The sequence below is a fragment of the Armigeres subalbatus genome, chromosome 1, assembly GCF_024139115.2.
Source record: "Armigeres subalbatus isolate Guangzhou_Male chromosome 1, GZ_Asu_2, whole genome shotgun sequence".
Classification (NCBI taxonomy): Eukaryota; Metazoa; Arthropoda; class Insecta; order Diptera; family Culicidae; genus Armigeres; species Armigeres subalbatus.
Window position 1 is genome coordinate 63,573,911 of NC_085139.1, and position 113,436 is coordinate 63,687,346.

The window sequence follows — 113,436 nt, forward strand, 5'->3', positions numbered from 1 at the left end:
GATTACTTATAGGAGTGATGGTTGGAAGCCAAGGTAAGTCGTCTATACCTAAATAATTACCGCTGAACTCGAATGATTTAAGCATAGTCGTTTCGGATTTCTAAGGAGGAGAAGGTGTTTTTATGTATTCAATAGAACAAATAAAACAATGGCAAAACATACTTTTGCATATAAACAAACGATTCATAAAGAACATCTGATTGTTCCTTAAAACGCTATCATAAATCCATAAAATAGTTCAGGAGATTCCATAAGAAATAAATTTACGATCCATAACTAAGCTAAAATTTAGCAATTAATAGGGAAATATGTTCCATTAATGTGGTCATGAAAAACAATACAATTCTTGCTATTTTCCCATGAACATATGACAAATGATCCATAAATCTATGGAAATGATCCATAAAAAACTATATTTTGATCCATAAAACTTCAATTTGCGCATTTTTTATCGTGATGATGATCTTGATCCTTGATCCACTTGATTCATAGTTTTGGTGATATGATCCATAAATTTTGATAAATGATCCATAGATTTTATAAAATGTGTGGATCATTTAATATAGTTTCATTGGCCTTCTTTCCAAGCATTATGGATCACATTATCAAAATTATGTATCATATGACCAAAATTATGGATCATATTACTGACATTATGGATCATCATCAGGATAAATATTGCGCAAAGTTGAAATTTCATGGATCATTTTTCAATTTTTATTGATTGACCTATGGATCATAAAATTATTCTTTATGTAATCTCCCGAACTATTTTATGGATTTATGGTAGCGTCTTATGGAACATATGGATGTTATTAACGGATCGTTTTTGCACATTGAACGGTGCAAAGTAAGGGCTGCCTAAAACAATCTTATGCAGTAGACTGGCGGTGTAAAGAGGGCATTGCTGGTAAAGTTTTTATGCAGAGGCTTGCCAGCAATGTTTCGTTTCGGTGTACTAAACAATATATTAACGCTGAGTTATTGATTAATTTGCGTGATGAGCCAACGTTACATCCTAGGCTAACATTACCTCCCGTGGCCCTATATCGAATTAGTTGTATCTTTAATACTGCTATATTATTTGCTACTATATAGAATAGAAGCACATGATATTGCAGTATAATTCTGCATAGGGTAAAAGACCCAATAGTGGAGGAACTAAGCATGTTCCACTACTATTTGTTGGTTCACACCAAGCCTATACTTCATTTCACTTACCTCAAGGGTGCACATGGAAGATTATTAATTATATTTAATGCGAAAGGGGTTCAGATTGCAGTAGCATCCATCATTGTTACCTAAAATGGTACCTCCAATTATTGGTGCAGTGTTCCAATAGTTGCGGTATTTTTTAATTCGTGTTCCTATAGTTGCGAATCCCATTGTTTACATATGGGACTCGCAACTATAGGAACACTACCGCAACTATTGGTGCAAAGCAGAGAAAAGGAAAAGGTATTTCAGTGATACTTTACCAATTTTGATGCAATTCTCAACCTGTTTTCCTGTATTTCGTGTAATGACAGGTCAACAAATTGATAGACTATATGGGTTGCTGCGTTTAATACGTAGATTGTGTAAAAACAACACTACCGCAACTATAGGAGCACCCACGACTATCGGAACTTTTACCCTATTTGTTTGCTTAATAGTCAGTTTGTGAACTCAACAACATGATTTGATGTAATGTACTTTTATTTGCGTTATCTCATCATCAAAACTAAACTACGCTAGTACTATTTTAGTTTTTTTCAATAGGCTATATTACATCCGGCAAGCTTAAAACTCTTCGATCATCAGAACACTATGCGCAAATTATTCGTTTCGTAATCTATTGAATAAAACTCATTTGCTAATTGTTGAAGAAATTTGCATTTATTCATCCTAAATCGTACGAAACACTACAATTACTGCATCCGTATGACATTCACTTAGTACTAGTATTTCTTGCATCACGCAAGTTGAAGAACTAAAGAATAAATTAAACAATTCACTTGAGCTACAGTTTCTTCCTCGTTGCCTAATACTAGCAAGTCCCTTCTCTCCTGAGTCAAAGGAACACTACCCGCTAGTTACACAAGAGAAATCCATCATCGATCAAAGCAAGTAAATAACATTGACCCAGTATACTTAATAAACTCCAGCAGTCAGAGAAACCGCGCCTGGCCGTTTCCTATCGATCCCCTAAGCAATTAGAGATCCACGATCTCCTCACTAATCCTTTTTGTTGCTAACCGTCGCGTCCCTCCGGTCGTCTTCGGCCATATCGTGATCGTCCCAGCCCCACACGACATTCTCCTGTTCGTGATCCAGACTGTTGACGTAGTCAACCATTTTCTCCCGCAGGTGCTCCTCGCTGTAGGCATGTGATCCATCGCCCGTCCTCAGCACCCGTTTCTTGATCATGTCATCCGACACCGATTTCAGGTCGTATGCCCAGCCGATCTTGGCGAAGAAATCGATCACCGCCGTCGTAAAATTGGTGCTGTACTTGCCCAACTCCGAAGTCTTGTAATCCCAGGGGAACACGTGATGGTAGTTGTGCCAGCCCTCGCCAACCGCTGCGATCGCTACGAAGGTGCTGTTGGTTGGGGAAATTTTCCTAGCGAAATAGAAGATGAGAATGAATAAATAAGTTATTCTTAATTTAGTATATTGAAAAGTTAAAAACTGCAACTACACAGTACCGTAGTTAATATAAACTCATTTTTGTCAAAATAATTGCATTTTCAGGTAGAAATAAAATACTGACCTGTCGTAGGGTTTTGTTCCCCAGATATGGGCTGCACTGTTCACCAGCCAGGTTCCATTTAGCGATAGGACGTAGCGGAAGATAGCCACAATGTACCAAGAGTTTGAAAATGTTTCATCCAAGAAGTGATACGACAGATAAGTTGGAATTACGAAGCAAAATAGTGGCATCAGCACGGCGTAATATCTGTAAGAAAAGTAATAATGGAAAAGTTGAACTAAAAGTTTCTCACGATTATACTATGTATGATCATTTACTTGAAACATTTAAATTTTTGTGGATTCAGTCTGTCGATTTACGTAAGTCTCTAAAAATATATTTCTGTATTGTCGATTTAACCCAGAAAACTGCATCCAACCAACGGCTGTTAGAAATTCTAACAATTCTGTATAAGAACCTACCAAAACCTGTATAAAAACTGGGCATATGCGAAATTGTTAGATTCTTTTATACAAAAAAATATATGCTTACAAACAAATATTGTAATTTTTTTTGTTAAATATCTAAGCTGTGCATATGCACAGAACGTGTTTCAAAATGAGCAAATTGATATAAGATTTGCGAAAAATAATTCACGTGTCTCGGAGGGACTCGAACTCTCAACCTCCTTCTTTCTAGATAGGCGTGATAACCCATACACAACAATACCACTTAAAGGTCACGTTTGCGGAAAAGCCTTTTTATCTAGAACATTACCCTCTATGTCCCCAACAACGAACTGTGCGGATTTGTATAGGGTAACGGTACCAATATTGGAGGTATTAGTAGTAAATATTTTTTAAAAATTGATAATTATTGGAAACTAGCAGACCCGACGAACTTTGTTTCGCCGAAAATTGATTTGTTCTCTGCTTAGATCTCGGGTAAAGAAATCGGTGTTTCATTTGTATGGGAGCCCCCTTTCCAAAGCGGGGAGGAGTCTCGAACCATCTTAAGAACCTTCCCCGGCTAAACAAAACTTTTCATACAAATTTTTACGCTGATCGGTTCAGTAGTTTCCGAGTCTATAAGGTTCAGACAGGCAGAAATTCATTTTTATGTATATACAGGGGTTAGGCAAAATGATTGAGATAGGCAAAATTTGGCCCAAATTCAAATCCTTATAACTTTTTGAAAAATTGATGAAATTGGACAAAACCGGAAGCATTCGACGGCAAATTTAGTCAAGATTTAGGAACATGTGCGGTCACGAATACTGGCCACCGGACACCGGAGATGTTCCGGATTTTCGGAGGCCATGTCAAAAACACATTTTTTCTGCCGCTCGTATTTTTGTGTGGTTTGAAGTTACATCGATAAACAATATTTTCCTAGAAACTAGATCTTATTGAAAATCGAATGCGGGCTGTTGCGCTAAGATCCGTTGAAAAATATGCGAGATATGGCCATTTCAGTGAACCTGGTTCCGGATACTATGGTCAATTATGTATATCCTTCCAATCACGTATATATTATCCGGTACCATATCAATATTGGTATCAAACTTCAAGATTTTTCATGGAGATGCTTCAGGAAGCATATGCAGGACGATCAGTTGCCCTGACCACTCTGTAGTAGGTTCCATGTGCCCCGGAGGAAGTGGCCAATTTGAAAAACGTTCAGAACCCTATCAATATGGGTATCAAACTTCAAGATTTTTCTTGGAGATGCTTCAGGAAGCATATTCAGGGCGATCAGTTGCCCTGACCACTCTGTGGTAGGTTCCAGGTGCCCCGGGGGAAGTGGCCAATTTGAAAAACGTTCAGAACCCTATCAATATGGGTATCAAACTTCAAGATTTTTCATGGAGATGCTTCAGGAAGCATATTCAGGACGATCAGCTGCCCTGACCACTCTGTAGTAGGTTCCAGGTGCCCCGGGGGAAGTGGTCAATTTGAAAAACGTTCCGAACCCTATCAATATGGGTATCAAACTTCAAGATTTTTCATGGAGATGCTTTAGGAAGCATATTCAGGATGGTCAGTTGCTCTGACCACTCTGTAGTAGGTTCAATGTGCCCCGGGGGAAGTGGCCAATTTGAAAAACGTTCAGCACCCTATCAATATGGGTAACAAACTTCAAGATTTTTCATGGAGATGCTTCAGGAAGCATATTCAGGACGATCAATTGCCCTGACCACTCTGTGGTAGGTTCCAGGTGCCCCGGGGAATTTGCCAATTTGAAAAACGTTCAGAACCCTATCAATATGGTTATCAAACTTCAAGATTTTTCATGGAGATGCTTCAGCAAGCATATTCAGGACGATCAATTGCCCTGACCACTCTGTGGTAGGTTCCAGGTGCCCCGGGGAATTTGCCAATTTGAAAAACGTTCAGAACCCTATCAATATGGGTAAAAAACTTCAAGATTTTTCATGGAGATGCTTCAGGAAGTATATTCATGATGATCAATTGCCCTGACCACTCTGTGGTAGGTTCCAGGTGCCCCGGGGAATTTGCCAATTTGAAAAACGTTCAGAACCCTATCAATATGGTTATCAAACTTCAAGATTTTTCATGAAGATGCTTTAGGAAGCATATTCAGGATGATCAGTTGCTCTGACCACTCTGTAGTAGGTTCAAGGTGCCCCGGGGGAAGTGGCCAATTTGAAAAACTTTCAGAACCCTATCAATAGGGGTATCGAACTTCAAGATTTTTCAGAAGATGCTTATTGAAGCATATTCAGGATGGTCAGTTGCTCTAACCACTCTGTAGTATGTTCAAGATGCCCCGGGGGAAATGGCCAATTTGAAAAAACGTTCAGAACCCTATCAATATGGGTATCAAACCTCAAGATTTTTGGAGGTGCTACTTTAAATGCATTTTAGAACCGGCAGCTGTCATGACCACTCTGTAGTAGGTTCCAGGTGTCCTGGGGAAGTGGCCAATTTGCGAAATGTTCGAAACCATATCAAAATGAGCATCAAAGTTCAAGGTTTTTCATGGAGATGCTTCAGGAAGCATATTCAGGACGATCAGTTGCCCTGACCACTCTGTAGTAGCTTCCAGGTGCCCCGGGGGAAGTAGCCAATTTGAAAAACGTTCAGAACCATATCAATATGGGTATCAAACCTCAAGATTTTTCGAGGTGATACTTTTAAATGCATTTTAGAACCAGCAGCTGTCATGACCACTCTGTAGTAGATTCCAGGTGTCCTGGGGAAGTGGCCAATTTGCAAAATGTTCGAAACCATATCAAAATGAGCATCAAAGTTCAAGGTTTTTCATGGAGATGCTTTTGGACTCTCCTCCAAAACGCTCATTAGACTGGTCTACCTCTATGGCCACGAAAGTTGGATGTTGCTGGCGAAGGACCAACGCGCCCTTGGAGTTTCCGAATGGAAGGTGTTGCGGACTATTTATGGTGGGGTGCAGATGGAAGCCAATGGAGGTGGTGGTGGAGGTCAATGAACCACGAGTTGTAACTGTTAGGAGAACTACCCACACGGTACAATTTTGGCGGTTACGATGGGCCGGGCAAGAAGCCAGAATGTCAGACGATAACCCGATTGAGATGATGCTTCGATAATAATCCGACCGGTACAAGAAGAAGAGGCGTACAGCGGTCACGGTGAATCGACCAAGTGGAACGCGACCTGCGGATCTTTCGCAAAAATGAAAAACAGACGTCATATTCAGGATTTGTCATCATATCAACAAATACCTTGTCTTCCAAAATAATTTAATAATCGGCAGGCTTCACTTTGCCCTTAAGTGCCATAATAGGACCATGGCCATGTCAAGATATAGCACCCCACACAATTGCTAAGTCATGCTTGCGACCTGCTGCCATTGATGGCAGGCCATCTTACACTTGGTCGATCCACCGTGACCGCATCGCGCCTCTTCTTCTTGTACCGGTCGGATCATTATCGAGCACCATCTCAATCGGGTTGTCGTCTGACATTCTGGCTACATGCCCGGCCCACCGTAACCACCAAAATTGTACCATGTGGTAGTTCTCCTAACAGTTACAACTCGTGGTTTATTGGCCTCCACCACCACCTCCATTGGCTTCCATCTGCACCCCACCATAAATAGTCCGCAACACCTTCCATTCTGAAACTCCAAGGGCGCGTTGGTCTTTCGCCAGCAACATCCAACTTTCGTGGCCATAGAGGTAGACCAGTCTAATGAGCGTTTTGGAGGAGAGTCCAAAAGCATCTCCATGAAAAACCTTGAACTTTGATGCTCATTTTGATATGGTTTCGAACATTTTGCAAATTGGCCACTTCCCCAGGACACCTGGAATCTACTACAGAGTGGTCATGACAGCTGCTGGTTGCAGGACCGGATTTAGACGGAAGGGGGCCCCGGGGCCGCGGATTTAGACGGAAGGGGGCCCCGGGGCCGACAGCTTGTGGGGGCCCCAAAATGTACAAAAAAGGTTGGTTTTGGTACACAATATTTGTGGGGGCCCGGGGCCACGGCCCCCCCGGCCCCCCGCTTAATCCGGCCCTGGCTGGTTGATCCTTCGCCAGCAACATCCAACTTTCGTGGCCATAGAGGCCGACCAGTCTAATGAGCGTTTTGTAGATGGTCAACTTCGTGCGGCGGCGAACTCTATTCGACAGGAGAGTCCAAAAGCATCTCCATGAAAAACCTTGAACTTTGATAATGAGTATTGAGTATTTGATATGGTTTCGAACATTTTGCAAACTGGCCACTTCCCCAAGACACCTGGAACCTACTACAGAGTGGTCAGGGCAACTGATCGTCCTGAATATGCTTCCTGAAGCATCTCCATGAAAAATCTTGATGTTTGATACCCATATTGATAGGGTTCTGAACGTTTTTCAAATTGGCCACTTCCCCCGGGGCACCTGGAACCTACTACAGAGTGGTCAGGGCAGCTGATCGTCCTGAATATGCTTCCTGAAGCATCTCCATGAAAAATCTTGAAGTTTGATACCCATATTAATAAGATTCTGAACGTTTTTCAAATTGGCCACTTTCCCCCGGGGAAGCTACCACAGAGTGGTCAGAGCAACTGATCATCCTGAATATGCTTCCTGAAGCATCTTCATGAAAAATCTTGAAGTTTGATACCCATATTGATAGGGTGCTGAACGTTTTTCAAATTGGCCACTTCCCCCGGGGCACCTGGAACCTACCACAGAGTGGTCAGGGCAACTGATCGTCCTGCATATGCTTCCTGAAGCATCTCCATGAAAAATCTTGAAGTTTGATACCAATATTGATATGGTACCGGATAATATATACGTGATTGGAAGGATATACATAATTGACCATAGTATCCGGAACCAGGTTCACTGAAATGGCCATATCTCGGATATTTTTCAACGAATCTTAGCGCTACAGCCCGCATTCGATTTTCAATAAGATCTAGTTTCTAGGAAAATATTGTTTATCGATGTAACTTCAAACCACACAAAAATACGAGCTGCAGAAAAAATGTGTTTTTGACATGGCCTCCGAAAATCCGGAACATCTCCGGTGTCCGGTGGCCAGTATTCGTGACCGCACATGTTCCTAAATCTTGACTAAATTTGCCGTCGAATGCTTCCGGTTTTGTCCAATTTCATCAATTTTTCAAAAAGTTATAAGGATTTGAATTTGGGCCAAATTTTGCCTATCTCAATCATTTTGCCTAACCCCTGTAGATTGACTGCTTTAATATCTTAGCCAATCAATAAACTCATAAGTTTGCTTACAAAAATGAGATTGATTTCATCTGACATCAACAACTACAAAATATACTACTAATGGGTACACTGTTCCTTTACTGCCGCTACGCATATCAGTCCCATTTCGGTTTTCGTCCCTTTTGAGTTAACACCGTGTATAGCATTTAATTTCATCATACTTCCACATAACATGATAAAAAATGAGACTTTGTTCTGGAGAAATGTGAAAAAATACCAAACCAACCTTGTCCAATATTGAATGTACCCGCATACCAGTCCCATTATAAATTTACATAAGTGGATTGCTCAAAGTTCAATTATTTTTCCATTGATTTGAATCGTTTTGCATTAACTCATTGAATGAGGAATGACTCTGCAAAATTTTAACCAGATCGCGGAATGTTTAATTATATTAGTTTTTTTTAAAGTTTTGCATGGAAAATGCGTTTTAAGACTTCATCGGCTATTATCTCAGTATGTGAAAACCAATATGGGACTGATATGAAAGTACCGGCGGTAAAAACTAATTTTGGTTCCCATAGTGGTGCTATCCATTAATTTCTTATGAGACTCGCCACTATTGGTACAGTTGCACCACAATAGGTACAAGAGAGTCAATTTTATTAAACAAAATCATTGTTTTCAATAGTTTTTCAAGCAAAATCTTAGGATAAGTTGCATTTAATAGGATATTTAAAGCACGACGCATCAGCTGGAAATCATCGTAAAGTGTATAATTGTGACAAATCTCATTAAAACCCCACTATCTCCACTAAGGGTACGGATACCTTAGAGTGTGAATCAATCACAAAGCCAAAGACTCGCTTGGCTAAAACTTTTGATGAGTGAGACTGTGGAATTTATAACTGTAAAGGTTCTCCCAAACACACGCGACGCGACAGTCGCGACGTGATTCTATCGCTTGGCGACAGCGATTCTGTCGCCCTTGGTATGGAAGCGTAAATAGATCATTGCCTGCAGCGACCCAACGATAGAATCACGGCGACTAGTTGTCGCCGTCGCGGCGATGCAATCGCTTATCGTAATCGTAACGGTGTAAATTCGGCCATATCGCCAGGCTCGGTACAACACTGCAGCTGACAATATGGCTTCCCTGACCCCGAATCCCAAGATGTCAGGCGACTCGTCCCGAGGGAATGAATGACCTGATTATTAGCAATGTCATTAACGGAGCCTGTGGAGTTTCCAGTGAGGTCTGCTTCGGTGGCAAGCGGGTGGCAGTGTGGGGTACTTACGCACCTCCAAGTGGTGCACATGTGGTACAAGCGTAATACCCCCACAGAATGAGGGACCGAATGTATGGGTGAGCACACAAGTAACCACGGGGTGACCACCACACTGATTGAGGACTATCTGGACTACGAACAACCAACAGGGGGGTATCTCCTGCACGGTACCCATAGAGTCTCCCTGTTGGGTATCAAAAACCGGGAGGTGAGTGTTAGGCACGAGTGACGTGCCGGATGTACCACGCCCTAAACGATGCACATGAGGTGCACAAAGTGGAAACAAATGGAAGATGGGGGTATTACAACCCGATAAAGAATGCATAACAAAATTATAACAAGAGGAGTTATTTATTTCAGAAAAATATTGAAACAAAATGTGTTATAAATTTTGCTGGTTAGTTGTTAAAATAACAAAAATTATATCAAAAATGCTTCTAGCCGTAACATAATTAAAACAGAGGTTGATAGCTTCATATCAACATTATAACAAACGTTGATATGATTTTACTGTACAAAAATCTACTTTTAAGGTAAATGCCTACATCACGGATAGAAATCTGGTACACTATCACGCCGGATTTCCATCCATAATGTAGGCAATTAACTTTGTTCCAGCTATGTATTAATATCGAGCGGGTTCAAGTTATATTGAAGGTGATTACCTCCGATTTTTTTTCCAATGTCCACAAGAAATGTTATGTAATTTTGATATTAAATAGAACTAGCCGAAGACACATTTTTATCGAATTATCTAATTATAACACACGTTGTTTTAAATAACAGCAATTGATAGAATTGAGTTATAATTTTGTTATGCATTCCTGATCGGGTAGTTATCCCCTAAAGTATTGCTTAATTGCTTAATAACTGGAGAAAAAGGAGTTAGTTTTAGTGGGTTGGGGGTGGTGATCCCACCCCCACACTACCTGGGTATGCCTCCCCAGGTATCTGGATGCAAATTTCCGTTACCCCCGTTAAAAAAACGCCTGTGTTCGAAATATGAATTATGCTCAGGATTTGAGTCAAATAGGTACTTCGGTTTTATCCTACTTATCAGTCCACTCAAAGTGTGAAGGAGTAGATGTGCGGGTAGATACTTTTTTATATCAACAGATCGAAATCCCTGAGCTCCTTAGCCGGCTACAAAGCAAGACCATGCTGAGGGTGGCTGGGCTCGATTCCCGGTGCCGGTTTTCGGATTGGAAATTGTCAAGACTTCCATGGGCATAAAGATATTTACTTACTTATGGATCCTGTACACCTCCGGTGGTGCAAAGGGCCGACTTAAAAGATCTCCATCCTGAGCGTTGCCCGGCTATCGCTTTAACCTGTTGCCAGGTTAGATTTCGGTCGACTTCTTTTATTTCTTTATTGAGGCTTCGCCGCCATGAGCCTCTGGGTCTGCCTCTGCTGCGATGTCCCGCTGGGTTCCAGTCTAATGCTTGTTTACAGATTTCTTTTCCGCCCCTACGTAGAGTGTGGCCGACCCAGCCCCACTTCCGATCCCGAATTTCTGTTGCTATCGGCCTCTGGTGACAACGACGATGGAGCTCGTTGTTTGAGATCCAGTTGTGAGGCCACCAGGCCCGAATTATATACCGCAGGCATCTATTAATGAACACCTACAGCCGTTGAGTGTTCTCCACTGATACACACCATGTTTCGCTAGCGTATAACAGCACATATTTCACGTTAGAGTTGAAAATTCGTATTTTGGTGCGTTCACTTATCTGCCTGTTTTCCAGATATTTCTTAAACTCGCAAAGGCAGCCCTTGCTTTCTTTATCCGTGCGCCTATGTCGATCTTGGTACCGCCGTCTGACGCCATTTGGCTACCAAGATATTGGAAGCTTTCAACATTCTCCACTGGTTGCCCGGCTACTGTGAAACTGGAAGGAGTCACCGTGTTTACATCCAACGATTTGGTTTTGTTGACGTTGATGACTAAACCTGCCGAAGAGGAGCGCTCGGCAAGGTCGTTGAGCCTACCCTTTTTGGGCACCTTCACTAAGATACCTTGCATCCAGTCGACCGGGAAAGTTGCGGTGTCCCAGATATTACGAAATAAACGATGCAGTAGTTGAGCGGATGTCATGGGGTCAGCTTTGAGCATCTCGGCTGATATGCGGTCGACCCCTGGGGCTTTATTCGATTTCATGCTTTGGATGGCTGTTTGAATCTCTAGCAGTGATGGAGCTTCGATATTGACGCGTGTTATACGTCGGATCCTAGGCAGATCATGCCGAAGTGGTGATGACCTGGCTGACACTTGAAAAAGTTGTTCGAAGTGTTCGAACCAGCGTTTCAGCTGGTCAGTTGGGTCGGTCAATAACTGATCATTCGCGTCTTTCACAGGCATCGTTGCATTCATCTTCGCCCCGCTTAAGCGTCGTGAGATATCGTAGAGGAGGCAAATGTCCCCGGTTACGGCGGCTCTCTCTCCTTTGTCGGCCAGAGAGTCTGCCCACGCTCGCTTGTCCCGTCGACATGAGCGTTTTACTTCCTTCTCAAGAGCCGAGTATCGTTGACGGGCTAAGACTTTGGCTCTTCTGGTTTTTGATCGCTCTATCGCGGCTTTGGCTTCTCTTCGCTCCTCTATCTTTCTCCAGGTCTCATCGGTGATCCATTGTTTTCTCTAGGTTCGTAGTTCGCCCAGATTGTTCTCGCTGGTGGTGATGAAGGCATTCTTGATGGCGGTCCATTGGTCTTCCACGCTGCCACCTTCCGGAATATCTGCAGCACGCGTCTCCAGTTCTTCAACGAAGGACCGTTTCACCGTGGCATCTTCCAGTCGGCGTGTGTTGAATCGTCGTCCAATTTTTTCCTCCTGCCGACGAATCCGCGCAATGCACAGGCGTATTTCGCCGATGAGGAGGTGATGATCAGACGCGATATCGACACTACGTTTATTCCGTACATCAAGAAGGCTCCGTTTCCATTTTCGGCTGATGCAGATGTGGTCGATTTGATTTTCTGTAAAGCCGTCACGGGAGACCCACGTGACCTTGTGAACCGGTCGATGAGGGAAGAGCGATCCCCCGATCACCATGTCGTTATTACCACAAAATTCTGCGAACAGCTCTCCGTTTTCGCTCATTTCTCCGAGACCATGGCGTCCCATAATGCGCTCATGGTTCGAGTTGTCGGATCAGATCTTCGCATTGAAGTCGCCCAAACAGATCTTGATATCACCCTTCGGAATTCTATCTACGACGGCATTGAGTTGACTGTAGAAGTTCTCTTTGTCTTGCAGATCGGCAGCATCGGTTGGCGCATAACATTGGATTATAGTAAGGTTTCGGACCCGTGTTCTAAATCTGGTAACGATTATCCTTTCACTTATAGGTTCCTACTTCATAAGCGCAGAGTGTGCCTGAGCGCGTAGTAGGAAGCTAACTCCGCGATGCCGGGGAGCGTGTTCACCTCGTAAACCAGAGTATAGCAGAACTTGTCCCGACAGCGTTCTGTGTTCTCCAAAATTTGGCCAACGGACTTCACTCAGTCCCAGGATCTCAAGCTTCATGCGGCGTGCTTCATTGGCAAGTTGTGCCAATTTACCCTGCTGGGCTAGGGTTAAAACGTTCCATGTTCCTATTCGTGTTCGTTGTTTCACGCTAAGAGTCGTCGCCGTAAAATCAATCCGTATCCTTTCATTATCGGATTCTCGAACAAATTGAACCTCACGATATCCGAATGCAAAAATGGTAACCTGGCTTAGAAACCTCACTGTTAATAACTGTGAAAGTGCTGAATGAACCGGAAGTGCTGAAATCCGGTCCAACCACCTAAGGCATTTGCGGATCAACCACTCATCCATATTCTCTTTTCTTAAGCACGTGCTTTCTGTTGTAGCCCACAGTATCGAAGTGTGTTTGTTTACCTGCCGATGATTGCTTCAACGACTCAAATTGATAGCGTATGGCTATTGCGTCTAAGTGTAGTAGCGCACGGCTTTGTCCCGCCCACTCAAACGGCAATTCGTGATGAATCGCCGTCAGGTAGGGCAATGAATATTTTTGCATATTTCATAAAGATTCTAATGCAATATTTCTCCAGGAATTGCGACGGACATATTCCAAGTATTCGGATAAAAAATCTTTATTGATTCCGACGGGAATGTTTCAGGGATTCCGAGGGGATTCTCCAGATATTTCAACAGGAATCCTCCAAGCATACCGAAGATTCTGAAAGCAATCCACCAGGGACTCCAACAGGAAATATTCCAGGGATTTCAACGAGAATATTCCAGCGATTCCGACGGGAATGTTCCAGAGATTCCAATGGAAATCTTCTAGATATCTTTTATTCGAACGGAAATGTTTCAGGGATTCGGACAGGAATGTTCCAGAGAATCCGACGGAAATATTTCAGGGATTCCAATGAGAATCTTCTAGAGATTCCGAATGGAATCCTCCAGGAATTTCAAAGGGAATATTCCCGGGAATTCCGACGGGAATATTCCAGAGACTCCGTCAGAAATTTTCCAGCAATTCCAACGTGAATGTTCCAAGGATTTCGTAGGCAATGTTTCAGGGATGTAGAAGCAAATCGTCACAGGATTCCAAAGCAATCTGTCGAGGGATGCCGAAGCAAAATGTCGAGGGACTTCGGATTAATCTTCCAGGGATTCCGTTGTTGAAGCTGTTGGGAGCCGTCGAAGAAAACAAATTACAACCGCGAAATTCGATAAACTATAAGTAAACGTTTATTTGAAAGACGATCACAAAATTACATGGCGGTAGTTGATTACTTAATAATAATAAAAAAAACAAAAGATCTATGTCGTTAGTGTGACTTTCGAAACGTCATCAATCACTGCGGAAGGGCAAACACTGCTCACATCAACACTCCTCCTCAGTGTGCGCCCACTACTAATTAGCTAATTATGAACTATTTACAACATCAAACAAAATAAAGACCATTCTTTCGAACACACTTCAAAATCATTGAGCCATTCTTCATAATCTGAGCCTCTCTGGAATCGAAGCACACCTTGAATCCGAGTTCAACAATCCGCGGAACTGATATGAAATTTCCAGCCAGTCCAGGAACATAGAACACATCATTCACTGTAATAGCAACACTTCCAACCATCAGTTTTCCTGTGCTTTTGCTTTTGCCCTCATTTTTCGTCCGTCCGCCAAGTAAATCGTTTCGTTGCAGCTGACTAAATCCTCTAACAGCCCTGCATTTCCAGTGAGGTGACTCATGCAGCCCGAATCCAAACACCAACTGTTTTTCCGCATCACTACCGTACTTTCAGCAACGTCATCTCCTCCTGACACAAAAAAACAAACTCCTCCTCCGCCGCTTGTCGCTTGTATTTTTGACATTCTTGCACTTTGCTTCGATGATGCACCTTCATCTTCATCAGATTGCTCTCTCGTATCCAGTTTCGGACAATCACGCCAAAAATGACCCTCTCGTTTACAGCAATAACATGTACGCTTCTTACGAATAACGGACCGTGTCGAAACAGCCATTGCCTTTCCCATTTCAACATCCTCATGATCACATCGTCGCTTCCACTCATCCAACAGTTTCCCTTAACGTATTCCAGTTTTATTTCTTCTTCCGGACGGGTCTCCAATGCAGTAATTAACGAATCATAACTCCGTGGCAAACTTGACAACAGTATAGCGATTATCCAGTGCTCTTTGAGATCCTCACCCATAGCAATTAATCGATGCACAAGTTCGGACACATTCACTAAGTGCTCTGCCATACTTCCTCCCTCCTCCAACTGCAGCGAGAATAGCTTACGCATTATGTGAATCTTGTTCGTCAGCGAGTCCCTTTCGTGATAGCTTTTCAAAGCATCCCACATATCCTTTGCCGTACGGGCCGTCATAACATGACACAGCTGATCGTTACCTAATGCTAGTCCAATAGTCGCTCGAGCTGCTCCGTCCGTTTTATTCCAATCCGCGGAGGGTTCTTCAGGCTTTGCTTGAGTAACCACATCATACAGTTGTTCCTTGAGCAAAAGCAACTCCATCCTAAACTTCCAACTAGGCCAGTTGAAGTTGTTCAGACGATCAATCACTGCTTTCGACTCCGCCATTTCAAAACACAAAATCGCTTTTTCTTCAGACCACTTCAAAACATAAGCGATTATTCAATCAATTCTCCACTTCTTTTCCGATCCGTAATCAATTTTCTTCTTTAATCACCGCGCGCCTGGCCCATAACCTGTTGGGAGCCGTCGAAGAAAACAAATTACAACCGCGAAATTCGATAAACTATAAGTAAACGTTTATTTGAATTTCGCGGTTGTAATTTGTTTTCTTCGACGGCTCCCAACATTACATGGCGGTAGTTGATTACTTAATAATAATAAAAAAAACAAAAGATCTATGTCGTTAGTGTGACTTTCGAAACGTCATCAATCACTGCGGAAGGGCAAACACTGCTCACATCAACAGAAGCAAATCGTCGAAGGATTTTGAAGCGATTCATCGAGGGATTCCGGAGTAAATCGTCGAGGGATTCCGAACTAAATCTTCGAGGAATTCCAAAGCAAACCATCGATGTATTCTGAAGCAAATTGTCGAATGATTCCGTAAAGAATCCTCCAGGGATTCCAACGGGAATCCTACAGGGATGTTGAAACAAATCATCGAAGGATTTCGAAGCAATCCGAATTCCAATCGTCGAGGAATTTCGAAGCAAATCACTGAGGATTTCCAAGACAGAACGTCGAGAGAATCCGAATTAAATATTCAAGGGATTCCGAAGCAAATCGTCGAAGTGTTCTGAAAGAAATCGCCAAGGAATCCAGAAGCAAATCTTCCGGAGCAAATCAAAATCCTCCATGGATTATGAAGGGTATCCCCCACAGATTCCCATGGGTATCCTTCAATGATACCGAAAGGAATCCAGTGTGAATTCATGTGGATTCCATTTGAAATTCTTCGATGTTTCTGAAAGAAATTCTTCAGAAACTTCAATGAGAATTCTTTTCAGATTCGGATGAGAATTCCTCTCGGATTCTGATGAGAATCCTTTTCGAACGCTGATGGGAATTGTGGAGATTATCATGCTGCTAGGTAAGCGGAGGTCTGCTGATAAACTGTCACTCCAGTCCGTGATGATTGACCAAATATCTTTGACTGCTTGCGAGGTACCACGATTGCTTTGATTGGTATTTTGGTGGCTTTCCGTTGTTGTTCATATCAAGCTTATTTTGATGCTTTCAAATCTATTATATATTGCCTTTTCATAATTAATATCAAGTCCAATTTCACTGCCACACAGGAATCTATCTCAGAAATCAGAAACAAGCTAATTTGTCTTCCACTCATCTCATTATGATAGGCTGAATATGGGAGACAATTCTTCTACTTCAAACTTTTTCAGTAATTCATTATGCTATATGTTGAAAATTGATATCACTGCTAACTACCCTAGCAGCACAATCCACACTGATTTGGTTGCAGCAACTCAAATGTGACCAAATTCGGTTGCATATGGGTCACTAAAACTTTTGTGCAACATGTGTGCTGCTCGGGTAACTATTCAAATCCTAAAGGCTAATTATTTTTCTAGAACCCCCTCTTCATTTACGCCAAAGGTTTTATCAACTCGAACCCGAATTTGTCCGACGTTGACAAAATTTCGTTCTAGGTAAGCTCGCTAACAAAAGAACCAAACGTATTGCGGCATTGGCGTAACTAACGAAAAATTCTAGGAGGGGCAAATTTTTGACATAGGATTACGTCCTTTGCGAAGATAGGGAGGTAATTCTACATATTCAAATTTGATACCTTCACGAAAAGTACCGATTTTTGAGATTTTGGTATCAATCTATCGACGAGCTCTTTAAAAGCGGGCTTGGTAGTCATATGGCTACTGCTTCTGCCTCATACGCAGGAGGTCGTGGGTTCAATCCCAGGTCCGTTCCATTCTCCTACCTTGTATCTTTCTCTATATTTCTCATGTTCTAGCAATCGCTAGAACTGGAAATGGACTTCCATAGTGTTTTCATCTCAATTCCTATACCTTCAACTTGAATATTCTAACAGTAATCTGCTAGAATTGGAAATGAACTTTAAAGCGCGTTTCCAAACATCCAATTAGAAATTCCATCAGTTGCTTTCTCCTATCTATCACATTGGCAGCTCGTTAACCAAGACGGACCTCTGCCTCTCGAACCTAACCCAAAAATTCCAACACATTCCGCATGAACTCGTGGCAAGTGCAGAGGTATATTCGGCTTGCAGTGGGCGAGTGATTGCATCATCATCTTCCCCCTTCCCTACATTGACTTGCATTCTGACGTGGCAGGCGCCTAGCAAATGAGATCACCAGTACTCGTACATTGAAGATGTGTGCTAGTCCCAAGCAAACATCTGTTGGTTCCCTGTGCAAGAACAGCTGATCCTGGTCATAATGGAGTAGCAACTACGAGCAGTCAATCAAGCTCAAACTCAAGCTCAAGCTCAATCGATCGACGAACTCTTTAAGATTTTCCCCAACTATTAAAAACTATGGGTTAGAATGCGCTGACCGTCGCCGAAAATTGCAGTACTCAAGAGAAATATCCACGCAATGCTCGGACTATCGTTTCGCTTCTAGCAGTGATTAGAAAGCGCTTTGTGAAAAAAAAATCTTTTCTGCTGAACTTTTATTCTTAGCGTCTTAGCGGAAAATCATCGAGCGGCCATCGGACAGCAGCAGCAGTGAATTTTTAACGCAAGGTTCGGATTAACGTTTGATTGCTGTGAGTGATTCGAAAGAATCACAAACGCTCGTCGGAGAGCAACGCTGCAGAAACGTTGGCGTCAGTGGCAGTCAAGATATTTTCTTTCAAAATTCAGATTATATGTCTGTTGTAATTGGAAAGGAAAATTATTGAAAACAAATCGGTTTTTCTCAGATACACTAGAGGAGGTAGAGCCGAGACAAACATACTTCAAAGTGCAAATCATAATCACTTGGCGACGCTGCAGAAGTTTTTTCTCCATGGCACAATAGGACAGCCCCATATAAAGGTATGGCCAAAACTACCAAAAGGCCAATTTTCGATTTGGGCTAGTAAAATGTGATGAATACACAGTTTATAACCTATATTTCTATAATCAGAACGGTTTTTATTTTTAAGATTTTTCAGGGTGGGGTGGGGGTTGTTCAAACTAGCCCCTCCTAGAAATGATATTTTTACGTTTTTTGGGAAAACGGACAGCTTTGCCATGTTTTCGTCTCAAAAGTAACATATTTATATATCGTTACAAAGCTCTTAAACAGATCTATGCAATAGGCTTGATATTGTAATAATAGCTCCGTCCAGAAATTAGTTTTTAGTAGTTTTGTAAAAGCATATTTTACGCAATATTTAACGAACAAAACAGTTTGGTACCCCGCAATACCCCGCAGTAAAACATCATGCACTACACTATTGAACTCTTAAGCTTTGAGGACCATGAATAAAATTCTGCCCAAATTCACAATTTTGTAAGATACATGAATTTTAAAAATTGCCCATTTTTGCCTTTCTCGTGTACTAAGTATACGTAGAAGCTATATGATCGCTCTAAAAACATTAAAAAAATCTAAACACTCATAGTGTTGTATACCGATCGACTCAATTCGAAGAATTGAGGTGATGTCTGTGTGTACGTGTGTGTGAATGTCTGTAAGTATGTGAGCAAAAAGGGTCTTAATTTTTGTTTAAACACTTACTCTAAACCAATTTACTCGCAACAAGTTTCATTCATCAGAGAACGTTGTTCCATTGTTCCCTATCAAAAATGGGCTGGATTGGACTATGGGCTCAAAAGTTATGGCCAAAATACATTTTCTTATAATGAACAAGAAAGACAACATTACTGCTAGGGGGATTAATCAGGTGTTTTGGTAAACTTCTTATTTTTCAATTTTAATCTGAGTTACTCAATAATGCCACTTTAATTGAATTTGGTGACGAACACAATTTACATAACATTTTAAGGGGGAGGGTTATGCCTTAACGTTGCGCATATTTCAAGAAAAAATCATCTATCATATAAAAAGCGTTACGCAGTGAGAAGGGAAGTTGTTCAAAATTTACAATTTTGACATTACTACATTATAGGAGCGAATTATAGATTTAACCATAACGTGTCATAACGTGTTGGATGAGTAGTGTGTTGAATAACTCCTTGGCACAATACCTTTTTATAATTATGAAAGAAATCTTAATGATCAAATAAATGAAATTCCATTTCGTTGATGTCACAATATGACGCTAATTGAATCTGTTCTACCCTCCTTTGTTGGTTTAATAAGTTCTACTCAGTTAATTTTCAACACCAGAAGCTGATAGTGCTTTTTTGGTCATGTTAGGAAATCTGTGATGCGTCTATTTGTCTGTGACACGAATATACAGTTTACATGACCATTAGTATTTTATCCAGCATCAAACAGGCTTATTGCAAGCCAAAAAGTGACCAAATTCCGTTGGTTTTGTAGAATATGACAAAAATTGATACTATGCCGAAAATTGGCCCCATACCCCATTGAAGGCTCAGAAAAATATTTTTATTTTCTATCTATGTTTTTATGATGAATACCACTGTTTATTGCAGGATTCATAATTTTGGCCAAAAATACTTCCTTTTTTCCTATTGTGCATGGATGGCAAATCATCTGACGTTGATGTCAGAGTAGACAAAAGAAATTTTCTTTCAAAATCCTGATTTTGCCTGTGATTGGAAAGGCGGATTGTCGGTTCGTCTCATTTCACAGGAGGTCGAATTTTCTGTCTTCAGATTCCAGAAAAACTTTATGCGATTAGAAAGACATATGAGCTTAGTAAGACGCCTGTGGAGTTTAGCCATCCGAAAGAATTCCAATTTCTTTCTCATGTAAATTTTTGTTACCTCTTCTTGAAAACTCAAGATTTTGCCTTTCTGGAATCTCTTAATTGATTTTCTGGAAATAGCAGAAAATCCCCCAAATTACCAATCAAAGCTACAGAAAGAAATGCTTTCAAAATATCTGGATCGAGACAGACATATGGTAGGGAGAATGACGGCTTTGGCAGCCTTTATTCTATTTTTGCCAGGGGGGGTTTCTACAACTAATTAGGCTCAAATTTGGCCTAAACATTCTTGGCATATCAAAGAATGTTGTTGCCAATTTTCATAAAATTTGGGCGACAAAAACCCCCCTGACAATAATAGAACAAAACCTGCCAAAGCGGTCATTTCCCCTACGTAGTATTTGGCTCTCACTTTTCCGGAAGGATTCTTTTGACAATTCTTTCAGAAAGGCCATACATCTTTGAGAACTACGAACACGCTAGGTTTAATTAAATATACTCGCAAAAATCTGTAAAAACTTCAAAATATTTAAAGATTAAATACTTGCTGAGAAAACTAATTTTAAATTTAGATTTTTTTGAAATAATCCGATAAGCTAAGCATCTTGTGTTCCTTAAACAATTAAATTTTGTCCAACATTTTATGCCTTGTCAATATTAAGACCATACAGATAGTTCAGTAAGCCACTAGAACTTTCTTTATCCAATCAAAATTCTAGAAATTGTGTTTGTTTTCTTAGTCTGTTGCTTCTATTATTTATTCAATCAGCATTGCATCAGCATGGATCCACTGTTCCTACTCCGATTTCCTAAAGTAATGATATCTGGCGCTGGAGAATCAAGGGAGCGTATTATTTTTCTTGTTTAACATTCCTATCGTAAGATATAACAATTGTTCGAAGTTCGAAAATTTGTTAAAATAGATTCAATGTTTTGTAGAGAAAGATGTGATTGAAGAGAACTCTTCCTGGCTGTTACGTCTTATTATGATCAGAGAGCTAGATAAGTACAATATTTATGCAAAGTGACAAAAATTCTAGGGAGGGGGGGCTAATTTAGTTCTAGGTGGGGCTATAGCCCCCCCTAGCACCCCTGTAGTTACGCCAATGTATTGCGGATGGAAAAAAAATAACTGCTGCAAATTACTCGGTTTCCTGAGATCTACTCCAAAAACGAGTTGACAATGAAAGGCTTGTATGTAGTCATAACATAGTCAACCAATGGGAGAAGCACCATAAAGTCAACTGATGTTCCGGAATACAAAGATCTATTTCAGTTTCTGGGAAGCCATGCTATGGTCGCACCGTGGAAGTCTCGTACTCCAATGACTCAATCTCCATCGAGGAGTACATACGCACCTCCAATGACGTCTTTGTCGCTGGAGACGTAGAAAAACCTTGCCCATGCAAGTTCATACGAAAAATCCGATCATCTCTTTAAAATCACCGTTTTCGGCATTAACCCGCTTAGTAGCGCTTCTACGGAGATTTGTTCATAATAGCAAGCTTGTCAATCGGCAGTATCGAACATCCATGGACGACAATTACTGGAAGCAGCGGATTATATCGTCCGTATAGCACAAGCCGTATTGTTCCAAGAAGATCTCCGGCGGCGTATAAGTCAAGCGCAATTCGAAGCTGAAAAATCTCTGTCCAATGGAATGCACCCGAGAATGCACCCGTTTCCGAAGACCGCTAGAATCCTATTATAGGCTAAAACGTCATATCGTTGTGGTATCTCCTAATGTTGCGGTAGTGTTAAAATAGTCCATTCTGGATATACCAGCATTAAAAACAATTGTGAATACGCCTCAACTCATCGAATTAACGACTAGAACAGCTTTTGTTTGACAAAATTCCGTTCAAAATTATGAAAAATCAACATTTTTCATTAAAAATTTTAATCCTTTGAGCCTATTATTGCGGTAGTGCTAAAGCCCTATTGTTGTGGTATCGATTTCCATAAGAATTGCATGCAATACCGCAACAATAGGACTGACCTTGAAAAAATGTCTCAACGATAGGCAACTGCGTCCTATTATTGCGGTAGTTTGTTTTTATTGTGATAAAAACAAAACAATACCTATAAGTTTAGCACAATTGACGTAATATTCACGAAACTATAGCTAACGAGCAACCCATTCGACTACTGCAATGTGGAAAAAGATCAACAGGTAATTTTTAAAGATTTTTGAAATCAATTTTGTTTTGACACGGTACTTAACCCCTCCATAATAGGTTTTACCACTTGCTAACCGAGCTCATTATGACATCCTGCCATCAAAGGTTGTTACATGCTCCACAGCTGCTGATAACGAGTGTGCGTGAGAAGTTCTGGCCTCTACGAGTACGCAACTTGGCGCAGAAAGTTGTACACAGCTGTCCTAAATGCTTCCGCCGCCAGCCTACGGTGTCAGATCAAATCATAGAAGATCTACCGGTCAAGCGCGTGACTCCGTCCTTCCCATTCCTAAACACCGGATTCAGCTAATCTACTAAAAAGTTTATTCTATGACTCTTAACATCCTAGTATTAATGACAAAGTGGTAGATAATATAGTCTGTAGAAGCTATTCACGACTAGTGCTTTAATTATATGGAGTATTGATGCATTCAGACCACATTTCTATGAAAAAGTCTGAAAAATCACAAATCTCGTTTGATGAACCTCTAAATCTCCATGCATTTGGCTGAAAATGCTGAAAATTGCTCAGGAGACTCCATTTAAGATACTCATTAAAATAGAGGGGTGGCACTTTGAATCTGAATCTGGTGCATAGGTCTAATCACCACGTACTATGGCGAATGCCTATAAGAAGAAGAATAAAGTCGGATTTTGTTAATTTTTAATTTTAGCAAAAACTCATTTCTTAAATATGAAGCTTGGCGCTGCAACATGTATGAACGGTGCACTCTTACACACTTTCAAAAGCTTTAGCAAACAGATGATGATAAAGTTTTCACGATCACCATTAATTGTTTCAGTATTATTTCTGGTTATGAAAATCTGCTCATAAAGTGTAGCAAGTATTGTGCGTAACAAAAGCGGGCTAAAACGTGACAAAATAGGGAAAGGGTACAATCGAGGACAGACAAAATCAGGACGTGATAAAACTGACTCATTACTCCATCCTGTCAATATTCCATCCAGAATGTTGCAACGTCACAACAATAAAGTAGCTAAGATGTATTCTGCAGTTTTTTTTATGATTCACACAAAAAATCCGGTAAATACACTCAGCAAGCACTATAATTGTGGAAAAACAAACCATTAAACGTTGTGAATTCGCACCATTGCAAAAAATGTCGCACTGGCGAGACAGTGCATGTGACGCATGAACATGCGAGTCGCGGAAGATTTGACATCAACTAAGCTAATAAAGCTAATTTAGTCGCAGGTCTCAAGTGATTACGAATGTTATCTCAACACTTCCTGCAACATTTGAAACCCCGACAACGATGCATGCATAAATGCATACTCACTTCTTCTGGAACATCACGATCGCATCCGTCTCCAGGTCGGCCATGTCCACCGTTTTGCCTTTCTCCCTCACGTCCGGGTGCTTCTTCATCATCAGCCAGCCGATGTGCGAGAAGAAAAACCCACGCTTGGCGTTGTGCGGGTCGGCATCGGTGTCGGTAAATTTGTGATGCACCCGGTGGTCCCGCACCCACTCGTAGATACTGTTCTGGAAGGCTAGCGTCTGCGAAATCATCAATATCAGCCGGAGGGGCCACTTGGCTTTGTACGAACGATGCGACCATAGGCGATGGGCACCGGCCGTGATACCAAAGGCGCCGAACATGCCCAGAATGAATGCTGTAAAATAAGAAAAAAGAGAAATTGGAATATTGGATTTTTTCAATATTCATTTAGCTAAAAACAACCACTTCTTCATATTCTAGAGATTTTGTTTTAATTACATTACAGATAAAGAAATATATAATTATTTTGAAGCCTTTTAGTGGAATGCACATATAGACGAATTAGTAGGTATACCATCTAATCCATCTCTTCCATCACCAAGGGATTTTGACAATTATGAATTACCAGAAATGCGTTACAGTCTATCAGCGAAAATCATCTGTTGATGTTTTGATCAAATTTTCACACCACATTTCTCCTTCTTCTGTGTATTTCTTTTTATGTTCCTAAGGGTCTGTCTCAATTGGATAATTAAACTCTAATTAAACTTAAAAGTGACAGTTCAATAATTATCGAATAACCCTGCTGGATGAGCAGGATTACTTTTGACAGATATCGAATCATTCTCGATCAATGTCTTTATTGGAATTGCTGGGTAGCACGCAGCCATTCTTATGGCCGGGTGATTTTAAAATTTTTGAACTGTCAGTTTTAAGTAAGATTAAATTTAATTCGGGAAATGAGACAGAGCCTAAGTAACAATTAACAAAATCCCATTGATTTGTATAATTATAATTCCCTTATTTATAGTTACATTGCTCTTTATGTGAAATTTGAGTTTAATATATCTTCAATCTGTTTACATAAACGTGCGGAAATTTTTGATTGGAAAATTAATTGAACAAAATAGAGAGCACTCCAAAGAACTTCTCTCATTGTTAATCTGAACTATTTACGAAATCAGGCGACATTTGTTTCCCATCCACTACTTCTTCAGAAGAATAAAAAGTACCTCATCTGCGAAATGACTTAGTGATTAAAGTTATAGCGAAGTTTTATGTATCGCGATAACCATTAACCGCTGTTCCACTCGGACGTACTTCACCTAATGACCCACGGACATTTTTGTTTACTTAACCTTGTGATTAACACATTACAGTTTCTTGCTCTAATTGTGACTTCCATTTGAAGCTTTTTTTCGCTTCGCACTTAGGTCAAGTTCAATGTTTTACCTACAGAAAACATGATGCATCAAGCAACTAATGGTTTGTCGCATTATTTATTCATAAGGCAATGCGCCATCCAGCATAACAATTAGGCGCAGCTACTGACTTTGCTCACGTTTTCCTCCTCAGTTGGCAACAAGTGTTTCGCGATTCCGATCATCGAATGTGAGCGCGATTCAATGCGTCCTGCTATCAGCGGCAGTGACGTCAGTGAATGCGCCAACTGAAAAAGAAATGACCCGGGCAACCCGCCCCGTCTGGAATACCGATTGGGGAACATATGGTCCCCAAAATAAAATCGACGATAGATTTCACCGGTATGATCCATTCAAATCGGACGAAATTAAGCCATTTCTATTCCGCACACCACACCGTGGGTTATGGGTGCTTCGCTGCTCGGCCGATCGGCATCCCCCGGGTTTTAAACCTAGGGGAAGGGAATGGAAAATGCAGTATCACGTGAAGACGTGCAGGGTGGGGAAAATTTAAGAAATCGATCCACCTTTGATCCCATCTTTTGGAAACTTATTATTATTGAACTAGCAAGAAGTAAAATAATCCGAAAAACAAAATAGTGAGTGTTTCTCTCAGAACTAATTTATCATTCCAACAGGACGAGTATCCTGAGAACCGTAGAAAATTTTGAAGTAATCCACAATAGAATTACTGAAGGAATATGCTAGGGAAGGTATTCCCAAAGCAATTCCGTAAAGAATCTCTGAAAGAGCTCCAGGACGAATTCTCGAAACAATTCTTCAGAAGCTCCCTGAAGGAATCCTTTAAGTAAAACTTCAAATATGTCCAGAAATTCCTAGAGGAACCCAGATAAAATTTTAGGTGGAATCCCGATGAAATTTCTAGAGCGATAAAAATTTTCACAGGAACGATTTTTTGAAGTAAAACCCATAAAAAACTCATGGTGGAGTCCACGAAAATCTGAATTACACAGGATTTTGTTTTTACATGATTTTTTTTCGCTCGTATTTTTGATCGTGTGACTTCAGTTTGCCACCAAACTCTTCGCAACATGTTTCAAAGAATCCAGAATAAGTCAAAGAAAAATCACATGATTATTAATATACGTTTAACATTTAGGATGAGCGGAAAATTGAGAAAATGTAAATCGTGTAAAAACAGAATCCAGTGTACCTGAAAGAGTACTCATAGCAATATTAATAAAGATATTCCTTGATAAATCCCTCACGTAATCCTCAAACACGTAAAAAAATAACCTTATATGTTATGGCAAAAAACCATTCGAAAATACTTATACTCTTCATTATGCCACCTAATGAATGATCCCATATCAAAATGCTAATAACATTCATAACACGCTATGTTTAAAGGCAACTATTATGCAAAGTGAATGCACCTCGGATGTTAAGCCGTTAGATCATAGTTTTTGACCTCTAGTTTAAGGATCTGAGTTGATTAAAATATTTCATCGGTGAAATTTTGACTTTTTTACTTTTTATAGTAATATTTTTAACCTAAAAACCTTTTCTGATTTTTTTAAATTTTTTGAAACAAATTATATAAAATCCAACCACTTTTTTTTCCTGATGCTTTAGGAAACATTTTCATATAAAAACATTTTTCATATGATGAAAATACTAGAAGTTATATTAAAATTACTGCCAGCCTCAAATGTTCTTACGGTTTATTATGAATAGATCTGGAGCCTTCCTTAGCCGTGCGGTACGATGCACTCCTACACTGCAAGGCCATGCTAAAAGTGGCAGGGTTCGATTCCCGGTCTTGTCTAGGAAATATTCTCGCCTTCTCTGGGCATAAAGTATCATCGTAGCCTCATGATATACGAATGCGGAAATGGTAACTTGTACTAGATACCTCCCAGTTAATAACTATTGAAGTACTAAATGAACACTAAGCTCCGAGGCGGCATATGTCAGAGTGGTTGATGTAATGCCAATAAGAAGAAGTATTATTAAATTTAAGAACATAATATCACTCTTTAACATTTAAAATCAACAAACAAATAAAACTACGAACTAGTTCAAAGTAGTATTTATGTTCTGTGTTTCAAACTTGATTGAACCTCAATCTACGTCTGCATTATGTGACCACTGTTATATGCTACCGCCGTGGATAACAGTTTACTTGCATACTGTTCGTGGTTATCTGCATTTTGTAGTTTTGCTAAATAGTATAGAAATTTCTGTGGATGGCTTCCGTAGTTTGCTCCGTATACTTTGTAAGGCCTCCCTTCCCTGTAATTCGCTCAATTCAAGAACATGGAATTTCAAAATAAGAAATTTTTCGATGATTGGTAGCCCGGCTGCTGTTGATCTGTCACAAAAAGCTCGTATGGCGTCCGAATAGAAGTCCAACAATGTTACACTAAAACAGCAATCAACTACTTGTGGTAGACTCACTATAGTGAGTCAGCTGGCCCCCCATAACACACATACCTTATAAATTTTGGGCCGAAAATTTTGGTAGAGCAATCCCACCAGCAAATTTAGCGCTGGAGGAGGGGTTTTGTCTAAAATTATGTCATAGTTTCCTCCTTCCAGAAGATGATTATGAACACAATTGAAATATAATCGAGCTTCTTCCTTGACCTGTCCAGCGTTAAATTCTGTTTCTATGGTAACAAGTGGTGCAGGGTTGCTGTTTTTTTTTTCAATAGACTCGTGTGAGTTATGCAGTTACAAAAGAATTTGCTATCGAAAAATGAAAGATATGTTCGGTGTCAACAGTATTTTTAGTATAACTTCTGCTACTTTCATCATATGAAAATTATTTTTATATGAAAATTTTCCTTGAAGCGTAAGGAAAACAATGTGGTACCTGTATTTTATATAACTTGCTTCAAAAAATTTCAAAAAATCAGAATAGATTTTTAGGTTAAAAATATCCTCTTAAATGGTAAAAAAGTCAAATTTTCACCGATGGAATATTTCAATCGACACAGATCCTTAAACTAGAGGTCAAAAACTATGACCTAACGGCTTAACATCCGAGGTGCATTCACTTAGCATAATAGTTGCCTTTAAACATAGCGTGATAAGTTAATGAAAAGTATAAGTTTCCGAATGTATGTGACTAATGCGATGTATAAGTTTTTTCTCATACATGTCATTAAGCGCCTGCTTTGGCAAAAAAGTATTAGAAATATTAATAATAAACAACATTAAATTTTTTTACGTGAAGGATTCCTGCACAAAATCCCAAAAAAATCCTGGAAGATGCCTTGAAACAAGAATCGTCGTAGTAGGGGAGACCGGTGATTTGCTTTCGGAATGTCTGTACTCATTCTGGTTAGACTTTTCGAAAAACAGTTTTCACTGTCATAAATATACAAATCTGAGGGAACATTTGGGCCCAATTTTCATCAATGAAAACAATAGAGCTAATAAACTATAGATGACTATTGTCGCTGCGGTTCCCTTTGTTATCGTCCCCAAACATGTTGGGTACCTATCTGTCAAAACGTACTGACATTTAGTGCCCTATCCTTGCCAGCAAAAGATGTTTCTCCAGTGACTACAGCGACAATCTTTCTCTATAGCTTATTACCTCTATTATGAAAACAAATTGAGGAAAAAGTTATAAAGAAACAGAAGCGGTGGAAAACTTCGACCAACCAACCCCAGCAGTGTTGTTCTGAATCATTATCAGACGATGATGATTTCAATTTTCATGTGAAAACTTTTTACGTGAAAACAGTAGGCGAGTTGTCGCCGGCGACAACTTCTCAAACATGAATCTTTACTAATATCAGTTAGTTGTCAACAGTCCCGTTATATCTTCTATTTGGCGTTATGGGTTCATGGTAGTAAAGAAAAAGAGTTAAAAATGTAACGGTAAATGCTTCAAATCAAGGTACGATTTCCAAACGATTCTTAATCGCTGGCGATTTTTTATCACTTGATTAAAAGAAAGATCGCGGGCGAGTTTGATCATCCTTGATTTTTTGAAAATTTGATTTTTCCCATTCCTGAACCCCAGGGCTTCGGTAGGTTGACCGAGATTGTTAAAATAAGTGAAATGAATCAATGAAAAATGTTTATAAGTAGGAAAGGGTAGTGTTTATAATTTACTCTTTTTTTACATTTTAGTAAACTTTCGCGACTATTTTTTCTCCGTCAGAGTATACTTACGTTTGCTATCCATTTCTCGAGCATTTTCTTCAATAGTGCTCTTATTGGCAGAAGTTTGTGTCGATTGGTATTTACTAAGTTTTCAACTCGGCCAAACATTCCACACAAAATTTGATCAATCTACCCCGCTGAATGTTTTCGAGAACAATCACAATTTACAAACACAAAAGGGAAGTTACCCTTGTTACATTTATACCACTTTGTAGGATTTTACTACTCTTTCCTACGTACCACATTTTTGGAAATCAGATCATTTTTGATGTGCTACTGCTCTCATCTTGAAATCCAAAAGGAAACGGTTTTTTTGGACGACCAAAAATTTACTTAATTTAAGAGTTAATTTAAATTTAATATCTCGTCGGGTTCGCTTTATCTCAAACAAAAAAGATGGAGAAGGCATCGTCAACGATACGAGATCATCCAGTGGCGAGATAATACCGATAGCGTTTATAAGTTTTGTCGATATCTATTCATCATGAAATCTTTGAACAACTGTGAGCAAATCAACTCAGAAAGACCATCTACATTTAACATGCAAAATGGTCAAGAGACATAAAATTGTACTAATCAAGCTCTTGAGTACATATTTCTTTTAGCGATGTAGGTTTTCTTTTATCCTGCGCTTGATAGGGAAGTGCTATAATCAGTATAATGAAAATATTAATTTCCTCATACTAATTTACAAGCAAACATGAAATGGCTTGTGCTAAATCAGTTTTTAACCAAATCAGCTCAAATTTTGTGTTGTGGAGCAAAACCAATTTTTTAATCAACGTACTGTATACATACATATCGTAATGTATGGGACTTTCGTCGATTGTTATCGGCGAGTAAAGACAGCACATTGATTTGCCAGACTGTCCGGACGTTCCGATCAATTCACTGGCCTTCGAACATCTTCCACGGCCGAAGGCCAGTAAAACGACAGAAACGTCCGGACAGTCTGGCAAATTAATGTGATGCCTTTACTCGCCGAGAAACAATCGATGAAAATCCCACACAGAAATTCGCGGCGATCGATTCATTGTAAACACATCTACGATATGTGATATGGAGGAGATGTCAACTGCATCCGAAGGACGCGGAAAGGCTTGAAGCGGGATGCTGCTCAGAAAAGTTCTGAGTACAAAAAGTTGACGGAGGAGGTCCTGGGTAATAGGGTTCAAGTAAGAGCCTTATGCCCAGTTTCGAACATCCAGTGCAGGGGCCTGGATGAAGCAACCGAGGCCAGAGCCCTGGTCGACGCACTGAGAGATCAGTGCAATGTCGAGATCCAGGAATCTGCGGTTCGGTTACGCAAAAGCTACGCGGAAATGTAGGTTGCCAGGCTAAAAAGGTAATGGATAGGGCTAAACTAAAAGTGGGTTGGTCGGTATGTCCGCTAAGTATAAGCCAACCGCTTCAGACCTGCTTCAGGTGTCTTGGCAACGGTCATAAGTCATAAGTCCTATGACTGTAAAGGACCTGATCGCAGGTGTGGGGCTGAAGGCCGCCAAGCTCGCACCTGTCAGGCTGCACCAAGGTGTCTGATCTGTCCTCCGGGTACATACAACAAACACCTTACCTGTGTCCAGGCCTGTCCGGCCTCTAGAAGGATCCAGACACGCAGGTAACACAGCTAAACCTGAACCACTGCAAGGCGGCTCAACTGCTGCTACAACAGTCGGTTACCCAGTGTAAAGCTGATGTAGCCTTGCTGTCCGATCCATACCGCATCTCTGCTGGAAACGGCAGTTGAATTGCGGATAAGTCTCAGTTGGTGGCCATCTGGACTTGCGGGCGATACCCCATCCAGGAAATATTATCATCACCTCATGATGAGGGTTTCGTCATAGCAAAGGTAAACGGTGTTTACTTTTGTAGCTGCTACTGTCCTCCCAGGTGGAGTATAGTGCAGTTTACTAGGATAGGCGACTTCAATGCGTGGGCAGTGGACTGGGGATCCCGGTCCACAAACGCTAGAAGCAAGGATGTTATCGATCATTTAGTAATTCGCGTTCGATCATTTAGTAGTTTGTCAATAACTTATTCCAAAAGCTGAATTTCGAAATGTGTTGTATGGTGGACTTCTAGTGCGAAGGTTTTACTACCATCTGCCTAATGGTTCGTTATTTGAATACCACTAGTAACGGAGTTATAGCTAAAGTTTCAGTAACTTAGACTAAATGATTACAAAATTACAATCATTTAGTTCAAGCTACTGCAACTAGCGCTATAACTCCGTTATTAGTTGAATTCTAGCAACAAACCATTAGGCAGAGTTGTAGAAAAACCTTTGCACTAGAAGTCCACCATACAACACATTTCGAAATTCAGCTTTTGGAATGAGTTATTAGCAAACTACTAAATGATCGAACGCGAATTACTAAATGATCGATAACATCCTTGGCTAGAAGTCATACCCTGCTAGAGTCGCTAGCGTTATTGAACGTAGTCCTGCTGAATGAAGGCGAAGTGCCAACGTTCAGGGGACCGAGCGGTGATTCATGCATCGATGTGACCTTCTGCAGCGCGGGATGCACGGTGGAGCTAGAATCGGAGGTTCATAAGGGGCATACCTCCAGCGATCATCAGGAAATTCGTTTTATGATCCGGTATACCCCCGTCGCAACCACAAGGCGGATCGGCAAGACCGATCTAGGATAGCGCATCTCCCAGTTCAACCCTGAACTCTTGGAGGAATCACTACGATGGGAGAGGCGAACAACGGGAATAAGTGGCGATGAGTTAGTCGATGTACTAACTCGTGCATGCGATGTGACGATGCCTAGGAGGACCAAACTGACACAATTGCAGACCTTTGTAGAACTTGTTTTCGAGCAAAGAGAAGGCTGCGACGTGCCAGAACAGACGCTGAAAAGGTCGAGAGACGCCGGGTGTTCCAGACAGCGAGCAGAGCTCTGAATTACGAGATCAAATGTAGTAAGAGAGCCTGCTTTGAGTGGCTGTGCAGGATGGCAAACGACAATCCATGGGGAGATGCATATAGGATGGTGATGGCCAGGACTAACAGCACGCCACCTGAGAAATCTCCGGAGATGTTGGCCAAAATAGTCGAAGGGTTGTTTCTGAGGCATGAATCATCTCACCGCTACCCCGTACGAGTCAGTCGACGTGATACCGCTAGTGACTAACGAAGAGCTTATCGTAGCTGCAAGGAAACTTATGCTCAATAAGGCACCAGACACGGATAATATTCCAAACCTGGTCCTTAGACACGCTATTCTTACTGATCCAGATATGTTCAGGAGCTGCCTCCAGAGATGCATGGACGAAGAAAACTTCCCATATCGATGGAAACGGCAGAAATTGGTGCTATTGCCGAAGCCCGGCAAACAGCCGGGGACCCTTAGGCATACAGACCAATTTGCCAACTCGACACAGCTGGAAAGCTGCTAGAGAGGGTAATCCTGAATAGATTGTCGCCTTATACAGAGTGTGCTGGTTGCTTTTCCAGCCACCGGTATGGTTTCCGTAAGGGCCGTTCTACCATCGAAGCAATTCGATCGGTAACGGATACGGCCAAGATAACGAGAGTTTTGAGGAATGGCTCAACTCGAGGCGGTTGTCCCTTGCACATCACAAGACGGAAGTCGTGGTGGTGCATAACCGCTATGGGTTGCAGCAAGCGAGGATAAGAGTAGGGACCTGCACAGTTAACTCCGTGAGGTCTCTTAAGCAGATCAGTGCTGCATAGTCAAGTGCGTAGGTTGATAGCGGGTGTAGCATTGTCTATCATCCGCTATGGCGTACCGGCATGGGCCGTAGCACTAAAGGCCGAGTACAATGTAAAGAAACTGATCAGAGTACACCGGCTGATGTGCCTATGTATCATATGAGGTGGTGTGCGTTATAGCTGGGATGATGCCGATAGACATACTCCTAGAGGAAGATGTAGAGTGCTACAACGAAAGGGACTCGGTGCAAGTGCGACGTGTCAAGAGAGCAGCCTCGCTGCTCAAATGGCAAGGAGCTTAGGACACCGCAGTCAAAGGTCGTTGGACCCACAGACTGACTCCGGATGTGTCCAACTGGGTCGATAGAAAACATGGTCAGGACAGAAAACATTGTCAACTTCCACCTAACACAGGTGTTGTCTGTACATGGTTCCTTTAAAAAATTCCTACACAGGTTTTGGCTTCGCAGTTTCTGCGGAGTGTCCTGAATGTGTAGGTGAGGTAGAGTCGGCAGAGCATGTGATGTTTGCATGCCCGCGATTCGAGGTAGGACGCAATGCCATGCTGCTTGTTAGTGGTATGGATAAAACCCTCGACAACCTCGTCGAGAGGATGTGCCGGGAGGAAGTTATATGGAATGCGGTGAACACAGCATCTCAACAGATTATGTCGAAACTGCAGCGATGGTGGCGTCTTGAACAAAACCAACGAGTGCAGTAAGGGCACCTGTGATGCAGTGAACACTTTGCTCACCCCGACAACCAATATGTCGCGGGTGGGCTGCGGGGACCTCCGTATGTAGATATAGAGGTCATTGCGGTTCATGCGCGGTGGTTGTTGTCGGGGTGCTCGTCTCCAACGTGAGATTATGATACGAACCGCCAGGTTACTATCATAGCTTGCGATCGACGGGTGGTGAGGTTACCACCCTTGAAGTCGATGTTGTGTGTATTAACGTCAAGTGCGTTAGCATAAGAGTGAGCGTTATCATTATTCTCTACTTCTGGCAACCAAAAGTGCCAATGTGAACTTTAAGCAACTTCAAGTTCTGAGGATGTTCCAAAGGTACTACAGCAACTACAAAGTAGAATAAAGGCTTCCTAGAAACTTCCTAGTTTTAAGAACTTCGAACATAAAAGTTCCAAACAAGTTCACTGCGAACCTTTTAAGCGACTATGTTTCCAAAAGTTCAACTAAAATTCTCATGCAAAACTTAATAAGAAAAATTGTTTATACATAGTCATTTCATCAAAGTTTATTCAAAAGTCTAGGCTAAAATTGATTTTACACATTAAAAAAACATTGTTGAAAAGTTCTCAGGAAAGCCATCTTCTCGAAATCAAATCAATCTAGAGTGCCACGTTGCAATCAAGCAAACAATTGACAGTTATATGAAAAAAAAAACACACGAGCGAGATCGGGCCGGTTCGCCTAGTAATAAATAAAAATAGACTTTGACAATTCCCCTTCCAAAACTCAGAAAAAAATATAATTTTAACCACCCGGAAAATAATTTTCCACAAGTTCTTTTAGAAGCTGCTTAGAAGGCTCTATAACTTCGTGAAGGAACTTTCAGGTTCGTTTAACGACTAAAAATTTAGGCTGCTAAGAATGCTATATAGCCACTTCAGTCAAGCTGATTAAAAGAAAAACGTACTTTTAAAGGAACTTTTGGTTACTTGGGACAGTAGATGCATAAGTATTGGAATGCTAATGTCGCTCCAGTTCGCGTGACAAACATCTAGGTCACTTTGATTTGGCAGCCAAAGTACCGGTACTACAAGCGTCAAACCAATGTTGGTAATGAAACAAAACATCCACTACAACATTATGCATAACAAACCGACAAGTTAGGCTTGTGGAAGCATATTTTGGCTAAATACTTTTAATGACTACAGCGCCACTAGCGTTCTAGTACTTATGCTTCTACTCTTGGGACGCGTTCTTTAAAGAAGGCATTACCTACTCTTTTCGCCTGATGTCGAGCCGACGCTACTATTTAAAAAAAGGCATTGCTCCTCCCTTTGCCTCATACCGGGCAGACGCGTTCTTTTAAAGAAGGCATTAACGTGGATCCTCGGTAATATGACCGTTTTTTATTTGAACACTTTTTAATTTAGCCCCGTTTGTTTAAACAGCGTTCAATTTGAAGAATGTTCAAACGTCATTAGGCGCACGTGGGATCGAGAAAAGAATAATGAAACATCGTGAACCGGAACGCAGAATCAAAACAAAACAGCAAAGAGAGCAGCCAGAAGCCGGTTGGTTCGATGCTCATAGAATATCCAGAAGTTCCAATTTAAAAGTGATCCCCTCTAATATGAATGAGGTGCTGGTCAAATCATCGGAGGTATCTACTCCTTTCGCCTTATACCGGTCAGATGCACTCATTCAAAGAAAGTATTGCCTTCTTTCATTGCTTTAAACCACAATCCAAAATAATTTACACCGGATGGCAGAGCATTAGCACCATATGATTAAGTAAGATGCTGGGTCATTAGGCCGAAGGCTATTAGGCCGAATGGTCATTAGGCCGAAAGAGAACTGGGGAGTGAGAATTGAGTAGTGCGAAGTGAGGAAGAAGTAGAACGAAAGAAGATAAACCCAGATTAATCCACCTACAGTGAGATTATGACCCTTCCTTAATTAAAAAGATATATTTTCAGACTCCAGTACGAGATAAAACTACTCAAACTCCCACGGCGATTGAAAGTGTAAATGACAAAAATAATTGCCTACCAAAAGGCGGATTACATGGGTTAAGTGACAACAAAACAAAGGATTCCGCACTGTACGTCAGGTTGCCTATCTATCAGGCGCTCGTCGGATTGAATAGCTATTGTAACATGTGGTAACATGGTTGGTTAGAAACTATCGTAACGCTGGCAGCATGTATATTCGTAATTTCCAGAGAACTTGATATTAATTAATCCAGAACTAACTTAATCAGTCATTGATCTGAACGAAACTCAATAGCGTTCAATAATAATATATATTTTGCCTTATGGCTGCCTAATTTTGTAAAACTAATGATGTTTAATACCTTAAAAATGAGCGAGATTTATATGGTAGTAAATTTTAGAATTTGCACACATACGCACACATACATGCATATAAGTGGTCTATTAGTATTTCAAAACATGCTCTCATTTGTTATTTAGCTTCTACTAAAGAAATTTTTGAAATCCCTTCAAATTTTTACGTTTTTGCTTTTCTGAGAAGGTTTTGTGGTACATGCGACTATCTGTTCCTCAATTAAAACCAATTGTTTCTTTGGAACAAATCCGAAAAATTATCATATTTTCATATCATATCACTTGTTGCAATTATATTTTTAATATTAAAGTGAATTTGTTTCAATTGCCATACATTTTATTTCATAATTCAAGAGGTTTATTGATAGATTAATACATAACACGCCTGCGTAACGCATGCAAAGTGAAATTATAGACACTTCCGAAGGAAGGGTTAAAAAGAAGGAAGAAGAAGAAGGAAAAAGAAAGAAGGAAAAAGAAAGAAGGAAAAAGAAAGAAGGAAAAAGAAAGAAGGAAAAAAGAAGAAGGAAAAAGGAAGAAAAAGAAGTAAAAAGGAAGATGGAAGAAGGAAGAAGAAAGAAGGAAGACGGGAGAAAGAACGAAGAAAACGGAAGAAGGAAGGGAAGAAAAAAGAAGGAAAAAATGAAGAAGGTATAAAGAAGAAGGAAGAAGGAAGAAAGAAGAAGGAAGAAGAAAGAAGGAAGACGGAAGAAGAAAAAAGGAAGAAGGAAGTAGAAGGAAGAAGACAGATAGAAGAAGGAAGATGCAAGAAGGAAAAAGGAAGAAGGAAGGAAGTAGAAGGAAGAAGACAGATAGAAGAAGGAAGAAGACAGATAGAATAAGGAAGATGCATGGAGGAAGAAGAAAGAAAGGGTAAGGTGAAGAAAGAACTTCTCATTTTTCACATTTTGTTTCTTTTTGCTAATTCGGCCTAATGGCCATTCAGCCTAATGACCATTCGGCTCAATGATCTTCGGTCAAATGGCCTTCGGGCCAATGGCCTGACACCGTCTGGCAGTGATGTTATGGACGAAAGCTATCTGTTTAAACAGTCAGATTTATTCCGGGAGTTAGAAAGTGCTCTAGCTCAATTGCAGCTCCAGTGACTCATTTCAGACTGCCTGGTTTTTCATGACCAGTCAGAGGTCACTTTTACTACAAGCCCGCCTGTTTATGCTACCATTATCAATTGGATAATGGATCCATAAAAAAAACTTCCGGACTATTCAATCCAACGCGTATTTAATTTTGAAAAGAAATCAGAATGAAAACAAATTGAAAAAATATCACCAAATTTTTAGCACCAGCAACTATCTGGAAACCGGCTTTATAACGCTGGATGAGATTCGCCTACGCGTCATTAAATCGAACACTACGATGCTATTTTATTCGATCCGTGGTGAATTAACCCTTTCTGGATTCCTCATTCGCTTCAAGCTCGAAGCCACTTCGGGATAGCGACAGCTTCCTTGACGTCCGGCTTCGGTAGTACGAATCTAAACGGTGAACACGTACACGCTGGTCCAATAGGATGCGGTGAATTTGAGAACGTCACATCACCACTATGTTGTAGTTTCTTTTTATAAATTTCACTTTTTACAAAGAAAAACTCGAAAATCATTTTAAATTTAGCCAAAAGGACACAAAACACATAAAAAGTGATGGATTATTTTTTTCAACATCCTCTCCGCTCAACAACCTACTTCGATCCTCAATGATAATTATAATTGATCTTTCACATATCAACGGCTTTTGTTGCAATTTTAAGCTTAATCGGGCATACCGAACAAATGTCCTGAACAAAAGAGTGACTGAGGTGTATTTTCCTATGCATTTTGGCTGAAACCCGCTTACAAACTTCAAATGAAATGCGCCAGCTTATGCGATTGAACTGAAATTTTCAGTGATTGATTTTATCACCCAAGGGCCCCGTAGAGTTCGACAACCTTTTGCTTCCTGGGCCAATCTACTGACCACGTGGTATATGGACATACCCATATGGTATTTTAGCTGCTACCCTATAAAAAGCGAACCATTGCATTGCATCATGATTAATGCATTAGTACGAAACTACGCTTCATCGAAAGCAAACTCTAGTATGTATACCTACCGAATATAATTTCGCGTGAGTATCAAAAGAGTAGAATTATATCTTAGGGTTTTCGGTATCCTATGAATACATTACTTGTCTAATACATTTGATATAGATAGAATGCTTTCCATCCGTTTACGTCAAACGGTTAATGTGTTTTAAATTCAAATAAGCTTTCTGAGTTTGCGTCGTTTGTGTATTTTCTTTTTTCTTTTGCATTCAACAGACAACCTGGGGGAAATGCCGTCTTCGGCAGGATTTGTACAATCCGTTCTATCATTGGCAAAGATCAAATATTTTCAAACACTTGCAACAATATACGAAGGATGTTTATGTTGATAATGAGCACAATAGGCGTAAGTTAACTTCCTGTAAAATATTAGTATAAATTGTAATATTTCCCGCTTCCCGCGCACGTGAAAAGGAGATAAATTATCCATATGTATTTATATTCAAACGAACTCGTTAGGCAGTAGCTGTAGGCTAAATCGCGTTTCAATAAATTGCTATGTGTATTCAACAATTACGTACGGTAATTGCCATGCTATCAATGCATGCTTCAACGATTTTCAAAATTACGTGTCGTTCAAATTACGATAATGTGAATTTGATAATCTTCGCATTAGTGGCAGTTTAGACAAAGTGTCGTTCTGCGACGTAAATCAATTTATCTTTCTCGAAGTTAGAATAAAAAGATCAATAAGGTACACTGGGGGAAGTGGAAAAGGAAAAATCGATAGTGCATGTTTGAATTAGTGTAAAACCAGTCTAAATGATCTAAATGCGTTCAATCAAAATGGGCTATCAAAAACAGCCAATTTTGCACCAACTGTGCGGTAATTCATACCATTTTGGTCGCTTGGAATTTATGGAAATAGATTTTAAAATCAGGAGTTGTTTTTCCACTTACCCTAGTGGGATGGGGTAAGTGGACAACCCATGTTACCTCGACCTTCAATAGTGATGAGTAGTTACATATAACTAAAATCAATACGATAATTACTCTGAGTATCTTTTGTGGAATAATTTCCTTACATTAACGGAATAGATCCGCAAGGAATTCTCGTAATAGCTAGGGGAGGGCTGATTTTGCCTTCTCGAACACTAAGTGTACGTAAAATCTATATGCTCGCCCCAAAGATGAAGTTTTTAAAAGAAAAATGGGACTTACAGGGTTATAAACTAATCAACTTAGTTTAACGAATTGAGATGATGTCTGTATGTGCGTATGTGTATGTATGTGTGTGCGCAAAGCACGTACAAAATTATCAGCTAATCTTAAGCACTTGTCCTTAACCAATTTGTTCGCAAAAAAATTGCATTCTACGGCGAAACTTGTTATGAATAAAAATTAATATGAATTTTAGAACATATTTACCTATCAATGCTATTTTTAACTTTCTTATACATTTTTTTTTTCATATGTAAAACATGTGAAAGGCATTAATACCGATAGGTGGATTAATCAGGCATTTTCTACTTTATATTAGTCCAATCACCACTGGAATCACAATGATAACAAAGAAGGTACATATTAAGATTCATAGCTATTGAAATAAACCCTGGAGGGAAGAAAAAAATTGCGTAATTAGAACATTATCCACTTTCCCCGCAGTGTTTGTTACCTGGGGTAAGTGTAAAATCTTTGAATTATTTCCTCTCTTGGTACAAACCACTACCAATTGAATGGGATTAGTTTAATTGTATTATTATGGTCACCTGTGATATCAATTCACTTGAAAAAGGGACAATTGGTGCAAATAAGAATTCATTTTATGAATGCAAAAATCAACTTTTCACGAAACCTAAAATTACTGTTCATACGTTAACCGTGTTAGTGCATGTATTATACAAATTTCAACATAGTATTAGTGTGAGCATCAAAGTATATTCTTGCATAATGTTATGATGTGGTAAAAACTGTAAAGTATGTACAATTCCAATTTTTCGAGTCGATTTTTACACTTACCCCCTTTTTCCACTTCCCCCAGTGTACCTTATCATAAGTAACAAAAATATAAGATTGTTGAAATAATATCTATCATTATTATATCCTGAATTCTGGGAAGAGAACTCAACATGCTTTTTTGGTACGTGTACTTCGAGATGATGGTCGATCCAACTAAATGCTTAACGAATTGTTGTTTAGAAATTAGATATTTTCATATTTCCTTGTATTGGACTTTTTGTTAGAATCAATGTAGGCTATAAACTTCGTGATAACAATGTTCTAGTTAATATATTGGTATTTATCAGTTATTTTGGTCATAGCTAGGTAAGTACAGTTTGCCATTACCAATTTAAGTAAAGACGTTGCCTACTAATAGGGGAAGGTGGGGAGACTTGATCACCCCCTGTTTTATCGAGAACCAAAGTAGTTTTGTTCTAGCGTATTTTTTAGTGTAGATCCTCTAGACAAATGACCTTTATGTGGTGAGTTATTTTTTAGATTCACAACCATATTTATTCTGCAGGGCGGTTTGTATGTTTTGACCTTCCTAAAGATTTTTTTTGTTGGCCACGCAAAATTTGAACAACTTTTCATAAGAATGACCAAATGCTTTCGTTTTTTCACAGCACAAAGCCATAAATATGCTTAATGATCTGTACTGATGAAAATGTCAACATTCCATCAAATTTTTAGAATATTTGGATTTGTAGTTATTACCTCAATATGGGGACACTTGATCTCCCATTAGTCACCTATACAAAAATTTGGCGAAAAAAATTTAAAAAAATCTGTTTTTAGGCTTCTAATTTTATGTAGATTTGACAGATTTGATGAAGTGTTGGCAGGAAAAATGGTTTATTGCGTAGATATCATAGAGTCTCACCAAATTTTAAAATTGCATGTGCTGTCGAATTCAATAACAAAAAATCATTCATGTATACGCACAGCAATTCGGAAATTCCGCGTATTTTGAAGGAAAAATATTTTAAAAATCTGAGGGCAACTATCTAATTTTATCAAAGCAAGTTCTTGGAGAGGGATCAATTTCCCCCGAATATGTCAAAAGTCTATTTTTGACAGCACTCCAAAAAAATCGATTGTGTATCGATAACAACAATAATTTAAGGACTGTCACACATCAGTAAAGCTAAATACTATATTTCTTAGAGAGTCTGCGTGGAAATCGCGTATGTTTATCAAATTTTGGCTGTGATACATCGGAAATCAGAAAGGGGGATCAAATATCCCCAGTCTCCCCTACAGATTAATCCAGATGCTAAGAAAGTTGCGGAGAAACTTTTAAGTTTTCAGATATGGGAAGCACAAAAAAAGTAGTTTTACCAGTCCGGAAATTATTTTGTAATTTTGGTTACTATCCCAGACAATCAACTTTTTGTGAAAATAAAAACTTATTCCATCATAAGTAGTTATCACTGGCTCAGATCAATGCTGAGCTGCATGAATGAAGGGCGGTATAAATGCACTTTTCACCTTTAGCTTTCAGCCAATACGTAACCGTGAAGAGCCATTTCTCCATCATGTACCTAATAGCTTACTGTTTAGACTTTCCATCTGCACTTGCAAAAGTTATGTCATTAGACACGGTTAAGCGCGACATGATCAATAACACGGATGCTGTCAGGGAGCATGAACCGTTTTCACTGATTTTACTGAGCACATGGACAAGTCGGACGGATTACGCCTCAATGGTGCACCGTTGCACACAAGTGGAGAGAACAATGAATGGCAGATAACCTATGGGAGGGCGCCCGAAGTGAAATCTCGCCATCATCGAGGTGGAACGTGAAGCATGTTAGCGAAGATCAATCAACCTGGTGAGATTAAGTTAGGCTTTATGACACCATAGTGAATGGGACATTGTGCGGTTCGTAATTATAATCATGGCAAGGTCACTTCCGGTTAGTTTTGGACCAGCATGATTTGAAATTGAGACCGATTTAAGCAGACAAAACTTGGAAAACAGTTTTCATTAAGCTCTAAACTTAGGGTTTCATTTTTAGTTATGGTTATTGAGGCTTACAAACAAGACACCTTTCTTTCTTCTAGCAGGGAATGGAGGGAATAAAAATAACCGTTTCGCCGCAAACGTTTATTTGCATGACCAAAATAATTCGAATCAATAAATTGGCGATCCAACGCAACCGCTACAGATATGACGTTCGTAGACTTGGAATTCATCGATAAGCCACTACACTAAGCCAAAGCTCGCTGCGCTAAACTTCACGCGTGCACAGGATTCTAATGAAGTCAGTCACTGGTCATTATACTGCGGTGTATTGGGTGTCATTAAAATGGACATTTCTAGAGTGCTTTAAGAGCAGGTCGTAAAGTTTTTCATCAATATAAATTTTGTGATAAGTTAGCTGTGCTAACTGCACTTCTGACGCTGAAGTTCATCTAGAATTAATTAGATGGAATTGAATAAAAATAAGCAAAAGTAATAAAAAAATTAATAACTTAACTGTGTGCACAGTTCCCCCGAGAAACATTGCATAATGAGGAGTGAGCAACCACGAAAATTATTAGGAGTGTGGATAAAAATCAGAGTAGGTACATGATGAATGCACTGAGTCATATGATTTCTATTCAGACACTGACAGTAGTAATTCTCCTTCTCAAGCTCTGCTGGAACAACCTTTGGAAATCCATATAGTAAAAAAATAGCTACAAGAATTTGAAAATTTGCAAAATTAAAAGAAGATTGATTGCACTAAGCATTGATTTTATGCACCCAATTCACAACCCACACACTTTCGGTATGCGGTGATTACAATTAATCATGAAAGATGTGACAATCTATCAACAACTTTATCAATTGTGATTGATCCGCATTATTATCATATTCTAACAGTCTTTTGAACGCTATGGATTTTACGTGCCTAAGACAAGGGTCACATTCTCGATCCGGTTTTTTTGCTTCTGAGTTTATGACTGATTGAAAGTGGCTCCGCACCGCTGCTGCTACCCGTTGACTCTCATCCGTTAGCGCCCTATCTTTGCCGGTGCACGTGTCGCAGAAGGAACAGCCGACAACGTTTTTTTTTCTCTGATTTGCACGTCGTCGACGAGATGGCAGAATACTTTGTTCGATTTTGACCGTTTGGGTTCTTTCTAATGTTCTCCGGATTCGATCATCACCTTCACAACAAAACGAAATTTTCAGCATGTTACCAATCGCGTGATGGTCTGATGAATAATTTACGTGAATTATGTACGTTTCGTTAAATTCAAAAGAAAAAGTTCTGAATAGCATCTGAATTTGTCCAAAGCAACGTCCATTTTTTGAGTTCAGACAGCTCTTCGCCAATCATTGCATCCTAATTTTAGGCGAATATCGATTCTAGATTAATGTGACCCGCAAGCGTTCCGCAGGACGCCTATCTGGATTGCACCACTGGCTTGAAAGTGGATTCTCCAAAAAGGCATTTCGCATAGATTTTGGCCAAAAAAAATTGGAAAAATATTTATAAGGCTGTATGAATTGTAATAAATTTGTAAAACGAAGTTGAAAAATGCAGACGTCTGGTCACATTATTCTAGATGGAAAATCTAAAATGTCTAAGTGAACTTTGCCGTTAGCCAGCAAGAAAACTGATTGTTTTTCCAGCAATAGGGGAGGAGGTTCGGTTGTGGGCACCCTTTTGTGTTTGGTCCATAACTTTGGCCCTGGTTGATCTTATGTCGACATTTGCATAGCAATCGAAAGCTATTATAACCTTATTTCTAGCAAAGAAATTAATATGATTTCATCGGTTTAGAAAAAAATATTGACAATTTAGAAAATTTGACATTTTTGGACATTTTTATTTCGTGGTTCGGTTGTGGGCACCCTTGAAAACATAGCTAAAAATAAAGAAGCATGAATAAAAACCACCCAGATTTAAAGACAAGGAATACTTTATTCATTCTAAAAGCCAGGAGACGCTAAAAAAACTCAAATCAATTCACCTAGCAGTGATGATGCCTCCCTCGGTGCATTAAGGAGGATATTGAAAAAAATCACATAAGAAAGGTCTAAAATAGCACTTTAGGTAAATGGGTTTTAATTTTTCATTGATTTACGTTTTATTGGTATGCATCACAATCAAAAAAATCCTGATTAATCACCCTAGCGGCAATAGTGCCTTTCTCGTTCATTTCAAAAAATAATATTTTGGCCATAAATTTTGATCCCGTAGTCCGATCTGACCAATTCTCAATAGGAAACAATGGGAAAGCATTCCCCGTCGAATGCAACTTGTTGCAAGCAAATCGGTCAACGCTTTGTTCCAAAAAGTGTGTGTATAATGACTAGACATGCCTAAAGAACAACAATATTAAATAAACTCATTATTTCGAACAATTATGTCAAACTAATTATAAAAACTGCCTTAAAACGTTATTAAAAATAAGTTAAGGGACAAGTAAAACGATATTGAATGATTTATCAATAAAATGAGGGTGCCCATAACTGAACCAATAAAGGTGCCCACAACCGAATTTCGCAGCCTTTTTGGAACGAGAAAAAAAAATTCGCGCTAAAAATTTGATGGCAATCGACATTGGGCCTCAAAATAGATTAAATTTACTGTGTAAATACGCATTAGAACTCACTTTTTGAATTAAATCCTTTAATTTATGACACTTTGAAAAAGGCCAAAAAAAAACTTTCGTGTTGTTTTTCTTATACGAAAAATTTATTTGTTTCTAGTTCAAAGTAGAGATGCCCATCCGGTTTGATATTGAGCACAAAACTCTTATCTGTCAAAAGATACATAGGGATGCCCATAACCGAACGGTGCCCACAACCGAACCTCCTCCCCTAGTAATTGTTAGGTACAGTATCCCACCGCTTATCCGGATCTCGCTAGTCCAACGACTCGTTAGTCCGGATCGCGCTAATTCGGAATTTTCCGGATTAAAAAGTATCAACACCCATTTAAACACATTATGCTGTCAGTTTTCAAATTTGTGCTGTGATTTTGTTTTGGTTCATTTGTATGGATCTGACAGTCGGATTAACGAGAGAAACCCCGATAGTCCGGCCATACATTTGTCGGATCAGCGGGGGTATACTGTAGTTGTATTTATTTAAGCAGTACACGTTTAAGTATTGAATTGAGAATATTAGTATTAACATCTGAGAATCAACATGTTTTGTTCATGACGGTACTTTATGTGTCAGATGTTTATGCTTTTTATCACAGTAGCCCATTTTTTCACTTGAGAACTTGAGAACAAGCAAACTAAAACAATAAATTTGACATTCAGGTACCGACCAAACCCTTTATGCAAACTCCGGGTTGATTTGGTTGAATCGTGTTGATCACAAATGCCGTATGGGATAACAGCGCCTTTAGCGTTCTAATACATATGCTTCTTTTATGATCTAGGTATTTCCAAAGGCTCATTCAAGCAAGCAAAATTTCCTTACATGTGGAAGCAATTTGAAGCTTCACGTCAAAGTGCGTAACAAATATGGAAGATCAAGCCCATGTTGATGTCATTTACCCCGTCCTGAAGAGGGCCTTTGACGAAAATGATGACGGGATACTGTTACATAAGCTTGATTTTCGACACAACCTGTGTTTTCGGTGGAATTATACCTAACATACAGTTGATTCAAAAGTATAAGACTAAGTTACTGTTCGCGTAACTAACATGTACACGGAAGAAAAAAAGTACCCAGCGTTGAGTTTTTTTAATATACTTTTGAGTTATTTTTTCTCTTCTCTTTCATCCACTCTTTCTTCTGTTATCAAAAACAAAAGGGCGAAACAATCCAACGACGCCAGTTCAATACGGGAAGCCAATTTTGAGTTTCATTACCTGAGGTCGAAATTGAGTGAAAAAAACATCCATTTGGGTAAATAAATTTTCCGTTGGGTAGTTGGGTTGGGAAGAGGAAAGAAGAAAGAAGGAAAAAAGAAGAAGGAAGAAGGAAAAAGAAAGTAGGCAGAAGGAAAAAAGAAGAAAGAAGAAGGTGGAAGTAAGTAAGAAGAAGTAAGAAGAAAGAAAGAAAAAGAAAGAAGGACAAAAGAAGAAGAAAGAAGGAAGAAAGAAAGGAGAAAGAAGAAGGAAAAACCCAGAATAATCCACCTAGCGGTGATGGTGCTTTTCTAATTTATTATAAAACAAGAAAACACATAAGAGTAACAAGAAAAGCACATAAGAGAGGTCAAAATTGCACTTTAGGGAGATAGATTCAGCTATTTCCATCAATTCACATTTATTTGCGTTCATTTGAATGCATTGCAACAGTTTTTGAAAAAAAAATCGGTTTAAAAAAAAAAGTTCCAAGGGGGGACCCTTGAGAAAAAAATGGGGAATAAAACAATGTTTTTTAATAACTCCGGAACGCAATTGTTGTTTTGTTGCAACTGTTGCAAGCAAATCGGATAAAGCTAAGTACAAAAAAGTGTGTCTCACATTTTTTTGTACACACACACACATACATACATACATACACACATACAGACATCACCTCAATTCGTCGAGCTGAATCGATTGGTATACAACACTATGGGTCTCCGAGCCTTCTATCAAAAGTTCGGTTTTGGAATGATCCTATAGCCTTTACGTACACTTAGTATACGCGAAAGGCAAAAAGAAGAAGAAAGTAGAAAAAAGAAGGGTGGAAAAAAAAAGAAAAAGAAAGAAGGAAGAGGAAGAATGAAGAACAAAGAAAGAAGAAGAATGCAGAAAGAAGAAGGAAGATGGGAGAAGAAATAAGTAACAAAGAAGAAGGAAGAGCGAAAAAAACAAAGAAAGAAGATGAATGAAAAATATGACAAATAGAAGAAGGAAGGTGCAAGAAGGGAGAAGAAAGAAGGGGAAAGGAGAAGAAAGAACTTTTTTTGCTTCTTAACGCTGGGTGGACACCTTTACGTGGTGTGTTACGGGGTAAGATCTCCAGCTACAGGCAAATCCTGAACCAACGAATACCTTCCTCGCTATCCAACTCCGTTGTACTTATGAGGGTGTCTCTAAGTCGGTGGCCTCTCGTTTAGTAGGTACCACATCAACACTTCCTTCATCTCCCTTCACTTCCTTCATCTCCCTAGTTACGGTGAAGATGCTGCGATGGGGCAATGTCCCAGTGGGGGATGTAATGCCAATAAAAAAATGTAAAATATCGAAAGCACATAAGCAGTTATGTGGAATTTTCTGCCGCTTGTCATGTGCTGGGTCATTAGTAGGGGTGATGGAAATTCGCGGCAAAATTTTCGAAATTTCGCGGATAACCAATTCAGAAAATCTGAAAATTCGCGGCAATTTCGCGATAAATTATATTTCGGTACAAAAAATAAAAAAAGACAATATAGATTCCATATTTATTTAAATTGTTGCGTTAAATAATTTTAAATTCTTGTCATAAGACAAGTTTGTACAATCCCATTTAATTCCACCACTTAATTGTACCTTGACAGATACGTATTTTGACCTCAACAGTAAGGTCGTCTTCAGTGTCTCGTACTTGAATCGACTCGAGTCAATTACGAGACACTGAAGATGACCTTACTATTGAGGTACAAGAAGTACATTCCACTAAAAAGCTCAAAATATTTTTTTTAATTTCAAATAATTTTCCAATTATTTTTTTTGTGTGTTACTGGTCAAAAGCAGGTAAGTGTCGAGTAGTATTGCTTCATCTTATTCGACGCTTCGGCAAAGGTATCTCGTTGCCATCGCGGTAATCCCTTGTTCTTGGCTTTGTCTGAAGATACTGTTTATTGTTTTCTAATTGACATTAGCATTAAACAAATGAAATTGTAAAAATACCTGCAAGCAAATCCATGATTTTGTTGTAGGCCAAATTAATCCTCACGTGACGACTTTCAAACCAAGTCCAGACCTTAACCAGTTTAGATGCTTTGACTGATGAAACCAATCTTTTCCTATTTCTCGGTCCTGGAGCAGTGCTTGGAGCTCAGTCAAAGCATTTGTGGCAGCTGATACTTCGAGTTCATGTTCGATGAATTTTCGGTAGAAAGTCACATATTTTGCATGGTAGGTTACAGCATTTAGCCAACTATTCCATCTCGTAATGACCGGTGTAGGGGGCAACGATATACTTTCTTTATCAGCGCCGGCTAGTTCGGCTATGATCTCCTTAAATCGACTGAGGCAATAGAATGGAATAAAATTATTGACGGGAAAGGTTAATTTCGCGGTTTTTCGCGAAAATGTTTAAATTTCGCGGCTAACATCAAATTTCGCGGATTTCGCGGCTTCCGTGAAATCGCGAATTTCCACCACCCCTAGTCATTAGGTATCGTATGTTATTATAAAAATGTGCATCAAGTCTCGTACGTATGTCATTATAAAAATAATTAATTGAATATGAAATTGATTGGAATTGGATTTGAATTGGACTGGAGTTTGAACAGAATTGAATTGGATGAGAATATCATTGGAGTACCTGGAGCTCGATAAGAATTGGATTATAATGGCATTGAAATTGAATTTGAATTGGATTGGAATCAGATTGCATTTGGTGTGGATTTGGATTGGAATTGGATTGCATTTAGATTGGAATTAGAATGGAATTGGATTAGAATTAGATTTGAATTGAAACTAGATTATATTTGAGTTGAATTTTGATTGAAATTGTAAATGGATTGGAATCGGATTGTAAGTCGATAGGAATTAAATTAGAATTGGATTGCATTAGGATTAGAATTGGGTCAAAATTGCATTGCGATGAAGTTGGATTGGAATTAGTATTAAATTGGAATTTGATTGGAATTGAATTAGAATTGGATTAAAATAGTATTAGAAATCAATTGGAAGGGAACAACATTGCAGTGTGGTTGGAATTAGATTAGAACGGTATTGGAGAGCTAATACAATTGAATTGGAATCGGATTGGAATCAGTTTTGAATTGGATTGGAAATACATACATTGGAATTTGATTGAAATTGGATTGCAACTAGGACTAGGTTGGAGTTAAATTTTAATTGTGTTAGGGTCAGTGTAGAATTGTATCGGAGTTGGATTGGAATTTTGATGGAATTGGATTGCAATTAGATTAGAATCTGATTGAAATTAAATTTCAATTGGATTGGAATCGGATTGAAATTGGATTGGAATTGGATTAAAATTGGTTTGTAATTGCATTGAAATTGGATTATAATTGGATTGAAATTGATTCGGTATTGGATTATAATAAGTATAGTAATAATATTATAATTGGAATTAGATTAGAATTAGATTGGAATTTGATTGTAATTGAATTAGAATTGGATTGGAATAGTATTAGAAATCAATTGGATAGGAACAACATTGCAGTTTGGTTGGAATTGGATTAGAACGGTATTGGAGAGCTAATACAATTGTATTGGAATCGGATTGAAAGTGGATTGGAATTAGTTTTGAATTGGATTGGAAATAGATTGGAATTTGATTGAAATTGGATTGCAACTAGAACTAGGTTGGAGTTAAATTTTAATTGTGTTAGGATCAGTTAAGAATTGTATCGGAATTAGATTGGAATTTTGATGGAATTAGATTGCAATTAAATTTCAATTGGATTGGAATCGGATTGGAATCGGATTGGAATTGGATTGGAATTGGATTAGAATTGGATTGGAATTGGATTGTAATTGGATTAGAATTGGATTGAAATTGATTCGGTATTGGATTAGAATTGAATTTTAATTAGAAATTCAATTGATTGAAATTGAATTATAATTGTACTGAACTCGAATTGGTTTTTGATTGGAATTAGATTGGAATTGGTTTGGAATTGGATTGGAATTGGATTGGAATTGGATTGGAATTGAATTGGAATTGGATTGAAATTGGATTAGAATTGGATTGGAATTGCATTGTAATTGGATTAGAATTGGATTGAAATTGATTCGGTATTGGATTAGAAATGAATTTTAATTAGAAATTCAATTGATTGAAATTGAATTATAATTGTACTGAATTCGAATTGGTTTTTGATTGGAATTATATTGGAATTGGTTTGGAATTGGATTGGAATTGGATTGGAATTGGATTGGAATTGAATTGGAATTGGATTGGAATTGGATTAGAATTGGATTGGAATTGCATTGTAATTGGATTAGAATTGGATTGAAATTGATTCGGTATTGGATTAGAAATGAATTTTAATTAGGAATTCAATTGATTGAAATTGAATTATAATTGTACTGAACTCGAGTTGGTTTTTGATTAGAATTAGATTGGAATTGGATTGGAATTGGATAGGAATTAGATTGGAATTAGATTGAAATTGGATTGGAATTAGATTGACATTGGATTGGAATCAGATTGTAATTGAATTGGAATGTGATTGAGATTGAATTATAATTGGATTGGAATCAGATTTGAATTGGTTTGGAAATGGAATTCGATTGGAATTTGAATGGAATTGAATTATAATTGGATTGGAATCAGATTGGAAGTCGAATGGAACTGGATTGTAATTGGTTTGGAATTTGATTGAGATTGAATTATAATTGGATTGGAATCGGATTGGAATTTGAATGGAATTGGATTATAATTGGATTGGAATATGATTGAGAATTAATTATAATTGGATTGAAATTATATACTCTAGGAATGGATTATATACTCTAGTGTAGGAATGATAGTTTCGTCGTTTAAAAGGGGTTGCAAATATGTTGCGGAAGTTAGAAAACCTCGAAAAAGTGCAAAACTTTATCTAGATAAAAAATAATAAATTGATACCAGCATGGCACCTTTAGCACCTCAAAACCGTGTTAAGGAAAAAAAAATCCTAAAACATGAATTATATTCCATAAAACCGGTAAAACTCGACACTAGAAGAAAGTAGACAAGATAATAAACTATACGAGGCCAAAAACTTGTGAAAAGTTGAAAAAAATCGAAACATTAAAAAAACAAGTATTTTTATAATTTCTGGAACATTTTAATGACTGGAAATAGTTTAGAATTTGATTGAAATTGACATTAAAATAGGATTGGAACAGAATTTCAATTACATTAAAAATGAATTGAAAATGGATTGGGTTTCGATTGAAATTTAAATAAAAGGGATTTAATCATAAATAAAATTGGATTGTAAAGATAGAGTACCCGCTAAAGCTGCGGAAGACGACGGAGGTCCTTCGTAGCTTAGTAGGGAAAGCAACTGTATAGCTGAAGGAGGCTAAAAGTCTCCTTAATAAAGACACACAAAAAAAAACTGTCTAGCGTACTGGTTTGGTGGGATCAAACTCCACCGAAGGGGCGGTAACCAATACCTTTTCCGAACTAAGTCTATCACATGTTGTGCATATGCATAATCGAATTTAAGACATAGGATTTGAATTGGATTTTTATAGGATTTCAAATACATTGGAATTGGATTGAAAATGGATTGGGCTTCGATTGAAATTGAATTAAAAATGGGCTGGAATCTAAATGAATTTCAATGGCAAAGATAGTGGAGTTAGAATTGGATTGGAATTTGAATGAAACTGAAATGGAATTGGATTGAAATTAAATAAGATTGGATATGGTTTGGAATTGGATTGAAATTCAATTTGATGTGGATTGGAATTTTATTGGATTAAAATTGGATTTGAAATTGATTGGAATGCAATTGTAATTAAATTGATTGGAAATAGGTTTCAATTGATTAGGAATCGGATTAGAATTGAATTAATATTTGATTGGAATAGAACTGGAGTTGGATTGCAAATAAAATGGATTGGAATTGAATTGGATTTAATTGGAGTTGGGTTAGAATTGATTTAGATTTTGGACTGGAATTGTAATGGGATTGATATGTGATGTGGGATTGGATTGGAATTGAATTGGAATTTAATTGAAATGGAATTTAGTTCGGGATTGGATTGGAAATGAAATTTGAAGAGGATTGGGAATGAATTGGATTGGGATTGGATTGTATTTGAATTCAATTTGGATTAAAAGGGATTGGAACCAGGGTTGTTAACGTATTGTCAACAACACAACATTAACACAACGGAACTTGGTCGTGCGACATTTGGCTCTTCCCACTCTGAGCACAATCAAACGGTTTTGATTTAATCCGATGAACTTTTCAACTGTCCAACCGTCTGTCCAACAAATGGTACAACTTGCGAACATACGCTCAGTTTTTACTCCGACTGAATTGTTTTTCCTGAGGGCGAAGTTGACAGTGTACAGCATGTCGGATGTGTGTGAGGCCACTTAGGGTTAACGTGCCTGGAGAAAAAATCACCAATGAACATCATTGATTCTCGCACGATGGCGTCTGGTACTTTTGGCCATGGTGAGGGTCATTTCGCCGAAGGCCATTTTAGCCTAATGCCGTATGAACGAATAGTATGTAAAATGAAAAAAGAGAAGTATGATGGGAGAAGTAAGAAGTGAGAAGCGAGAAGTGGGAAGTAGGAAGTGAGAAGGTAAAGTGAGATGTTCGAAGTTAGTACTGAGAAACAAAAAGTGAGAAGTGAGTTGTGAGTGGTAAGATGTGAGTATTAAGAAGTAAGGTGTTCGAAGTGAGTAGTGAGAAGTGAGATGTTCGAAGTGAGTAGTAAAAAATGAGGAGTAGTGATAAATAAGATGTTTGATTTAAGTAGTGAGTAATAAGAAGACAGTTGTGAGAAGTGAGAAATGAAGGGAAAAAAGAAAGAAGATGGATAATGCAATCAAGAAGAAGAAAGAAGTAAAAAGGGAAAGAAATGGAGGAAAAGGGAAAGAAAGAAGAAGGTAAAGAGAAAAAGAATGAAGAAGAAACGAAGAAGGAAGGCGAAAAAAAGAAAAGGGAGAAAGGAAAAAGTTAAAAGGAAGGAGGATGAAGATATAATGAAGACGAAAGATGGAAGATACAAGAAAGAAAAAGGAAGAAGGAATAATGAAGAGAGAGAGTAAGGGGAAACGAAAACAAAAAAAGGAAATAGGCAGAAGGTAGACGAAAGATGAAAGTAAGAAAAAGAAAGAAAGAAAGAAGACGGAAGGAAGAAAGAAAAAGGAATAAGAAAGAGGGTAAATGAACGAAAGAACAAGGAAATAGAAAAAAAGACAAAAAAATAAGAATGGAGCAGGCGGAAAGGAGGAAGAAAGAAGACAGAAGTAGAAAGATCCATTGTCACTTTCGACTTCTAATTTCTTATGTGAACTGACAAGTGAGAAATATCTAATTCCTCACTTCACACTTCGCAGATCTCACCACCAGCTTCTAATTTCTCACTTTTCACTACCCGCAATCTGAGGCTTTTTTTTCAAACTATTCGGTCAAATGGCATTCAGTTTTCAGTTAAATCGTTAAATTAAGTTAAATTTTAAATATTTTTAATATTCAGAGCAATTTTACTACGAAAACGAACTTTTTAAAGAAGCGTTGGAGACCCATAGTGTTAAATAACAATTGACTCAGCTCGACGAGCTGAGCAAATGTCTGTTTGTCCGTGTGTATGTGTGTGTGTGTGCACAAAAAGCAAGAAAAACATTAGACAACTTTTCATATAGTAATCATCAACCGAATTTCTCGCAACAAGATTCACATGCAAAGCCTTGTTGATCACTACTGAATTTGATAACCACCGACCCTTGCGTTTACAAGTAATGAAGAAAATGGTACATCGAACAATATTAGCACCATAGGTTGGTGTCTTGGCTAAACGCAAGAAAGGCAGTATCACTACTCAGTGAATTAAGTTGGGTTTTATAAAAGGTTCACGAAAATCTAGCACTAAATTATTTTTTAATTTACCTTTTCCTTAGTCAGAATCTGACGCGAAAATTTAACAAAATTTAGATAAAAATCGTTAATGGCCGGAATTGACTCTCAAACATTACCAACATTTACATGCATCAACTCCAGCCACACTATCACATATCTGCGTTGTAAACCTCCATGTATGAAAAAGCCAAATATACAAAGCAGGTTTTTGCATTTCTGTACAGTCACTTTTAATAATATGCGTCAATAAATTAATTATTTGAATTAATTTTGAGCCTTAATCCCTGCTGGAAATATATGTCTCTGCCCTGTTGATTTCGTTTGAAGTGGCAATAAACACCACATAGTAAAATATCGAGACGAATCTGACTTACCTAGTACGATAGTGCTGCCCTTCGCAACGGTAAACGCCAAGTAGAGACCATACAGGAATCCTCCGTGAAGGTAAACGAAAGCGATTATGTTGCGCCACACCAAAGCGGCCTGGAAATAGGAGCTCTTGATACCGCTACTGCTGATGGATTCAGTCTTCTGGAACTCGTCGACCTTGACCAATTGAAGCACAATGAGAAATTTGGTAAAACGGAAGGATATTCATCTTCAAATAACATACCTGGGCACGTGACTTGGCTGTTGCTATCGCACTTGGCTCGACCGTTGTTCGTACATTCAAAATCGATTTGTTCGCTTTGATCTGGTTGTTATTTGGGTCTTCCGGTTCGATGCATGCCTCTGCTATCAGCAGTGTATTCCCAAGAACGTTAGGTGCCATCGCTGGCAACGGTGGAGATCAGGGATTACTGAAATGATATAATACAGAGACGGAGAAAGACACACGTGTTTAAATTATCGAATTTTTACGACACGGCTGGAATTCAGCGAGAGGTAAATACGTATACCGCAAGGGGAATTTTCAGTTGGATGGAGCCACAAGCCATGAAGCGGTTTATTGCTTTAGACGCAACCATAAACTTTAAGAATAGAATGATGTCTTTTCGTCGCTTGATGAAATATTCATGTAACACTATCCCTCGTAAATGGATCCTCCATAGTCAGTTGGAGTGAAACACCCGGTATTCGGAGTGATATTCTTGCGAAAACTTCCTGCAAAGATTTCGTTCCAGCTGTGTGGAATATCAATTTTTTACAGAAGCGTACCAATTTGCATCGGTTTTATCGCATCATAACCTACGCTGACGCTGACGTCTGTGGAAGTCTTCGCCGCATGCCGATGCCAATCATCGGCGAGTGACAGAAAACGCAAATTTTTCTCCAAAAGGGCACCCCCGTTTGTTCTCACAAGTCCAACGCACTCGGCACTGCCAGGCAAGGCCAATCGAGCCTTACATTATGGACCGATCGGAGACGGCCGCAGTACGTGAGTACAATTGATTTCTATTTGTAAACAATCAAGATCCCGAGATGGTGGAACTAACAAAGAGTTTTCCTCTCCAACTGACTGTCCATGTCCACCACACATCCTGTCAACAGAAAGATGGTGCTTTCAGATGACCAATCCAAGTAACGCATAAATTAATCTGCCAATCGATACGCCGACAGCAAGGTAAATAAATCAGCATTTCCGTGTTTGCGTATAATGCAATGCCTCCATTGATTTGGATTCCTCTGCCTGTACAGGCCATATCCTTTGAAAAATTGTAACAATTAAATAAATCGTTTTGATTTCCATTTCGTTTGTCCTCAAATTTAAAGACATATATCTTTCCTTTTCTATTTATTCACTTAGCACCTTGTAACCATTGAAATATCGAAGTTTTTTTCATCTGTTAATGTTCATCAAGCACTTATAGTTTCTTATATAAGGCCCGATTATTATTTCTACAATTTTCAAAAACCTAACAGAACATGGTCTGCGTTGTAGCCGTGCATCTTATCACTGAACTACGGAAGGCCTCTGAAACTGAAACATGCAAGTCAATAATTAACTGACCTGCATCAGAGCGTCAGGGAGCAGCAGGGACGCGGGTAAGGCCATGCGCACACAAACGATCCGATGCTGCAAAATAAGCTATTGTTTGGTTTTTGGTGAAAAGGGAAAACCGCAAACTGGTTTAACGTTTCGCGATCCTCGGTTGCGAACTCTTGCCTGGACACTTTCTCCGGTGTACCTAACCTCTGTGTGACATGTCATCGTTCGTTGCATTACTTACGACGATCATTGCGATGCATTTATTTAGGTGCAGATACCTACTGCCGACGATGGCGGGGTAAAGAAATAATGACCTGCTTTAGAGCAGGTTTACGACCGGACAAAGGTGAAGCGTTAAGTAATCGAGTTATTGGACATGTACACAGGAAGTCCACCAAAGGACTGCCGCGAAAACAGTGTGAGGAAGATTCATTATTGAGTAACACGATAATATGTATTTTAGTTTTAACCAGTGATTAAACATCACAGGCAGTTTTTATATGTTAATTACGTTTTTGATGCTTTGTTGATTGACCATTCTGAGCAAATTCAGTAAATTTTATATGTACACATTAGACTGGCCCTGCTTAGTATGGGGTAAACTGTTGTCGAATTCCACGGGGCACCCCTCAGGATGTGTCTTTCGGCGAGAAAATCAATCTCTCAAAATTTCAGCTCAGTTGCATAAGCTGGCGCAATTAATTTGAAGTTTGTATGGAGATTTCAGCCAAATTCTATAATACACCTCCGCCACTCATTCGATATGGAAATTGGTTTTGAACAATTTCATAGAACATTGTACGATAATTAAATGAACTTTGACTTACAGTCTAGTACACATACATGAAACAGTTTGTAACTCTTATGTTAGTTTCGATTTTGATTTGAAAAATGAGACTCATAAATATGAAATGCTGTTAAATTAACGCACTTAATCGGATTGCGGCTTTTCATGAAAAGCCGATGCAATGAAGAATCGTTTTAATTCACGATGACTTCGAGTTTCCGGTTTTTAAAAAAGTTAGGGAGGAAATAATTTTCGCATTTCCTCATGCACATGCACATGATCAGGAGCGATGACCTCGATAACATAAATTGGTATGAACTAGCCTTGCATAAGAGGTAACATACCAAAAAATAAAAACTTACATATATGCAGAATACTTGAGGCATAACATGCTTAGGTATTTCAATACCAAACGAATAATAATTGGTTATGTATTACACACATATTTGATTCCTAAAAATTAAACCAAAAATACGAATGGGTAATATTCCATATATTCGTAGGAACACTAATCTCAGGAAATTACTAGCATTCGTCGATTTCTTATACGAATCCGCAAATCCTCCGAGAGCTTTAATTTACACAGATTTGGCATCGTTGCCCGTATGATGATAAAGTGCTTCCCGCCTCAGACACTAGGCTGCATGTTATCGAACCGAAGCCCATCTGTTGTAGGGAAATGTAATCATGACAAAGTTTTATATCAAGTTTAAAAAGGTCATGAAGTAACCAAGGAGAATTATTGAGGTTATCACAAAAGCCATTGAGCTATTTATCGCCAGATTTTTTGTTTAATCTTAAAATAATGATCAACGTCATAGTCGTGATTAAAAAAATACTTGGAAAATTATTTAATTTCCTATTATCATGTGATTATTCAATAATTTCGAAGCGTTGATTTTATGCTTCTACAACCTCAACATTCTGCCTTACAAGCGGATAGCCATGGGTTCGATTCCCAGCCCCTCCACCAAACCACGTCAGTCGCCGGATCCGCAGCCCATACGGTGGCGTTTGGGGTACGCGCCTTACCGTCACGGCGGCCTGATGACGACTGACAACTTGTTCTTCTCGGAGGCATTCCTCCAACGTTACCCGGATTAATGGCAACCAAACAATGCAAGGATCATTGGATGCACGGCATGGACAAACGGACACAATGAGTAATGGAAATCTAAAAAAAAGATTCTGTGTGGATCCTGTACAACAGAATACCACAGTAGATCTCGGCACATTAGCGGTTAATTAACACAGAGTGCCTATCAAATAAAGGAAGGAATAAAAAAACCTCAACATTCACGATAAATTTGGTTGCGCATGTCATTCTGTTTTATGAACCATTACAAGTAAAATCAAAAGCATTACGTCATTAAACGTCATTAAAACCAACCAAAAAATGGTATGCAAAGTTAAGAAAAGGCTACAATCGTTATCAATGTCCTGGACGTTGACATATGCTGGCGAAAATTATTTATCAAAATTCAGAGTGAGTAAAAAGTATAAATATATTAATATCTGTTTCCTATTATAAGGAATTTTATTTTTATTTCTCATTTTCAGATGCTAATAATGTAATTCTATACATACTAGAAAAGGCTTAAATGAGCGTTAAAAAGGCGTAAATGAGCATCCAAAATGGTATTATAAATATCGAATACCACTTGCACTGCATTAATTAATAAACGTTTATTGTTTTTCTTCAACTAAGTTTTTCCCTAATATCATCGGAGTCAGAGTTCTAAAACGAACCTTTGAATTCTGATTTAGATTCGATTAAAGTAAAAACCAAGGGCTAAGACTTTCGGCTCCGAATCTCCAGGAAATCCAGGAGGATATCGGCCGGCTGAAGAACAACAAAACCCCTAGGGTTGACCAACTACCAGGAGAGCTGTTTAAACACGGCGGTGATGCACTGACTAGAGCCCTGCACTGGTTGATTACCAAGGTTTGGATGGGGATGGAAGGATGAGGTTCTGCCGCAAGAGTGGATGGAAGGTGTCGTGTGTCTACAAAAAGAGCGATAAGCTGGATTGCAGCAACTACCGCGCAATCACATTGCTAAACGCCGCCTACAAGGTACTCTCCCAAATTTTATGCCGTCGACTAACACCAATTGCAAGAGAGTTCGTGGGGCAGTACCAGGCAGGATTTATGGGTGAACGCTCTACCACAGACCAGGTGTTGGCCATACGTCAGGTATTGCAGAAATGCCGCGAATACAACGTGCCCACACATCATCTATTTATCAACTTCAAAGCCGCATATGATACAATCGATCGGAACCAGCTATGGCAGCTAACGCACGAAAACGGATTTCCGGATAAACTGATACGGTTGATCAAGGCGACGATGGATCGGGTGATGTGCGTAGTTCGTGTTTCAGGGGCATTCTCGAGTCTCTTCGAAACGCGCAGAGAGTTACGGCAAGGCGATGCACAGTGGTGCGTTTGGCTAAAATCGTGAACTTTTTGTTTTACCACTTTAGGGTGTTATTTTTTGGCATCGGTGTCTTCGGGAATAAATTTTAGAAAAATATGGCGCATCGAATGACGAAAAGTTGTAGTTCCATTTTTTGCCACAGGTGGCGCTGCAAAATGTAACTTCTTTAATAAACGATTTTTAAATATGGTGTCTTTGGCAAAGTTGTAGTGTAATTTATTATGAATTTTATTGCTGAAGACACCGAGTGTCCATCTATCATCGTTTTTGAAATACGGGCGTTTTTTATGGACAGACCCTAAAATAACAGTATTTAAATTACTATGTCTGAAACTTGATTATGCATATGTACAACATGTGATAGATTTAGTTCGGAAAAGGTATTGGAGGGTAACCGCCCCTTCGGTGGGGTTTGATCCCACGACCCCAGTTCGCATGACAGGTGCTTTCCCTACTAAGCTACGAAGGACCTCCGTCGTCCACCGCAGCTTAGCGGGTACTGATGAAACCAAATTCCCAGCACCAGGTACCAGCCGATCTCTCGCAATACATTTTCAGAACTAACTCTCTCAAATGTATTTTTGTACACATCATGTCAACCAAGTAGGATGAGTATTTAGTATTGTCCGGCTCCTACACACTTGCTTCATCAGCAACGGCGCTCAATGAAGTAGGGTTGTGTGAGGTTGTGCCAGTTTGGTCGTCAGATCCCAACACGACCACACAAGCGAAGAGAGATCGCCACTCGAGATCAGTACATTCAAAGTTAATTGCCTATATGCCGATATATATTTAAAGATATTTTCGAAACTAACAGTTTCAGGTCAATACAATGTTCTACAAAAATGTATATATAATCAATATAGACCACTTTCTGGAAGATACCAGGGATGTTTTTTGCAAATATGACTTGTTATCGGCGATTTAAGGTCGAAAATAGTGATATTTGAAGACTTCATATGCAACAGAGGGGCAAATTGGGGCAAGGAAATCCCCACAGGATTCTGGTCTGTAGTTTCATATGCGTATAATTATGTCTGTCTCCTAAATTTCATAAATCGACATTTTCAACTGATATTTATATAATAATTGAGATTTCACCACACTGCATACCACGCTGTTGAATGTTAATGTCAAAAGAAGTGCAGCGTGAAGCTATTTTTCTGTTCTCTTCATCCAATCATTTTACACAATGCAAATCTGACGTCATACGCTACTAGGGACGTCGTAAAATCCCGAATAATCGATTAGTAACTAATCGATTACTATTTATTCTTATTGAATCGATTCATCGCTGGGTAATAATCGATTTAAAATTTAAAATTAAATGCAATCGATTAATTTGCGACATCACTATAACGCTAAGCGAGAGAATGAATGAGTTGACACCTTAACATTATACACTTACCAATGAATCCCAAGACTTCGGGTCCGAGGAAGGCAGCCAAAGCCTATAAGGGAAGTGTTGGCTGGTCTTGATCTCGAATACATTTCCTTTGTCCACCAATTTTTGAAAGTTGCTGATGTTTGACTGTAATCGTCGTCCACCCGTCCCTTTAGCTGTCGTAATCCCTTAAGAATGTTTCCTCTTGTTGTGTACCGGTAAACCTCATTCGTATGTCTTCCTCTCGTTGCTGTCTCCCAAAAAACATTTGTCTCGTTACAAAAGTGAAACATCGCCAAGGATTTCAACTGTGTGAACATCAGCATTGTAATTAATTAGGCACCTAAATTCCCTTCCTTTCCTATTGTATAATTGTATTCCCTAACCTCGACCAAACCGCGAGTCTTTCGGTTCCCCAAAACTAACATTAGTGTATAATAATCATGAAAAACTGTATTCCGGATCCGTAACGCTTCACGGCAAATGAGCCTTCCGCTTCACGGCAAATGAGCCCGCATTCAGGCGCTATCATATATACTTCGATTAATCGATTAATCGTTGAGATAATCGTATTATTTTGAATCGATTGTTTACCAACGGGTCATCGATTCAATAATCGACAAGAATCGAGAATAATTGATAAGTTACTAATCGATTAATCGGGAATTAACGACATCTCTATTAAGTCGCAAATTAATCGATTACTTCGATTAATCGATTTATCGTTGTGATAATCGATTAGTTTTAAATCGATTACTACCCAACGATGGATCGATTCAATAATCGACAAGAATAAAGAGTAATCGATTAGTTACTAATCGATTTTTCGGGATTTTACGACATCTCTAGGAGCATATGACGTCAGATTTGCATTGTGTGAAATGATTGGATGAAGAGAACAAAAAAATAGCTTCACGCTGCACTTCTTTTGGCATTAACATTCAACAAATCTCAACAAATATCAGTTGAAAATGTCGATTTATGAAATTTAGAAATACTTGTTTGGATACACGTGGAGACAGACATAATTATATGCATATGAAACTATAGACTAGATATTTTAAATCCTGTGGGGATTTCCTTGCCCCAATTTGCCCCTCTGTTGCATATGAAGCCTTCAAATTTCACTATTTTCGACCTTAAATCGCCGATAACAAGTCATGTTTGCAAAAAACATCCCTGGTATCTTCCAGAAAGTGGTCTATATTGATTATATATACATTTTTGTAGAACATTGTATAGATCTGAAACTGTTAGTTTCGGAAATATATTTAAATACTGCTATTTTAGGGTCTGTCCATAAAAAACGCCCGTATTTCAAAAACGATGATAGATGGACACTCGGTGTCTTCAGCAATAAAATTCATAATAAATTACACTACAACTTTGCCAAAGACACCATATTTAAAAATCGTTTATTAAAGAAGTTACATTTTGCAGCGCCACCTGTGGCAAAAATTGGAACTACAACTTTTCGTCATTCGATGCGCCATATTTTTCTAAAATTTATTCCCGAAGACACCGATGCCAAAAAATAACACCCTAAAGTGGTAAAACAAAAAGTTCACGATTTTAGCCAAACGCACCACTGTGCGATGGTCTTTCGTGTCTGCTATTCAACATCGCTTTGGAGGGAGTAATACGAAGGTCAGGAATTGAAATGAGTGGTACGATTTTCACGAAGTCCGTCCAGTTATACGGTTTCGCTGACGACATTGATATCATGGCACGTAACTTTGAGAGGATGGAGGAAGCCTACATCAGACTGAAAAGCGAAGCTAAGCGGATTGGACTAGTCATCAACACGTCGAAGACGAAGTACATGATAGGAAGAGGCTCAAGAGAGGTCAATGTAAGCCACCCACCACGAGTTTCTATTGAAGGTGACGAAATCGAGGTGGTTGAAGAATTCGTGTACTTGGGCTTACTGGTGACCGCCGATAACGATACCAGCAGAGAAATTCGGAGACGCATCATGGAGGGAAATCGTACGTACTTTGGACTCGGCAAAACGCTCCGATCGAATAGATTTTGCCGCCGTACCAAACTGACTATCTACAAAACGCTTATTAGACCGGTAGTTCTCTACGGACACGAGACCTGGACGATGCTCGTGGAGGACCAACGCGCACTGGGAGTTTTCGAAAGGAAAGTGCTGCGTATCATCTATGGTGGGGTGCAGATGGCGGATGGTACGTGGAGGAGGCGAATGAACCACGAGTTGCATGAGCTGCTGGGAGAACCATCCATTGTTCACACCGCGAAAATCGGAGGACTGTGGTGAGCCGGGCACGTAGCCAGAATATCGGACAGTAATCCGGTGAAAATGGTTCTCGACAACGATCCGACGGGAACAAGAAGGCGAGGTGCACTGCGGGCAAGGTGGGTCGATCAGGTGGAGAACGATTTGTGGACCTTCTGTAAACTGCGTGGTTGGCGAAGTGCAGCCATGGACCGAGCTGAATGGAGAAGACTTTTATGTATTGCATAGGCCACTCCGGCCTTAGTCTGGTAATAAATAATCTATAACAGATTTTCATGACCAGTTTCTTATAAAACTAATAACTCCACCAAAACCTCGTCATAACATACTCTACAAGAGGTTGTCGTGTCGTGACCATCATAAGTGTAACAATAAAACTGTTTCAATATCATATTATGGGTTATATTTATTGTCATTCCATTGCCTTTGTTTTTATTTTCACTACACACTTAAAATATATTACCGAACTCGGTTGAAATTGAACCGAGTTTTTATCTGCTGAACGCTCGGTTGCCTGTTCGGTTCAACTAGAAACAACCGAGCAATCGCTTAATTTGAAATTGCTTCCAATCTGACAAACTAACCGAACTATACCAGCATTTCCCAAGCAACACCTCTTGTTTCTCATTGAGTAACAACAACTGTGGTGTGACTTACTAAAGGTCTGACTTATGCGCAACGCGTCGTATTTGGAACTCCTTTGTGACACAAAAAGCGCAAGAGGTGGAGCCTATATGCAACATCTTGCGGCTACAATGAAAATAAAAACACAAAAACCAACCGGGAATCGAACCATGGACCTTGAGATTTGCAACCTTCTACTGTAACCATCACACCAACAATTCTATTTGGAGATTCTGCTACAAGTGCACTACATAAACAACAAAGTCATTTGTAACTTCATTGTACCTTATACGGAACATGCAGGGGACTGACAAAAATAAAATACTGCTCAGCTGAGCTCAAAGTGTTTTGCAACATATCAGAAACATTGTCGTAACAGCAATGAACCGAAGTGTTATTAATTCTGCAACTTATCTGTTTTGTTTCTGATATGAAACACATCGAATTTCAGTCCACCCAAGAAGTCAGATGGGTAGAATATTGCGACGCCACTTAAACGGAAATGAAACATTGTGATTTTCGGAAACTAGGAAGTGGCTTTAATGTGACTCGATGTATTGCCAGTGTCTTCAATGCAATTTATTAGGAACAAACACCTATTCGAAAGATGTTGCGCGTGCTGCTTGGGTTATTTATTTAGGAATAACCGTACATCGCACACTGGGGATTTTCAAAAGCAAAAGGCTCGAAATTCAATTACTCCAGCTGACGCTGCAAAATTTCCAGAAAGTTTATGTTTCCTGAAGGGAAAAAGTGCGATGAATTGTTTGCGCGGGGTTTCGTGATAAGCAGACCCCTTTCAAGTGACCATTTTGCCCCAATTCCCCTGAAATCACAATATTTCTGCTTTGCCTCGAGCTGACGCTGATATTTCTTAAAAAAATATATGTTTCCTGAAGGGAAAAAGTGCGATGAATCGTTTGAGTGGGGTTTCGTGAAGAGCAGACCCCTTTCAAGTGACCATTTTGCCCCAATTCCGAGCGAATGACTGAATGGAATGAAAAAATCATACTCTCTCATGTCTTCTTCCGGGCAAATGCATTCCTTGAAAAAAAAAGAATCATATCTTCCCTTGTCATAAACCAAGAAAATATATCAATTGAAAGAAGGAATCAATGTGATTGACTTTAATTCTAGTTTAAAAAAAATCTTTAATGAAGTGTTTGAAAAAAGGGATTCTTATCTTCCTTTTCCATATCGCTTTTTTACCTTTCAGGAAATATATATTTATTGAAGGAATATCAACGTCAGCTCGAAGCATTGCAGAAATATTGCGATTCTCAAGGAAATTGTGGCAAAATGGGAACTTCAAAGTTGCCTGACCAGCAAAATGAAGAAATTTATGCTCTTCGTAAATTAGGCTGGACATCATTTCCACTCCCATCATACAAAGCACGCTGCATGCTTATTGACATACAGACTTTGAAAGAGCGGCGTGAAATAGCAATGGTTTCCTTCGTAAATGATATCTTTCCGCAACGTGTTGATTCACCTGAAATCTTATCAAAATTAAACTTTTATATTCCTTCAAGGCAACTTCGTAATCGTACCTTATTTATAACAAACTATCATCAAACAAATTATGCCAAATTTGGACCTTTGAATCGAATAATGGACATTTACAATCAACACTGCGAAGCTATCGACTTTACAATGTCTCGGCAGAATCTTAAAACATATTTTAATAGAATTCGAAATCGCCACACATAAGACAAAAGATATAACATTTTTTATCTGTACTATTTAATCTCTAGTTAATTTTTATTATAAATATATGTTAAATATTTCACAATTTATGTACATATATTAGCATTAAGAAATGAAAAATTATGTATATTTTTATGTACTAGTCTACGAAATAAATAAATAAATAAATAAATAAATAAACAAACAAATAAATAAATAAATAACTAAATAAATAAATAAATAAATAAATAAATAAATAAATAAATAAATAAATAAATAAATAAATAAATAAATACATAAATAAATAAATACATAAATAAATAAATAAATAAATAAATTAATTAACTAATTAATAATTAAATAAATAAATAAATAATCGTCAGCTCGAGTCATAGTAGAAATATTGTGATTTTAGAGGAATCGGGGCAAAATGGGCACTTTAACGAATGGGCACGAAACCCCACGCAATCGATTAATCGCACTTTTTTCCCTTCAGGAAACATGTAATTTCTGGAAATTTTGCAGCGTCAGCTGGAGTAATTGAATTCCGAGCCTTTTGCTTTTGAAAATCCCCAGTGTGCAGTCCTTTGTTACCGAATTGGATTACAATCAGTATCGATCCGGTTGCATTGATTTGAAAATGTGAAGCTCCGCCCTTTGGGCAAACCTTGCACGATGGCAAACCAGAGATTGCGATCGAATGTTGGAAACGAACAAGAAGAATGTTGTTTGAGACTTTATTTACGTGATTTTTCAATAGTAATTCAAGTTCATAACGGCGAAAATGAAGGGGAGAAGACAGTGAAAAAATGGGCGGATATTCGGGGAGCTAGTAGAGATGATGAGATTGATGGTGAATTCGAGAGTGCTGAAACAGTGGATAACGTGGAAGCCGATTGTCCGGTGAAGTCTGCGGCTGAGGACGACATCTCTAGCTTAAACCGCGGAGCATGCCAGACCAGAAGTGAATTAGATTTAGGAAAGCCAAGACACGTGGTTGCCATAATCCCAACCAATCTGCTTTGAAAGTTTTCAACTAAGCCGCACCAGAACCAGGTACCACAAGCGATAAAGAGGGGTCAGCTTGTGATCCATCAAAATACTCAGTCCAGAACCGGAGATCCCCTAAGAATCCATTAGATCCAGCTCAGGCAAACCATGACAGTCCATCGAAGTACACAGAAATAAATAATGAAAAGTAAACAGCGCGTAAAACTTGAGATGCGGAAATTTACACTATTCTACGCGGAAATGGACCTGTTCCTAACAAGTTTGCTTACAACTTGCAAGCAATATTGACGATTCACGTCAAATATTGTATACATTTAGGCTAAATCACGCGTGGAATTCAAGACAAAATTTTCAAAACGACTTATCTGCTTTTGTAAACAAAGATTCAAACGACGATTTGACGAATCTGATAGCTATCCCACGCAAACCAACATCATCAACAGGTAGCGGAAACATTCACCTACCTATTGATGGTGTTGATTTGCGTGGGAGAGCTATCAGATTCGTCAAATCGTCGTTTGAATCTTTGTTTACAAAAGCAGATAAGTCGTTTTGAAAATTTTGTCTTGAATTAAGCTAATAATGGTGTTCCATTTATGTGCATCATCTTTAGCGTAAATTTCAGTGGATTTTTCTATCTGTGTATTCTTTCAGCTGATCATTCAGGGAGTCTTCATCCGGGGACAGGGTAAAGAAATGACACCATTATTTTTCTGGAATGGGGTGTTGTGAATGGTTAGTGATGTGATGTAGAAGCGCATGATCGGGTGGTGGCCGATCAGATGAGATTGAGAAACGAAGCTACGTTTCCATCATAGGCGTGTTTCCACCATAAATCGTTCACACTCCGGATGCACTGATAATGATAATGATGCATTCTACGAGTAGCTTAAACGCGAATGTGGCGGAGAAGTTTCATATACCTCAGATTTTTCTTCACAGAAAGTTAGGAAACGTCATTAGAAATGAGGTACGGGGTGTTTCAAAATATTGTATCGGCGATTTTTTGAAAAAGTGTTCAGCTACTTGGTTCCGCAGACGACACGAGACCTGGATAATGTGACAACAATCCAACGGGTACAAGAAGGCGAGCAAGGTGGATCGATCAGGTGAAAGACTATTTGGGGATCCTCCGTAGTCTGCGTGGTTGGCGACGTGCTTAATGGAGATGATTTCTATGCACTCCAAAGGTCACTCAGGCTTTGCTTACTTATGGGTCCTGTACACCTCTAATGGTGCAAAGGGCCGACTTGAAAGATCTCCATCCTGAGTGAAGTTCAGCTATCGCTTCAACCTGTTGACAGGTTAGATTGGTCGACTTATTTTATTTCTTCAGTGGGGCTTCGTTTCCGCCCCTACGTAAGGTGTGGCCGATCCAGCCCCACTTTCGATCCAGAATTTCTGGAGCTCGTTGTTTGAGTCGTGAGGCAACCAGGCGCGAATTATGAAGCGCAGGCATCTGTTGAAAAAAACATGCAGCTGTTTAGCGTTCTCCACTGATACACACCATGTCTCGCTAGCGTAGAACAGCACTGATTTTACGTTAGAGATGAAACTTTGTATTTTGGTGCGTCAAGCATATATGTTGCTGGTAATTTGGTGCGTCAAGCATATATGTATAATAAAACTGACCAACTAGTTATGAGAATACTAGAGTCGTGTCCTTTCTTCTTACCAATTACGGCAAAGATGGGCGTAGCCTGGAATAACTAGTCATATGGAATCATGATGAACTAGAAACAACAATTATTTCTCACCTCTATAGCATGCTCTATTTATATCATACAAACTGTGTTGCATTTTAAATGTGACACATAAGGTTCTACAAATTTATTAATACATACATGATACATATACGGTCAGAGTTAAAACGTGTTTGACAATATGAACTTGAGTTCGCGTACTGCAGCACACCAGAGACTGGCATTGTAAAGCAACTAACAATTTATGCAAGCATTTGGTGGGTATGTCCCTCGTGCATCGTTCTCTACTGGCTAACCGATGAACGGATAAGGAGTCAGGAATACATAACGATCATATTGTAGAAGAACAAATGCCGGAGAGGGGGTGGAAGTTCGAAGCTCGTGCTTCAACTCTAACACCATACCCGTCCGTGCGTCGTCTGTCGCATAGGTCGGCGTCGCTGCGGGAGTCAATCAGATGTTCTGTGTTGTTAGCCTGTGCTGACTTAAGGGAACTGCTATATGCTGCCGCTGCTGCTGCTTGCCCGCCGCATTGCGAAAGCAATGTGCACTTGACATTGTAGAACTGCTTCATTCATACATTTGCATATTTCAATTTCACTTTCTACTAACGAACGGTCGGTCGAGGTGTGTAGATAAGCACTGGACCCACACCGGGTGAATGCGGTAGAACTAGAAGTCAGATGGAAGGGAAATCCGATTGAAATCGTTCGTAATATTACGTCTAACGAGGCCTAGTTATAGTTTTTTTTTCTTATTCCCCGAAGGCAGGTAATCACGAGAGGAGTTGTTCTGGGTAGGAAATCGAAGGTGACCGGTCACGTTCCGCCCACGAGGGAGTAGCGGTAGGTGCTTGTAAGCTTGTAATTGTAGTTAAATGATGATTATGAATGTTCGGTTGGGGTAAAGATCGAGCATTCGCGTGCGGCTTCGTACCGTATGGCGATGCTCAAATAAGCAGGGACAAATCGTTTGTTTGCGACTACCATTTAAGATAAGACGTTGCAGGCGATTGGTGATGGGATATGAGAATGATGCATAACAAGGCCATTATAGTCATGGAACATGGAATGGCATTATTGATAGCTTGTGTATTTAATCAGCATTCTCTATTGAAAATACTTAAATGAAAAATTGAAGTCCGATGAGCTTCTGTATTATTTTACCTGATGTTTTGAGCATTCTTACATCGACACACTATTAGTAAACTATGTTGATTCCGATGACGCGAAACATGAAAAGTGAAATTTATCAAAATATACTAATCGACAGTAGCACAACTTGCCTGAATGTCTCGTACTTGACTCGACCTTACTGTTGATGTCGAAATACGTATCTGTCAAGATACAATTAAGTGGTGGAATTCAATGGGATTGTACAAACTCGTCTTATGACAAGTGATTGTCATACTAGTTATTCAGGAAGTTGTGTGCTACTACATCGATTAGTTTTTTTTTTGATAAATTTCACTGTTCATGTTTCGCGTCATCGGAATCAACAAGTCATATTATTGCAAATCCGATCAAGATAATTTTAAAATGTTATATTTAGGTTGAAGGAGTGCGAGTTTGTTGTTTCATGAATGACCAAGGATTTATGATTCATTTATTAAGAAAAAAATATCACATTATTACAAAAGGCCCACATTTCCGTGCCTGTCGTTAGTTTTTGAAGGGTTGCAAAAAAACAGCTGTGAATAACACAGTTCTAGACCAATTATCTCGGCGAGTTCTATTCTCGATCCGGTCTAGGATGTTTTCGGGTGGGAAACATTTTCGACTCCCTGGGCATAGTGTATCCATTGTACTTAGTACATAAGATACATACTCATGCAATGGCGGGCATAGCAAAGCTTTCAATTATTAACTGAGATTCTTTTCCTCATAGATTAACAACTAATAGAATACACCCGATTCTTTTTTCACACGGGGGATGCGTTCCGTGTAAAAAAGTTTTCAGTTCAAAATTTGAAAACCCGTGTAAAAAAGTTTTATTTTTTTTTATTAGCTTTATTAAGGAGACTTGCAGCCCCAGGCTGGCTCGCCTCCGAAAAAGTTTTATGATTTTTCCACGAATCATGCAAAATGGAGCAAAACTTTTGCATGGGATTTTTTACACGGCCGTGTAAAAAAATCCATGTAAAAACAGAATCGGGTGTACTAAGTTGGACAGTAAGCCAAATTCCAGTTGGAATGTGGAGCCATTGAAGAAGAAGAAGATCAATCTCACAACATCTTGTATTCCCTTCAGATTTTTCTATATTTTCAAATGCGACTGAAAACAGGTCTATCCACAGTTTGATTCCAAAGTAATTTCAGATTTTGCTGAGTATTCTGTGCCTTCAAAAAATTGGTGAAATTTTAAATTGGGTCTAAACAGGAGGTGCGACGCCTCGATGATGATGATTTTGTCAAATAAAAATTAACATGGGGTGTTATCGGTTCAAAGATCTAAGACCACTCGGGAAGGCTTAGGGATTGGACATTTCCTAAATTAGCTCTGAAACCGAATCGTAAGAAAAGCCTTAGTAGTGCCATAAAAATTACCAATCATCATATGTGCTTTACTATTGTATATCCACAGTGGTTCAAATCTGCAGAAAATAGAGCTGCGTAGCTCTCGCTTCCAACTGTTTGGCCAAACGACATTTTCAGCCATATGACTTGTTCAGCCGAACGACATTTGCGGCCATATGACTTGTTCGGCCAAACGAAATTATCGGCCGTAGAATCCGTTCAGGCCAAATAGCCTTTTTCTGCCAAACGACATTCTTAGCCAAACGGCATTTTCGACCAAATGACCTGTTCGAGCAAACGACATTTTCTGCCATATGACTTGTTCGGCCAAACGACATTTTCACCCGTATGATTCGTTCGGCTCTATGACCTTTTCGGCAAAATGGCTTTTTCTGCCAAGCGATCTTCTTGGCCAAATAACCTGTTCAACCAAACGACATTGTCGGCCATCTAAAATGAGCGACTTTTTCAACGACCTGTTCGGCAAAACGAAATTTGCAGATCGTTTCAAAGTTCCTCCAGGAATTCCAACGAAAGTTCCTCCAGGAATTCCTTCGGAAGTTCCTCCAGAAATTCCTTCGGAAGTTCCTCCAGGAATTCCTTCGGAAGTTCCTCCAGGAATTCTTATAGAAGTTCCTCCAGGAATTCCTACGGAAGTTCCTCCAGGAATTCCTACGGAAGTTCCTCCAGGAATTCTTACGGAAGTTCCTCCAGGAATTCCTACGGAAGTTCCTCCAGGAATTCCTACGGAAGTTCCTCCAGGAATTCCTACGGAAGTTCCTCCAGGAATTCCTACGGAAGTTCCTCCAGAATTCCTACGGAAGTTCCTCCAGGAATTCCTACGGAAGTTCCTCCAGGAATTCCTACGGAAGTTCCTCCAGGAATTCCTACGGAAGTTCCTCCAGGAATTCCTACGGAAGTTCCTTCAGGAATTCCTACGGAAGTTCCTCCAGGAATTCCTACGGAAGTTCCTCCAGGAATTCCTACGGAAGTTCCTCCAGGAATTCCTACGGAAGTTCCTCCAGGAATTCCTACGGAAGTTCCTCCAGGAATTCCTACGGAAGTTCCTCCAGGAATTCCTACGGAAGTTCCTCCAGGAATTCCTACGGAAGTTCCTCCAGGAATTCCTACGGAAGTTCCTCCAGGAATTCCTACGGAAGTTCCTCCAGGAATTCCTACGGAAATTCCTCCAGGAATTCCTACGGAAGTTCCTCCAGGAATTCCTACGGAAGTTCCTCCAGGAATTCCCCCGGAAGTTCCTCCAGGAATTCCCCCGGAAGTTCCTCCAGGAATTCCCCCGGAAGTTCCTCCAGGAATTCCTACGGAACACGGATACAAATTTCATCCATTTGCTTCAAAAATATACATGTTTATTTCCAAAATTGTAACATGTTTGAATCAAACATATTTATTTTTAAAACCAAATTAAATTCCTGTTTGTTTTATACATACACTAGTGGACAGCCTCTCGCTCGCTCTTGCAAAAGTAAACAAAAACTCGAGTTCGGATCGGATCCGATCGGAAGTCAGCAGAGGAGCAGGAGCAAGAGTGGGATCATATGTTTTCTTGCTTCCAAATTGATGATAAGGATGTTTTTCAGGTACAGAAAGGTAAGTAAATGAAATATGAACGTTTGGAATTGTAAAATCTGGTAGTCAAATGCTACCAGAATATAAAAATTGGTAGAATTGATAAGAAAATATTATGAGTAGTCGAACCAAAACAATAATATCCATGCTTGCTTCAAACATTTAGCTGGTTAAAACAACTTAAAACGCACATTTGATTCAATAAAAAGTTTTCGTTCACTTCAAATGCAACAATATGTTTGTTCCAAACAAATTTATTTTTGATGCCAGAACAAACTGAATTTATGTTTGGATTTAACTAAAATATGTTTGTTTTTAACGTAGTTTTTTCTGCGTGAAGTTCCTCCAGGAATTCCTACGGAAGTTCCTCCAGGAATTCCTTCGGAAGTTCCTCCAGGAATTCCTACGGAAGTTCCTCCAGGAATTCCTACGGAAGTTCCTCCAGGAATTCCTACGGAAGTTCCTCCAGGAATTCCTACGGAAGTTCCTCCAGGAATTCCTACGGAAGTTCCTCCAGGAATTCCTACGGAAGTTCCTTCAGGAGCTCCTCCGGAAGTTCCCTCAAGAGTTCCTCCGGAAAATCCTCCAAGAGTTCCTATGGAAGTTCCTCCAGAAGTTCCTCCAAGAGTTCCTCCGGAAGTTCCTCCAGGAATTCCTTCGGAAGTTCTTCCAGGAATTCTTTCGGAAGTTCCTCCAGGAGTTCCTACGGAAGTTCCTCCAGGAATTCCTACGGAAGTTCCTCCATGAATTCTTCCGGAAGTTCCTCCATGAATTCCCCCGGAAGTTCCTCCGGAAGTTCCTCCAGGAATTTCTCCGGAAGTTTCTAGGGGAATTCCGCCGGAAGTTTCTACGGGAATTCCGCCGGAAGTTTCTACGGGAATTCCACCGGAAGTTTCTTCGAAAATTCCTCCGGTAGTTCCTTCGGAAATTCCTCCGGAAGTTCCTTCGTGAATTCTTCCGGAAGTTCCTTCGGGGATTCCTCCGGAAGTTCCTTTGAGGATTCCTCTGGAAGTTTCCTCGGGAATTCCTCAGAAAGTTCCTTCGGGAATTCCTCCAGAAGTTCCTTCGAGAATTCCTCTGGAAGTTCCTTAAAGAATTCCTCCGGAAGTTCATTCGGGAATGCCTCCAGAAGTTCCTTCGGGAATACCTCCAAATGCTCCTCCGGGAATTCCTCCGGAAGTTCCCCGGGGAAATCCTCCGGAAGTTCCCCCCGGGAATTCCTCCGGAAGTTTTCCCGGGAATTCCTTCAAAAGTTTCTTTGAAAATTTCCAGGAACTTCCGGAGAAATTCCTGGAGGAACTTCCGGAGGAATTCATGGAGGAACTTCCAGAGGAATTTCAGGTGGAACTTCTAGAGGAATTCCCGGAAAAACTTCCCTAGGAACTTTCGAAGGAATTCCTGGAGAAACTTCCGAAGGAACTTTCAAAGGAAATCCTGGAGGAACTTCCGAAGGAATTCTTGGAGGATCTTCCAAAGGAATTCCTGGAGGAACTTTCGAAGGAATTCATGGTGGAACTTCCGTCGGAATTCCTGGAGGAACTTCCGTAGGAACTCCTGAAGGAACTTCCGAAGGAATTCCTGGAGGAACTTCCGAAAGAATTTCTGGAGGAACTTCCGAAGGAATTCCTGGAGGCGCTTCCGAAGGAATTCCTGGAGGAACTTCCGAAGGAATTCCTGGAGGAAGTTCCGAAGGAATACCCGGAGGAGCTTCTGAAGGAATTTCTGGAGGAACTTCTGAAGGAATTCCTGGAGGAACTTTCGAAGGAATTGCTGGAGGAACTTTCGAAGGAATTGCTGGAGGAATATTCGAAGGAATTCCTGGAGGAACTTCCGAAGGTATCCCTGGAGGAGTTTCTGAAGGAATTCCTGGAGGAACTTCTGGAGAAACTTCTGAAGGAATTCCTGGAGGAACTTCTGAAGGAATTCCTGGAGGAACTTTCGAAGACAATTCCTGGAGGAACATTCGAAGGAATTGCTGGAGGAACTTCCGAACGAATCCCTGGAGGAACTTCCGAAGGAATTCCTTTATTTTCCTTCTTAGTCTTATCTATCTTATTTGTCTTATTTGTCTTATTTGTCTTATTTGTCTTATTTGTCTTATTTGTCTTATTTGTCTTATTTGTCTTATTTGTCTTATTTGTCTTATTTGTCTTATTTGTCTTATTTGTCTTATTTGTCTTATTTGTCTTATTTGTCTTATTTGTCTTATATGTCTTAATTGTCTTATTTGTCTTATTTGTCTTATTTGTCTTATTTGTCTTATTTGTCTTATTTGTCTTATTTGTCTTATTTGTCGTATTTGTCTTATTTGTCTTATTTGTCTTATTTGTCTTATTTGTCTTGTTGTCTTGTTGTCTTATTTGTCTTATTTGTCTTATTTGTCTTATTTGTCTTATTTGTCTTATTTGTCTTATTTGTCTTATTTGTCTTATTTGTCTTATTTGTCTTATTTGTCTTATTTGTCTTGTTGTCTTATTTGTCATTTGTCTTATTTGTCTTGTTGTCTTATTTGTCTTGTCTTATTTGTCTTATTTGTCTTATTTGTCTTATTTGTCTTATTTGTCTTATTTGTCTTGTTGTCTTATTTGTCTTATTTGTCTTGTTGTCTTATTTGTCTTATTTGTCTTATTTGTCTTATTTGTCTTATTTGTCTTATTTGTCTTATTTGTCTTTTTTGTCTTATTTGTCTTATTTATCTTATTTGTCTTATTTGTCTTATTTGTCTTATTTGTCTTATTTGTCTTATTTGTCTTATTTGTCTTATTTGTCTTATTTGTCTTATTTGTCTTATTTGTCTTATTTGTCTTATTTGTCTTATTTGTCTTATTTGTCTTATTTGTCTTATTTGTCTTATTTGTCTTATTTGTCTTATTTGTCTTATTTACACCAGCACCACTGTTATCACCCAAATCCTTTTCAAAGCTTGTGTGGAAACCTTGTACAGAAATCCTCTCACGATATTTTCTAATGTTGTTCTAGAAACGGCTCATGTTTTTATTTTCCAAAACCAGCTGGAGTTTGTTTATTTTGATTTCCTCATTGCGTGATTGGTCGGCGCTGCTGCTGTTCTCTCGCAGTACCACTGCATGAGTGATAAATTTCTTCCCCATTGTTGCAAATTCCTCTTGTTCTCCGTTTACGGCAAATTCTCAAGCAATTGTAAGCTGCATAATGATGAAATAATTTTGGCTACACTGACAGCGTCATTCTGGCGGGCTGAATTGGGCAATGTTCTCTCTCAGAGAGTGCTACCCCGGAGACGAGCCAGCCTCGGGCTGAAAATCTCCTTAATAAAGTCAATAAAAAAAAAAAAAAAAAAAAAAAGAGAGTGCTACCACGTGCTTTTTTAACGGAAACCCCTTCCCTCAGACCTTAAGTCTATTTTCGACTCATAATCCCCATTAATTGAGATAGTGAGTCAGAGAGTAACGAATAAGAATTGTATAACTGTTTTATTTTTTCGGCGACATGTTATTTTCGAAAAAGGGGGGTCCCGTAGCATAGTTGGCTACACGTTCGCCTTATAAGCGGACGGTCATGGTTATTTTCGATATAAAAATCAAATGGATTGTGAAACTGATTAGGCTTCAAAGATTATAATACGGTAATCATGTATATTATTCGTGTTTGCTATGAATGCTTTAGGCAGCATTATCTTCGATTTCCGGTTAATACATAATATTCTGAACCTAGCAGGAACGTTGGAAAGCTAAAATCCAGGGAATATTCCATAAAATTTAATACTTTCAAGAGCTCCGTGAATTCTTCAAGGATTTTGTTTTATAGCCTGGTATTGAACCCACGAACTCCTGCTTGAAAGGCAGAAGCGGTAGTCACTAGACCACCGAGTTCGACCACGCGTCCAACCGTGCACTAATTTATCTACTCACCGACCGCACAAAGCACAAACCCGGATTTCGCGACAATTTTGCGTCCTAATATGAACGCGTACAATCTTGGACTCCGAAAAAAAAGATATGAAACAAGATCGATCCTAAGCAAATTAATTCCATGATATATTTACACAAGTTGTCATTGGCACTCATTCAGTTTTACATCCGCTGCACAATATAGTTCTTTGGTAACGACTAAGCACTTAAAATAAAACGGCTTTTATCAAAATTTTTGTTACATAAACAACATTTGTTTGTATATTAATAAATTGAATTTTTCTTTCGAACATTTTATCTCGTTTTATTTGTTTCAGACAACTTGTTGACTTATTTAAGGTCAGCTTCCCAAAGAAACCATATTTTATTATAATATATGTACAACAGTGTTACACCAGCAATTAACTTGCAGGTATGTCAGTGATAATACATCGCTCATAACATTTTAGTAGGTAGGGACACGGCAGGTATTTCCGTCCATCGTCATAGGGGGAAAAACCATCGAAAGCAACATCCATTCGCTAGAGCTCCACTATAGCAGAACGTATCTCCTGAGCTTAAGATTTGATACGAATAAGTTTGTCAAAAAAGTGTCTCCTTTATTGGTTTTCGAGACTATGACGAAAAGACGAAAATACCTACCTTAACCCTACATAGAAAACATGCAAAATGTAGAAAGAAAAATATGGATACACTCGGAATTGTGTGATAGGGAACATGGAATAAATTTGATAGAACAGGAATTAACCTATTCTTTGGTAATTGACCAGACTCGAAGATTGGTTGAGCAAAAGCATCCTTGTTACGCTCCACATCCTTTGAATAGACGTTTTGTATAGTACACTTACTGTTTGGCATCAGTGCCACGCCCTTGATGCTACGTGCAGATACGGTGAAGCTTTCGTTGAGAAACACACATTAATCGACGTCGTTTAAGTCCAAATTCCTGTTCGAGGGAAAAAAAATTACAAGCTCGAATGCAAACTGTATCCGAAATTATGGTTATGAACCAACGATAAACGCCGCCAACCGCCGTTTTCTATAGATGAGAAAAATTTCGGATTCGTCTTCGCCAACCGGTTGATAGCATCCTTGTTCTGCCCTTACATCCAATCCAGTTCTAGCGTGTTCTTTACTAAGCTGTTTTAAATCAAAAACACATTCTACGTTCAGTTGATGTAAATACGTCATCTCTTTTTACAAGCGCAGCGTTGTTGTTGGAATCGATTAATCGTTCAAGCTTAGCATTCCCGTCCGCAAACAGCTGCTCCAAAGGGATCATTATGCTAAATCTTGTCCAGATCATCACGTGAATGTATTCTGGTTTGGTTGGCACCGGCAGAGAACAGCGATGGAGTGTGTTTATCTTCACCATCTTTGCCCATAGCAGCTATAGTGTTTGCCCATCGGTGTCCATCCGAATGGGTGGATAAAATGACCACAACGATGCGACACGTGACTCACTAATTTGAATATTTTTCCTGTTTTCTTAACTTATTATTTATTACTTTATTAACGTCATATTGAACATGTAAGCCAAAATGATTGTGAAACTGATATAATACGAATATAATATAATATAATATTCAACGAATATAATACGGGAATCATGTATATTTCTCGCTTAACTTTTTAAAAGGTCCTAAGTAACATTTTTTTTCATGAATTAATTTGAGTAGCGCAATCAAAAGCTTTCATGTTGTTCTGTCGATTGCGCTATTCAAATTAATTCATGAAAAAAATGTTACTTAGGACCTTTTGAAAAGTTAAGCGAGATTTCTCGTGTTTACTATATTTTAAGCAGTATTATTTTCGGTTTCCTGTTAATACAGAATATTCTGAACCAATCAGGAATGTTGGAAAGCCAAAATTCAGAAAATATTCCACAAAACCTAAAAATACTTTGGACAGTTTCGTGAATTCTTCAAGGATTACTGAAAATTACCTTATCTTCCGAATTACTCCTGGAACTCCTTATTGAAGTATGATATTTTGTTCAGGTTCTGCACAACGCTTTTACCACGATCTTTATCAATTGGTAGCCTTGACTCGATAACCAATAACTACTTTTCGAACTACATTGTGCGAATAGCTGAACTGAAGCAATTTTGCCATTTCGTGAAAATTGAGTATCGTAACCTGCAGTCTCATAACAAAACACGCTGGCTTAGTTTAACTATATCTTTTTACGCAATCACTGATGCGATATGAAAAAAAAAACAATTTTTTTGATAAGGGACTTTTTTGATAGATGTTGAAGAAATTGTTGGAAGAAATTCTTCGAGTCTCGTCTCAAGAAGTATCCAGTATTGGAAGGTGTCCAGCACTACAGCGCGCTGGCGCTGGGAACATCCTCGTGCTTATTTTAAAGCTCAAATAAATTGCGCGAAATTAATTTAGATAAATACCTATGTAATTAAACATTCTGCTGTTAACTGCTTGTACTATTAGCTGAACTCAAGACCTACGTGACTTACGCCACGCTATCTGGGTATCGGTCTTATTTGCAATGAATCACACCGTGGTTTCCCCCTTCCCCACCGAAGCGTGCCACGAAAGACAGATTTGCAAATTATAACGTTCACAATAGCCAAATAACAATAACTGCAACGCCGAACAATTTCATAACTGTTCGTTCTATGGATTTTGCTTCCTCGATCAGTCCTTATTTTTAACTATCCCCAAACCACCACGGCACAGAGGCCGATGAGACTAAAAGACATGTCGCATCCAACGCAAATACGTCACACGAGGCACGTACGCAGACACTGTCGGTTGCGGTTGCCGGAAAATGACTGTCATAAAATTACGCTACCTCAGCCCTGTCTGGTAGCCGTAGTTGCCGCCACTGACTGGCTCAACCGCACGGTGTCATTCATGCAAGCACTTTGCACCTTTGCCGGGACTGATTGAATGTGGTTTAATGGGTGAAATTTCCATACCGATGCTATTGTTTTTTCGGGCACGAATTTTTATATTAAGGAACGTTTCGAGCGTCATCCAGTTATTGTCCCATTCGCAATGACGTCCGCGATCGAAATCAATTGTATTCTATCTATAACTCCTTCTACAGCTCCGCTCCGCCTGTTTCCCATTATCCTCAACATTATCCGCACCGTAAAGCTCCTGGTGGTGTCACGGCCTTTTCGTTGTAGGCCAACAAGACCTTATAAATTATTGTCATGTTCTGCTTGGTAACCTTCGACCCGTGTAGCACCGACCACAAGCCTGTTCGTCAAGTTTCGCAGAACATCCATGGAAGGGCGTGCAATTTTTCTTGCCAGCAACTCGACCTGTCCACGCGAATAAGAATCTCTCTTGAACCGGTTCACAGTGGTTCAAGGGCGAGGAGAATTTTATGGACTAATATGTCCATTTTAGGAGCGAGCATATGGTGCAAGGATTTTCTAGGATTCTAGTTTGTGCAGTCATTGCTCATTAAAATTAATTTAAATATTGATATGGCTCATATTCCGAAGAATGTGGGCTTCGTAGCCATGTGATTAATGTCTACTGGCATTCAATCGCATTGTGCTGCAGAGTGTGGGTTCGATTCCCACCTCTGCAGCCGGAAAACTTTCCTCGAAAATGAAATTCTCGGCAGTGCCAATGGACGTTGCATTCCGGTACGTTCTCTATTGTGGTGCTTTCTTCAAAGAGCGCAATGATCACGGATTGCATTAAACGTGTTGAAGTAAAAACGAGCAAAGGTTTTGTGTGAGACATAGCCGCGAAGTGGACGTAGGACATGGATATGGTCTAATGAATTTTGTGTTGCTTTCTAAACGTTGATGAAAAGTTTTTGATTATTTTTGTTCAACATGGTTTTCTGTGTCGGTCGTTGTTGTTATTAAATTTTCATTTTGTTAGATTACATATTTTTTGGAAAATTACATCTTGGGTCATTATCTTCATATTTTAAGTATAACTATTTAAAATAGTTTATAATTATTCAAATAAAACCGACCGACAGCAATGAAAAAGTGGAGCCAAAAAAGTACTCAACGCTAACATTTACCAAAAAGGCAGAGTTCCCAACAAACAATTTAAGCTGAACAAGTCATTTTTTTAGCTGAAGAAGGCTTTTTCTAGCTATATAAGCGTTTCATCCGACTCCAATATTTGTTGGTTTGGAATTCAAGATATTGATCATGCGTGACAAGATGATGGTGGAGCCAACAAGCGTCTTAAAATGGTATTCATTATCAAAGGGGCGGAGATTCGGCTAGAGTTAGTCTTTTGTAATGACAAAACTATGGCTCGCGTGAGGTCCTGCTTAAGTTTCACCATGACTGGTCGGCATAGAACCATCAATCAGCGACAGTGTATGGTGTTGTCGATCGAATCGAATTTGTATAAATAAAATGCAAGCAAATGCAATGCATATAGCAAAAGAGAACGAATCAATACTCTGTGATATTTTTGGTGGGGGCATCAAGAAATCGCGAAAACGATTGAGGGACGGAAATCACGTGGAAAACGATGGAGGAACAGTACTGACGTAACGACCTGAATATCTCACGTGAATCTTGTACTGAAGCAGAGTATGTCTTAAAGTCGATCAGCTGGATTTTTTAGATTTGTCGAATAATGGAAATCAGACTGAATTGTTTTATATTTTACATTATTCATGCAAAAGTCTAGAAAATCTGCTACATCTCCAGAATATAAGATTCAACTCCCAAGTAAATGTTTTTACGCGAAAAGTATTGAAAGCTTTTTTAATAAACTCTTTAGAAACTATAGTTGTGGCTCTGACTAAAATAATTTATTTTGAAGCATACGTTTTTTATCTCCATCTAATATCACTACATTCCTAAATTTTCAGTCCCGCTTGGCTGCTGAATGATATTCGATGATTATTTATTGGTCTGGTGTCGACGCCATCACCATCATTGTCGCATGTTGATCTTCCATTGTTTATCCTTACCGATCAGGGCTAAATTTGGACAAAAACTGGACTTGCGCGTACGAGTTCTTGATTGCAGCATTGCAACTCCAGCCGACACTCCACCTCTTTGATGATTAACATCAACGTGATTAGGCGGTGGTCAAATTTGAGGTGAAACAAAGCCAGCTGAATGATGAATTTTAATAAGCCAAAACTCGTGAAGCAAGTTTTAGTCGTCCTAAAAAGAACAGTTTTCGTCTAGATTTTTGGATGGAAGCAGAAGGTGCTCAATATGAGCCCGAAAATAAAGCGGCTTTATCTCAACCCGCTTCAAATCGAACTGAAACAAAATGGCGGTGGCTATACTGAGGTTGTTGTTTGGCCTAGACGCTGTCGAGTCGAAAATGCCGATTTATGATGCGTACAAGTACGGTCGCGTGTGCGGTAGGACAGTGAAGTGAAAAGTAAAATAGGATGATTCGGCGAAGTTATGGACCACGTTCCGAATCGGAAGAAGGATCGGGAAGTCGGATCGCGTCCCAGGATCACGGAGGGCATTTCGTGTCCAGGTTCACGACATAAGGTACTTAAGTTCGCTAGCATCGGCTGTGGCTTTGTGCGGCCAGTAAATAAAATAATTATTTAGTTAACCGTCAAAGACGAGTTAAGTACTCTCCATTTAATTCCACTACGTTTTGTTATCTTACGCAGATACGTATTTCGACCTCAACTGTGAGGTCGTCTTCAGTGTCCTGTACTTGACTCGTACACTAATTCGATTGTGTTTTTATTTAACCTCAATTAAACTACACACTACATCCGGCCTTACTGTTTATTAAAACGAACCCATAACAAAATTCGAATTAAACACGAACACATCCTTGATTGAGAAGATTTTTAGATCTTTGCAACTTTATAGTCCAGGCTTGGTATATGTTATGATAGTCGTTGGTCAGCTTAGTTTTTGACGTTGGACAACGTCTTACCCGAAGGTACTGGGTGTCAAAGCAGGTTCCAAAATTGGGGACTGTCTCGAAATCATGTTTTGAACGTTAATAGAGTCTTTTTATTTTGATGGATTTTGGAGCTTTATATACCAATCGATTCGGAAACTCTCCACCATTTTGTCAATTTCAATGAAACTCTTGATTATTTACTAACAGACAAACAGACCTAACACTTCTCATTTCAACATCGTTAACGTGTTTAACGGTTGATTTGAAATTCATCTGTGTTACGCGATTGTGCCAAGAGAGGCGCTAGTGTTCAATCGCGTTGACATTTGATTAGTGTATATGCTGCTGAATGTTTTATGTGTTGATGACGATGATGATGATGATTCATATAGAAGTATGCGTTAGGAGCAAACGTCAAATGGGAAATAATCATGGTCGACTGTGTTTCTCGCGATTCTGATAATAGATGGCAGTAGTGTATGACGATAATTTTTAGAACAATTTATGTGAAGAGTTACGTCTGTTTGTCTGTGATTTACTATAAAATATCAATGATGTAAGTTACGAGACATTGTTTAGGCCATAAAAAGACCCATGTTTCGCGCTCGCGCGTCATTTCTATTCGCGGATCCACGGTGAGCGGGCACCGAGTAGGGGAGAACGGTCCAAAATGCACCCCTGGGGCAAAATGGCCTCACTCATAAAATCACTCATATAATCTGTTGTAGTACATTTATGAACGAATATTACCATTACAATTCATAATTAGTTATCCATCATTGAGCTCCATTGGAAAAATTTAGCAAAATCCCTTCATATTTACTCAAATTTAACGATTTGCTATTCTTCCACCACATCCGTAAGATTGTAGTTCAATCCATTAAGAAAAAACAAACAACCATGCATTCACCATCATTTTGCATGCAATTGAGTCATTTTAGACCACCAGGCCCCAGGCCTATTTTAAAAACATTTTTTAAATGCGTTAAAAAGTCATGAAAATCCTATTGTTTAGAGTAGAAGATCATTGTGAAATGTAGCTGGGATTGTAAATTTTGCACCTATACGTTGAAATGCTTGAGTATTTTTGTTTATATGGGCGAAAACATCGAAACAGCTTAAGGGGTGCATTTTGGACCGTTCTCCCCTACGGACAAAACGATGGCATCGGTAGCGGTACTAGCGTCGAAAGCGGTACTAGCATCGATAGCGGTGGTTTCTGCATATGTAGTGGATCAGCGCCAAACTATCGAATGGCGCCAGCGGCACTCCAGTGAAATTTTCTCGCATGGTTCTGAATCTGCTTTTGTTGCAGTCAATTGGGAAGGCGCATTATTGAAAATAAATCGGTTCTTTTCAAGACCAACTTACGTTGTCCATCACTACCTTGCGGTCGTGTCTTGAACATAACCCTTCTATTTTTTCTTCTGATCGTCATCACCAAACGCAACGTTAGCATCCATAGCTCCCAACCATAAGCCATAGGGTACTGCACGCGCGGGTTGCGGTTTCCTCTAAAAAAAATCTATAAAAAACACCTCCAGCAATTTCTTCGAAAACTGTTCCAGAAACCATTTTGGGAATTTTTCAAACAATTCGTTATGATATTCCTTGAATACATTCCTCCCGGAATAATTTCAGAAATGCATCTGGAAATTTCCTTTTGAAATTCATCCACGATTTTTTCACAAATTTTTACCTGGAAAACGTTCGAAATTGTATCAAGTCAAGATATTCAATCTGTTTGAACGATGTAATGACTTGGCAATTACTCTAAAACAATGAATGATTTGAACTGACTAGTATGACTCACGAATTCCTCCAGCAACGATTCCCATCGTGACTTTTCCCAGAAATTTATAAGAAACTTGCTCCAGATGTTGTTTATGAATTTCCACGAATTTCAGGAATTGCCTTAGATAATTTTCTTAAAATTCGTTTGCAAATACCGCCAGGAATTTCATAAAAAAATGTTCCAGAAAAACTTTTCGGAGTTTCTCCAGTAATTCTTTCGGAAGTTCCTCAAGAAGTTTCTTTGTAATTTTTTCCAGGAATTTTGAGGAAATTTTTTTTACGAATTCCTTCTGAATTTTCTACAGGAGTTCCAAAGAAAGATCACAAAGAAGTTTTATAGGAAATTTCCTTATGAATTATTTTGGAAGTTCATCAACATTGGCAACTCGTCCAGGAATCCCATTGGAAATTTTTGAAATTCCCGGAATTTATTTTGAAAATTTCCCCGAAATTTCTTCAACATGCAAAAAACGTTCATGATTTCATGAACTAACAAGTTCACGTTGTATTTTAAGTCACGATTTCGGGAACAATCCATGATTTAAATCTCGGTATATTTTTGCTGGTTCACTCGGGAATGCTTTTTTTTGCGAGAAGAATTTCCTTGAAAATATCTGCAGAAGAAAATTAAAAGGAATTTCTAGAGGATTTTTTTTATCGAATTCCTGGAGAATTCGCCAAAGGAACTTCTAGTGGGATTTCATAATAAATTAATGGAACAGTTTACGATGATTTTTTTTGAAGGACCTTTGAATGAATTTCGGGAAAAATTTCCGAAGGAATCTTTGGAAGAAATTTTGGAAGGAATATCCAAAACAATTCCTGAAGAACTTTTTGGAGGAATAACCGAAGTAGCTGCTTTAAATTATTCCGCAACAATTCCTGGGATAATTTCTTATGCAATTCCTGAAGGAAATTCATAAGAAATTCGTGAAAAAAAAAGTTTCTAATAAATCCACAGATGAACTTTCTTTTGAATTCCTGGAGAAAATTCCATACAAATTCCTAGAAAATTTTTTGATAGATTTTTTGGAGAAATTCCCAAAGTAATTTTTGAAGCAATTTTTAGGCAATACCTGAGCGATTTTCACAAGCAACATCTGGAACAAATCTTGGAGGTGTTTCCAAAGAATTTTTTTGGTGGAAATTCTGATACAATTACTAAGGAAAGTAGTCATATGCATCATCTGGAACGTACATGTTCCAATGGAATTCCTGGAGGAATTTCCTAAGGAATTTTGGGAGGGATTTCCAATCGAACATCTGGAAAAAATTTAGAAGGAATTTTGAGAGAAATTTCCGAAGGAACTCCTGTGAAAATTATCGAAGGGATTTCTGGAATAATTACCCATGGAATTTCTGAAGGAATTTCCAAAGGAATTTTTGGAGCTATTCCCTATGGAACTCCCGGAGGAATTTTCAAAATACCTCTTGGGGTAACTTCCGAAAAGATTCCCAAAGAAAATTTCTGATGCGATCCCCGAGAGAAATTCATAAGTAACATCTGGAGCAAGTTCCTTAATATTTTTTGGAGGAAGTGTGGATGAAAATTGAAAAAGATGTTCCAAAAACACCTCCAGCATGAATATCCAAAATCATTCATTGTTTCAAAGTTATGGTCAAGTCAAGACATCACTCAATCTTATTGTTCGATTCTCCCTCAAATAACAGTTTTCACTACTGTCGCCATATAATCAATGTATCGATTAGGAACTCTTGTACCCAACTATTTTGTACCAGAACACTGGGGCCAGCACTGCTGAAAATCGCCTTCAAATTAAAAAAAAATCTGTCTAGATCAGATTTCTACCAGCGAACTTGTGAATGAGAGGCTTCAATCAAGACCTCGGATCTACGAGAGATTTGCTATGTGTTGTGCTAAAAGTGCGCGTAACATGTTGCTGTTTTTCAATCACATCTTCATTGAAATTTAATTGAATTTCTCCAAGTCCCATTCGTAAACAATATGGCCAGTAAACATCAAGATTTAGAAGAATTTTCCCTAGCAACCCGCGCGTGTAGTGTCCTAATAGAAAATACCAGGAAAATACATATTCCCCTTAAGCAGACCCCAGACGACGGAAAAAGTTTGACAAACTCTTGATGATTGATGAAAAAGATTGGTGGTGTGAGTGCGAACCCAAAATATTGAAGCAAATATTGAGGAAAATCAGAAAAGTTTGATATTCTTTTCAATATTTCCCCTCATCATCCCCCGCAGTTTTCCCACAGGAGTCAATGACGGTTGAGTGTGTGCGTGTTTATATCACGATATATCACGATGGAAGTCCACGATATGTTCTAAGTCAGTGATCCCCAAAGTGCGGACCGGGGGCCGCATGCGGCCCCTCGAGCCTTTTCCTGTGGCCCACGAAGGAGAAGCTTTTTATCATTTCCAATATTTCGGTGTACTCGGGAGCCTGTCAAGTTCACATCATTATGATGTTGAAGAGTTATTTATATCGGTTTGATGGTTTAATCATTATGATTCATGAAACTCATAACTTTATACAATACATAGATGTAGACAATATACTTCGATGTTATTACGGAGAAAAAGAAAAATTTGGATAGCTCCGCGGAAATAACGCGCAAAGGACAATCCCCGCATTGAACAAATCATGCATAATGTGCTTTGAATTGAGCTCAAATTATTAAAGCAAATCAACTGTCATGCAATCCAATCATTTGATGGAGTGCCCATAAACACAAAAAGATCAATTATTAGTTCTCTGTCTAGGTTTTGAATTTTATTTTCAGTGGTTCAGTTTCATAGGGAAGCTAATCAATGAAGTATTTTACATAATCTCAACTTGATATCAAATTTGAAATGATGCTTTCATATAGGTAGTCACACGTCCCAAAGCGCTTACACTATTCGTAATAATTGGTTTTTTCGGCGTCTCATTGAACATGAAATGACCTTCTCTTTCGCCCGAAGGTCCTCGTGTCGGTTCGGTTAAGAGACCCACCCAATACCAAGATTTGTACTAGTGCGTTCTGAGCGAAACGTTTAGTTGAGCCAGTTTGCAGGTACATACAGAAACACCCTGCCAAAGGTTACCAGAGCCCGCAGTCAAATCCTGCCACAAATCGCAGTGCTTCTGCTGACCCTTGAGACACATAAAATTTCAAAGCTTTTCAACATTTCATTCAATTATGTGTTTTCTGTTCAGTAAAGCATATTTTCTAGGAATGTCATAATTATATATACATAATTATACATAATTATAACAAAACATCGCAAATCTAGCATTAGCTGCTTTGATCACTAGCCTGGAAAATATTCATTGGAGGCGCTTTGGATTTTCCAGGGTTCCAAATTTTTCTTGAAATGCGTAATATCAACCCGGCTTATGATACATAGTATTTGTATAGTAATTATAGTAATTTGTATTAAATCACATATTTAGAGAAACTAAAGGGTTGAACTCCAGGTAAAAATAATGTAAAATAATGTCATATACTACTCCGTGATAAGAATGCTTTATTTTTTTCCAAATGGGTTAGGTAAGGTTTTAACGAAATTGAACTGAAATTGTGATGGATTTTTATTTCCAGTAAATATGTTGACTATCAACTATCCATAGTTCTGTTCAAAATACCATTCGAATTCTTTTCAGAACCACAAACAGACTCTGTTCAGAATGCCCACCCGGATTATGTCTAGAATCTCAAACAGAATCCAAATCGGACTCTATTCAAAATTTCTAACCAATTCCGAAAGGATTCTGCTCCGAATCTCGATCGGAATTCTGTTCAGAATCACAAACAAATACCCTTTAGAATTCCAAACGGATTCTGTTTAAAATTACGAACGGATTCTGTGCAGAGTCGGAACGGATTCTGTTTCAGAATTCCAGACGGATTTGGTTTAGAATCTCAAACAAATTTTGCTCAGAATCTTGAGCGAATGCTGCTAAGAATCCCATATGGGATTTTTCTTAGAGCCCTTAGTTATTTGCTACAAGTTATAGTTAGTGCACAATAAACGTCAATTAAAAAAAACATAAAATAGAAATTACAGAATCGATCGACATATCATTTGGAAAACAGCTTCAAATATTTTCTGCCAAATGAGCCGAACAAATGCTTTGGTGAAGTTTCGTGTCAAGTCCGCTACTGCAAAAAGGATACTAGAAACTAAAAGTCAGCTGCAACGATAAAACCTGTAGAACGAAATGTGTTCATCGGGATCAGCAATTGTACTGTAATTTTTATCTACGTTTTGATCATCGGGAACTGGCGGAGGAATTCCCTGAACCTCCGGAATGCTTCGTGCTGGCTGGAGTATCTTAGTCGTTCAAAGTCCCTCAATACGAATGTCCCATGGCAACTGGGTATCAGAAACTGCTGTCACCGGTTCAACTGCATCTGCGTACGAGAAGCAATTTGATTGGTGTGGGCATGGATCAACCTATTGCGTCCACCATGATCTAAAAGCACGTTGTAGTTCACGGATTTTTTGCTTATCATTTCTGGTTTCTGTACACCCGATCATCAGTCTGTAAATCACAAATTGCTCCATTACAGAGCAGATTTTTTATTCTCGGCTGGAACGGTTGGAGATGGAACTGATCCAAAGTCATTCTCACTGGCCTGCCAAGAAAGGCTTCCGCTGGAGACATCATGTTTGGTAATTTGTTGTTTAGCGTCGATCGGTACACGGAGAGGAATATGTGGAAATATTCGAGAATGTATGGTCTACAGAGAAGTAGTACAACTGTGGTAACCATAGCAAGTATATTCGTTCTATGACCACCAGCAGCTCTAACCGTTGTTAGTTTGATGGGTGCGACTAAAATGTTTTCCAGCTTTTGTCAATAGATTTAGGACAACCAAATAAAAAAAGGTACGCTAGAGCACGCTGGAAATTTACTTGTCTGGAAGCTTCAATCAAAGATAAGCTTCAATAAGAAATTAAATTTAAATTAGAACAAACCATATAAAAAAACACATACGGGTGGATTTGAACTCAAGATCTCGCGATCCGCTGACTTGCAACCGTGGGAAATTAATCATAACCAGTACTGGAAAAGGTCGTGATCGTCATAAGACAGAGGGCAAAGCACCTTTTTCTATTTCAGGCTACCAAATGTAAGAATCGTGGGTTCTTTGATCAATTTCGCTTGAAAGGCATTCATGAAAGGATGTTGTGCTTTATATTAAAATAAAAATTTCTAAATTGTTTTAATAAATATATGCGAAGAATAGTAACTAGTCAATAAATTAATCATAATTCTTTAATTCACCGAGTTGAAAGTGATAATAAACACAAAAATAAAGTAATTGAAAATGAGAATTTGCAGTACTGATCATGACAATGCTCTTGCTCAGGTTTGTTATGATTCATGGGGGATCAGAAGTATTCTTGGGAGCTGGAAAGAACTTTTGAAGTTCTATAAGAATTCGCAGACCAAACAGGAGAATTGAACAATCTTTTGGAATAAACTAAAACAGATTATTGAAATCTACAATTGCGGTTGATTGATGATACATAAAACAAAAAATCCTAAAACTTTATAATAATCGTATCACGTTCAGAAGTTTACAGGAAAGGTTTTCTAGTAGCCTAAATAGTTTTATTGTAATCTATAGAAACCACAATTATTCCTTTACCCACATGAAATCGTGTCGGTAAGTAAATTTGATCACCAGCTCTCTTGAAGTCCAGGGAAATCTTTGGACTTGTTATATTATTTTTGATTATTATAATTGTTTATAGGTACAATGTGCACCGATTTCTCAACACCAGAACTGTTGTACAACTGGGCATTGAATATCTCGATGAGAACTATTCTGCCGTAATATGCATATTTATCCCATGTTTGCTGAGATTTCCTATGTACATGGGACACTTATGCGTAGAACGGCAGTATTCGTTAACACCATTTTCGAAATATAGAGTACACATCTCTTTTTAGATTACGGCAGATTATCCAAAACAATCAATGGAATATCCTTAGCCTAGCGGTAAGATGCATAGCCGCGCAAAGCCGATGCTGGTCAAGGCAATTTTCGGTTTCAAAATTGTCTCGACTTCCCTGGCCATAAAAGTATCATCGTGTTTGCCCCATGATATACGAATGCAGAAATGGTAACTTGGCTTAGAAACCTCGCGGTTAGTAACTGTGGAAGTGCTGAATGAACACTAAGCAGCGAGACGCCGATGTCCATTTGGGGGATGTAATGCCGATAAGAAGAAGAAGGAATATTCGAAAAGCAGTGATCATCACCACCATCTTCAATTTCGACCGTTCCAACCTTTATGCAGCTGCTGAAAGTATCATCAAGCATTGTTGGCTTACAGAAATGATGTATTGCATTGATCATACAATTCCACAGCCTGAACAAGGGTCATGTCACAAAGTTCCAAACTACCAAAATAATTACCTTGCAAGCTACAACTGACGTGCGCAAAATCTAATAACAAGCTATAAATTTGGGAGAACTATCGTGATAAAAAATGTCATCGCTTAAACGTTCTGGGGGCAAAACGCAATAGTTTCAATCAATCTAATGTACCATCATTGCGCTAAGAAGTTTGTTCTTAGAATAGCCATATAGTTCCAAATATCTTGTTTTAGCACGCGAGAAAAGTGTATCATTCCTGTGTCATGCACAGCAATTAACATCCGCGCACGTCATACCCGTCAAGCTGATTTTATTACCGTGATAACCATAAACATTGTCCTCCAAAAGTAAATCACACACGACCAAGAACAAACTGAGCTGCTCTGCTACAAGAAAAGCACGCACCTTCTCTAAATCGTTCGTCTACGAAAGACTTCAATTAGCCGCCCGGCAGCGAACTTTACCTTCCCATATAGAGTACTTGTCTAGATACGTCATCTGCTACCCCGCACAGAGCGATGCATTCATCGCTCCTAATGCTGTAGCGCTTGACGCTGGCCCTGCTGCCCGGGTGAGCAATTCCTGAGACTATAACCTCAACATTTCCGAGCACGGCCACGGCTACATGTAGGTGCTAAAATCATTGCATCGTATACAATGGTTGAGCTGCGGGACTGAAACAATTTCTCTGTTCCATGCGTGCAAGATGAGTATTGGTCGGTAAGAGCTTTCTGCTCTCTCCAAGGACTCTGGAAAACTTGTTGCACGTCGCCGGTTGCCCATCCGTCCATCACTGCACGATCGCGCGCACCGGGTCAGCTCAGAACAGGTAGACCTTGCACCGAGTGTGGTGCCCTTAGCGGGGGCAACTTTAGTTTGTCTCTTTTTCGCTCCCGTGCACTCTTCCCATTGGCAGTGGTCAAAGTGCATGTGCAGGACACATCAACCACAAGTCGGTCTGTATGCAATTTCAAAATTTCACTCTTTCTGCTGCAGTTGCGTCTACACTTTGCCGGAGCTGGGGTTGATTACACGGTGGTCTCACATGGAGCACACGCTGTCAGGAATTTATGAAGGTTTTTTCTGCTTCTCGGATATAAGAAATAGCTTGATCACTGTGAGTTCGGTTCGAATAAATAAGTTTAACCGAGTAAACAATAATAAAGTAATTTAGACACCTGGGCTGCAATAAGTTGGTGCAGATATCTACAAATTGTTTTAAAAATAATTTGTATTTTAAACTATTTGTGTACAACTGTCTTGATATTGATGTATAAATTTTAGCAATTTCATGTACGAATCGAAAAACTTATTGTTGTTGATGGAGAATCGCAAGTAAGTTTTGAAAAGGGCGGAATACAAACTTTTTTCAGCTTTCGAAAATTAAAATTGAAATATCTCAAAAACAGTAATACTTAGAAAAAAATTGACACAGATTTTACGACCGTGAATGAAATGAATGATTTGATTTGTTTATCGGCTGATAAACAAATCATTCTTAGAAAGAAAATAATCAACAGCTTTTTTGTTCAAAATTGACCCAGGAATCATAATTCGGTGCCATATGGTGCCATGTGTTTTCTTGTAAATAGTAAATGTTTCAAAAATGAGCCAAAAATAGCTTCCACTAAAACTTTTTTTTATTTTTAACTTCTCCACACATTTTAACAACATCAGCTCAATATGTTGTTAATGTGTGTTTTGAATTCAAGTTTTTGTGGAAAAAAATTAGTGAAAATATTATTATGGATTTTTAAGATATTTCAATTTTTACATTGAATATCGATTTTTTTTCAGTGTAAATCATTTTTTTGACCAGTGTAATATTTTTTCCATAAAGCCCTATTAGTCCCCTACAGTTCGTTCTCAGACAGCTCGTACAATAAACGGTTTCCGAGTTGCATTTTTTTTAAATTAATTTGCTCGAAAACACATACGAACTTCAAAAAACACATACGGTCAAAATCAGTTGGTACCTATAAATATTTGTAAAACCGTCATACTATGTGAATGTGGAAGTATTTTTGTAATACAAAATGAAAATAATAGCAAAATTCAAAAAGTTACAGTTTTAATGTAACTTTTAATGTGTGTTTGCTCAACATTCTGAAGCGACGCTTGCATACTGTCAGCTTGCACTGGAACAATCTGGAACACTACCTAAACGTAGCCTTCCATGGAGTACTTCAAAACTACTACGTCTAAAATCACGCAGAAATGCTGCTTTGAGGGAATTCCGTAAAAACAGATGTTTTGTCACACGTAAACAGTTCCATTTAATTAGTAACATTTATAGGAGGGAAAATAGTCGCCTATTTCATCGGTACACTCGTAACGCGGAATCTGAGCTTCGCAGAAATCCCAAAAAGTTCTGGAGCTTTGTAAACAGCAAGAAGAAGGATAATGGTCTCCCAGTCTCCATGTTCAACGAAACTACCGAAGTAGACGGTACACTCGATAAATGCAACCTGTTTGCGAACCGTTCAACATCGAAACTTTTGGAAGTGTTAGTTAACGAGTCTTTGCTGCACAGTTCCAGGAACTACATCAGTACTAAACAACATGGATTCATCCCAAAGGGCCCGTAACATCGAATCTAGTCGCGTGTACCTCGTTCGTGTTCTGTAGCATGGATCGAAGAACACAAGTAGACACAATTTATACAGGCCTGCAAGCAGCATTTGACTGTCTGAATCCGGATATTCTGATAGAAAAACTGAACAAGCTCGGCATAGGTGGGACATTCCTGAATTGGTTAAATTGATACCTTCGAGACCGCGTACTTAAGATCAAAATTGGCTCATGTTGTTCCTCCCCATTCGTCAGTACTTCAGGCGTACCCCAAGGTAGCAATCTTGGACCGACGCTGTTTGCGTTATTTTTCAACGACGTCTGCACGAGAATACCCCACTGCTCCAGATCGCTGTACGCAGACGATCTTAAGATTTTCAACACTGTTCGCTCCATTGATGATGCACAACACCTCCAACAGCTTTAAACCAATTTTGAAAACTGGTGCAGCCGCAACAAAATGTCCCTTTAGCCTCAATAAGTGTCAGGTAATAACATTATCAAGTAAGCAGATCGATATCAAGGCTTCTTATCAACTCAATGGCCAAACCCTGCAGATAGTTTTATCCGTAACGGATTTAGGAGTAATACTCGATTCCAAACAACGTATATGGCTTCCATTGTTAGTAAGGCAAATCGTCAACTAGGTTTTATTACAAAAGTTTGTCAATCATTTCGTGATCCATATTGTTTTCGTTCGCTTTACTGCTCATTAGTTCGTTCAATACTTGAATTCTCGTCCATTGTTTGGTCCTCCTATTATGTTACGTGGAGTCTGCGTGTAGAATCTGTCCAGCGTCGCTTTATTCGCCGTGCATTAACGTATCTTCCGTGGAATGACCCTATTAACTTGCCCCCGTATGAAAATCGGTGCTTACTCTTAAATCTGGATACTCTATCAGCACGACGTACAAAATCTGAAGCTATTTTCGCTGCAAAGATTATACTAGGAGAAATTGATGCACCTAGTATTTTAAGCAATATTAATTTTCGGCTCCCTATCGTTCCCTTCGCTCTTTCAACACTCTTGCATTGCCTTTTAGACGTACAAACTATGAAAAAAGCGATCCTATTTATAAAGTTTGTGCCGAGTTCAATATGTTTTTCCATTGTTTTGATTTTACATGTAATAGTGGTTCGTTCAAAAGAAGAATTGATAGTGTTAGGAATAATGATAGTTAGCGTTAGTTTTCATGTTCAATTAGACAGATAAGTGTTCGTTGAATGTACATTGTTGTAATTTTTGTTTAAAAGATGCAGGTTTTTTAACAAGCTCTGCTTGTTTTTCCTGCCAGAACATATAACAACATCAATAAATAAATAAATAAACACTCAGTTGGGCAACAAAATAACTTTTTTCATGAAATAATTAATATTGAGCGTCTTAGGGAAAAATGTTACAAGGTTAAAATACTTCAAAGTTCCATTTTAGAATATAGCGGAAGTAAATGGAATTTTGAAGTATTTTAACCTTGTAACTTTTTTCAGTATCATCCATCTTCAAAAATGTAACGTTTTTCGAAAATATGTTTCACTGGTCAAAACGCCCCAGTACAGGCAGGACGATATACCCTTACCTACTGGACACAAGCGCGGCGAGGTTGCAGCAGTTGTTTCCAAATTATATGGAAACTATTGTAATGTAATTCAAACCTGATTAAATGGACTTATGTTGGTTTTTTAATAAAAACAGGAACACCGTCTTCGACCAGAAATCGTACAGACTGAACATTTAACACCTAGACAACGGACAGGACACATAACACCCATTTTGCGATCACGAAAAGTTTCCTCCTTACCGGGGCGGGAATTGAACCCACACTCCATAGCACATGCGTCTAGTCGATTGACGTCACTAACCGCACGGCCACGAAGCCCATGTCAAGCACATAAGGATTTGTAACCTTTTTATTATGGGATTGATAAAATACTAATGAAGGGCTATGAAACGTCTTTGGCTTAGGTGGGGCATTGCCCAGGCTGTTTTTGAAATCCGTTTTTTTCACGACATGCCTTCCTGGACTACCAAATAACACAAAGTTTAGATAAATTACGTTGAAAAATAAAAAGTTATCAAGATATTGCCTTAAGGGGGGGGGGCATATTATACCGTCTTACCCTACATGTATGTATGTATGTATGCATGTTCGCTAATTACTTTTGAACCACTCGACCGATTTCAACCAAATTTGGTACACATATTCTCTATCCTAAGGGGACAATTTTAGTGGAAAAGTGGGTGAGTCATTAAGACAGGAGAAGGTGTGGAGGAGGAGTACTGTTTAGAAAACAAACAATTGATTATTACTTCTGAACCGCTTGACCGATCTCCCACAGTGTTTTTCGGGAAACGAGTTGTTTAGTAAACGCGTAGTGTAATTTTTTAGAGGCCCTCCTTAGCCGTGTGGTGAGACGCGCGGCTACAAAGCAAGACCATGCTGAGGGTGGCTGGGTTCGATTCCCGGTGCCGGTCTAGACAATTTTCAGATTGGAAATTGTCTCGACTTCCCTGGGCATAAAAGTATCATCGTGCTAGCCTCATGATATACGAATGCAAAAATGGTAACCTGGCTTAGAAACCTCGCAGTTAATAACTGTGGAAGTGCTTAATGAACACTAAGCTGCGAGGCGGCTCTGTCCCAGTGTGGGGATGTAATGCCAATAAGAAGAAGAAGTAGTGTAATTTGAAGCAATAGAAAAGGGTGAAGGCAGAAGACATGAAAAAAAAGAAGTGAATAGGAAAGGTAGAAAAAGAAGGAAAAAGGAATAAGGAACAAGGAATAGGGGAGAATAAATATGGCAGATGGAAAAGGAAACAGGAAATGAGGAAGGAAAACAGGAAGGAGAAAGAAGAAAAAAAAAACAGGATGCATGAGGAGGAAAAAAATGTAGAATAGGAAAGGAAGAAACAGTAAATAAGAAAAAAGAAAGCACGAATAAGAAGTTAAACGGAACGCAGAAGATATAGAAGAAAGGAAAGAGGAATGAAGGGCGTGCCTATTGAATATTAAGCCCGAGAGGATTTTTGTTCAGAAAACGAACAAATCAGTGTAACTTTCAACCCCCTGGACCGATTTCAACCAAATTTTGTGCACAAACTATGAGGAGACGATTGTATGGGAGGGTAATTGTGGAGGGAGGGATATTGATAGATAGAGATAGATGAACCCCAGAGTCGATTTCAACCAAATTTGGTATGCACATTCTTCATCCTAATGGGAAGATTATAGAGATGAGAAGGCGGTTGTTAGAGTCATTAGGAAAGAGGAAGGATTGGGGGTATGGGACTGATTTCAACCAAATTTTAAACACATGTTAAAGGAGAGTGTTTTTCCGGAAACGAGGAAGGTAAAAAAATGAAAGAAGGAAAAGGAAATAGAATAAAGAAAGGAAGAAGGAATAAGTGAGAATGAACCAGGGAGACGAAAGAAGGAGGATGGCATAATTGATAAAGAAGAAAATCTCGCAAAAAGGCGATGACCCGCAAGGCATACGCAATCAGTTTGCTGATTTAATTCAAAAATATTTTACTACATATGATGAGACCAACCGTGATTGCAAATATTTTGAGTTTTTTTTCTTGATTTTCCCAGTGATATAACTGTTCACCAAATCCATTTAAATGACATTTTTGATTCATCTAAAGGTTTAGACGCGTCCAAGAGCCCCAGACCTGATGGAAGTCCTACACTCTTCCTGAAATCCTTAGCTACTGAGTTCACTATCCCATTGTTTCTGTCATTTAATATGTCTCTTGAAAGCGGAGTCTTTCCTATGTTATGGAAAAGATCCTATTTGACATCTATTTTTAGGTCTGGTTCAAAATTGGATGTTTGTAATTATCGTGGTATAGCTCTTTTATCTTCCATTTTAAATGTTTTTGGATCATTCGTTAATATAGTTAAAAATCTTTTCTCAAATTAAAAACAGAATCACATCTACTCAACACGGTCTCTTCAAGAGTCGTTCTACTACCACGAATCCGCTTGAATTTGCTCAATACTCGTTGGAAGCAATTGATAAAGGTAATCATGTAGAGGCACTATACACAGATTACAACACGATTACAAATAGAGCTAACAGTATGGATTAGCCGTGCGGTCAGACGTGCGGCTACAAACCAATACCATGCTTAGGGTGGCTGGGTTCGGCAATTTTGGGATTGGAAATTGTCTCGACTTCCCTGGGCATAAAAGTATCATCGTGTTAGCTTCATGATATACATACGAATGCACAAATGGTAACTTGGCTTAGAAATCTCGCAGTTAATAACTGTGGAAGTGCTTAATATGAACACTATGCTGCGAGGCGGCTCTGCCCAGTGTGGGGATGTAATGCCAATAAGAAGAAGAAGAAGAAGTATGGATTAATTGAACGATTTTGTTTTAACTTCCATGATCCATATACAACAAAAACGTTGTATATTGCTTATGTCAGGGCAATTTTAGAATATGGCAGCATTATTTGGTCCCCATTTTCAATTATCCATTTTCACCAGATTGAGTCAGTTCAGAAACAATTTTTAATCTATGCACTTCGTTAACTAAGTTTGACTAATTTTCCTTTGCAGTCATACAAAGCTCGTTGGGGGCCGTCCTTATAATATCCGTTGGGGGCCGTTCTTATTAATATCCAAACTTTAGGTAATAGGCGCGAGTTAGCAATTATTTATAATAAATTTTATTACACAAAAAATCGATTCCACTGAACTCTCTCCTTAGCCTTGCGGTAAGCCGCCTGGCTACAAAGCAAGACCATGCTGATGGTGGCTGGGGTTCGATTCCCGGCATCGGTCTAGTCAATTTTCAAATTGCAAATTGTCTCGATTTCCCAGGGCATATAAGTGTCATCGTGTTGGCCTCATGTTATACGAATGCAAAAATGTTACCTTGGCTCAGAAGCCACGCAGGTAATAACATGTGGAAGTGCTTAATGGACACTAAGCTGCAAGACGGCAATGTCCCAGTGAGAAATGTAATGCCAATAAAAAGAAGAAGAAGACTGAACTATTACCAAAAATAAATTTTTACACAGAAGCCTTCTTTCAAGAGGCTTGGAAGTCTCCTTTCAAGAGGCTTGGAAGCCTCCTTTCAAGCCTACTTTTCAAGAGGCTCAGAATTCTTCTTTCAAGATGCTTGGAAATCCACTTTCAAGATGCTCAGAGACTTCCTTTCAAGAGGCTCGGAAGATCCTTACAAGAGGCTCGTAAATCTACTTTCAAGAAGCTCGTAAATCTAGTTTCAAGAGGCTCGCAAGCCTCCTTTCAAGAGGCTTGGAAGCTTCCATTCATGATGCTTGGAAGCCTCCTTTCATGAGGCTTCGAAGCCTCATTTCGAAAGGCTCGGAAGCCTCCTTCAAGAGGCTCGGAAGCATCCTTTCAAGAGGCTTGGAAGTCCTTTTTCAAAATACTCAAAGACATTCTCTCTAGAGCCTCGGAAGCCTCATTTCAAGAGGCTTGTAAATTTACTTTCGAGAGACTCGTAAACCTACTTTGAAGAGGCTCGCAAGCCTCCTTTTAAGAAGCTTGGAAGCCTACTTTCAAGAGGCTTGAAAGCCTCCTTTCAAGAGACTCAGAAGCCTCCGTTCAAGAGGCTCAGAATTATTCTTTCAAGAAGGATTGGAAACCTACTTTCATGAGGCTTGGAAGCCTCCTTTCAAGAGGCTCGCAAGCCTCCTTTCAAGAGACTCGTAAACCTACTTTGAAGAGGCTCGCAAGCCTCCTTTTGAGAAGCTTGTAAGCCTACTTTCAAGAGACTCAGAAGCCTCCGTTCAAGAGGCTCAGAATTATTCTTTCAAGAAGGATTGGAAACCTACTTTCATGAGGCTTGCAAGCCTCCTTTCAAGAGGCTTGAAAGCCTCCTTTCAAGAGACTCAGAAGCCTCCGTTCAAAAGGCTCAGAATTATTCTTTCAAGAAGGATTGGAAACCTACTTTCATGAGGCTTGAATGCCTCCTTTCAAGAGGCTTGAAAGCCTCCTTTCAAGAGGCTCGCAAGCCTCCTTTCAAGACGCTTGGAAGCCTCCTTTCAAGAAGCTCGTAAATCTACTTTCAAGAGGCTCGTAAACCTACTTTCAAGATGCTCGCAAGCCTCCTTCCAAGAAGCTCGGAAGCCTACTTTCAAGAGGCTTGGAGCCTCCTTTCAAGAGGTTTGGAAGCCTCTTTTCAAGATGTTTGGAAGCCTCCTTTCAAGCCTTCTTTTCAAGACGCTCAGAATTCTTCTTTCAAGATGCTTGGAAATCCACTTTCAAGATGCTCAGAGACTTCCTTTCAAGAGGCTTGGAAGCCTCCTTTTAAGAGGCTCGTAAATCTACTTTCAAGAAGCTCGTAAACCTACTTTCGAGAAGCTCGCAAGCCTCCTTCCAAGAAGCTCGGAAGCCTACTTTCAAGAGGCTTGGAGCCTCATTTCAAGAGGTTTGGAAGCCTCTTTTCAAGATGTTTGGAAGCCTCCTTTCAAGAGGCTCGAAAGCCTTCTTTCAAGAGGCTCGTCAATCTACTTCTAAAAAGCTCGCAAGCTTGCAAGAGGATAGGAAGCCTCTTTACAAGATGCTCGGAGATCTCCTTTCAGGTGGCCCTGAAACCTTCTTTCAAGATGTTCGGAAGCGTTATTTCAAGAGTCTCTGAAGCTTCCTTTTAAGATGCTCGGAAGCCTTGTTCAGGAAGCTCGAAAGCCTACTTTCAAAAGGCTCGGAAGCCTTCTTTCAAGAATTTCGGAATTATTCTTTCAAGAGGCTTGAAAACCTTCCTTCAAGGGGCTGAGGCTGAGAGACGAATTTTCAACATGCTCAGAAGCCTCCCTTTAAAAGGCTCGGAAAGCTCCAAAAGTCCTCAAAGTCTTGTAGGAAGCTTGATGTATAAACGTAATTGAATTGAAATGTTTTACGGAATAACAAAAATTTCAAACAACTTTTTGGAGAGTCATATATCCCGTTAGTTTTCAGGTCCTTTTTTGCATGTATCTTGAGAGATACGCTTATTTTTATTTACAGCGAAAAAATAGGGGGTATCTCTAAAGAAAAAGGTAGAGAACCGCTGCTCTAGTCAGGATATTTTTGTCAAGCAAGCCAAAATTACTTTCAGGGAAGTTTCAGCTAACGATCAACACCAATTAAGATTTAATAACTTTCGGCTTCCTAGAAAAGATAGGCATTCGTATTCTAACAATTCAATACCAAATTTTCAAAACGACTTATCTGCTTTTGTAAACAAAGATTCAAACGTCGATTTGACGAATGTGATTGCTCTCACACGCAAAACCAAGCGTGGAAGTGCTATCAGATTCGTTAAACCAACGTTTGAATGTTTGTTTACAAAAGCAGATAAGTCGTTTTGAAAATTTGGTATTGAATTGTAAGCACGACTAATAACAGTTAAAACATCTACCATAATTGAACCGATAGTGGCTTTATCTACCACAGAATATCCTGGTGGTCGAAAAGGATCAGGCTCCGGAATTGGAAAATGATATTTTGTAATATTTTGACCCAGGAAACCCCATCGATAAATACGTCCGCATGAACTTAATTACCGAACCAATGCATTTAAATACACCCAATATTTTTTTACACGGTTGGTATTCTTTAATTTCCCGGTTAACCTGATTTTTTACAGCTTTTGAAATACCACCTGAATTTTCTTTGATTTTTTGTGAATTTTTTCATGGGGTTAACTCATAGTTTCATCAACGCTGAAGGTCGTAATCAGCATAAAACCCACCCGTGTAAAAAAAGAACCGGGTGTAAAAGCGTAATGCAGCTTATCAGCAAAATTTTATAATTTGAGATTGAGCCGATACGGATTAATGAATATTCCTGAAAAAGGCCCCCTGAAAAGCTTCCGAACTACCGAGAAGATCTCTTTCAAATCAATCTTTTGCAGGCGCCTCTAACGCAAAATTGACATAGGCTCTAAGACAGACTTTTGAAGGAATTATCCGTAAGTAAAAACTGGATGTATTGAAAGCTTTGATTGTGAGAATATTGTTGAAGATGGTTTAATTTCATTGTTAAACAATAAATCTTTAAATCAATCTCTTAAGGGATATTTTTGTCCCATGAAGCAGATTTTCTATCATATTACATAATGGGTAGAATAAAGATTCTATGGACTGATGTTTGTCAAAAGTACATAAATAAATACAAAATTCGAGACAGAAATGCATTTAGTTGTTTCAGTAACCGAGATCAGAGGAGCTTGGAGTAGTTTAAATTATTCGCCCTTATTGTCTACAAGGTTAATATACAAAAAAAGAAGCTTTTTATACCTTTTTTCTGTAAGGTTTCGCTGGTTGGGTGTATCATTAGTTCAAGCAACCTAGAAAGCATGTTTTCCTCAATTGTTTGTATACAATTTGTTTTGAACTGGATTTAAACTAGCACGATAACAAATACATTCTATTTTTAAATTTGTTTCAAAGATATTTATTGGTTGAACATGAATGCACTTTGTGTATTATGTTCCTTTGAGAGTGTAATATGGCAAATAAAACCGTTCTCTTATCATATTTTGAAATTCAGTTGAATTAAGCTCGGTGAATTGATCATACTAGAATACTCATTCTTTGGCACGGTGTCTGTAACTTGGATGCTTGTGGAAAGTCTACTATGGCTTAACTTCGCTTTAAAAGTAGAGTACATTAAGATAAATATATAAGAATACCTTTTCGAAGAACTTTTCGAAAAAACACTTCAATGCAAATGTTATCAAACAAATATTGAGAATTTCAGAACCTTCGAAACTGTAAAACATGTATAAACAAGATTCAGCTCCGTAATGCCTAACGACATATGAGCCACCCAAATAAACGAAAAGAAGATTCAACAAGGCCTTTAATCTGAAAATGATTATTTTTACAAAAATCAGCTTGTGCTCCCCACAAAAGTTCGATTGATACATACCTACGTCAGAAAGCAAAAGTAATCAAGAATTAATATCAAACTATTCAATACAAATACAACCCAAATGCACTATTGCAATCATATGCTTGCTCGTAAATCGTTCAAAACACCACATTCACTGCCGAGTCGACACTTTTCACATCAAACTGACCTACATCCAAATTTTGTTTGTCGGTTAAAATTTCAAAACAAACCGACGCGCCGGCGTGGTTATTGGCTCTGCACCTTTAACGTTCACCGAATGCCAAAACTCGAACATTCGTCATCGCTCCAAAACGCATACCAAAAGTGATCTAGAACCAACGCTTCCCTGTATCTGATGCGCTTTCGACAGTGGCCCAGAATCGACCGGCACATTCGGCTTTACTTTCCATACATTCACAGAAGCCACAGAACGGCGGCTCGAGGAAACACACAACACAATTTCTGTCACAATTTTGCTGACCATTAACAAATTGTCTTGACCGACCGGCGAGCTAATATGCGCAAAGTAGACCAACCTCACAGGTGTACTCAAACAAGTTGATTGATATTCAAAATAAGCTGCCTATACGGCTAATTGGTGACCATTTCTAGGGTTGATGTTTGGTTCCTAGACTCATATAGTGATACCACTTACCGTTAATGAGGAAAACTTCGTAGAATAGGATGAGACTTTTCAGCAGATTCGATTCGATTTTGCACACAGCAGTTCTTCACTATAGTTTTTCCTAATCCGTAGAAATGTTTCTTTGAGTCAATTTTGCTATTCACTTGAACTTTTCACGATCTTTCGCAAACCAAATCTTCCACCTTAAGAACCGTTCTTAGCAGAATCCTACACACTTTCACTTTTCTTCTAACCGTGGGGGAGGTGTTTTCTCGAAGGTAGTTACTACACTTGCTGTTTCCCGATTTTGCCACCTTCACACTTTGTTCCACACAGCCCGTTTTGACCTGTTTGCAAATCAATTAACCTTCCACTAAACGGTCCCAAAAACCGTCGACTTCACAAAACTGGATACAACCCGAACACCACGGAATCACCAGCCGGAATAAACGAGTCCCGCACGGAGCGGGTACCTTTATAAAAATTTTCGCTTTTCTCGCACAAAACTATAAGCTCGCAATCCCTCCCCTACCCGATCGTCACCACGGCAAAAAGCGCGGCGGAGGCGTCGAAGGTTCGCTTCCCAAGTGTAAGGTAGGTAGCTGTCGTCGCGTGCGCATGGTTGTTGATCATCGTTTGCAAGCTTTGCCGTGGTATCAAGCATAGACGGAGTTCCGCGCGCGCGGCTATTGATCGAGCGGAACTGGCGTCGCGCCCGGCATCGCTACCGTTGACTGTGTATGAACCTATTGTAGTGAGTATTTTTCCTTTTGTCGTCATATTGATTACTTATACTGTTTTTCTCTAATTGCGTCAAAGAGTATATCGACGGTTGGCGTTTGCGAAGTTACGCAGCTAGTAGCCATAGTAGGATAGATTATTAGACTTTTACATAACTGCAATAATCTCAAAATTATTCCCCAGAAATATATTAAATTTACCTAGAAAAACACTATTTTCCTACACTATATAAAAAAAATGCAATAGATAGGTAATTTACAAATTTTCAACAAAATAGATATTTACTTTCCATAAAAAAATCCATAAAAACAAATGAAAACATAATGAAAACCAATAGAAAAATACAAAAGTAGAAAATATTTAGGTAATAAGTTCTATTAAACTTCCATTTACAATAAACGTTTTATTTTTCTTATCTAATGCGTTTATTTGAAAGGCTCAGGCGTGTATAACACTTAACGGAGCCGAGACTTTTTATGATATTTACAAACTATATCATTATTATAACAGTTAGTAAGGGTAAGGACATAGACCAAGATACTCGTGGCGACTCAAGATTAGATTACGTAATTTCAGGACGGACTAGGTTGGGATTTTGGTTTGAGGTATTTCAGCTGCTCATCCGGGTATTTGACGTCATAAATTATTAAACGTTTTAAAGAATAAATCATCTAAGGAAAATGCTCAGTTATTTAGTTTTTTGCCTTCCTGGAAAATAATACATATCCAGTTTTTATAGCTATTTCATCATTTTTTAATTGGGCTCATTTCTTATTTGCCGTTACGGAGCCGGATACTTTTTTTTTTTTCTTCACAATTCATTCTACAGTTTTGTAATTCTTTCTTACAACCTTAGTTACATTGGGTAATCGACGTAATCACGGCTAATTGGAGATAAGGGATTGGCGGCAAGTGCAGGATCACGATCGAGGACCACTTTGATGATGAATTTTGGTATTGATCTGTAACGGAAGACAAACTAAAACAAAAAAAAGACGGAAGACAACATAAAGAATAAGACATTTTGACGGGAAAAGCGAAAGAGAGAGGACACGCGAATAATCAAACTCTGATGTTATAAGATCAATCTTGTACAGATGAAAATAGATAAGGTTTATATACTCTAAATCAAGGCGCCCAAAAAACTTCTTTAATGGGTTTTATTTGTTTTTGTCGGAGCCGGAGGAATTCAGTCAACTCAAATCTGGTTCCCCCACACGATGGGCTCGATATTATTATAGTTGCAGCAGATATGCTTTCCGAAAGCCCCACATTTAGCGAATAGTGATAAAATATAAGTCAATGCATGGTTCGAATGAAATTACGTTCATGTTCAAACCTTATAATAATAATCTCTTCTATACAGGTGGGAAAATAGAATACAGCCAGTCAACACAAAATCGTATACGCAGTATAAGATGCTAAAGTGGAGGTGATATACGCACAAACTGTATCGGGAAGTACGTACATATATCGCCACCAGTGTTACTTCTCATGTGACATTATATAGGGATACTGCTCCTGGACTTCATCTTATAGCACCGATATTTATACCACGAAAAACAAAGCAATGAAAAGGTATTTGATTGATTTCTTATTTCTATGATCTTGTGCTGACTGACCAGTCATCCACCCATATCTCTTTTTTTTCATTTTCACTCCCAACGATGAAGATCTCCTAACGATCCATTGAGAAAAATACATCAAAGGCGATTTGATACTTGAGAATATTGCCTTCCTTAGCCATGCGGTAAGATGTGCGGCTACAAAGCAAGACCATACTGAAGATGGCTAGGTTCGATTCCCGTTCTGGTCTAGGAAATTTTCGGGTTTGAAATTTTCTCGACTTCCCTGTTAGCCTTATGATATACAAATGCGAAAATGTTAGCTTGGCTTAGACACCTCGTAACGGCGAATGGGCTAATGGCCAGGCTGTCTTCCGTCCCCTAAAACCGTGGCTGGCCTTGCAGCACGCGGTACAATTCTGTCGCTCAGCTGGCAGCTGAGTGGGAGTAGGATCAGATGCTTTTCCCTGACTAGCGCTGATCTGGCTCTGAACACGAAAGTGTCAACCCTCGCATGGCCTCCCTGCATGCCGCAAGGTATGTATAGATAACCATGGGATCGTGAAGGCGACTACACCCGCAGGATTCGACAGCAGCCGCAAGGGGGACCCATCAGACATGAGTAATCCCATTAAAATAAAAACGACGAAGGAAGGAGGTGAAGCGAATGGTGGTAAGGAGAACCCTTTCACCAGACGCAGCGGCCTGGAAAGGTCTCCCCAAAGATCGCCGGGGGAAGGCGATGGTGAAGCCCGTGGAGGGTCTGAGGAGGTGCCGGTTGAAGTAAAGATGGACGGCCCTACCCTGACTCGCGTCATCAAATCTGTGATGGCGAACCACGAAGAACGCGGTGGTCACACGATGGAAGTAGTCACGGAAGTATCCGACGTGATTATGTCCTTCCTAGACAACCGGGTTAACTACAGCAAGGACTTGAAACTTGCTGTACAGGCACTCTGTGCCCTAGTAGTTGAGGCCAAAACGGAGTGGAGGTCCCTACTAGAGGCCAGTAAGAGTGCAGAGAAAGAGCTCCGCAAACTCGTCAAGGAGCGGAAGCAGGCGGATAAGGATAAAGAGGAGGCGGAATTGAAAATTCGTCTCTTGTCCGAGGGCAAACGACTGGCGGAGAGCCAGGTCGAGGAACTCCGCAAAAGGATGGCTGTAACGGGAGCGACCCCGAAGCTGAGTAAGGTTACGCAGGAGGCGAACCTGAAAACAGCTGTCGAGAATTCCGCAGCCCCGAAGTCAGCGAAAAGGAAGAAGGTCGAGCAGAAGGATGGCCATCCCAAGCCGTTGAACCCAGTGCCTCCACCAGTGAGGACCACTGAAGCTCGCCGGGAGGAAGGCCTACCCTGGAGGGAAGTCGTGAATCCCAAGAAGGCGAGACGACAACGACAGCAGACCGCAGAGAAAGCGGCAGGCGGAGCGATACGCGCCACTGTTAAGAAGGGTAGAGCCCAGAAGACGACGGGTGAACCTTCCAATGTCAGTGGTAAGCGTAAAGATAGAGGTGAGGCGATTATCGTCAGTACTGACGACAAGAGCTACGCCGAAGTCTTGAAGGCCATGAGAGTTAATGACAAACTCGCTGGCCTAGGAGAGGATGTCAACTGCATCCGAAGGACGCGGAGAGGCGAGATGATTCTCGTCTTGAAGCGGGATGCTGCTCAGAAGAGTTCTGAGTACAAAAAATTGACAGAGGAAGTCCTGGGCGATGGGGTTCAAGTAAGAGCCCTATGTCCAGTTTCGAACATCCAGTGCAAGGGCCTGGATGAAGTAACCGAGGCTCGAGACCTGGTCGACGCACTGAGAGATCAGTGCAATGTCGAGATCCAGGAATCTACGGTTCGGTTACGCAAAGCTTCATGAGGAATGCAGGTTGCCTCATTCCAAGTACCTCAGGCTGAGGCCAAAAAGGTAATGGATAAGGCTAAACTGAAAGTGGGTTGGTCGGTATGTCCGCTAAGTATAAGCCAACCACTTCAGACCTGTTTCAGGTGTCTTGGCAACGGTCATAAGTCTTATGACTGTAAAGGACCTGATCGCAGTAAGCTATGCCGTAGGTGTGGAGCTGAAGGCCACCAAGCTCGCACCTGTCAGGCTGCACCAAGGTGTCTGATCTGTCCCCCGGGTACAGACAACAGACACCTCACCGGTGTCCAGGCTTGTCCGGCCTCTAGAACAGCGGTTCTCAACCTGGGGTACATGTACCCCTGGGGGTACCTTCGCTGGTCCTAGGGGGTACCTCGGACAAAAATGCGTAATGGCGGACATATTACAATTTCAATCAAAATTCATTTATAAAGTTTTGATTTTTGTGTATTTTCTATTTCAAAAGTTTATATTGTACATAATATGTAATGCGATCAATAAATCCCAATTGACACAACCAGCACAATGTATGAAGGGCTGCGGAACAAAACGTTGAATGAACAAAATGATTTTTTTTTTCACTAAAACTCGATTGCTTCGTTGCAAGAAAATTAGAAGCATCCTTTTACGCCTCTCGGAATCCTTCTTCCAAGCAGCTCGAAGGCTTCCTTTCAAGAGGCTCGGAAGCCTCCTTTCAAGAGGCTCGGAAGCCTCCTTTCAAGAGGCTCGGAAGCCTCCTTTCAAGAGGCTCGGAAGCCTCCTTTCAAGAGGCTCGGAAGCCTCCTTTCAAGAGGCTCGGAAGCCTCCTTTCAAGAGGCTCGGAAGCCTCCTTTCAAGAGGCTCAGAAGCCTCATTTCAAGAGGCTCAGAAGCCTCATTTCAAGAGGCTCAGAAGCCTCATTTCAAGAGGCCCAGGAGCCTCATTTCAAGAGGCTCAGAAGCCTCCTTTCAAGAGACTCAGGAAGCCTCCTTTCAAGAGGCTCAGAGTCTCCTTTCAAGAGGCTCGGAAGCCTCCTTTCAAGAGGCTCGGAAGCCTCCTTTCAAGAGGCTCGGAAGCCTCCTTTCAAGAGGCTCGGAAGCCTCCTTTCAAGAGGCTCGGAAGCCTCCTTTCAAGAGGCTCGGAAGCCTCCTTTCAAGAAGCTCGGAAGCCTCTCAAGAGGCTCAAAAGCTTCCTTTCAAGAGGCCCCGAAGCCTCTTTCCAAGAGGCTTGGAAGGATCCTTTCAGGAGGCTCGGAAGCCTTCTTTCAAGAGGCTCGGAAGCATCCTTTCAAGAAGGTCAAAAGCCTTATTTTCTAGAGGCTCAAAAGCCTCCTTTTATAGAGACTCAAAAACCTCCTTTGAAGATGCTCGGAAGCCTTTTTTCAAGAGGATCGGAAGCCTGCTTTCAAGAGGCTCAAAAGCCTTCTTCCAAGAGAATCGGAAGGCTCCTTTCGAGAGGCTCGGAAGGCTCCTTTCGAGAGGCTCGGAAGCCTCTTTTCAAGAGGCTCGGAAGTCTACTTTCAAGTGGTTCGGAAGCCTTCTTTCAAGAGGCTCGGCAGCCTCCTTTCAAGAGGCTCGGAAGCCTCGCTTCAAGAAGCTCAGAATTCTTTTTTCAATAGGCTTGGAAGCATACTATCAAGAGGCTCAGAAGCGTTCTTTCAAGATGCAACGGAAGCTTCCTTTCAAGTGGCTCGAAAACCGCCTTCAAGAGGCTCGGAAGCCTCTCTACAAGAGGCTCAGAAGCAGTGATGGGAAATGTCAAAAAAATGTCATGGGGTTGCTATTACTAATTTGCTAATAACTTTTTTCAAAAGTTATGTACAATTCGGATTTTTTTATTAACATGTAATGCTCAAAGGATCCTACAAGTTTGCCAAACAGGTCATTGTTCTAAATACACAGTATGAGGCACGATAGCGAGTTTAAAAAAATGTCACGGAATGTCATGACATTAATGTCATTTGACACTAATTCGGCTCTCACGGCGCCAATTTAAGTTTTAGAGTAATGACCTATTAGAAAAAGTTTTAGTATCCTTTGAAGGCTTTATATTCATATAAAACATACGATTGTAAATTACTTGTGAAAAAAGTTATTAACAAATTAGTCCCATGACATCGATATGACATTTCCCGTCACTGCTCAGAAGCCTCTAATAAAAAGGCGCGGAAGCCTACTCTAAAGGGACTCAAAAGCATAAATGAGCTTCTTTTCAAAAGGGCTCGGAATTATGTGTTCAAGAGGATTGGAAGCCTGTATGTAGATATAGAGGTCATTGCGGTTCGCGCGCGGTGGTTGTTGTCGGGGTGCTCGTCTCCAACGTGAGATTATGATACGGACCGCTAGGTTACTATCATAGCTTGCGATCGACGGGTGGTGAGGTAGTCACCCTTGAAGTCGATGTTGTGTGTATTGACGTCAAGTGCGTTAGCATAGGCGTGAGCGTTCTCAATAGTCCCCCCCCTGATGTATTGCTTAATTGCGGGCCGGGGGTACGGACTGGCGAAAGGGTTTTGGTTTTAGTGGGTCGGGTAAAAGTTACATGACATACCCATCCCCACACTACCTGAGTACCTCCTCAGGTGTCTGGTTGCAGATTTCCGTTTACCCTTGCTCAAAAAAAAAGACACCTCGTAGTTAATAACTATCTCACTCACTCATGTATCCTGTGCACCCCTAGCGGTATATAGGGCCAACGTAAGAGATCTCCGTCATGGGCGGCTGCTCGCTTTAGCCTTGACCTGGGCCCAGGTCAGATTCCTGTCATTACCATAGACAGAAAGGGGGAGGCTTCGACTACCTGTTGGTGGTGTTGGTTTGCGTGGAAATGCCATCAGATTGGACAAATCGACGTTTGAATCACATACGTCCTTTTGAATAAGTACCCGAGAATTGTGAGGCCACTAGGCCCGAATTATAAAACGTAGACCGATGATTGGTAAATACTTGCAAATTTGCGTAGTCTCTGCTGATACACACCAAGTCTCACTGGCGTATAACAACACAGATTATACGTTTGAGTTGAATATTCGAAATTTGGTTCGTTGACTTATCTGCTTGGATCTCCATACATTTCGTAAACTCGGAAAAGCACCCCTAGCCTTCTTGATCCGTGCTCCAATGTCTTAGATTCACCGTCGGACGCTAACTGGCTGCCAAGATATTGAAAGTTTTCGACCTTCTACACTGTTTTCCCGGCTACCGTTCGTAAAGTTGGAGGGATTTTTTGTGTTTACATCCAACGATTTGGTCTTGTTGACGCTGATGATGAGACCCGCCGTTGAGAGCTTTCGGCTAGGTCGTTTAGCTTACTCTGCATATTAGAGCGCCGTTTTTCTAGTACAGCAATATCAAATCAAAGTTGTTTAGATGCTCCACAGTAATAGGCTGCCAGAGCAGCCCACGGTTTGGTACACGGTCAATCGTACCCACCATGATCTCGTAGATTACGATGAGGAACAGTAGCGGAGATAGAATACATCCTTGCCTTACTCCAGCGACTACCCGGATAGGGTCGGATGCCTCGCCAATATAGTCCGACCATCTATTCAGGATAACCCTCTCTAGCAACATTCCAGCTGTGTCGACTAAGCGAATTGGTCTGAACATATCTGGCTCAGCAAAAACGGCGTGTTTGAGCTCCAGGTATGGGATTCCATGCGGGCATGATGCTTTATTGAGCTTATATTTTCTTGCAGCTACGATAAGCTCCTCGTTAGTCACTAGCGGTACCACGTAAACTGACTCGTACGGTATAGTATAGCGGGCCATTTTGATGATTCATGTTTCGGAATCAACCCTAAAACTATTCTAGATAACATCTCCGGGGATCTCTCAGGAAGCGTGCTGTTGGTTCTAGCCATCACTATCCTGTGGAGTGTCATCCTGTCCTGCTGTTCAAAGCAGGCCCTCTTACTACATTTCATATCGTAGTTCAGAGCTCTGCTCGCTGTCTGAAATACCCGACGTATATCAACCCTTTTAGCGTTGGTTCTAGGACATCGTAATCTTCTTTTACTTTAAGACAGGTTCTACGAAGATCTGCGATCGTGTTCTTTTACCATTCACGTCACAGGCACGTGTCAGAACCTCGGTTAACTCTTCACCATTTAGTCTCAAATTCCGACTCTCCTCTAACAGTTCTGATGCGAGGTGCGCCATCCTGGATTGACTGTACCGACCTGCCTTGTAATTCTGTTGGGGGTATATCCGACGATATAACGAACTTCCTGATGGTCACTGCAAGTATGCCCTTCGTGAACCCTACATTCAAGCTCCACCGTTCATCCTGCGCTGCAGAAGGTCACTTCGATACATAAATCACCGACGGAATGGCATTTAGGCACTTGGCCTTCGTTCAGCAGGACTACGTTCAATACTGCTAGAGTCTCTAGCAGGCTACGACCTCTAGCCAGGGCCGAATTTAACTGGAAGGGGTGCCCCAGGGCCGACAACCTGGGGGGGGTGACAAAATGTACAAAAAGGGTGGTTTTGGTACATAAGATTTGTGAGGGCCCGAAGCACCCTCATTATTTCCTGGATGATGAAAGGAGTTTATCGAACAAAACATCGAAGAGAATTAAATCAAATTATGATTTTTGAAAACGTCGAATATCCAAATGAGGGACTCTCTTTCATTACTCTCTATCGCTAATATAATTTTGCATTTTTTGCAATATGTTTACCTCAGCACGATAAACAAGATTATTTATAAACAAAACAAAACTCTGCTAAAAAATCCAATGTATATGTTAGTATGGCTTTGTAATAATCGAAAGATAAAGTAAACAAAGAGAGTCTCTCTTTTGGACATACGACGTTTTCGAAAATCATGCATGGTATGCTAGATTTGCTCTTTTTAAGAGATCTTAAGTTAAATTTGTGAAGTAATCAACGCAAGATAGTCGTTTCGTTCCTTTGCCTTTCCGGAAAGCAAACTTTGTATCTAACAACAAACCTTTTGAGTCAACTCATTCGTTGAGCCGACGGAGAAGCATCCGAAGACACGATAGGGTCGCCATAGGACAATACGAATTACCATCGCATGCAACAAAAAACGTTTCAATGAATTCATGAACCAAGAAGTTCGCGGTGTCTTTTGAGTCACGGTTTCGGGAACAGCAGTCACGTACTCTGGTACGTTCTGGAAAGCGTGACAATTGTTCTCGAATCTATGACTTGAATCACGGTGTATTTTTACTGGTTCATGAATTCTGGAACGCTTTGTTCGATCGCACCTCCCTCTAATTATCCGAAACAATATTCATTTCCAAGAATTGATTGAACAGGTTCAATAAGTGCCTCTCATAGCAACTTGATATTGATGTTTCTCGATTGTCAAATGATCACAACCGTGAGGATCCTGATCTAACCTCCACGTGCAATTCATACTGCAACCCGAACATATTGAAAGATCTAATCGGCTATCTATCAGTCATATAACATCGCTAGTATTAAAAATGGTCTTGTGAAAGTTGTCGCAGAGGTCGTAGGTAAATCAGGAATGAACGGTTGACGTCGTACAGTTTTTTTTTCTTACCCTCCACTATCCCCCCCCCCACCAAAAAGCTCCCATGGAGTCGCCTGGTAGTGGACGCAACTATCTCAGCTCTATCTGGACAGCAAAACAAAACAAATAATAACAATAAGACTATGAGCTGAGATCAAAAAGGGTATAATCAAAATTAGTTGAGTTGAATTTTCCCAAGAGCAATTGTTACTCGGACATAACCGAACAAATGTGTGGAAGATGCCTGCGAAATATAGCAGTTCCCGGAGGATGCTATATCGAAGCGATACCTGGATACCTGGTTGGCTCCAGCGTCGAGACACCTATGCATGGCGTATTGTAGAGCTCCATAATCGGCGGTCTTGGGCGATGTTCCTCCAGTTTCCCCGAACGTTCAGTGTCCCATGGTCCGATTTCACCGCGTGCAGCCAGCGTGTTCGTGGCCTTCCACGAAGTCGCCGGCCCCTATTTGGTTCTCTGTTGAATATTGTTTTTGCTTCGCACTAAGTGACCAGTCCACTGAAGTCTGCCGTATTTTATACGATTCACAATCTTTTCTTTTTTGTATTATACGTTGTATACTTGATACAGCTTATGATTCATGCGTCTGCGCCACACACCATTTTCTAGTTTCCCTCCGAGTATTGTAAGCAGCACTTTTCGCTTGAAAACCCCGAAAGCTCTTCGGTCCGCCTCTTTTAATGTCTATGCTTCATGTCCATAAAGGGTCACTGGCAGAATCAGAGTTTTGTACAGAGCAAATTTCGTTTCCGTCTGCATGTTACGGGACCTAAACTGGTTACGTAATCCGTAAAAGGCCCTATTCGCAGCAATACGTCTTTTCCCTTCACGAGCAACGTCATTGTCACATGTCACAAGCGTTCCAAGGTGAACAAATTCTTCAACGACTTCAAACACATCCCCATCAAGCACTACCTCAGCACCAACACCACTAGGTCTTCCTCTAGCTCTACCTGCCACCATGTACTTTGTCTTGGTAAAGTTAATGGTTAAGCCTATCCTCGCAGTCTCTTTCTTCATTGGGACAAAAGCCTCCACTACTGCTCTGCGAACGATTCCAATGAGGTTGATGTCGTCCGCAAATCCCAGGAGCATATGCGACTGTGTGATGATAGTGCCATTTCTATGCACGCCAGATCTCCTAATAACGCCTTCGAATGCAATGTTGAACAATAAATTTGCATTACCCTGCTTCAATCCGTCTAAGGTCACAAACGAGGTTGATACTTCGTCTAAATACTTGATTTCGAGCCATCCAGCGTTGCACGTATCAGTCTAATCAGTTTAGCCGGAAAACCATGTTTTGACATTATCTGCCGCAGCTCATTTCTCTTCACTGCTTGCTTTGAAAACAATTAACCGATGGTGAGTCTGCAAGTTGTATTCCCGGAATTCATCAAGGATTATCCGCAGGCTAAACATCTGATCCGTCGTTGATCGGCCCTCACGAAAACCTGCCTGATATTCGCCGACGAAGGACTCCTCAAGCGATCTCAGTCTGGATACGCGATATGCGACAGGATTTTGTGCGCCGAGTTCAGAAGGGTGATCCCTCTGTAATAGGCACACACTAGTCTGTGCCCTTTCTTATAGAAAGGGCATATGAGGCCATCCAACCAGCCGGCAGGCAATTCTTCATCCTCCCATATTTTCTGGATAATGTGGTGGATTGATTGATTCAGCTGCTCTCTTACGTGTTTGAGAAGCTCGACCGGGATTTCGTCCTTCCCAGCAGCTTTACTGTTTTTCAGCTCGTTTAGAGCCTTCTTTACCTCGTCCAGTGTTGGTGGTTCCACAGCTTGACCGTCGCCGACGATGTCCACCCTGCTCCTTAATACACCTTCAATTCCACTGTTCAACAAATCTTCGAAGTGCTTCTTCCACCTGGCTGCCACCATAGTCTTGTCTGTCAGCAAATTCCCCTCTCGGCCATGGCACATGGCGGGCATTAGCGCAGTCTAATGCCACGCGACATTGACAGTCGAAGCGATACTGAGGACTTTTTCTCGGATAGTCACCTGACATGC

The 113,436-nt window shown here is 39.7% G+C and overlaps 1 protein-coding gene across 2 annotated transcripts; it reads right to left on the minus strand.

Moving 5' to 3' along the window:
* Window positions 1-1,859: 1,859 nt before the first annotated feature.
* Window positions 1,860-102,188, minus strand: LOC134226490 (acyl-CoA Delta-9 desaturase). 2 transcript variants are annotated; one of them, XM_062707303.1, is made up of 6 exons: window positions 101,754-102,188; window positions 54,466-54,652; window positions 54,227-54,398; window positions 23,915-24,251; window positions 2,756-2,941; window positions 1,860-2,605 (listed from the first exon to the last, which is right to left on the minus strand). In XM_062707303.1, exons 2-6 carry the CDS (start codon window positions 54,622-54,624, stop codon window positions 2,218-2,220), a joined length of 1,242 nt encoding a protein of 413 aa, XP_062563287.1. In that variant the 5' UTR covers window positions 54,625-54,652; window positions 101,754-102,188; the 3' UTR covers window positions 1,860-2,217. The 2 variants fall into 2 exon arrangements, with proteins under 2 accessions (XP_062563287.1, XP_062563295.1); XM_062707311.1 differs by lacking the exon at window positions 101,754-102,188 and adding an exon at window positions 101,135-101,153.
* Window positions 102,189-113,436: the final 11,248 nt, after the last annotated feature.

What these genes read in the sequence shown, in the direction of transcription:
- LOC134226490 (XM_062707303.1), bottom strand. Translation starts at nt 54,624, where the DNA reads ATGGCACCTAACGTTCTTGGGAATACACTGCTGATAGCAGAGGCATGC. An exon ending in CAGCCAAGTCACGTGCCCAG is followed by an intron (nt 54,399 to 54,465) that starts GTATGTTATTTG and finishes CAATTGGTCAAG; the next exon opens with GTCGACGAGTTCCAGAAGAC. An exon ending in ATCGTGATGTTCCAGAAGAA is followed by an intron (nt 2,942 to 23,914) that starts GTGAGTATGCAT and finishes CTTTTCTTACAG; the next exon opens with ATATTACGCCGTGCTGATGC.